The following is a 118,998-nucleotide window of genomic DNA, read 5'->3' as shown; positions in this document are numbered from 1 at the left end:
AAAGAAGCCTCATATAAAGCCCTGAAGAGACTTTATATTTAGAGAATGGATAAAGGAAAAGTATCCAGTGAAAGAGAGAGGAAAGGAGTGACTTGAGAAATAGGAAAACAAGGAAACAGTGATGGAACAAAACCCAAGAGAGGAGAATGTTTCAAGATGGTAGGTATTGACTGCTACTGAAAAAGCAAGTGGAAGAGGAATATAGAGGCAAGGGTGATTGTTGTCGTTTCTTGAGTTTTGTGTTTGTTTGTCTTTATGGCAGAGGATAGTAGATACGTTTGTATGCTGATGATAATAACCTAGGAGAGAGAGAGATTGATGATGAAAGGGAGATGGAAGAGCTGACGTTCTTGTTAAGGCGAGAGGGGGAGAAATCCACAGAGTGGGTGCTCACACAACTCCAGGGAGTACCATTCACGTTGCATTCTGAAGTCCTGCTTCAGGAGGTGCCACCCACAAAGATCACCTTGTGAACAGTGCTCCCTGGAGTTGTGCAGCAGGGTGGTACCAGGAATTCAGAGCACGTATAGCAGGAGAGAATGAAGGATATGCGGTGAGGTTGGCTTTTCTTTTCAAATCCAGGTTCAGCCATTTACTGACTATATGACTTTGGACAAATTACTTAACTCCTCTAAACCTTGGTTTCTTCATTAGTAAAATGGGACTTGTAATATCTCTTACTGCATAAGATTATGGTGAAGATTAAGTTCTATGTACATATGTAAAATGGTTAGGACAATATTCTGGCATGTACTAGGTGATCAATTACGGTAGTAGCATTTATAATGAATGTTCTATGAAAACCGTAAAGTGCTACTCACATGTTGGCATTACATTTTTTTTCCTCCTTGCTTAGCCATCAAGAAGTTTTAGTACATACCAAAGTCAAAAACTGAAAAATTGCAAGAGTTTGCTGCAAGAATTTAAATTTTAGAAACTGTGTGAAACAGCCTTATCAGGTTGCTAGGTAAAGTTTTCTTCCAAGATATTTTTGGCTCTTCGTCTTCTCCCTGGAGAAACTTTTAAAATAAGTTATTTGTTAAAGCAAAGTGTGAAGCCAGGATGCTAATGATGTAAAGTACCCAGGGGAGACAAACTTTTATTAGATTTTTGCTGGTTCACAAAGCTGAAAAGATTTTGTTTCTTCAATATTAAGAGCTATTTTGCTACACATCCAAAGGCAACGGCTTTTCCAGGCACGCACATTTCCTCTTCGGCATAATTTTCAGTTATTTCAAGGTGTTACCAATAATGGCCATAGGGAGAATTTTGACACATAGGCAATTTAAGAGATTAGAAGCCTGGAAAAATCACCGTTGGCTTAGTCCTCAGAGGAATGTGGGGGCATAACACCTTAATTAGGTCTTAGTGAGAGAGCAAACATTGTGAGAAGAGCAAAAACAGTGGGACTGCACCATCCTCATCTACCTTGATGGCCTCTGAGCAGGGAGAATCAGGAATTTTCTATGATCCTCCCGTGAGAACAATTGCAATAGAAGGTACAGCTGGAAGAGGAAGACATGCTCTGAGCACAAGAAACTCTTTAGAGAGATGTTCTCTAAATCAAAATTATCAGACAGCAGTTATTCATTCAATAATATTTATCAAATGTCTACTGTCTTGGCACTGTGGTCAATCTTATGGAAGGATTCAAAGAATAATGCCTTCTCTCAGCATGCTCACCATCTGAGACAAGACAAAGAACTGCAATCTGGTTGGAAAGGGAGGTGTGATGGTTACCCAGATTCTGAAAACTCTGTAAAATCAGTGGTAGGAAAATGTTCAAGTGACTTTTCAGAACACACACACACAATATCTCATATTCACTCATATAGTGAAGAAGTAGATTATTTCTTGAACTGGAAAGAGGTATAGTCACCACAGCAAGGAATCTCCAGAGAATTTCAAGAGAAGTGATGCAGTCTTCATTCACTGACCATTCATTCAGTCATTTCTTCATTCAATAAACATGTGTTAAAAGCAGCTGCTGTGTGCCTGGCGCTGTTCTAGAAAGCAGGAAACAAAAATATAAAAACAAGATGCCGGCCATCAGGAAGTTTCAAGTATAAAGTAATTGAAGTCTTTCTAAATGATAATAATAAGTCAAGAACAGCTAGTTCCAATTCTTAAGTTTGTAACTTCTTGCCTAGTAAATTCAGAAAGGGCAGTACTTGCTGGTGGATTGATTTAGTTTGCCCAAGTTTATGTGTTTCTATTTTTAAAATATTTTAATGGGTCTTGAGCTCAGTTTATGGGATACAAGAGAATTAATTGAAAAGAGTAATGAGAATAGTGTACAAGTTTACACAATAAGCATATTCTTCTAAGCATATGTGTGTGATGTATGTACAATTAATTGCTATATTTTACATAGGCATATTCTTATTTAATCTCCGGTCTTTCCTTGTTAAGGGTAATGATCTATTCTAGCCACAGATGATTAATAAATGCAAAATCATAGGCCTAATCCCGACCTTCTTTTGCATTGTACTGTTCTAAGTCCCACTAACTAATTTTACATTACTAATATCTCCAAATGCTTGCTAATCTGCTCCTCAGATAAATTTTAACATTCACTTCAGTCTAGTTTCTAACTAGACTAGATGAACTGATTTCCATCTCAACTGCTTCTGCTATTTTCCTGCAGTTAATCTTATATCTTCCATTTATCTCTGGTCTTTGCATTTGCCCATTTATGTACTGTGATAAGGCATACCTCAGAGATATTGTGAGTTTGGTTCCAGACCACAACAATAAAGTGAGTATCACAGTAAAGTGAGTCACAAAAATGTTTTGGTTTTCCAGAGCGTATAAAAGTTTTATTACACTATACTGTAGTCTATTAAGTGTGCAATAACATTATGTCTAAAAAAACAGTGCACATACCTTAATTAAAGAATACTTTATTGCTAAAAAATACTAGCCATCTTCTGAGCCTTCAGTGAGATGTAATCTTTTTGCTGGTGGAGGGTCTTGCCTCGATATTGATGGCTGCTGACTGATCAGGGTGGTGGTTGCTGAAGGTTGGGGTGACTGTGGCAATTTCTTAAAATAAGATAACTATGAAGTTTGCTGCATCGATTGACCCTTTGTTTTGTGAGCAATTTCTCTGTAGCATATGATGCTGTTTGATAACATTTTAGTCACATTAGAACTTCTTTCAAAATCGGAGTCAATCTTCTCAACCCCTGAGCTGCTTTATCAACTAAGTTTATGTAATATTCCAAGTCCTTTGTTGTCATTTCTACAGTCTTCATAGCATCTTCACTGCTACGATTTCTCAAGAAATCATTTTCTTTGCTCATCCGTAAGAAGCAACTCTTCATCCATTACAATTTTATCATGAGATAGCAGCAATTCTGCCACATCTTCAGGCTCCCCTTCCAAATCTGGTTCTCTTGCTGTTTCCACCACATCTGCGGTTACTTCCTCCACCGAAGTCTTAAACTCCTCATAGTCATCCATGAGAGTTGGAATCAGCTTCTTCAAACTCCTGTTAGTGTTGATATTTTGACCTCTTCTGATGAATTACAAATATTCTTAATGGCGTCTAGAATGGTGAATCCTTTCCAGAAGGTTTTCAATTGACTTTGCCCAGATTCATTAGAAGAATTACGATCTATGGCAGCTATAGATTTATAAAATGTATTTCTTAAATAATAAGACTAGAAAGGAAATTACTCCTTGATCCATGGGCTGAAGAATGGATGCTGTGTTACCAGTCATGAAAACAACATTCATTTCATCGTGCATCTCCATCAGAGGTCTTGAGTGACCAGATGCATTGTCAATGAGCAGTGGTATTTTGAAAGGAATGTTTTTCTGAGTAGTAGGTCTCAACAGTGGGCTTAAAATATCCAGTAAATCATGTTGTAAACAGATGTGCTGTAATCTAGGCTTAGTTGTTCTATTTGGAGAGCACAGATTGAGCATGATTCTTCAGGGTTCTAGGATTTTTGGAATGGTAAATGAGCATTGGCTTCAACTTAAAGTCACCAGCTGCATTAGCCCCTAACAAGAGAGTCAGCCTGTCCTTGGAAGCTTTGAAGCCAGACATTGACTTCTCTGTAGCTATGAAAGCTGGCATCTTCTTCCAGTGTAAGACCGTTAGGTCTACACTGAAAATCTGTTGTTTAGGGTAGCCACCTTCATTAATTATCTTTGCTTGATCTTCTGGATTACTTGCTGCAGCTTCTACATCAGCATTTGCTGCCTCATCTTGCACTTTTATGTTATGGAGATAGCTTCTTTCCTTACATCCCATGAACCAAACTCTGTTGGCTTCAGATTTTTCTTCTGCAGCTTCCTTACCTCTCTCAGCCTCAGTAGAATTGAAGAGAGTTAGGGCCTTGCTCTAGATTAGGCTTTGGCTTAAGACAATATTGTGGCTTGTTTGATCTTCTATCCAGACCACTAAAACTTTCTCCATATCAGCAATAAGGCCATTTCTCTTTCTCATCACTCCTGTTTTCACTGTAGTATCACTTTTAGTTTCCTTCAAAAACTTTTCCTTTGCATTCACAACTTGACTAATTGTTTGGTGCAAGAGGCCTAGTTTTTGGCCTATCTTGGGTTCCGACACGCCCTCCTCTCTAAGCTTAATTATTTCTAACTTTGGATTTAAAGTGAGCGACATGCAACTCGTCCTTTCACTTGAGCACTTAGAGGCCATTGTAGGATTATTAGTTGGCCTAACTTCAATGTTGTTGTGTCTTGGTGAAGAGGAAGGCTCGAGGAGAGGGAGAAAGATGGGGGAATGGCTGGTCAGTGGAGCAGTCAGAACACACGCAATATTTATTGATTAAATTCCCCACTCTTATATGGCCATGGTTCATGGTGCCCCAAAACAATTACAATAGTAACATCAAAGATCACTGATCACAGATCACCATAACAAATAAAATAATAACGAAAAAGTCTGAAATATTGCAAGAATTACCAAAATGTGGCACAGAGACACAGAGTGAACAAATACTCTTGGAAAAATGACACTGATAGACTTGCTTGACACGAGGTTGTCACAAACCTTCAACATGTAAAAATTCCCGCAATAACTGCAAAGTGCAACAAAACAAGGTATGCCTGTGTATTGGCAGGTAGAAGATACTTAAATCACTGTTTATCACCAAAAGTAGAGCCTGGGAATGGTATTTTAATTTAAAATTTTCAAGTATTATACTAATAATAGGCATATCTTCTCATTGTAAAAGATTCAAATGGAAGACATAAAACAAATGGCCTCCTTGACCGCCTTTTCAATTCCCTTACCCCCAAGATAAAATTGCTAATACCAGTTACGTGTGAATCCTTTCAGACCCTTTTCCATGCTTTTACATACATATTTGTATATTCAATCATGCATTGCTTCACAATGAGATTACATCCTGAGAAATGTGTTGTCAGGCGATTTCATTGTTGTACAAACATCATAGAATGTACTTACACAAACCTAGATAGTATAGCCTACTACACACTTAACCTATATGGTACTAATCTTATCGGACCTCCATTGTAAATATATATGGTCCATTGTTGGCCAGAACATCATAATGCAGCACATGACTGTGTAAAATACATAGTTTCATCTTCTATTTAACAATTTTTTTCTGCAAATAAGCGTGTGTCATACTTAATATGTGCCAAGCATTCTCCTAAGTGCTTTACTCATATTAACTCGTTTACTTCTCATAATTACTCTTGCAGTAGATACTATTATTATCATACATCCTTACTTTACAGATGAGGAAACTGAGGCAGAAAGAGCATAGGTAACTTGCCTAAGTCGCACACCTAGTAGGTGATGGAGCTGGCTCCTAAGCACGTCCTCGGAACCGCCTCATCATACCAGTGTCACACTATATGCATTATTCAGCAACTCACTTTTTTTACTTAGCTATATGATTTGGAGCCCATTTAGAACATTATATAGAGCTCTTTCCACCTTTTTTATACTGCTGCGCAGCATTCCAAAATTCAAAGTATGAATGGACTACTTTTTATTTAATTGTCTCCCATGATTTGACATGTAGACTATTTAATATTTAAAGTTATTAGTAACATTCTTAAATGGGTGACAAGTACATGGAGTTTCATTATTGATGTGGCTCAGTGAGCCAAGGAGTCAAAAGAAAGATTTCTTGGACTCTCAAGGTCTGGCAGTAGTGCTCTTTTATTCAGAGAATAGCATGGGGACAGGACCCATGGGCAGTAAAGAGCTGTAATGGGTTGAGGGTAGGACTAAATTTGTAAGGCATAGGTATGTGAGTTGTCTTTACAAAAAAGGAAAGATCAGGGAAAAAATCATTAAAATGGTATCAGTGCAGGTGGGGTCTGGTTATCGGGTGGTCCTATAACTTTGGATAGGAATCAGGTCGGATCAGGTCAGGACATCCTATGCTTCCCAGAGGATGATAAAGATTGGTATATAGGGCAGGACGCCTTGGGCTTCTCTCCCTGGGGCAGGCTTGATCCTCATCAATTATTACTGTACTATCTACTTTGCAAGTTTGAAATTTTCCATGATAAAAGTTTTCTAAAAAAATACTAGGGTAAAAATTCATTTCACCTGCATCTTTGTGAGCATTCATGTAGGGTGAATACTGAGAAATGGAAATACTGGATTGAAGAGTATGTGCATTTTTTTTTTTTTTTTTAGATTTTATTTTTCCTTTTTCTCCCCAAAGCCCCCCAGTACATAGTTGTATATTCTTCGTTGTGGGTCCTTCTAGTTGTGGCATGTGGGATGCTGCCTCAGCGTGGTTTGATGAGCAGTGCCATGTCCACGCCCAGGATTCGAACCAACGAAACACTGGGTTGCCTGCAGCGGAGCGCGTGAACTTAACCACTCGGCCACAGGGCCAGCCCCCAAAGAGTATGTGCATTTTAAAATGTAATAGATAGCACCAGATTGCAATGTCCAAAATGAGTGTTAGTAATTTACATACCCACTAATAGTGTGCAAGAGTAGCCTTTTCCCACACATTTGATATTATAAATCTTTTAAATTTTTGCCAGCATGCTGAACAAAAACTGGTTTCATTTGCATTTCCCTGATTTTTCATGTTTGTTGGCCATTCATACTCCTCCCCTAGAAAGTGTGATTTCAAATCTTTCACTTGTTTTTCTGTGGGATTGCAAGAATCTGTGTTTTTATAAAATCTCTCCAGATGAAGCTGATGTTCAACCATATTTGGTTACCAAGGCTTTAAGGGATGTCATTTTTGGCTCCATAACATACAGTTGGAGACATCCCTGCTTACATTCTCTTTTTGAGTTGCAAAACACTTTAGTTAATGTAACAAGTAGCCCCACCCCCAGCCCACTCAGAGTCACAGAAACTCCTGGTCTCTGTCAAATTTCTCTAGACTCTTGTTATGCCTCTTGGATTTCAATGATCTCTTTTGTCTCTCTTCTTAGTCCACTGAGATGCCCAATTTATTTTCCTTCCTTTCTCCATCCCCCCACTCTCTCCACCACCTTCTAAGTGGAAAAGAAGAGATATGAGGCAAAGTGTTCCTAGGAAAATTGTGTCCCTTAAAGGGACAGCCCCTTCATGGTCTTCCTGAAAAAGCTTCCACCTTTTTCCACAACTGTGCTGCAAGGAACTAACAGATCGCGCTTAACATGCAAAAGATACGGCTCACATTCAAACCACCACTGCTTCAGCAGAAAAACTCTTTTTAGAACTTTAAAATCCTTTAATCCTTTTCTACTCAATACATTGGGGTTGCCCAGGCATTCCAAGATTATCCATAGTGTATTCTTAAAGCTAATGCTGGATTCAAAACTTTAGTTGTCATCCCTTTCAAGCCTTCCTTACAGCATCTCATTTGCTGCTATTGTTTCCTGAAATTATTTCTCCTCCTCTCTACCTAGCCAGAATGTAATAAAAACATTGCTGTACTGAGAACTTGAGCTTTTCCTGTAGTAAGCAAAATGCCACTGCATGAAATTCTCCATGGTTTTTGAGCTCTCCTGGGCATATATTCAGATCTAGAAGCATTCGCTGAGAACCTTCTATGTGTGAACCACATAAACACAACAGGGGAAACAAAGATAATTGAAACACATTCCTTGCCCTTCAGAAGCTAGGATCTATTGGAGAGACAAAATAACTCTAAAACAAGATTGACTCTGCCGTAATAGAGGTGTAAAATGATGTGAGAATAGAATGGATTGGAGGGGAATATATTGGATCAGAGAGCTGAGCAGAGCCTAGGAGGTACTAAAGTCCTCAGGAGTATGGCTGAATGAGGGCAGGCTTTTGAACATGGTGACCACCAGAGGGAGGTCTTGATCACTGTGTTATTTCTCATTTCTTAGTGTTTCCTGTGTACTGAAATTGTTTTTCTTACTTTCAGTTTTGGACACCCAGATTTTTAGAACCACAGGAGATTTCTGAAATCACACTACACAATCCTTTCATTTTACAAATGGGAAAACTAAGCCCAAGTCACATAGCTGGATAGCATTGAGGATGAGAGCTCAATAATCCTAACTCCTATTCTAGGGCTCCTTGCTCCAAAAAACAATTCTTTATTAACTTCTCTACTCTTCTGTCTCTCAAAATATCAGTGTGTGATATCACCTACAGGAGGGAACTTAAAGGCATGTTTCAAAGACAATTGCATTCAGTAGCTGAACGTGCGTGTGTCTATGCTTGTGTGTGTGTAATACAAAGGATCATATTGTCAAATCAGACTCATAACTGTATATTTTCCATAAGTTCCAGTTATCAGCATGTTTACAATACTGGGTCATCTACTGTCTTTGTCTGAGAGCACCTTGACCTCCCCGCCCCCAGTAATGGGAGAGAAAAGGATTACGGGTGGGCTACCTCAACTCTTTCCTGCCTGATATTTATATATTCAACAAAAAGTAAATAGTCCCCATATGGATACATCTTCTATAACACTACCACATACTTCACAATGGGAAAGAGAAAAAAAAGTCTATAGTTTTCCTTATTTAACTATGATCAGAGTGAGGGAGAGATGGAAATGTTAGAATTTTGGTTCTGGAGCTTCTTTAATCATAACCTGTACAAATGTTATTCCAAATCCGTTTCTTTGGGCCAAACAAGTAATAGAGACCTCAGGACATTTTGGTTGCTTCCAAGTATTGGCAATTATAAATAAAGCTGCTATAAACATTTGTGTGTAGGTTTCTGTATAGACATAAGTTTTCAACTCATTTAGGTAAATACCAAGGAGCACAGTTGCTGAATCATACTTTAAGAGTATGCTTAGTTTTGTAAGAAACTGTCAAACTGTCTCCAAAGTGGCTATACCATTTTGCATTTCCACCAACAGTGAATGACACTTTTTGTTGCTCCACATCCTTGTCAGCGTTGTGTTGTCAATGTTTTGGATTTTAGCCATTCTAATAGGTGTATAGTGGTATTTCATTGTTGTTGTTGTTTTAATTTACAATTCTCTAATTACAAATGATACAGAGCATCTGTATGTCTTTGGTGAGGTTTCTGTTCAGAGCTTTCCTTCATTTTTGAATTGAGTGGTTCATTTCTTTCCTTTTTTTTTTTTTTTTTTAAAGATTTTATTTTTCCTTTTTCTCCTCAAAGCGCCCCCGGTACATAGTTGTATATTTTTAGTTGTGGTCCTTCTAGTTGTGGCATGTGGTATGCTGCCTCAGCGTGGCTTGATGAGAGGTGCTATGTCTGCAACCAGGATCCGAACCGGTGAAACCATGGGCTGCTGAAGCAGGGTGCGAGAACTTAACCACTCGGCCACAGGGCTGGCCCCAGGTGGTTCATTTCTTGTTGTTGGGTTTTAAGAGTTCTTTGTATTTTTTGGGTACCAGTCCTTTATCAGATATATGTTTTACAAAGATTTTCTCCCAGTCTGTAGCTTGTTGTATTTTTTAACGGTCTTTTGCAGAGCAGAAATTTTTAATTTTATTGACTTTCAGCTTATTAATTAAGTTAATTATGATGATCCATTTTGAGCTAGTTTTTGTGAAGGGTGTACAATCTGTGTCTAGATTCATTTTTTGCATATGGATGTCTAGTTGTTCCAGCACCGTTTATTGAAAAGACAATTGTTTTTCCATTGAATTGCCTTTACTCCTTTGTCAAAGATCATTGACTATATTTGTGTGGGTCTGTCCCTGAGCTCTCTATTCTGTTCCATTAATCTATTTGTATATTCTTTCACCAGTACTACACTGTCTTGATTATTGTAACCTTATAGTAAGTCTGGAAGTTGGGTAGTTTTAGAATCGCCCAACTTTGTTCTTCTCCTTCAATAACGTGTTGGCCCTTCTGGATCTTCTGCCACTCAATAAAAACTTTGGAATCAGATCAGTTTGTCAATATCCACAAAATAACTTCCTCAGATTTTGATTGGGAGCGCATTGAATATGTATATCAAGTTGGGAATAAGCGGTATCTTAACAATATTGAATTTCCCTGTCAATATTTCTTGATATTTACCTGGAATATCTCTTCATCTATTTAAGTCATCTTTGATTTCTTTCATCAGAGTTTTGTAGTTTTCCTCTTTTAGACCTTGTACATATTTTGTTAAAAGATTTATACCTAAATATTTCACTTTTTTGGTGATCATGTAGATGGTACTGTGTTTTTAATTTCAAATTCCAATTGTTCATTGCTGGTATATAGAAAAGCAATTGACTTATGTATATTACCTTGTATCCTGCTACCTTGCTGTGATTGCTTATTAGTTCTGGGGATTTTTTCTTTAGTCTTTGGGATTTTCTACATAGAAAATCATGTTATCTGTGAACAAAGACAGTTTTATCTCCTCCTTCCCAATCTGTATACCTTTTATTTCCTTTTCTTGTCTTATTGCATTAGAACATCTCATACAATGCTGAATAGGAGTCAGGAGATGGTACATCCTTGCCTTGTTCCTGATCTTGGTGGGAAAGTATCAGGTTTCTTACCATTAAGTATGATGTTAGTTGCAAGTTTTTTGTAGATGTTCTTTGTCAAGTTGAGGAAGTTCTCCACTATTCCTAATTTGTTGAAAGCTTTTATCATGTATGGTGTTAGATTTTGTCAAATGCTTTTTCTGCGTCTATTGATATGATCATTTATTTCTTCTTTAGCCTATTGATGTGATGGATTACATAAATCAGTTTTTGAATGTTGAACCAGCCTTGCATATCTGGAATAAATCCCTCTTGGTCATGGTGTATACTTCTTTTTATGCATTGTTGGATTCAATTTGTTAATATTTTGTTGAGGACTTTTGAGTCTATGTTTATGTCAGACATCTGTCTTTAGTTTTCCTTTCTTAAAATATTTTTGTCTGGTTCCTGTAGTAGGGTAATGCTGGCTGCATAGAATGGGTTGCAAAGTAGTTCCTGTGCTTCTCTTTTCTGGAAGAGATTGTAGAGCCTTAGAATAATTTTTCCTTAAGTATTTGGTAGAATTCACCAGTGAAACCATTTGGGGCTGGTGCTCTCTGTTTTGGAAGGTTATTAATTATTGACTCAATTTCTTTAGCAGATATAGGCCTATTCAGATGACTTATTTCTCCTTGGAGTCTGCCCCGTGTACATGTATTTCAGCAATCAGACAGATTTGGGCAGAGCGTTTATATGCAGAATTTGTGGCTCCCATCTGTGGCTCTCCACCTGCCCCACACTTTCCTGATGCTGTTGTTGGTTGAAATATATCCCCTATTCTTCAACCAGTAAGACTGTGGGTCTCTACTTGAGTACTCTTGCTTGAGTACCCCCAAAGCAGTACCAGAGGGGCCTTCCCTAGGGGTTAAATGCTGTAAAAAATGGAAATGACCCAGTGTTGTTTACTTCCACCAAGTGATGACTCCTCTTCAGTTTCTGTCTTATTTTTTTTGCTCTCTGGTACCTTCAGGTAGTTGTTTTTTAAATGATTTTTTTCCAAAAGGAAAAAAAATATGGTCTAATAAGAATTACTTCACCATTACTAGAAGTGGACCCAGCCTCCAGTTTATTTTCCATACATCAACCAGAGTGACCTTCCAAGAAAAAGGATATCAGACCAGGCCAGTTTCCTGTTTAAAACCTATCAATGGCTTTATATTGCCCTTGGAATGAAATTCAAACTCCTCACTGTGGCCTGCATGGTCCAGCACATTCCTGCTGTGTAAACCTCATATGCTACCACTTTTTCCCTTGATCAGTATGCTTGAGTCACGTCATCCATTTAGTTCTTTGAACAAAGCTTAAAGGTTATTGGGAGCAATCTGTTGGATTCTTACTCTGTAACCTATGTTCAGATTTGGAAAGAGTCCTTCTGGCACATTTTACAACAATTACAAAGGTATATTTTCCTGGAGAAAATCTCAGCGGGTAAGGTGATAACGGCAATTGTGCCAACCGTGGAAGTGCGCAGGGGTCCAACTCTTTTGAGCACTTAAACAGCAACTTTGAAGAACATACAGCACTTGTTTTTCTTCCTGGATGAGATTGTCCTGCTTTCAATTCTCCAAGCTAAATGCACAGTGGATGGTTGCCTGGGTGACAGCCCGTAAACTAAGCAGTCTCTTTGTAGCTGACTGAAGAGTTTGCGAGCGCAGAACAAGCTTTATTTTTTTAAAAAAATACTTTGGGCTGTGAAACATTGGAAAACAACCAAAGAAGAAAATTTAAATCTATGCTGCTGTAAATGGATCCCTTGTTGAAGTGTGGGTTGACAGCTGTCCCAGTAATCAGTGCCACAGTGCATTAGGCTGATTGCTGTTTGGTTTGGTGTTTCTTCAGCACTCTACCAACTCCCTCAGCTAAACACACCGTAGGTAAGCCCAATCTCTACTTTTCATCATGTTTTGGATAATACCATATGTTGCAACGTTTTTCCTCCCCAAAGGATGTCCCAGAGGAGGAACATCAGGTAAACTGATAGAAAAAGCTGTGTCCTAATATCAAATAATTATATCCTTGGCTGTAGAGTTGTTGTAATAAGCTATTTTTGACTTTTCAAAAATTGAAAGAATCCCTTCCAATACTTTGTGGAAATGCTTCTAGACCACAGGCTCAACTGGTAAGAGCAAGAAAAGTATATAAAAATACTTCCTTCCGTTGAATTTTATCCAGGGACCAGTTTTTTATTTTAGTTTAATCACCTAAATAAATGTTAACTTTACATGGTATAAACCTTCTTGTAACCACTCAGCATTGTATATATGTGTTCTTGGCCATATTTTCTCAACATAAAAGGGGATTCCCATTGCTTTATCTTAATTACATCAGATTCCAAATCAAACGAACAGTGTAATAAAAAGATCTACTTTGTTTTATAAGTAGATTAATCATACATACAATTAAAGATAAAAGGAACTGGGCTTCAATAGATGCTAAATTGGAAATTCCTGTGGAATGAACTACTATTGCTTAAAAATCATTGATCAAAACAATCCCAAAGGGAAAATTGAGAAAAGCTTTCTTACAAAAAAGACTTAAAATGGAAATGTAAAGATTGCAGATCAGAAGAGGAAATGAAACTCACTAATAAAAAGCAATGTGGGTCCGTCCATGTTAATTGAAAGAGTGACCCATGTATAGGGGCTTGGCTAAATGTCGATTCAATCTTGATTGTCTTCCTCCAGTCACTACTGACCGTGTGAGACAATGGATGACCAAACAATGACCACACTACCTAGTATTGAAGTGATTTCATTTGAGAACTTTCAGGTTGCAGTTTGGTTTAAATCTTAATTTTTATTTAGATGGTAGATACTACTTGTGAAATGCTCTCACTTAAAGGTTACATTAAAGAATTAGACCACAACTGCATAACATACATTGTCATTTCATTGCTAGGGGTAATAACCTTGGAAAAAAATACCTTTGAGGTTTTATTTCCACTTTATGAATAAACTGGTGATATAAATATTTATTTTTTGCCTAGTTGTTATTTGAATATCCAGTTTTCGGCTTTATTGAAGGTCAAGTTTTAATTAACCTCTGTTTCTGAAAGCATTTCTTTTACCTGAAATGATATTGCAAATACGTTTGTATTTTCAAAAATAACTATATAAATCCAAGTTGCAAAGCAGTTTGTTGGGACAGATATGGATACTAGTTAACTAATTTCATTTGCTCCTTCAGCCCCTAGTAGAGTTCCAAGTACGCTGCTTACTCAATGCTAGTGATTAGGATAATGATTATTATCATTATTATTGACAGCAATCAACCAAATACATGCTTCCCTCGGAAGAGCTTAAAGAAAGCAGTCAGGCACTACTAACGGGAGTGTAAATTGGGACAGCCATTCTGGAGAACAATCTGGCAGTACTTAGTGAAATTAAATACACTTGACCCTTTCACCTCAGAGAAACTTTTGCACAGTGACTAACAAGGCCTGGGCAAGGATATTTATCACAGTGTCATTTGTTGAGTGGGAAGTTGGAGGTAACTTGGATGTCCTTCACCAAGGGAAAGGATAATAAAATATGATGAATGCATACTATGTGGCTACTAGGAGCAAACAACCAGAGGTACCCATAAGTACAGGGCTAAAGCTTAAAAACAAAGTGTTAAATTAAAAACTAAGTAACGAGACCTATAGTACAATATCATTTACGCCAATTTAAAACATGCACAAGCACATAACAGCACCATACGCGTTGTAAAGATATACACATATCTGAGTCTACCTCTCAGGCATGTTGGATTGGATTCCTGTGAAGCAGAGGGGAGTGAGAGAGGGCATCAGAGCTGAAGGGGGAAAAAATAAAACAAGAGGAAAGCTGGATGCCGCCCAATACTGCTAATGAGGAGTATGATTAACCCAACTCCCTCTACCTAAGGTCCAAATGAGAAAATGAAAACAGGCCCATTTTAAAAATGTTCTTTTAAATACTAGTTGCATTAAGTCTTTTTGAGCAACTAGCAGCCACATCTGTCCAGTATGAGATCCCATTTTGCCGATGTCTGTGCCTTGTTTTCCTCATCTGTAAAATAGGAATGGTAATAATAATGTTCTGATGGTGGTGTTTGGGATTAAATAGATAAAATATACGTAAAGCATTTACATAATGCTTATATAGTATGGCACATAGTAAGCATTCAATAAATGTTAGATATTATTGCTGTTATTATATTATTGTTATTATGCGACATCACTCTGAGCAAGGGTAGGGAAAGACTTGAGGAATTGATTCTCTATCTCAATTTATTCTCTATTAGGAATTTGGGAAGAAAACTAGTATTTATCCTAGGAAGTTTAAACAAAAAGGTATAAGTGGTAATGAAAAATGTCAATTAGGAAATAAAGTGAATTGCAAGAAAGATTGTGAATTGGATTCTAATCACTAGGTGAGTGTTTCCAGATGTTGTCTAATGACTGGAATCCCCTGATTGCTTGAGGGAAAAGACGGTGCATCCTGGAGACAGTGAAAAGATCAGTGGTTGCCAGGGATTAGGGAGGAGTGAGGGATGACTAGGTGGAGCACAGAGGATTTTCAGGGCAGTGAAACTACTCTATATGATACTATAATGGTGGATATATGTCATTATACATTTGTCCAAACTCCCAGGATGAGTAACACCAAGAGCGAACCCTAATGTAAATCCTGGAATTTGGGTGATAATGACGTGTCAATGTAGGTTCATCAATTGTAACAAATATACTAGTCTGGTGCTGGATGTCTGTAGTGGGGAGGATGTGTGTGTGTGGGGTCAGGGGGTATATGGGAACCCTCTGTGATTTCCATTCAATTTTTTTGTGAACCTAAAGCTGGTGTAAAAAATAAAGTCTATTTAAAAAGAGTTTATTAAAAATTTTTTAATTAAAACAAAAAGAGGGGAGAGTCCCCAGACCTACTAAATCAAAAGGAACCTGGAATCTTTATTTATAACAAGAGTACAGCATAATTCTTATGCTCCAGCTGGTTTAGGAAACTGCATTAAGCTAAGGCCACATTTCTTTTAAAAGGAGACAAGACACCCTCCTTACATGCTGGCTCTATCATCGACTCATCTATTATTCTGTAAAAGCAAATACCTGCCTCCCTCAGCATCTGGTCTTCCCCAGTTGCCCAACCACATCCTCTTGGACCCATCTTTCATTTTCTGTGGCCAATCAGTCACAAATCCTGTTAAGCTTTACTTTCAAATTTTTATTTCTGTCTTTCTGTTCTCTATCATAATAATCTTCCTGAGGTACTAATGTTCCTAAAAGGCACTACTCAGAACTCCCCAGGGGCTTCCCAATCTGTTCAGAAGTAAAGCGTAGATTCCCTTCTGATCCAGTCTCTCCTCATTGACCTCGGGTGTAGGCCTTTGTTCACGCCCTTCCTCTAGTCAAAACTGCCCTGTCTCCTTCACTCTGGCTCTCTATATTATTGATACCTTTCTTTTCGTGGAGTGCTCCAGCCCACATGGCCATCTCATTTCTATAACATCTGCAAGATTCATTATTTGTTTTTTGCTTTGACACTTAATCATGCATTTTCTTTCTACAAGAAAGAAAGTGTCTTCGTTATTTTATATTATGTTCTATTGTGACAGGTCAATGAAAGCTCCTGAAGGACATATAGTATCCTCTTAAATGAATGGATGGATTTATCAAATAGTACCATTTCTGGGGTTAAGTATATGTTCTCTTTGAGAAAGAAGACTCTTTGTAGTCTGGCCTATGAATTCAGAAGGCATTTCTGTGTTTAGAACATTTAAGACCAGTTTTAGACTTTGTTTATTGTTTATTTTTCTTAGTGTTTCTCCACAAAGTTGTACTATGAAATGGGCCTGTTATTCTTTTGCTTTCAACCAAATGCCAGTTCATTGCAAGTAAATTGCCCACTCAATGTAATAGCATGTGCCCACATACAATGATTATGGTGTCAGGAGCTGAAGTTGGAATATAGAATCTGACAAAGGATTTTGTGCTGTTTCCAACAGCCAGAGGCTCCATGGAGGAGGTAGTTTGGAGACTTTAAAAGTTGAAATTTCAGAGATATTTCAATGATTTTGAAAACTGAGATGGGATATTTAAAATTAGGACTTTTCTGGAAAATCTAAAATGGTGGCTACCATGTTCTTCAGTGACTCACACTGGGCTAGAATTATGGAGGATTCAGTAGTGGAAGGCACGGAATGTCTCCACTATTGAGGAGTTTACAAAATTGTGGAGGAGATAGAACTTTCATAAATAAAATAATTATAGAGATTTCAATAAACAGCACTAAAGAAAATAAAACCCTCCAAGAATTTTCACCAATACAATGGGCCAATGCTTTGTATATAGTATTTCAGATCCTCACCAACCATTTGAAAAAGGGATTATCATTTCCATTTTACAAATGAGGAAATGAAGCTCAGAGAAGTTAAGTGACATGCTCAAGGTTACACAGTTGGTAGTCTGTGGAGGAGGGATTTGAACCCAGGTTCTGTCAAACTCTAAAGTCTGTGCTCTTTCCATTCTGGTGTTGATCCATCCTTTCTTCTCCTGTACCACAGCAGATCTTGAAAAGTGATGGTAAAATTATTATTGTTCCTAATTTAAACATGTGTGCAAAGAATTAAGACTGATGCAATTATGGGCTTTTCCCTCTTTTCAGAATTGTCTTTAAAACTGTCAGAAAATTTTACACATAAAAGAAGGAAACAGGGCCTGGCCCCATGGTGTAGTGGTTAAGGTTGGCATGCTCTGTTTTAGTGGCTTGGGTTTGGATCCCAGGTGCAGACCTTCACCACTCGACAGCCGCGCTGTGGAGGCAACCCACATATAAAGTGGAGGAAGTTTGGCACAGATGTTAGCTCAGGGCTAATCTTCCTCAGCAAAAAAAAAAAAAAAAAAAAAAGAGAGAGAGAGAAAGAAAGAAAAGAGAAGGAAACAGGTCATGCTAAAGATAGAATATGTTACATTTGAACCACCCACTACTTTGTTGGTTCTCATTTAATTAAATTATTCCTTTTCTCTTGAAGGCAATTATATGGAACTAGCAAAATGAATAAAAATAAACTGATTCATGATTTCCTGGAAGTAGTTTCAAGAGGAGACGTGGAGCTCATCTGTGACCATATTACTAAAGTCCATTCCATCCTCGGAAACCTTGACTTTCAGCATCCAAAGACTGGAAATACACCTCTCATTATTGCAGCAGAAGAAAGCCTAACAGAGGTAACATGTGGTGTCCTGGGGCCCATGAATAGTCTTCTAAGCTAAGGATTCCAAGAATGAGATGTATGAGAATAGCATAATTGCTTACCTCCGTGAAAGGATTTCTGAAGGTACAAAGTGAGGGGGTATTGCGGGGGTACTGGAGGGAGAACTAGGAGACTCTAAGTAATCTAGACAATTGCCTTTTTTTTTTTTTTGTGAGGAAGATTAGCCCTGAGCTAACTGCTGCCAATCCTCCTCTTTTTGCTGAGGAAGACTGGCCCTGAGCTAGCATCCATGCCCGTCTTCCTCCACTTTATATGTGGGACGCCTACCACAGCATGGCTTGCCAAGTGGTGCCATGTCTCCACCCGGGATCTGAAACAGTGAACCTGGGGCTGCCGAAGTGGAACGTGCGAACTTAACTGCTGCACCACCTGGCCAGCCCCAACCATCACCATCTTTATTCATTCCCTCACTCAGTCAACAGATATTCCTGCAATACCCTAGGCAATATGTTAGACTTCATGTTGGATACAAAGGTGAACCAAACACAGATGTCACTCTCGAGGAGCTTATGATCTAGTGGGACGACATAATGGAGCCTGAGCTTTTCCCTCCTTTCCCACTCCTCACCCCTAGTCCTATCAGTACCTGGAAATTTGTTCCCTGCTCTAACAAATGCACATAATCCTGAAAATAGAGACATAGGAGTAAATAAATAATAAGACAAAAAAGGGCGGGAGATTGTCCTCCTTGTTCTAACTGTATACCCAGCTACCAGCAGAGTGCCTGGCACATCTAGGTGCTTAGTTGATATTTGTAAATGGATAAACTAATGAATAAATAATCCATTTGACTCTCACTGACAGTTTATACCATTGTGTATAGGAACTTTTAAGATCCTTTTTAAGAATGCTGGTGAAAGTGGTAACAATATGAGCACTCGGAGTTGGAGAGAGGCAGCAAGGAGGAGGCTTCAAGGGGATTAGAAACGGGCTTAGAATGGGGAAACTAGGGTGAAAAAGACAGACTTCGCCTTGGCCTGCAAAGAGGAAGTCTAGGGCAATTCTATCATCCATAACAGCCTTGGCCAGTGACTTGACTGCTGACCTTAATGCCTTTCAGGGGTGAGGTGGTATCATTGATAACTTCAGCTAAAGTCAGGTACAAATCTTGTTCCATCTTTTTTAATTCCATGACTCCTGTGGTAGGGATAATTGTCCACGGCGGGGCACAAAAATGACAAGTCAGCTCTTCCTCTGGGAAGCCCCTCCAAGTAACCAATGGTAGCTTCATTTTGGGAAGAGCTCTGCAGTCATCTGAGTCATCTACTGACGGTATTTTCTTGAATATTTGAAGATCTTTTATGACTACCACTAAGGCATAAGTCACCATGTTTTCAGGAGAGATGCAAGTTAGTGTCAGGTTTCCACCAAGAAGTGTAGTCCTGGGGGTTAAATGCCTGATCCATGGAGACCCCTGGGGGATCAGGCATTCAGTTTTGACACAAGCCCACTAACAAGCTGATATCTGCTTTTCAAAAGTGATGTACCTAGTAGACACGTCAGGGAGGCAACAAGTCCAAATTCCCAAGGAACGCCTCTGGGAGGAGACTGCCTCCCTTCTCCAGAGGCTCCCAAATTGGCAAAATTATCAGTCACAGAGACTCAAAAGTGTCAAGGACTCCATAGATACTAGCACTTCTCTACATACTTGCTGATGATGATCAGAAAAATCCTCTCTGACACATAACGGGATTGGGAAGTATGCACACATAATACGTTAATTCCTATGATACATTCAGATAGAGAAAGCACAACAGTACATTGAGTTGGCCCGAACGGTCTCACCCACAGACTCACATCAACTTTCCTTTCCCACTGTGAACTTTGCCTAAACCCCATTATCTGAATTCAGACACCTCCTTCCCCTAAGAGACTGGGCAGGATGGTGACTTGGGAATCTGAATCCAAGAGAGCCATAGAAGTTTGAATCTCCCCCCTCCTCAAAGTTCACCAATATATTCGCATGGGTGGCTATGACCTTCAGTCCCTCTTTGAGGACAAGGTGTCCTTGGCCCCACTCTTAACGATCTTTGTCCCTAAACCAGCTGAGGTCGAGGTACAGGGGGAGAGAAGGGTTAAGAGCGTGCGGGAAGAGAGTGGTTCCAGGCCAATAAGCAAGGCACATTTACTTTTGGTTTCCAGAAGCATGGAGGCTTCTTACTGCTTAACCAAGTGAACTCCCAATGTTTTGGTCCACACAAAGTCCTATATCAGATGGCAAGGTCATTATTACTGATAGCATCTATTTAACTTAAGGAATCCCTTGACTCAATGGCCACAGCCACATTGCTTTCTGACTGGAGCTGCAAGGTTTGCAACCTTGGTTGACCCAGGGTTAAACTTTCACCAGCAGGGCTTTTTTTAAAGGATGCTACCTGAATCTGAATCATTTGCTGACCCATTGTCATGATAACATCTCTTAAATTTCACCTAGTTTTAATTTACGTTAAACTAGGCTAGGGAAGTTTTCCAAGGCAGTAGGGCTGATCACAAGAATTTGTCTAGATTTCTCTGCGACAGTTTCTCTTTCTCCAGTGGGTCACCTTCATCAGCATTGTAACCCAATTCAGGCCAGTAAGAACCTGAACACTAGTTAATGCCTCATCTATATCTGTGGTTTATCATGGGAATTTATCCGTCTGAGGGAAATCTCCCCAAAAGGACTAAAAGTTTCTTAAAGTAGCTAAAACCCATTGCAAAAAATTCTTACCATCATCATTAAATGGATCTAAGGTTTTCAGTAGGAAGGGCTGAGATATAAGTTAAGTATTATCATCACTGTTCCTTAACAAGCATTGTGCATCTCGCCACTCGCATCCCAAATGAACCGCCAAAGTTTAAAGTTTGCCTGATTTTTGCCCTGAATTTTCCTCCTTTCATGCTCAGTGAAGATATGCATCTCTGTAACTGTTGTCTGAAGAGGAATAGAATCTTCTGGCAACCCAGGACAAATCTTGGTGTTATTTATTACAATGGCATGGACCTGAGTCTGACTGCTGCATTGGTGAGGAAGGTACCGCCCACAGAAGAGTTATCAAAAACCAGGGAACAGCTGTTTTTGAACTTATTTCCTGGTACTCAGCCTGTGACTACCTCCCAGTTTCTTCAGTAGTCATTGAGTCAGAAAAATGGAGGATCGTTTATTGCCCAATGGACTATAAAATTTGGTCAACATATTTGCTACCATTTCCCATGAACTTTCCTTAAATTGCATTTAGCAGACCATGAAGCCCTCATTTTTCCTCTGTCATTCTGTCTCCCTCATCACCTCATCTTTTACAAAAATTGTCAACTGTGAAGCATCTGAGATTTTTCCTTACTTGCAAGCTAATAAGATAACCTATCACAGTTTCAGAGTCTGAAAAAACAAACAAAACTCCTGCATCAGAGAAAATGACAGTTTACTATTCACAATAGTAATAGCCAGAGTATCAGCATTTGCTTCATTTCCCTGAGCCTCAGTTTCCACAGGGCAACATGAAGAGGTGATACCTACACATACAGTGAGATGAATTATAAGAGAGGAACGCTGAGTTTAAGGAAGCTGAATCTTTTATAATGGACAGTAAACATATCTTCCCAATGCTCCAAAGGAAGACACTATCTCTGTCTTCCAAGGTTGTTCACTATACAAACATCTTTGAAAACATAGTCTAGAATGAAGGCAGTCAGTGCCTCTGCTCACAAGACTTACAGAAACACAAGTTTCTGGAGAATTGTCTTTCAAGAGCCCCTCTAAAGAATGTTCTACTGGTCAATCCCCACTGTCTCAACTTTCTCACCTCTTCAAACTACTGCAGTCTGCCATCTTTCCCCACTACTCCATTGAAACTGCTCTTGCCAACATGACCGACAATGTCCTTGGTCACTTGCAGCTCCTAGAATCATTGGACATCAATTTTTCTTGAAATACTTTCTTCTATTGGCTTCCTTCTGGTTTTTCCCCATGCCTCCCTGATAATATCTCTGCAGTCTCATTTATGGACTCTTTCTGCTCATGCATTAAATATTGGTGTTCCTCGATAATGTGGGGATGGCTCCTAATTCTGTAACTTAGCCTGCATCCCCCACCTGATTTCCTGTATATATAGTATGTTGAGCTTCCGACTGTATATCTCCGCTTATATGTCACAGACATCTTAAACAGAGTATGTCCAAATTCTCTTCACCATTTTTCTCCCCAAGTCTAATCTTCCTGAGGAACACCAGCAGTAGTGTTTCCTGTTTTACTAAATGGCATCACCATCTATTTAGCTTAAATCATTCGTTCACTCATTCATAAAATATTTATTCATGTGATAAGATCTCTTGCCCTTGTAGACTTACATACTAATGAAGGTAAAACACAACAAATAAAGAAACAAAAAGCACATAATTAAATTACAAACTGCTATTAGTGCCTTGAAGAAACCAACAGAGTAAATCCTTTTTTGATAAGGTGGTCAGGAAAGTCCTCACTGATGTGGTTACATTTATGCCAAGACTAAAATAATGATAAAGGATGACATTTGTAGAGCAGTTGGGGCAGAGGGAATAACACAGACAAAGGCTCTTGGTTAGGAAAAAACTTGCATATTTGAGGTACAAAATGGCGGCTAGAGCTTGCAGAGGGAGGGGGAGGAGTGGCACAAGATGAGCCTGGAAAGGAAGGCAAGGGCCAGATCACGTAGGGGCGCAAAAGCATGCAAAGGAAAAGCAAAGGAATTTTTAAAAACAGCTTTCTTGAAATATAATTCACATGCCATACAATTCATCCATTTAGAGTGTGCAATTCAATGATTTTCAATATATTCACATGAATGTGCAATCATCATCACAGTCAACCTTAAAACATTTTTATCACCTCAAAAGAACGCCCCACCCTCCCAAAAAAAGAAGAAGAAGAAAAAAAAAGAAACCCTAGGGGCTGGCCCAGTGGCGCAGCAGTTAAGTTCACATGTTCTGCTTCAGCAGCCCAGGGTTCACAGGTTCAGATCCGGGGTGCAGACATGGCACCGCTTTGCAAGCCATGCTGTGGTAGGCGTCCCACATATAAAGTGGAGGAAGATGGGCACGGATGTTAGCTCAGGACCAGTCTTCCTCAGCAGAAAGAGGAGGATTGGCAGCAGATGTTAGCTCAGGGCTAATCTTTCTCGGAAAAAAAAGAAAGAAAGAAAAAGAAACCCCATGCCCTTCAGCTATCACTCCCTATACTTCCTCTCTCTCTCTGTCCTAGCCCTAAGCCATAGCCCTACTTTCTATATCTATAGATTTTCCTATTCTGGACTTTCATATGAATGGAATTACATACTATATGGTCTTTTGTGATTGGCTTCTCTCACGTAACATACTGTTTTCAAGGTTCATCCATGTTGTAGCATGTATGAGTACTTCATTTTTATAGCTGAATAACATTCCATTGTATGGATTACCACATTTTATTTATCCATTTGTCCATTGATGGAAATTTGGGTTATTTCCATGTTTCAGTTACTATGAATAATGATGCTATAAACATTTGTGTACAGGTCCTGGTGTGGTCATGTGTTTTCACTTCTCTTTCGTTCCACTCCTAGCATTTCTAAAAGTGGAATTGCTGCATCATATGCTAACTTTGTGTTTAATCATTTGAGGAACTAACAGACTGTTTTTCAAAGTGGCTGTGCCATTTACAGCAGTCTAAAGGGTTCTGATTTCTCCACATCCTTGCCAACACTTACTGGTATCTGACTTTCTGATTCTAATCACTGTAATGGGCTTCACACAAAGGTATTTGGAAATGGAGAAATCTATTAGAAGGCTATTGCATTGTTTCACGCAAGAGATTATGGTGGTCTGGGCTGCAGTGGCAGTAAGGAAGATAGATAAAGGTAGACTGAAGTCAGAAACCTTGGAGTTATCCTTGATTTCTGCCGCACCATCAGCTCTCACATCTAATCAGTTCTACCTCCTAAATGTTCCTGGATTATGCCATCAGCTGCTCCATTTCCTCTGCCACTTCCCTTGTTTGGTCATCATCATCTCTCCATGAGGCTACTGCAATAATCTCCTCATTGGTCTGTCTTCCACTCTTCCCCATATTAATCTATTGCAGCAGCCAGAGTGATTTTTAAAAATACTGATCATGGGGCTGGCCCGGTGGCACAGCAGTTAAGTTCGCACGTTCCACTTCGGCAACCAGGGGTTCGCCGGTTCAGATCCTGGGTGCAGACATGGCACTGCTCCGCAAGCCATGCTGTGGCAGGCGTCCCACACCTAAAGTAGAGGAAGATGGGCATGGATGTTAGCTTAGGGCCAGCCTTCCTCACCAAAAAGAGGAGGATTGGCAGCAGATGTTGGCTCAGGGCTAATCTTCCTCAAAATAAATAAATAAATAAAAATAAATAAAAATAAAAATAAAAATACGATCTGATCATGTCGTTTCCCCTTAAAATCTTTCACTGCCTCCCCATCATCCTGAAGATACAACTCTAATTCCTAAAAGAGGTGTAAGGCCTTTCAGGACTCAGCTACTTCTGACTTCTCCATCACATTTCCTACCCCTTCTTCCCCCATGCTGAGCTCTAGCCGTTCCCAATTCCTTCTAGAGCTTTGAGCGTTATTTGTCATCTTGTTCACTGTACTACTCAGTTCTATAACAAACATACCATAGCTAGGGTATCTTAAAAAACAGAAATTTATTTTTTCATAGTTTTGGAGGCTGGGAAGTCCAAGGTCGAGGTTCTGGCCAATTCGATTTCTGGTGTGAGCTCTCTTCTTGGGTTGCAGATGGCTGCCTTCTCCCTGTGTCCTCACTTGGCAGAGAGAGAGAGAGCAAGCTCTCTGGTGTCTCTTTTTATAATGACACTAATCCTATCAGATCAGGGCCGCATCTCGTTTAACCTTATATATAGCCTCATTTAACCTTAATTACTTCCTAGAGGCCTTCTCTCCTAATACAGTCACATTGTGAGGGCTTCAATATATGAATTTTGAGGAGACATAATTCAGTCCGTAGCATCCAAAGTTCTTTGTTCACACAACGCCCTTTGCTTGAAACAATCTTTCTCTCAGTCTTTGCCTAGTTAGGTGAAGCTCATCCCTCAGTTCTCAGCACAGACATCACTTTCTCCAAGAGGTCTTCCTAGACCCTCCAAGACAGCTTGGTAAGTTTCCTCTAAGTATCCTCCTCAGCCTGCTGTGTTTATTCCATCATTGCATTTATCACACTGTGTTGCAATTGCCTTTTTATCTGTCTCTGTTCCTCACTAGATTGTAAATGCCTTAAAGGCCGGTCACTTGTCTTGTTCATTGCTGGAGTCTCAGTACCATGGACAGTTCTCGACACTCATTGGTCGCTCAATCCACATTTGTTGAATAAGTTATCCCTTCACCATTTTGAATGGAGCTTATTCTCTCCCTAGAAATACTTGCAACATTCAACATTGAATTTTTGGGGTTTATATTCTAAATTATAGATGATACTAAGAGGACTTCAAAGTTTTATGTGAGTTTAGCATAAAATACTCACAAACATCTAGTTTAGAAATATGTATATATATATATGTGTGTGTGTATATATATATATATATATGTATGTATGTATGTATGTATGTATGTATGTATGTATATCCCCCAATCATCCACATCATGGAGGGTTTTGTTTTCAAAATTAAAAAAAAGGAGATAAAAGTCACATGTATCCAAATAAATCCTTTATTTTTATGCCCCTCTTATTCTCCTTTCCTATAACATAAATCAGAGCCACGTCTAAGTAAGTTTTCTACCCAGACCTGAAGATGCTGTTGGTACTCAAAAATGCTAAATAAGAATGTTGTGGTGTTGCAGGTTGTTGGATTTCTTCTGGAAAAGGGAGTAGACATCACCCTTTGCAATTACAACAATCAAACCGCAGTCCATGTGGCTAATTGTGATGTCCGAAGACAACTCTTGGCCATCAGTGGAATCCAGGCTCCCCAAAGGCAACTTCTACAAAGTTCATGGCAGGGTGATCTTGAGCAACTTCAACACTTGCTGGTCAGTTAAATCAATGTTTGTTTCTGTCTTTGGGTGGGTAGGTGGGTAGTAAAAAGGGCTACATATGACCCCTTTTAAAGAAAAATATGCTCTTTTCAAATGCAGTTCCAGAAAATTTCAGGCAGGAAATATGAGAAAAAACAGAATCAAACAGGACACTGGGGTGGAAAACAAGATAATAAAAGAACACAGCAGCAGCCTGTTTCTACCTTCCTCCAGCTGGATGCTAGAAGAAGTCACGCAGCACCCCCGGGAAATGATGTGCTCCCGGGATGCCCTGGAGAACCACTGTTAACTTGCTCAGAAGAGTTCCCTTGACATCGTTGCCATTTGTACAATTGCTGTTTAGATCCCCTTGGACCAGTTGCAGTTATTATCTTTATCCTGAAAAGGGAATCAGAGAGCCTATGCTTTGCGTAATATTTAGTTGTCACTAAAGGAGTTAGGAAGATACATTTTTTAAATGCTATCTTCTTAGGATATTGATCTTCTTGTTTAGATTTTCTACCCATTGATACTCTTTCCCAAAGTAACAAAACAAAAGTAGCAAAACCGTATGCATAGCCAAGGTCGTTAATTATTGGTGACCAGCCACTACCTACTCTTGGCATTTACCTTCAGAGATACTGTCAGATCACATGACCTTCCATCTGAAAGAAAATCATTTGCTGCTAGGAGACAGTTTCTTCCATTCCCTGATGGTGGAGACACAAACAGATAAAGAAAAAGTGCACCATGTTCTGGTCACCTAGAGTTCAAGGAAATATACAACAAAATCCAAAGGACTCTAAATTCTTTTGTTGTACTACACGATAGTCTAAAATTGCCATACATCACAAACTGAGGCTTAGAAATTTTTTGACAGACGCTTAATTTTATTTTAATGGTATTTGCAACAGTTGTTGTTGTAATCCAATGTCTTTTTTTCATAAACGTATTTTTCACCCCTACTGATTAGCAGCCAAGTTTCAAGAAAATGGTGCCTGTAACTGGATCCAGAGCTTAATCAACAGGTGCTGAATTAACGTGCTATTGCAAGACTATTCTCAGCTCAAAACTTTCATGTTGGTTCTGACTAATAATAAACATTGATATAATAGGTGGTTTCTTTTCAGAGACTGAAAAAAATATTAACTAATTAATTCCCACAGCACCCCTCTGAGGTAATATCATTAACTCTAGTTTGTCCCTGGAGAAACTGAGGTAGAGACACTGACTATATTGACATGGCATAGAGTGCAATAGAGGTGGAAATTAGAGAGTTACTTTGGTTTATAAAATAAACAATTTGGATAATTTGGCCTTCCAGTAGCTTTTCAGTTCTGAATTATCCAAATTAAATTTTACTTTTGTTAAAACAAAAAATAACATTTATATATCCACCCCCATTTGACTGTATAAATACTACAGTTAAATGAGCTGCCTTATTATTGTAAATCATTCATTCACTCCACAAATCTTTATTGAGCATGTGTCAAACGCTCTGCTCAGTGCTTTTCTTATTCTGTCTGCAATCACTAAAGCAACTCTGCAAGGAAGACTCTATTATTCCTACTTTACAGCTGAGGATTTAAGGTCAGTGAGGAGCGTTGCTGGATTTTGCAAATAAAAATACAGGACACTCAGTTAAATTAGAATTTAAGACAAATACCAAATACTTTTAAAATATAATTATGTCCCAAATAAAAATTATTCAATGTTTAACTGGGTATCCCTTATTTTATCAGGGTGATTTTATTACCTTTTAACCGTGTCCTTGATACAAACCTATCAGGGAGGCTGAATAACCAGCTTAAGGAGCTAAAATCCAAACCCAGGTCTGTCTGTCTCTCAGGCCTGTGTTCTTTCAGTTTATCAGCTCCTTCTCAGTATAGATATTGAGAAAGAATGTATTGAAGTTAAAATGAGAATTCAGCCAAGCAATGAAAAGGCAGAGATTAGTATAAATAGCTATGCAGTAAAACCATAACAGAAACAAAGTTTTGTGTTTTGAAAGGCATCTGAAGAGTTCCTGGATATAAATTTCCCAAACCAGCATGGCTTGACCCCTCTGATGCTGGCTGTGAGAGATGTGGACCTGTTTGAGAGCCTTGATATGTTAACAGTTTACAGGCCTGCAGAGGTTCTGTCTGAGCTCCTCAGGCATCGCGCGTGAGTACGAGTGACTAGTTGGCACCAGTGGAAGGGTGTCTATGCCATTGTTGTTACAGAAGTCATTTGTAAACCTAGACATATAGATTGCTTTTTTATTATGTATATTAAATGCACATGCACGTTCATAAACAGGACTTCGCTGTTGCAAAGTGATATACAGATGTTAGATGTTGCTATCTCTTATTCTTATGACATTGGCCCTTTGTTTTATTTGCTTACATACTTATTCTTTTGGTAGTTACTTGGAATGTTAAATAATTCTTGAGTATGCAGCTCCCTACACCTAAGATGTTACTAATTATTTCAGAAAGCATTGTCAATTATCAAAAGCAATTTATAGTAGTGATTTCCAGTTAACTAAAAACCACTATATGCCAACATGCTCTTTTAGAAGAGGGGGAAGTAAACAAATAATTTTTTTTTTCTGAGGAAGATTTGCCCTGACCTAACATCTGTTGCCAATCCTCCTTCCCACCTTTTTAACTTTTCTTTTTTCTTTTTTAACTTGAGGAAGATTAGCACTGAGCTAACATCTGTGCCAATCTTCCTCTATTTTGTATGTGGGTTGCTACCACAGTATGGCTGATGAGTGGTGTAGGTCCGTGCCCAGCATCTGAACCTGCAAACCTGGGCCACTGAAGCAGAGCACATCAAACTTAACCACTACACCACAGAGCTGCCCCTTAGCTTTTTTTTAATAGTTGGGTTAAAGTATGCACTTTTTTTTTGGTGAGTAAGATTTGCCCTGAGCTAACATCTGTTGCCAATCTTCCTCTTTTATTTTTTCTCCCCAAAGTCCCAGTACATAGTTGCCTATCCTAGTTGTAGGTCATTCTAGTTCTTCTATGTGGGATGCCACCACAGCACGGCCTGATGAGCATTGTTTAGGTCCATGCCCAGGATCTGAACCAACAAACCCCCTGGCCTCCAAAGCAGAGTGCATGAACTTAACCAGCTGGCCACAGGGCCAGCCCATAATCATAGGGTTAATAAGCCATCTCTCATGTTAGAATTGCAGTTTCTTAGTGCTCTTTGTTACCTAGATATCTTGTTATCAAATAAGAACAGATAGGCCAAGCTCTTTCTCAGTATTTCATGTGAATTTTGTTTTGGAAAAAAAAGAAAGAGGGATCTTCAAGAACAAAATTATAGTCAAGAAAGTGAAGATGGAAGTTTGATGCTACCTCAGACTTTAGTGTTGAGAAACAGCTGAGAGATTGTTCAAAGTGAAAATTACTGGACACCACCCCAGAGATGGTGTTAAGTATGGCAGGAGTGGGGCCCAGAATACAGGAAATCAAATAACGCCACATGGAGAAACTCTCATCAAGGCAGACGAGCAAACTGAGGTCTCAACTAGTTAAGTGACTTGCTAACGGCCACATATCAAGGTAGTGGCAGTCCCCTGATTCTTGGTCCTATGCTATTTCTTTTGAATCGTGACCTTTGATGAAGAAAAGCCATAAGAGAATTTTGTTGCGGATCGTAAAACATTACTCAGTTCCATAGCAACAAAGAGATTCAAATTCAAAGGTTTTAGGTCAGAGACCATGATCAGCTGACTCCTTGACACTGACTGTGACTAGTGAAGCAAGTTTTATCATTGTTTCCCTGACCATGACCTGTTAATAGTATTCTCATCATTCACCCTCTGGATCTCTGTGAGCTGATGTCTAGTCCTAGGATGCACTACAGCATAGAGAGGATATTCATGCTGTTGTAAGGAGCCCTAAGATCAGCCAGTTGGGTTTAACAACCACAGGATAAGGCAAAGAGGAATGAAAAGATCACTCAAACAGAGATTTTAGGACGAGATTGCTCTATTCAACCAAGACCCTGTGAAATGAGCATATGAGCTTAATTTTAAAGAGAGATTCTATGCCATTCTACTATATTAAATGGTAAAAGAGCTAGCTGTTAACATTAGAAAAAAGAAATATCAAGAAATTAAAGCAGTTAGCTAAATTATTGGAAAGAAAAAAACTAATCAATCAGCTATTTGTGATAAGACAACAGTTTATCAAGATGTTTCATCTTTACCTGATGTATGCATCTTTAAAGAATTATGAAAATTTTGTTTAAAGTTGGAAATTTTCTGCAAATGTTAGAACATCTTTAGAATGGGAGTGTGAATAAGATATACAGCACATTCCTTTGATTTAAGAGTCTTGAAAACTTGTCACTCTCTCTCTCATACATTTTGAAGTCATTATTTTTATCCCCAGACCACATAAGATGACTTTTATTTATTTGATGTCAATGTTTTTCCTCTCATATTGGTTTTCTTTTTCAACAGATTTAACTAAATAATCTTTAATGTTGATTCTATTCTTCCTAGAGATCCTAAACTCTGTGATTTTAGTGGAAAATCAGCAATACACTATGTGTCACAAATAGAGAGTTTTAGGAAACAGCAGTTATTGGACATTCTAATGAATTGTATGCCAAAACCAGGTAAATATTTCTATTCCCCTTTCAAAGTTCCCCAACTATAAAAACTCTGTTAGAAATCTTTCTTCTTCTACATGTATCTGATAAATCCATTTAAAGAAATCAAGCCAACAACTGTTTATTGCACAGTGACTCTGGACAAGGCCTATGGCTAGGTGTTCTGAGGGATGCCAAGAGGTCTAAGACATGGCCCAGATTTTTGCAAGTGCTCAATATGGTCAGGAACACATCACATAAGTCAGAGGAGAAAGAGCTTGTTGTGGACTTGAAAGGGAAAGAGGGACTTCTGGTCATTTTCGAATGTTGGACAAGATATAAAAGGAAGGGGAAAAGAGAGAAGTTTTGATGTAGATGGAGAGAAAGAGTCTGAGCAAAGACATAGGAACAGCCTCAGAGAAAAGTGTAATGAAAAAAGTGCCTCTGAGTAATGTGTGACTTTGTGAAAGCTGCTTGACTGTATTGTTTGACTGGCTTTTATTTGAAGTTTCCGGGAAAAGAGCAAGGCCGTACACAAGAAGCTTTCATGAAGAGATGAACCTCAATCTAGTTCTTGAAAAACAATGGGATTTGACTTTATGGAGCAGAGGTACCATACTGTAAGTGCGCATGGTTTACCCGAGGGGCAAACAGGAGACTAGAACCAAAAGTTCATGTCAGGGAAAAGGAACACATAAGATCAGATACATAAAGAAACTGGGTCCACTGAGGACCCATTAAATGCCAAACTGAAGGACATGATTTTTTTTTCAACAAAACTGAGTCCCTAAAGAATTTTCAGCCAGGGAATGATGAAAGCCATATTTTAGGAAAATTAACCTATTCTTATTGTGTAGAATGGATTCAAAGGAAGAGACTCATGGCAGGGAGCTCTATCAAGAAACTATAGAAGTGCCCAAGAGTGTGGTGATGAGCACCAGAAAAAGAGCACTTGGGCATGGGGTGGTAGTGGGCCTGGAAGGTGATGTGCATGGTGAGTCAAAGAGATGTTGTGAAAGGAGAGTTCACAGAGCTTGGTGATGTACAGTCGGCAGAGGAGACACACAGTCAAAAGTTGAGAGAGTTGAGTCAAACGTGATTCCAAAGTTCCAGCCCTGAGAAGTAGGGGAAGGAAATATAATCAACAAAATAGGAGAACACTCTGGTTTGGTGAGGATATTGAAGGTGATGAGCTCTAAAACATTGCATTTGATGGAACCTTGGGACTTTCAAGTAACAATTTTATGTAGGACAGGACTTGTGAGGATTTGTGGAAGAGGATGGGTCGATATGCTAGTTTGGGAGTTCTCTACAAAAAGGAGATTGTGATGACCTGAGAGTGGGTAAGATCATTGAAGGATTGATGATGGTGAGAAAATTATAGGGGGCTGAGCCAAGGAGGTGCTCCCACAGTTAGAGAGTGGTGTGCACAGAGGCACTTGCAGAGTGAGAGAGGGAGGAGGAGAATTGGGAGAGAGTTGCATGAAGGATGGAGTGGGAAACAGTGTCAAATTGGAAAAGAGGTTACAAAGCAGATGTGGGAAGGAAGAGAGAAGTTTCAATGGCAGGACAGAGACAGAAGATAGATAGCAGAGTAAAGAAGGAAAATATAGTGAGGAAATGGAGAGTCTGAGTAAAGATCATTTGTCCAATTTTGTTTCAGTTACAAGATAGATGGAAGAACCATTGGAAGAGGAAGAAGTTTTCGTCAAAGAGCCCATGCTTATTTGAAGAATCAGGATAGCAAGGGGGGATTGCATATGAGAGCAAGGCCCCTGAGAACCACCTGAGAGTTCACTGTTTGGTGTTCAGAACTCTGTCAATTTAATGTGGCTTCAAGTGCTAGACAGGAAGTGTGCTTGGAGTAGCTGAGTGCTTTTATCTTTGGTAACTAGAGCAAAAGTAATTTCCAGCCTGTAGTCGGGGATTTCACTGAGCAACTTTGCCTGACTTTTTTTTTCTTAAACAAACAAACAAAAACCCATCTGTTCTGTGGACTCTTGTCCTTACATCTTTTCCTGTGAAAATTATCTCCTGAAGTTTCGTCAGGATCCCAGACCACTATTTCAGGAAATCATTGACAAAATGGAACTGATTTTAGAACCTAGAGTTCTATCTTCCTGTGAAATTAGTGAAAATTGCTGGAGTCTTATCAAAACACGTTATTATGTTTCTTTTGGCAGAAAGACATGCTGAATCATTGCTTGACATTTGTCATGATACAAACTCTTCAACTGATACGATGACAGTGACTAAAAACCAAAACATAACCTTACAAAGTATAAGCGGCAGCGAGGTAAGGTGCTATCTTTAAAGCAACAAACTAACAAAAAATGGATAACCCACCCCATCTCCTACTTCCTTTGTTTTGCTTGAATGTTTTAGAATGAGTACATATTACAATGATATTTTTAAATGTAATCGTGAAGAAATTTAAAGCACAATTGATAAGACAGGTTCAATCTCAGAGCAGTGATTAGCTAGTCAGCCCTGAGACTCATGCATTGTGTATGTGTGTCTGCGTGTGTGTATCTAATACCACAGAATATTGTTGCAGTTGAATTCATACTAAATAATAAAATGCAACTTCTCTTTATGTAAGTTAGTGTGCAAAAGGAGAAGATCTTAATCTGATCATGTCAAATCCATCACAGGGTACCACAAAGGAGGTGCCTTCTTGGTCCTGGTTGTCCCCCCCGACCCATGATGAATGACTCCACAAAAAGTCCTTCATGTTACAGTAACGGAACTAGTAACAAATATTGTGATCCACAGAAAACTGTGGAATGATATCCAAGACACCACAAACTGATAACACTGATTGCCTACAGTGAGAGAATTGGAGATGAATTTTGCACTGTGTACTTACTTTTGAATTTTTATAAAAATTAACATAGCCCAAACAGTTAAAAAGATTACTATTCATATTTTATTGGTAAGGAAAAACGTGGCCACAAATTGTTTATTTTTAAAAGTTAATGAGATATGGATATAATATTTATAAACAACAGTGGGGACTTTTGGAGAGGGTGGAGTAAAGAACTTTCAGTCCTTTTCTCCTTCCAAAAATCATCCCAAAACAACAAAGAAAACAAAAAACAAAAATTTAATTTTTAAAACTTTTTGTTTTGAAATGATTATAGATTCACAAGAATTTGTAAAAATAGTACAGAGAGGTCCTGTGTAACCTTCTCCAGCTTCCCGCAGTGGGAACTATCATCATAACTACAGGAGACTGTCAAAACTGCGGAGTTGACATTGACACAACACAATTAACTAGACTGCAGACCTTGCTCAGATTTTACTGGTTTTTGCATGCGTTCCTTTTTCTTTCTTTCTTCTGTTTGTGTGTGTCTGTGTGTACAGCTCTGTGACATTTTATCCCCTGAATCACCACAATTAAGACACAGAACTGTTCTGTCACCACAAAGGAGTCCCCTCCTGCTACCCCACCCTCCCCATTTCCTTAACCCTTGGCACCCACTGATCCATTCTGCGTCTCTATAATGTTGTCATTTTGAGAATGCCGTGTAAATGGAATTATCATACATGTAAACTTTTGAGATTGGCTTTTTCCACTCAGCATAATGCTCGAGATAGATCCAAGTCAATGTGTATATCAATGGTTTCTTTATATTGCTAACTGCTATTCTATTACAATTATATTTTGTTCCACAGTTTATTTAGCCATTCACCTGTCAAAAGATGTTTGGGTTGTTTCCAGTTTGGGGCTATTACAAATAAAGCTACTAGGAACACCCGTGGCCAGATTTTTGTACGAACTTACACTTTCATTTCTCTAGCATACAGACCCAGGAGTCCAGAGTCATATGGTAAATGTATGTTTAACTTTTTAAAAAATTGCCCAACAGTTTTCCAGAGTGGCTCTACCATTTTATATTCTCACCAGCAATGAATGAGAAATCCAGTTTCTCTACATTCTTGCCATCATTTGGTACTGTCAGTAATTTTTATTTTAACCATTCTAATAGATATATGGTGGTATCTCAATGTGGTTTTAATTTGCATTTCCTTAATGACTAACGTTAAAATTTTTTTTGTTTATTCACCATCAGCATAAATTGTTTGTTCAAGTACTTTGTCCGTTTTCTGATTGGATTGCTTATTTTCTTAATGTTGGGTTTAGAGAATTCTTAATATATTCTGGATATGTGATTTGCAATTGGCATCTAGTGGGTAGAAGCCAGGGATGCTGATAAACATCCTACAAAGGACAGGATAGGCCCTCCACAGCAAAGAACTATCTAGCCCCAAATGTCGACAGTGCTGAGGCTGAGAAACCCTGCTATCTTTACAGTGAGTGTCGTGGATTAGAAATTGACAAACAAAAACATATTTACTTTTTATTTTTTATGGTATGTTTGATCAGTTTTCTTTTTAAAAGGACTAAAAAATCCCATCATATTACTACATTTTTTCCATGCAACTTTAAAACATTTTTTGACCTTTCACTCTATATTTTTCTTATTATGGTTGAAATAACTTTGGACTCATTTCTGAGGGAGAAACAGACTCTGACTATTCAACTTGCCTTTTGTTCCTTAGTGCTATCTCTAGGGTTTAAATTGCAAAACCCAAGGTTATCCTCCACTTCTTTTCTTTGAATGAAAGCTCGCTTTTCTTTTTGGTTGTCTGCAATCGGTGTTTATAGTTTACAAATATAAGCAGCTGCCTTGCTTGTAGGATTGCTCCTGAGAGGTTCTTTATAGCCTCTCCCAATGCTTTTTCATTTAAGGAGAATCTTTTTTGCAAATTTAATTATGTATGATTACGATGGCTTTTTTCTCTCCTCTGTGTTTGGCATTCTGTTTGCAGATCAGAATGCCCGGCTCCACTTCTCGTCTATTGTCACCTCCCGCCTTATTGTCAATAGTTTATGAAATCCGTCTGTGTTTGGGATATGCTGTTCTAATATTTTCTCTCCGTCACTCATGACTGAGTGTCATTATTTCAATTCTCCTCCTTGTGGCACCCAAGCACGCCTTAAAGTCTTTCATATTTAGCATTCTAAAAGAAATTGGAAAATTCTGGGCTGTTTCTGTTTAGCATCTTCATTTCCATGATAACCTTCAAAGCAGATATTATTCTTTACATCCTTTTTGTTTGTAATGCTTATGTTTTTTCAATCTAGTCTATGGAAGAAATTTTTGTCAGACATTTGTCAGTCTCACACATCTTTTGTTTTTTCCTGTGCAAAACTTATAAATTAGGTTTAAGTATCCTTTCTCTTAATTTTGCTTATTGTTATTCTTTTCTTTCTGGTTCTTGTTGAGATTCTCTATTTTAAACTTTTCACAGTAGCAGGAAAGCAAGGTGGTTAAGAGTTCTGGAACCAGACTTCAGAGTCTGTGTGTGAATCCTGGCTCTCTGTGAATCCTGGCTAGCTATGTGACCTTGGGTAAATTACTTAACTTCTCTGGGCCTCGTGTGTAAAAAGAAGACATTAATTCCTACTTTTAGCGTTGTTTTGAGGATTAAATTAGGTAGCATATATAAGGTGCGTGGAACAGTCTCTGGCACTATACATGTAAATGCTAGCCATCATTATGGATTTTGTAGATAGGTGCCCATACTCTGTGTCTTCTAACTTTTCCTGAAGGACCGACTAATAAATGAACTGAGCAGTTGAGGCTGACCACAGGCAATTAACCAACATAGAAACCTGAGGTGAGAAACAGTTATGTCTTTAACACTTCCAAATGAGGGCTGCTATTTTCCAAAGTTTAGCATAAAAAGTTCATGGAATCCCTGTAATTACATGAAATAGTAGAAGTCTACTTGGAGGTCCCATGGAGTATTCTAGACTAAGGATCTGAACCAAAACTATATATATATATACTAAAAAGAAAAATTCAATGGTCAATAAGCATCTGAAACTATCTCCAACTTTTCTACTAATCGAAGTATGCACATTCCAACCACAACAAGATGACCAATTCCATATATTACGTTACTAAAAATGAAGTGCTGGAGGGAGAAGGTGTAGTGGAACACGCTCATGTGCTACTGGTAGAATGCAAGTTGTAAGTGTAAACTTTACTTTTAAAGCTGTGTGTGTAAAGCACACTTACAATTTTTCATACTCTTTGGGTCAATAATTCCATATCTAGGAATCTATTCTAAAGACATAATGCATAATTGCAAAGATGTTCACGACACTTTGTGTAACAATGAAGAATTAGAAACTGTCTAATAAGCATTATGGCACTTACCTTGTAAGACTCATGGGGCTCAGCAAATACTGTTAGGACCCTCTCACAGATATTTGTAGAGGGAAGGAAATTTAAAATTCCATTAAAATGATGTTTGCTTAGTCAATTGCTATGTAACTTATACTCCAATGAAAAGGCCAGATACAAAATCATATGATGCAACTATATCTTTTAAATACTTAGGAAGAAGACAAAGAAATATGATTTCTTTGTTAACAATGTTTGCTTTTTATTTGTAGGATTATAGGTGATTTTCTTCTCTGCTTTTTTAAAAATACTTTTTCGTATTTCCATACAGTCTTAAAAGGGTAACCCTCCCCCCTTTTGTAATTGGATGAGAGGGAAAAGAAATTTGTCAGATATTGGTAGAAGTTTTTAAATGCAGAGCAGGATAAGCAGTGAAATGGACAACAGTCTAGGGTCAGGTGAGCCATCCAGTCCTGCCCTCTGCCGCTGACAACCAGGACTGAGTAGGGCACCTAACCTTTGCCCGGAGGCAGAAAATGCTTTAAAAAGTACATCCTGCTGCATAAAAGTAAGGTACGACAACTGAGTTACTATGACTGAATGCCTGAAGTATTTTAAGGGCAGTATAAATGGAGGGTTTTTATTTTGGTTATTTTTTGTAATAAGTAAAATGAGCAAAGTGAAAAAGAAAAGATTCCCAAGCTCCCTTGGGAATTAATGAATGCAATATCAGAGTCTTTGTGATAAAGACTGCCTGCTTGTCTGACAGGCATCTGCATTTAGGGCAAAGACTTTTTTTATTTGACACTCTTCTTAAATAGGTGGTTCATCCAGATCATAGACGCCAGAGAGCTAATCGTAATGTCCAGGTTGCGATGGGATGTTTTAACTACTGCTCGCATTTATCACTGTTCCAGACGTCCAAAAGGGCAAAATCATTAGCAGCAACTTCTAATGAAGGAAACTATCAACAACAATGAACTCTAATGAGAAAATCTTTCTTCTTTAGAGAGTTTGGAGTAGTTTTTATAAGTTGAGTTGGTTTTCAATGATGTTTCCCAGCATAATGATTATTTTCTAGAGGGTAAAAAAGAAGTTTGAGAGTTTGTGTGCCATGATTAGATCAGAAAGCTGTCAGAGTGAGAACTTTAATCAGGTTTGCTGTCTCCTTTCAGTCAAGGGTTCTATCTGAGGCTTCCATACGGGGCAGGGATTTCCACCCTCCGCATTTGTAAATGATGCTCCAGGAAGGCATTATGGAAAAGATCATGTTCCTTTGGGGTTGTTCACTGTGACTGTGGCCAAAGGATTCTTTCCAGTTACCCACCCAGATGGAATTTGTGGCAGCTTAGCAGCCTGGATGCTGACATGATAAAGCATAAAATATTGAATTTCTGAGTGTCTATGTGATTTCAGCTTTGATCTTTGTTTTTGATTATGCAATTAATCACGTCCACGTCTGTCTGAGCCTGGTGCTCCAGGAACAGATACTTCCCCATTATTTTAGCCCTAAATACTTTATCCCATTTAAAAGGAATTCACAGTGTGAAATTTTAGCCTAGAAAAATCAACATTCAGTCTGCCAACAAAGTAGTACATCGAATAACTGAGTCTCCATTTTATGATATTTCAGGAGTTTGAGCAAGACGATGACTGCGGTCATTCCATATTGGTTAGTGAAGGAGAGCCAAGTGCTGATGGACAAGACCCAAGACCCAGGACGGAAGGTATCTGGCCTCTGTCCTTGATGTGTTTACAAAAATAACTTTGATTATTTGGATTTCCCCCCTAATTTCAGTAGCACTCAGTGTAGACCTTTGAAAATACATAAAAGCACATGGGAAAGAAAACTCACTCGTATTCATAGCCTTTTGTCCGTGTTTGAATCTGTGAGTCTTGGCAACTTGCCCCTGCCCAAACGGGCATCCCTCTGCCGGCTCTTCTCTTTGTTTCACCCTATTCTAGCTCAGCCAGCCATTCTCTGCCCCTTTCCTTTTTATTTGATAATATCTTTCCCCCATCTCTTTCCTCTCAGAATCTTCCATCAGCCCCAGGGGTCTGTTCCCTTCCAGAGCCAGGCATTTGTCCATTAGCTGTGGTCCCAGAGCTCCTCCCTTGAGGAGAAGATGGGGGACTGAACAAGGCACTAAAGCCCCAAGTCTCAGTCTTTCATTCTACGAGGCCATAAGTCTGGAACTTTCCAGAACAACACTCATTCCAAATATGTTATCCTGTCGTACCCATAAGTGTCCTTGCATTTAACAGACCACAAGGTATTTGCAGATTCTTGCTTCAGAAAATAGCTGCCACACCTATCACATTTGTTGATCATCTGTTCACCTATAAACTTTAGGTTAAACATTTATTTGAACTGCTCCAGTTTCTCTCTGGCAATTTTCTGACACCAGGGAAGCTGCCCTCTTGGTTGTCTGTTTCCCCTCATCCCTGTGAAGCTCCCTGAAGGCTGCAGCGCTGTCGTAGCCGCAGTCTCCCGTGGCCTCTTGTGCGATGCCGCCCTCTCCTGGGGAGCCTCCTGCCTTTCGCAGACTCACTCAGAACCTCCTTTCCCCAGGCTGAGGGCAAAGAATGATTTCCTAACATTTGAAATGAGTAACACCATGAACACCGAACCTAATCAAAATAAACAAATCTTGGTCCTCTTCCCAACAGTCCTTGCAGTCTGCCTTTGACTTTCAAAGACCTCAAAGCTGAGTTCTCAGAAGCCCAATCGCGTCCCAAGAACCTTCCAAGAGGTTAAAGAAAGAGTTTGTTCTGCTCAATTTGGAGATGACTTGCCACTTGAGGAGCTAGTAATTCTTTTTAAATCTATTTGTGATATTTTTGGTTTTCACATAGGAGCCGTAAGACTTACGCAGCATCTCCACTAAGCTCTTGCCGTTTTAAGCTTTAATAACTGGAGTTACATATTTGAAAGAAGCAATTATTTTTCTGATAAAGTTTCCTCTCACAGTTGAGAGTCTTCAGCTCAGCGAGTTACTCTTTCAGTCATAAAGTCTGAAATAAAAATATTTAGGGCATTATTATGCATTGTATTCATCTTAAATGTCAGTAAATCTCTTTAAATCCCATTTACATGTTTCTAACATAGTCCAAGTCGTTAATGTTTAAAGTGCTTGTGTTCTTTATGAAGACTTTATGCATATACTGTGCGACTATTTGTTGTGGATATACACATTTGATCATTCAGTTTATATCTGTTTTTCCAGTGTGTTATTATTCTATTGAACAAGGAGCACCACTAACTAATATATATACACACATATATATGTTAAATACAAACATATTATATACATATATATACATATGTATATATACGTATATTCCATAACGTTTGGATCTCTCTCCAGAAGTTAGCTAAGTGCTCCTGCAGCCTGCGTTTGCTTTTTTATGGGCTTTTATGGATGGTAATGTGTAAAATACAATTTACAGACCAATCAAAAATTCCTCGTCCTTTTCCTTAGTATAAAAATCTTCTTACATTCCCCAATCAGCTATTTTCACAGAACACAGATGAAAACCTTGTAGACTGAAAATTGAGCACGTAAAATTACTCTTTTCAGTGGCTGGCCCTGTGGTGCAGTGGTTAAGTTCTCATGTTCCTCTTTGGTGGCCTGGTGTTCACTGGTTTGGACCCTGGGTACGGACCTAGCACTGCTTGTCAAGCCATGCTGTGGCAGGTGTCCCACATATAAAGTAGAGGAAGATGGGCAGGATGTTAGCTCAGGGCCCGTCTTCCTCAGCAAAAGAGAGGAGGATTGGTGGCAGATGATAGCTCAGGGCTAATCTTCTTCTCAAAAAAATTACTCTTTTTGTGAGTGAATAAGAACCTATTTCCTGAAATTACTGGGCTAAAAGAAACTTTTTAAATACAATGTATATCCATCAGGATTGTTAGTTGCAAATAACAGAGTCTACCCTAGTTGGATTAAAAAGGAAGGAAGTTTTAAAAGGTATTAAAAAGTTCACAGGCCATTGAAAAACCAAAAGAGAGGAACCGAACTCTAGACTGTCAGGAAGAATTCTTTTAACTACATCTCAAAACTGGCCTCCAGTCACCCCCAAATTGTGCTGTTTCTGCCACAACCAGGGAGCTGCTCCCACATCAGCCTTTGACCCCCTCCCTCTGCTGACACCCACATCAGCAAAAATGATGCCTATACCTTATCTTTTCTCTTGTACCTCACGTGAATCTGTCTCTCAAGTTAGCTTTCTGAACTCCAGTGGCAAAGGAGGCTGGAAAATGTAATTTTAAAACATCCTGTGTTGAGATTCACAGTTTAGGAAATTATCAAAATTTGGAGAGAGTATCAAAATATTTTGAACCTCGACGCCCATCAATTTAAACAGGACAAGTAGCAGACACAGCAAAAGAAGAGTTTTCGGGGGAAAATGATTTTTCTTCATTGAATGAATTAGGCTGGGCCAATTTTAAGTTTTCATTTTCCTAATGGTTTTAACATTAACAAGTTACTGATCATTTTCTGACTTTCATGAATGTCATTTTCACCTCTTCTGAGAAGAAATTATGTTTCTGACTCTGTTTAAATGTTGGCTTTTAGTTTCTCCCCACTGTAACATTGTCTGGTGGGGTTAATTTGTACCTCCTGATGTGGAAAGATACACTCAGACAGGAGCAAGCGTTTTATTTTTACATGTGACAATAGATTATTTTTCCTGGCCCACTGGGTAGTTTCAGAGGCTCCCACGACCAAGCACAGTATTCAAGAGACAGAGAACGTTTGTATGTTCCCAGCTAATTTCAGTGTCAGAACAATCTACGATCTTTTTTTCCCCTAATTGAGTACCAACAATTGGGATAGGGCTATTAGCTTTTAACAATTTCTAAAAATGCAAATATCTCTTATACTTGCTTATTGTATCTTTGTTTCTTGGTTTAAAAAAGAAATCAACCAATTAACAGGCATTGGAACACATTACATTTGCTTGAAAACATTCAGGGTTTATTAGTCCTCGATAATTGTAAAAGTACAGTCATTCTTAAGAACGTGTTCACGTGAAGACACTCTGCAGTTTTCTAACCTCCACAGCAAAGTACTAACTGCTCCTAGCCTTTGTACTAGAACATCCTTTTCACTGACACGTTAGTCATTAGGAACGTACATTATATGTTTTTCTTACTCTAACATGTCAGCTAGGTTTTTGCACTCAAGAATGATTACAAAAATGTTATGAAAGACATCCATCTTCCTTTCAAACGTGGCAGCAGCCTTGAGCATGTCACACAACCTACGGCAATCACTTTCTGCGTCTCTAAAATGAAGGGCTTGGATCAGATGACCTCTAAGTTCCTTTCAACTCTGTAATTCCAAGTATCTCATTTCGTTCTACAGGAATAGTGTGGTGGTAAGATTTTTGAAAAGTTAAAAAAATATATTGACGATTCCAAGAAAACTTCATTTTTAGAGACGTGTTCCTTGCCGTCGTTTATATTAGAAAACATGCAATCATGTTGTCCTAGCTGAGAAACATCAAGAAAACCAAGGGCAGATATGTTTCCATGACACCACCAAATGTAATATTGGATGACATAGATAGTAAATACTATTATCATTTGCCTGGTTGTAAATAAAACTTTTCTTTTTGTAAATGTTTACTGTTTTTTTTTTTTAATGCATTAGTCTCCTAAATAACAAAGGCATAAAAATGCTTTCACTATGGTGGTTCTACATATTTGACAAAATATCCAAAGTCCTTTAAAAATAATAAAAACCTACTAACTGAGATAATGCTGATGATGATAGCTATTAACTGACTTTCCCAAGGTCACCCAAGAAGTGGCAGAGGAGCAATGTAGACCCAGACCTGTCTGATTCACACCCACTCTTATCTTCTCTGCTATGCTTTTTCCCTAGCATTCCATCAGTGGAGCTGATTAACACCGTAGCTCCTCTGGGCACATGCAGACTGAATAAATGGCTCTCACAAATACATGAATACCAGGACAAGCACTGCGTCCTTCTGGAAAGACACTCCTCTGTGTTCCCATAACACCACTGGCACACTTCTATCACAATGCTTACCTCCCTCTAGTCTTTGTTTTCTTATTTATTGTCACTGCTAGGGCCACAGCGGCACCTTGTTTATTTCTATATCTTCAGCACAAAGAGTTGTGTTTGGCATATACTTAACAAAATTTTATTGAATGGAAAAAAATAAATAGACGAACAAACCATAAAGGACAGGTGATTTTGGTGTGGTTCACACTAGTTTTTCTGCATAAATTTGTTTAACATGTTTGTAAGCACGCATTGATTCTGTAAGTTGGAACTTTCTGTCTTCAGGCTTATACTGGGAATCATTCCATGGAATCAGATAGGAGATGACCAAAATGACAAATATGAGCAAATTCTCATTGGACAAAATAATTATCTCGTATTAAGTCTCAGAACAATCCAGTGATTCCAGTGAAGTAGGTGTTATCAGTTACACTTTACAGAAGGAGGCTTTGTTTTCTCCATCAGGGGACAACACTGCTTGTCAGAAAAATTAATTTTACACCTGGAAAGTTTTGTTATACAATTTTGTGCTCTTTAAGCAAGTATTTATTTAGGACCTATGATATGCTGGACAGGAAAGATACAAAGACGGCTAAACCTCAGTCCTTCGATAATGTCCACAATGTAATCATTAAGAACAGATTAGCCAAATAACCCAAAAGAAAATTCTTGGTTACTACTGGAATTCATTACTTCCTTCTTCTTTCTGCTATTGTCATGCCTTTATATAGGTGTCGAGATTATTGTTACTTTTCCAAGAGATGTCAGTCATCCCCAAGAAATGAGCCAAGAAGATTTAAAAGAAAACAAGTAAGCAATATTTTTTGAAAGGTTAGTTTGGAATTTAAGCATGAGGTGATACTAGTATGACAACTTACATTGTTAGTAATTCCACCCAAAAAAATTCTAAAGCAGGGGTCGTAATAAATATTATTGTGGCAGGGGCCAGATAATAAATATTTTGGGCTTTGTGGCCCATGCAGTCTCTGTTGGAATGATTCAGCGCTGCAGTTGTATCTTGAACGCAGCCATAGAATATCTGTAAACAAATGGACTGGCCGTGTTCCAGTAAAACCACAGAAACAGACTGGAAGCCGGATTTGGCTCATGGGCCATAGTTTGCTGACCCTGCAGCAATGCTACTCAAAATGTGGTTCTGGGCTCCTTCTGTTACCAGTCAGTACAGAACTTGGACATTTAAATGTTTAGAAAGTTGTATAGCAATTTGACTGATAACAAAGAAATTGGGGCTTATTTTCATAGTAATTTACTTTTATTACGTTTTACAGAAATATCAGTCCACAATGAACTGGAAAATTTAAAAACTGATCCTTCACTAAAGCTAATTTGAGAAACACTGGGCTGGTTGATGTCTTTGTAGAAGCAAAAGGGTGCATTCCCTGTGCCTGCCCCTCTGCCCCTCTGATTTCTCTGCTCAAGGAAATAGAGACTAGGAAAACTAAAGTGCGGGGTGCAGAGGGCAGATGGGGTGGGGAGTGAGTCAGACAGTGGAGAGGTCTTGTCCTTTCAGGAACACCATCATTCCACTTGGAAATAGTTCTCCAAACTTTCTAGTGATGTCAGGCTGGATTGAGGACTTGAAACCCAAAAGACATGGGGAATGAGTTTTGAATCAAACTGTTTCCTTCCCCTTCTAGTCAGATAACTGCAGCGCATGGAGAATGGGCGCGAGCACATTCTGTTTCTCTTCCAAACGAACTTGAGATGGTGGACCTCAGGACAAAGACGCTGACCACGAGGCCTTTACTTCTGAAGAAACAGGAAAGTTCCAAGGAGCTCCGTGATGTGAACTCGGGCTTTTTGTGGCCGAGACCTTGCTTAGAACCAAACATCTCCAAGTCTATAGCCAGAGAAGATGTTTCTCACTTTCTGAAAGGGCAACAAAGAAAATCTGAAGGTGAGTTGAACACTTAATTACACAGTGATTCCTTTATTCTTTTGGTCAACAAATATTTATTTGTGGTGCCAGGCACTGTTCTAAATGCTGGAAATAGAGCAGTGAACAAGACAGACAATAACCCCTGCTGTTGTGGAATTCACATTCTAATGTGGTTGGAGGAGGGGACAGACAATAAACAAACCAGTAACATATATAGTACATTGGATGGTGATAAATGCTATGGAGAAAAATAAATGGGAAGAGTGATGAGGCAGCTGGAGATTTTAAATAGGGTGAGCAAGAGGAGTGATGTCAGCATCACGGTGGAGTGAGTTGTTCCCTTTGTCTCTCCCCTCTAAGTTACAACTAAATGGACATTCATTAACCAACAGAGGATTCCCTACACAGCACAAGAGGATGCCTGAGAGGTCCACGCAGCCATACACCAGAAGGTGGGTGGACTGGATCTCCGGGAAGCAGCGGGACTAGGTGAGTGGACCTCTCCCCCTCCCTGGTGGCAGAGATCCAGGTTGCAGGTCATCACACAGTGTCCAGCTGTGACTGTAAGAGGAGGCGGGGGCAGCCTGGCCTGCATGCAAATGCTTTTGGAGTGGTGCAAGAGCGTCCACCATGCCATGGTGATCCTGCCCATGGGGACACTCCCCACTGAGTGGTGTCAGCTCAGCCCCCACAAAGGAGCCCTGCCCGCCAAGCGCAGCAGCTCAGCAAAACTGCCCGCAAGTGCAGAGCCGGCCTGCATGTGAAAGAAAGTGCCTCTCCCCTCCTGCCCGGTACAGCAGCTCAGCTGGTCCCCCTGCCAAGTGCAGCAGTCTCACTCACACGAGAGCGACCTCCAAAGGAACCCTTATCAGGCTTTCAGGAGATTTCTCAGCAAAAACCGTACAGGCTAGCAGAGAATGGAATGACATATTCAAAATACTGAAAGACAAAAACTTTCAGCCAAGAATACTCTATCCACTGAAACTATCATTCAGATATGATGGAGAAATAAAAGTTTTCCAAGACAAACAAAAACGGAGGGAGTTACTGCCACTAGGCCTGCTTTACAAGAAATGTTGAAAGGAGCCCTCCCATCTGAAACTAAAAAGCCAAGGTCTACAAAACCTTGAGTACGGAGATAAATAGAATCAGAAAATTACTGCTCTATATCAGAATAGGTTAGTAAACACTTGCTTATAACAAAAAAGATAAATGGAAGGAAAACATCAAAAATAAGTATAAATACTTCAATTGAGTCACAAACTCAGCACAAAAAAGAACAATTTGTGGCAACAATAACTTAGAAGGGGAAGAGGAAAGGGATGGAACCTACTTAAGTTAATGGAGATAAGAGGCTATCAGAAAATGGACCATTTCATCTATGAGATCTTTTATACAAACCTCATGGTAACCACTAAACAAAAAATCAGAACAGAGCCACAAATCATAAATAAAGAGAAAACTCAGAAAACCGTCACAGAAAATCACCAAACTGAAATGGCAGTCAGAAATACAAGGGAAGGGGCCGGCCCCTTGGCTGAGTGGTTAAGTTCATGTGCTCCGCTTCAGCGGCCTGGAGTTTAACAGGTTCGGATCCTGGGTGCGGACACGGCACCACTCATCAGGCCATGTTGAGGTGGCGTCCCACATGCCACAACTAGAGGGACCCCACAACTAAAATATACAACTATGTACTGGGGAGATTTGGGGAGAAAAAGCAATTAAAAAATTTAAAAAAAAAAAAAGAAATACAAGAGAAAAGAAACAATGAAAATACAGAACAATTGGTTAAAAAAAGAGAGAGAGAGAGATAAAATGGTAACATTAAGCTCTCATATATCAATATCACTCTAAATGTAAATGGATTGAATTCTTCAATCAAAAGACACAGACAGGCTGGCTGGCTGGATTAAAAAATAAGACCCCCCCCCTCCCCAAAACCAAGACTCAACAATATGCTACCTTTAGGAAACACATCTCAGCTCTAAAGACAAACATAGGCTCAGAGCAAAGGGATGGAAGACGATACTCCAAGCAAATGGCAAGCAAAGTAAAGCAGGTATTGCCATACTTATATCAGACAAAGCAGACTTCAGGATAAAAAAGGCAATGAGAAACAAAGAGAGGCAATATATAATAATGCAAGGGACATTCTACCAAGAAGTCACAAAACTTAAGAATATATATGCATGTAACACAGGAGCACCAAAGTACATAAAGCAACTATTAATAGACCTATAGGGAGAAATTCACAGCAATACAATACCAGTAGGGGACCTCAACAACCCACTTACATCAATGGATAGATTATCCAGACAGAAAGTCAACAAAGAAATAGTAGATTTACGTGAAATGCTAGATCAGATGGACTCAGTAGATATATATATAGAACATTCCATCCAAAAACAGCAGAATACACATTCTTCTCAAGTGCACGTGGAACATTCTCAAAGACAGACCATATGTAGGGAAATAAGGCAAGCCTCAATAAATTTAAGAAGATTGAAATCATATCAAGCATCTTTTCTGACCACAATACTATGAAACTAGAAATCAACTACAAGAAAAAGGCTGGGAAAGTTACAAATATGTGGAGACTAAACAGTATGCTACTGAACAGCCATGGGATCAATGATGAAATCAAAGGAGAAATAAAAAAATACCTGGAGACAAATGAAAATGAAAACACAACATACCAACTCTTATCCTCTAATAGGATGCAGCAAAAGCGATACTAAGAGGGATTTTATAGCAATACAGGCCTACCTCAACAAACAGGAAAAATCTCAAATAAGTAATCTTAAACTACACCAAACAGAACCAGAAAAAGAAGAGCAAACAAAGCCCAAAGTCAGAAGAAGGAGGGAAATAGTAAAAATTACAGCATAAATAAATGAAATAGAGACTAAAAAAACAAGAGAAAGAACCAATGAAACTAGGAGCTGGTTCTTTGAGAACATAAACAAAACTGACAAACCCTTAGCCAGATGTACTAAGAAAAAAAGAGAGAAGACTCAAATAAATAAAATTAAAAATGAAAGAGGAGAAATTACAATGGATACCACAGAAATATAAAGGATTATAAGAAACTACTATGAAAAACTATATGCCAACAAATTGGATAATCTAGAAGAAATGGATAAATTCTTAGATTCATACAACCTCCCAAAACGGAATTAAGAAGAAATAGAGAGTCTGAATAGACCAATCACAAGTAAAGAGATTGAAACAGTAATCAAAAATCTCCCCAAAAACAAAAGTCCAGGACCAGATGTCTTCTCTGGAGAATTCTATCAAACATTCAAAGAAGATTTAATACCTAGCCTTCTCAAACTCTTCCAAAAAATTGAAGAAGATGGGATGCTTCTTAACTCATTCTATGAGGCCAATATTACCCTGAAACCAACACCAGACAAGGACAACAAAAAGAAGGAAAATTACCAGCCAATATCGCTGATGAACATAAATACAAAAATCTTCAACAAAATATTGGCAAACCGAATACAGCAATACATTAAAAGGATCATACACCATGATCAAGTGGGATTTACACCAGGGATGAGGGATGGTTCAACATCCACAAATCAATCAATGTGATTCACCAGAGTAACAAAATGAGGGATAAAAATCATATGATCATCTCAATAGATGAAGAGAAAGCATCTGACAAAATTCAACATCCATTTATGATAAAAACTCTCAATAACATGGGTATAGGAAGAAAGTACCTCAACATAATCAAGGCCATATATGACAAAGCCACAGCCAACATCATACTTAATGGTGAAAGACTAAAAGTCATCCCTTTGAGAACAGGAACATGACAAGGGTGTCCACTGTCACCACTCCTATTCCACACAGTATTGTAGATTTTGGCCAGAGCAATTAGGCAAGCAAAAGAAACAAAAGGTATCCAAATTGGAAAAGAAGAAGTAAAACTCTCACTGTTTGTGGACAACATGATTCTATATATAGAAAACCCTAAAGAATCCATCAGAAAGCTATTAGAAATAATCCACAATTAGAGCAAATTTGCAGGGTACAAAATCAGTTGCATTTCTATACCCTAATAATGAACTATCAGAAAGAGAACTCAAGAATACAATCCCATTTACAACGGCAATAAAAAGAATAAAATATCTAGGAATAAATTTAACCAAGGAGGTGAAAGACCTATACACTGAAAACTATAAGACATTATTGAAAGAAATCAAAGAAGACATAAAGAAATGGAAAGATATTCCATGCTCATGGATTGGAAGAATAAACATAGTTAAAATGTCTGTATTACCTAAAGCAATCTACAGATTGAATGCAATCCCAATCAGAATCCCAATGACATTCTTCACGGAAATAGAACAAAGAATCCTAAAACTTATATGGAACAACAAAAGACCTTGAATAGCCAAAGGAATCCTGAGAAAAAAGAACAAAGATGGAGTCATCAAACTGCCTGACTTCAAAATATACTACAAAGCTAAAGTAATAAAAACAGCATGGTACTGGCATAAAAACAGACACACAGATCAATGGAACAGAATTGAAACCCTGGAAATAAAACCACACATCTCTGGACAGCTAATCTTTGACAAAGGAGCCAAGAACATACTATGGAGAAAGGCAAGTCTCTTCAATAAATGGTGTTGGGAAAACTGGACAGCCACATGCAAATGAATGAAGGTACACCATTATCTTACATCACACACAAAAATTAACTCAAATTGGATTAAAGACTTGAATGTAAGATCTGGAACTATAAATCTCCTAGAAGAAAATATAGGCATTACACTCTTTGATATCAGTCTTAGCAGCATCTTTTTGAATACCATGTCTACTCGGGCAAGGGACACAAAAGAAAAAGTAAACAAATGGGACTACATCAGACTAAAGAGCTTCTGCAAGGCAAAGGAAACCAGGAAGAAAATGAAAAGACAAACCATCAACTTGGAGAAAATATTTGCAAATCGTATATCCGACAAGGGGTTAATTTTCAAAATATATGAAGAACTCAAACAATGCAACAACAAAACAAACCAACCAGTCAAAAAATGGGGAGAGCATATGAATAGACATTTTTCCAAGGAATATATACAGATGACCAACAGGCACAAGAAAAGATGTTCCACACTGCTGATCATTAGGGAAACGCAATTCAAACCTGCAATGAGATATCACCTTAACGCCTGTTAGAATGGCTATAATCACCAAGGCAAGAAATAACAAATGTTGGAGAAGATGTGGAGAAAAGGGAACCCTCATACACTACTGGTGGGAATGCAAACTGGTTCGGCCACTATGGAAAACAGTATGGAGATTTCTCAAAAAATTAACGATAGAAATTCCATATGACCCAGCTATCCCACTACTGGGTATTTATCCAAAGAACTTGAAATCAACAATTCAAAGAGACTTATGCACCCTTAAGTTCATTGCAGCATTATTCACAATAGCCAAGATGTGGAAGAAACCCAAGTGCCTCTTGACTGATGAATGGACAAAGAAGATGTGATATACATACACAATGGAATTCTACTTAGCTATAAAAAAAGACAAAGTTGTCCCATTTGCAACAACCTGGATGGTCCTTGAGGGTATTATTTTAAGTGAAATAAGCCAGACAGAGAAAAACAAACACTGTATTATTTCACTCATATGTGGAAGATAAACACATGGATCAAGAAAACAGATTAGTGGTTACCAGCGGGAAAGGGGGTGGGGGGGGTGCTTGAAAGGGTTAAAGTGGCACATATGTATGGTGACAGATAGAAACTAGTCTTGGTGGTGAGCTCAATGCAATCTATGCAGAAACTGATACATAGTAATGTACACCTGAAGTTACACAATGTTAGAAACCAACATAACCTCTATAAAATAATTTACAAAAATAAAATAAAATAGGATGAGCAAGGGATAGCATCATTGAAAAGATAACTTGAGCAAATATCTGAAGGAGAAGAAGGACTGAACCCTGTGAATATTTTGGGGAATAATGTTCCAGGGAGCAAGAAGGCGAGTGTATCTGGCCAGAGTGAGTGGGAGTAAGTGTGAGGAAAGGGGATTTGAACTGTAATGGGCATGGGCACTGAGTATACAGGGTCATATAGTACGTTGGAAGGATTATAAGTGACATGGGGAGACCTTGGAGGGTGATCTGACACTCAAGTTTAAATAGCCTTTTAAAAGATGCTTTCGGAATAGCTACAGAATTACAGCTTATATCTTACATTTCCACCTTTCCTGAATTATGTGCAGCCTTGGTTAAAAACTCCTACCTCAGATTATATACTAGAAATTCTTTTTCTGCCTTCTGTATCTTTTAACCTATATTTCATGCTTTCCATTTCCTGTTCTCTCTGTGCTCCATTCTGGGTAATTTTCATTTTACAAATCTTTCAGTTCACTGATTCATTTGTTGAACCCACCCATTGAGTTTTTTCCCCAATATTTTATAACGCAACAAAAATATACAGCAAAGTTGAAAGAATTTTACGGTGAACATCTGTATACCTACCACCTAGATCCCACCTTTAATGTTTTACTATATTTGCTTTATCTTAGCTGCTCATCTGTCCGTCCCTCTATTCATCCATTAATCCATCTTATTTTTTTGTTGCATTTCAAAGTAAATTGCAGATATCAGTATGCGTTTTCCATTTTTTTAGCATGCTTATCATTACCTGGAGTTCAATATGTGTTTACAGAGTTTCTGTTTTGAAAAAAGTATACACTGAGTGTATATTCACTGAATTTTTACAGAAGCCTGTGAAACCCAACTCCTTATCAAGATACAGAAGGTTAATTTCAGCCCCAGAAAGTTCCCTCATGCCCTTTTCTCAGTCAACACTAACCTGCCTGAATCCCCGAGGCAACTACTATTTGGAGTTTTTTCACTATAGGTTAGCTTTGCATGTTCTAGAATTTCATATAAATGGAATGGAACAGCATATATTCTTTTATGTAAGCCTTTTCTTCCCTTAGCATGATGTTTTTGAGAGTCACCTATACTGGTGCATGTATCACTAGTTCATTCCTTTCTATAGCTTCATAGTATTCCATCCTATGAATATACCACAGTTTATCCAGGCTTCTATTGATGGACATCTGAGCTGCTCCCAGTTTCTTACCATTATAAGCAAAGCTGCTATGATCATTCTTGTACAAGTCTTGTTTTGTAAAAACTTTTCTTGTGAGTAAATTGGTAAGAGTAGAACTGCTGGGTTATAAGGTAGGTGTATGTTTGGTTTTTAAGAAACAACCAGGGGCCGGCCCTGCGGCGCAGGGGTTAAGTTCGCACGTTCTGCTGAGGCAGACCAGGGTTCCCCGGTTCAGATCCCGGGTGTAGACATGGCACTGCTTGGCAAGCCATGCTGTGACAGGCATCCCAAATATAAGGAGGGAGATGGGCATGGATGTTACCTCAGGGCCAGTCTTCCTCAGCAAAAAAAGAGGAGGATTGGTGGCAGATGTTAGCTCACGGCTGATCTTCCTCAAAAAAGAAAAAAAAAGAAAGAAAGAAAGAAAAAAGAAACAACCAGAACTTTCTCCAAAGTGGTTGTACCATCTTACATTCCTATGAACAACGTATAATGTTCCAGTTGCTTCACATCTTCACAAACATTTGTCAGTTTTTTAACATTAGCTGTTCTGGTGGGTGTATAACGGTATCTCATTGAGGTAGTAAGTGGTATATCATTATGATTCACTCATTTGTTTTTTTTTTTTAATTTACTTTTTATTTTTCAAATATTCTTTGTTCACTATTGAGAATATCTTGTTTTGATGATTCCACCTTTAATTTATTTAAACTTCTAATATATTGTTATTTTATACTCTGTATTCAGTAACTCCAATATGTGAAATCTCTGTGGGTCTAAATTTGTTGTTTCTTATTTCTACTGCTTTGCACTATTGAAGGCTCTTTTTCTTGAGTGTTTGAAAATCTTTACTGTGAACTCATATTTGGTTGATGTTTATCTGTGGGAATCTGGGGCCCTACACTGAGGAGGCCTTCCTCCAGGATTTGAGTTTGCCACTCTATCTAGCCCAACACTTATTTACCAGAGAGCAGCACTGACGCCAGACTTTCCCTTTAGGGCAGTGCTGTCTTTGATATCTGCTTACTACTGTCCTAAACCAATCAGCCTAAACTCAGGGACAAACCTGTAGCCCAGAACGTTGCATCTATTGGCTTCTTGCAATGAGGGAGATTGCACAACTGAGGAAGTATGTGCACATCTCACCAAACAAAGGAAAAAAATAGATTTATTATCATACGATTTGGGGGGAAGGGTAGAGATTAAGTGAAATTTAAATGAGGCAGTGTTTTTTAAAAAAATTTAAAAAATTTTTTATTGTGGTAAAGTGTACATAACATAAAATTTACTATTTTAATTTTTTTTTTTTTTTGGTGAGGAAGATTGTCCCTGAGCTAACATCTGTGCTAATCTTCCTCTATTTTCTATGTGGGTCACTGCCACAGCATGGCTGACGAGTGGTGTATGTCTGCACCCGGGATCCAAATCCATGAACCCGGGCCACTGAAGCAAAGTGTGCCAAACTTAACCACTACACCATGGAGCCATGCCCTATTTTAACCATTTTTAAGTGTACAGTTCAGTTGCATTGAATTCCTTTACATTGTTGTGCCACCATCACCACTATCCATCTCCAGAACCTTTTCATCTTGCAAAACTGAAGCTATAACTCCCCATTCCCCTCTCGCCTACAATGCCTGGTAGCCACTATGCTACTTTCTGTGTCTATGAATTTGTGTATTCTAGGTACCTCACATAAGTGGAATCATACAATTTTTGTCCTCTCGTGTCTGGCTTCTTTCACATAACATAACGTTTAAGCAGTGTTTTGATAGGCTGTATGAAAAGCTGTTACCATCAGGTCTGGACTGTGAAGTAGACTCAGGGTCTTGTTGCTTGAAATCTACAAAGTTAGCTCCCAACTCTCAGCATCCACTCTTCAGCCTCCTATCTTGCCACTCTTCCTCAGCTGTGTGATAAACATTAGCACTATTAAATGCCTCCCATTCCTGGAACTAACATGTGAATATTTGCACACACTGTCTTTTTCTGCTGGAACATTATGCCATCCTTCAGGTCTCCCCTTAGATGCCACTCTCTCTCAGGGAGGTCTTTTTGAATCTCCCGAGACTGGATGACTACCATTCCTCTGGACTCTCAGAGGATCCTGACCTTACCTGCAACCTAACATTCCTCATGCTGAATTGTCACTGTTTATTTATGTGCCTGTCTTCACCAGATTATGAAGGCAAAAACCATCATCGCTCCTCCAAGCACCTAGCACCAGACTTGGCACGTAACTAATGAAACATCTATATTGAATTAATAATAGCAATAACCATTTATTGAGTACCTACTATTGCAAGGCATAAATATCCACTGATATAGGTAATATTAGCACACCTGTTTTAGAAATGAGAAAACCGAGGTCTAAAGAGGTTAAGCACATGCCTAAGTCATGTAGCTAGTGAGTTACAGGGGCTGGCTTCCAACCTGGACCACCTGTCTCTGAAGCCAACGTGCTTAAGCACCATGCCTGTGTGTTCAGAGCTCATACCTTCCACCCGAGTCCCACTTTAGTTATGATGGAAGAAAAGGATACACATATTTAGTCTTGTAGCAGAGATGGGTTTAGAGAAAAGGAGGGGCAGTTGGTGCAGGTACAAACTGGAGGGAGGATGGATGGAGAGATTGAGTAGGAGATCGGGGAGACATCCTCTTCTCCCAGCCAAACCACAGAGAATCTTGAAGGTGTAACAAAAACAACGACCACCAGACCAGAGTCAACTTGGTTAGGTCAGTATTCTGAAAGGGGAGCTGCTCCAGGGATGCTGCACTGTTGTTGGAAAATGTCAACAGCATTTGTTCGCTTTTTAAAATTTGTTAGTATGCAATTTAAAAAAATTAGATGATCAATATATGTTGATTATGAAAACTCAGAAAAGACAGATGAGCAAAAATAAAAAAATAAGAAATACAAATAGAATTGTAAGACCATTTCTTCTAGAATGTACTTCCATATTTTTAAATAACATGTTTAGAATGATGTTGCTTGATTGTTCAATTTAGACCTTCTTTTTAGTGTTTCACACTTTTTCATTACGCACACATAAGCAATCTCCAGTCTTCTCAATCTTTGTGTTAAAAAAATCAATATTCAATGTTTCCATTATTATGACTAGGTGAAGTATTATTCACAGCTGAGCTCCATAGTGTTCTATGATTTTCTTGCTTTTGAGACATTGTAGGGGCCAGCCCAGTGGCACAGCAGTTAAGTTCGCATGCGCTGCTTCAGTGGCCTGAGGGTTCGCCGGTGCGGACCTATGCACCGCTTGGCAAGCCATGCCGTGGCAGGAATCCCACATATAAAGTAGAGGAACATGGGCATGGATGTTAGCTCAGGGCCAGTCTTCCTCAGCAAAAAGAGGAGGATTGGCAGCAGATGTTAGCTCTGGGCTAATCTTCCTCAAAAAAAAAAAAAAAAGAGAGAGAGACGTATTTATCCTGGTGTTAATAAATGCCTAATTTCGTCATTTGCTTACATTTTTGTTAGTCACCAGTTCATCCCCATCCTGTCTGATGGATGCATAAAGTGTGCATCAGTTCAGACAACTGCACGTCAGGTAATCCATTGGTTCATTTTGTTTTTGGAGACACTGCTCCTGGAACCCTCCGCCCTTCGGTTTCACTCTGTGTTGCCCAGTCTGTGGGCCTCACTGGCCAGCCATCCTTCTGTGATTCCCTCACCATCATCCTGGGAATGCCCTTGGCTCCCCGTGTACTGGATATGCACTTCCCCTTCCTTGACTGACTCCCTCATTTTAGTGAGGTACGTTTTCCAGTAGCTTCCTGAAAAAGGCGCATCAATGGTAGTTTTTCATTGTCTCTGTTTCCTCTGAGCTCTTTTCTTTCTTTGGTTTGCTTGTCCTTATTTTCACATCAGAGGCTTTTCTCCCTTATCCGTTGGTCCTCGGCTGTGGTGCTGCAGGGAGCTTGTTGAATGGGCAGAGACCTCGACGGTGGGGTGAGGGATTCCCCTGGTGTCAGTGTGCATAGACAGGCCTTTCTCTCTGGCTAGTTTTCGCTAGAGAGGGATAATCCAAGCCCCTGTCTGAGGCTATAAGGCTTCACATGTCAGTGTGCAGGCTTTCACTTAATCCTCTTATTTTCGCTCCAGCACCCCATTTAGCATCTTTGTTTCAAGGTCTCCAGAGAGTAAACTTCCAGCCATCTGCCAGTAATGGAGAAGGAAAACGTCACTCGTGGGGCAGGGCAGGGAATCTGGAACCCACTCCTTATACAGACTTACAAGAACCCCTTGTTTCAGCCTCACCTGCATCCCCAGAGGTACCTGGTATCTTCAGTTCCTGCTCCTTTCCGAGGTTCTTATTTTTTGTTGAGTCCTGCCCCTGCAGGCACTGAATAGAAAGCTGAAATCTGACAACTAATCAATTATTCATCCACACAGTTGTCACTGTTCAAAATTTTGTTGTTGTTGCTCATCTGCTGTTTTATCCTCTGGGTTTTTGTTGTTGTTCTCATTTACACCTTTTAAAATTCGTTTACTGTCACTTTAGTATGGTTTGTGGAGAGAGTGGAGAAAAGCTTGCACATTCCATCTTTTAACTGGAATTCTATACACATTTTAAAAGGCTTTTAACGTATACTGCCAAATTATCTACCAGAAAGATCTCACCTCTGCACTCTCACCAGAAATGTTTAAGAGGCTGTTCGAATTCGCATCATTCCTTACCACCAGTGGATAATATTTATCCAAATATTTATAATAATAGCAGAAAGTTTTTGTTTTTTAACTCAGGAGGTTATAAATTGTATTCAGTTGTATTTCTAGTATTAACTTGTAGTATCTTTTCAACAGGAACTCTCAGCCTCTAGCATACGACCTCTATGAGGGCAAGGATTTTTTCTTTATTGTTCACAGCTATATTACTATCTTCTGGGACAGTGTTGGTCTGTCAGGAAGCACTCAAAAATATTTGTTGAATAAATGCATGAAGAAGCGGGGGGAGTGCCTTGGCCAGCTGTGGCTGAGGGGAATGTCCGTGCCCCCTCCTGTTGAAATCCTCTTCTTAGCTGAACGTGTTTCACCCAAGAATGGCTTCTGTATGTGTGTTACATCACAGACATATTTTGTTCGGCCTTCAAAGCATTATAAACAAGGAGCAGGAGGGAGATGTCACATAGTCTCCAGTTCTCTGGCTTCTCTTGACAATTGGAAGCTCTAGCAGTGCTGGATTACCCATCTGGAATGGGTGACATCAACTAGAACTGAGTAATGGATGTCCCTTTAGTTGGGCACATGATTTCAGTTCGTCACTGTCCCTACCTGTCCCACTTCATCCATTTATGTGACCTGCTTTGACCCTGGATACATTGGAGCTTTGGGCTTCAGCTTCTGGCTGTGGTGGTGGGTTTTAGGGACCATGGTGACTTTTTGGTAAGAAGACAACTAGAGTTTACACTACTTAGTAAAATTCCATCTCCCGCTTCCCTACACCTTCCCTTCAGAATTTATGTCCAGCCCATGTTTGAGTTCAAACAACTCTTGGGATACAATTATACATGAATATTCTCCCATTTCTGCACAGTCCAGGCTTTCTGAGCAAAAAAGCAGGGAAAACTAGGTTAAAAGATGATTAAATGATAAACACGTCTTAGAAATTAGAGACAGAGTATTGCTCCCGAGAGATTCAGAGGCTTATTTCCCCAGGAGCTGTTTGCTTACATTCTAGAGTAATAATATCTTTCTCCTGGAGACATTTGCTTACATTTCATAGCAAAGGTCTCTCTTTCTTGGGAGGGAAAGGTGAGTCAAAATGCCAACCACTCCGTATAAGCTCTGAGTCTCATAATTTCAGGGTTCACTCCTGGGGTACAGCCCCCCTACGTCTGCTCTCACGTGTTGCCCTATGGGGAGCTGGGGTGTGGGAAACTGGCACTATAATGCCCTGTGGGTAATAAATGCTCTGATTTCTGATCCAGAGTCTTGTGTTTCCAGACAGAATATAATAATCATACCATACTCAATTCCATAGGGATTACACCTGGAAAACTCTTAATTTTGACTTTTCTTCAAATTTCAGCACCAAGATCACTTCATCCCCAAACTCTGGCTTAAGGTTGACTGTGTTCCTGCTACTGCTAAGAATATCTAATTATTTTTACGATTTTTTCTTGTTATAGAGTGTTCTACCTCTGATATGAAGTACAGTAGCCGGAGAATTGAGGTAAGATTAGTTTCAGCATTTTTGACTTAAGAATTAATACCGAAGAACTTTTATTTTTAGAGACAAACTCTATCAAAGAACTCAGAACCAAAAAACTCAGCAATTCTATTTTGGAAAAACAACAACTCACATATAGTCTATAGAGTAACAAACAATTTCTGGGAAAATTATACCTTGCTATGAGCATTTCCTTTCTGAGGTATTTCCTGTTCTCCACATAATCAAGTGAGTATCTCTCTTAGACATATTTTAATTTGTCTTCTTTTAACATACCTGGAAATTCGGTAATTCTTTTTTCTAGGGGTAGAAAGATTTTCCTAGTTGTCTAATGTATAAGCAAAGCATTGGGAAAGATTCTTGAAATTCTCTCAATGACCTGACTCTTCTGTATCCTAGAGCCTTTGAGAAAATGCACTAGTATTGCTTAGTGTTGTAAATAGAAGTTTATTGGCCTGAAAAAAAAGTAATGACTGCCACTGGGGAGATGTTTAAATGCTGGGAGAATATATTTTTATTTCATAAGCTATTTTTGATAAATGGAAGAAAACCATCTCTGTAATAAAACTAGGGCATTACACTGCATCTCATCTGTTTCTAATGCCTAAGTTTCTAGTGTCAGATTCTTTTCCTTTCCTTTTCTTCTTATACACGGGCAGCAATAGAATGAAAATGAAACATATAGCTCTCAATTACCACTCAAGATCCATGCCTATAAATATTCTCATATACTTAGGTGTCAAATCTGCATACACAGGAAAAGAGCTTGATGGAAAGAAGCATAAAGTTAGACTTTATAGCCGTATCAGCAGAAAGCTGAATATTATACATGGGGTTACACTGACCTCTAGAGGTTGATAATGGTAAAAACTAGCTTAATTTGAAAATAGCTGGAGGCCAAAGGAAAATTAAAAACCATTCAGGGTTGCTAACTTATAGTGTGGCACGTTTATAAGTCACTCTCAACAAAAGGATTCAGGAAAACAATAAAGTAGTAGTTGTGCTCTGGATACAAATTCTGAGTTAGTCTGTAACCTGATGAAAGCTGTTGAAGTAAATGTGAACAGCAATTTTAAGCTGTTCTAAGTGGAAATTTAAAAAATGTCTAGATCAATTCTATGGAAAGAAAAAGAGAAGAGATGTAAAATGTTTCGTCTTACATTTTTAATGTTTACATTGTAGTTCCTTTCTTTTAAATACATAACCATAAATCTTTATATCTATGATCATCTTGATTTTGAAAAGTATTGTTTCACCGTGTTTCTAAAAATACACTGGGATTGAGCTTTCAATTTTTAAAATTGTGGTCTCCAGGACAGATTTGTACTTCAAAGGCCTTCCTAAAGAGACTCTTAGATCTCTTCAGATTCCTTTAAACCAGTTAACATGATGTGTTTTATGTTTCTGCCTTCATTAGCTTTTTTTCTCTTTCCTTTTAGTTCCCTCTGCCACCATTGTCACTCTTGCCCATGAGATCTGGTCTCCTTACTATCCCCCGAAATCACAAGGATCAAAAAGAGAGAGAAAGAAACATGCCGAGCCTCATGTCCTTTGTACCTAAGTTCTCAGAGCCTGTTAGTCGACGTGATGAGCACCAAGAAGCCCCATTCCAGGTGTTTGTGGATCAGATTCTCAGGTCCTCTGATGGCTCCATTTGGTCCAGAAACATGTGCTCTTTTTGGAAGGCTAACCATTACCAACAACACCTGGAGATGGAGGAGGATCGGAAATCCAAGGAAACAGAAGGATGTGACAAAACTGAAATCTCTCACTTTCAAAAAGGGCAGTCTTTGGTGTCCTCTGAGAATTCTAAGAAAGGCAATTTTCCTACAGATAAGGATGTGGATATCGACTGCTATGGTAGTGAAATGAGAAAAGCAGAAGAGAACTCTCAATATCTTTCATCAAGAAAGAAAGAGGGTTCAGTAGCCAGAAACTATGAACAAGATACAGAAGTTGGATGTACCATGCCAATCAAATGCCAAGAAGCTCGGCACTCAGAAATAACTCCAAGCCAGGATCAAGAGACTGGAAATGATAAAGCTGATTCAAAAAGTCCTTCAGTACATAAAGGTGAAGCAATTGAGCCAAATCATATTTTGGAAGAGTATACTGTACTTAAAAGTTTGTCCAATGTAGTCCCTAATAGCACCATTGAAAAACTCCCAGAAAGTCACAGCGGCATGGAGACAAACATAAAAATATCAATAGCAAAGGCAACCAAACCAGAAATGAATGGGATGGTCCCTCTTCTCCACGTCACTTTCCCTGGAGATGGAACTCCCAAGGAACCAAAACTAGCTAAACCAAGCCTCCAAAAAAGAAAGGGCACCCTTCATAGCAACAGTAGCTTCAACATACTTGCACACCAAGAAAATGACAGGCATAAGATGAAAACCCATAGAAATAAATTGGATTCAAAGACCAAGACCAGTAACAGGACACCTCCAAATTTCATGATTTCCGTTGAAGGTTCCATTAAGTCTACTGTGCATAAAACCAGCATAAAAACTCAAGTTTTTCCTGCCTTGGGGCTTGTTGACCCCAAGCCTCAGCAATCACCCAAGTTTCAAAGGAGAATGCCACAGATCGAAAAGAAGCAGTCAACTTATCGGGCTCTGAAACCTAAAAAGCAATCATTTCCTTGCATCTGTAAAAGTCCAGGAATAAAAACGTCTTCTGTTCCACTCTCTATTCAACCAACAGAACCAAGACTAAATTATCTAGATCTTAAGTATAGTGACATGTTCAAAGAAATCAATTCAACTGCTAATGGACCTGGAATCTATGAAATGTTTGGGACCCCTGTTTATTGTCACATGCGAGAGGCTGAAAGGCATGAAAACAAACATTACCGAGAGATATGCTCAGCTCCATCAGGCAGATGTATCACCAATAAATGTCGGTCTTTACACAGTGAGAGAAGCAGCAATAGCAGAACAAGACTTTCTCAGAAAAGAACACATATTAAACCCCGAAAGCCTTTGCTTGGCATTAAACCAAAGCACAAAAGTTTAAATTCTAAAGAAAAGGGTTGCAAGGCTGTAGGTAGCAACCTACAAGATGCTGAAAATGGTGATGGTATTTCAGAACCAGAGTGGCAGATCAGGTCTTCAGAAAATGACTTTCTGTCTTCCAAAGATGAAGTTCAGCCCGTGAACTTGGCTCAGACTCTTGAGCAGTCCATTCAACAGAACGAATTCCTTCCTGGCTCCGATTTGTCCATTGTTGAAGAAGTCTCTATGGAAGACTCTCCTGATGAAGGAGACATTTCTAACCATCAAATACTTGCCACGAGCCTCAGAGACCTGCATGAACTTGAAGAGCTACATCATCAGACTTCATCTGTCCTTTCAGAAAACAGCTGGGCAGTGCCCAGTGAGAAGAGTTCCAACAAGCATGTACTACAAGAAAAGCAGAAAACAGCATCTCTTGGTAAAATAAGTGCCAATCAAATTTTAACTAATGATGTAGAGTTTGATAGTGTTTCAGATAAATCTAAAACATATATGAGTTTCTCTTTCCAAGAGCAACAAGAAAGTGCATCTTCCCAGGCATATCAACATTGGGCACATTCTTTGGATCATGATAGTTTAGCCAATAAGTCAATCACATATCAAACATTTGGAAAAACTTTAAATGATGAAAATTCAATTTCCCAAGAAATCCTAGACTCTGTAAAGAGCGAAGAATTGACAGATGAGCTATTAGGTTGTCTAGCTGCAGAACTATTAGCTCTTGATGAGAAAGATGACAACTCTTCCCCAATAACAGCAAATGAAGCAAATCATGAAAACCTAAATCTTGTCTGCAGTAGGAGAGGAAATACCATTCAAGAATTGGGCAGAGAGACAACAAATGTCAAAAGACAGGTTGGTATAATTAGAATCAGAGATTCTTTGCGGTAGGAAGGGACCTCAGAGACAAGCCCCTTTTTGTCAAATGAGGAATCAGGAATCCTAAACAATTAAACAGCTTTGCCAAGGCTTCATTGGTTGCAAGTTTGGGATGCAGGTCCCCTGACTCTCTGGCTAAGATGTTTCATTATGCTGCCTTACTTCTGGAATTTAGCTAGCCTGGCACTGCAATGGAATCACTACATTAATATAGCAAAACTGTTTACATAGGTCAATACTTTTTTCAACGATGGTGTTTTTATTACTGAACCAGCCTTGTTTAGCCCACCGCACAGTAATGCAATCACTGAGACAGTAAGTTTTGCAGCAGAGAAAGGGTTTATTCACAAGACAGCCAAACAAGGAGACAGGAGAACAAGTCTCAAATCTGCCTCCCTTAAAACAGAGATTAGGGATATTATGAGATATGGGGGCAGGGCAGTCTGAAGTGTGGGAATAGATGAGTGGAGGTAAGGAGAAGTGAGGTAATTGATGATCTGTGCAAGTATAGTCAAGCTTCATGGCTCTTCGTGGGACACGTGTTCACAAAATGGTGGCATCAGCATGACCTGTGGGTGGAGTTTTTGGCCCCTTGACGTCAAAGAGTCACTTATGGGGCATTTGCGCAGGCCCAGTTGATGAGTCTATGGTCTTAACCAACCTGAACTAGACAAGGATTTGACTAAAAACAACTTAAGCACCATTACCATGGTGACTCAAGCTTCAGAAATGTCATCTGTAGGGTAGGCCTTAGTAATGCACTATCTAACTGCTTTTGCAAACGGATGACTGAGTATTGTTAAAGCAAGTTGGCCCCCGGTTCCATTTTCAGTCAACAAATATCAGCAGAGAGAAAATTATGAGAAAAGCATTGCTCTAGGTGGTGTGTGAGATGGAAAGAAATTAACCCAGCCCCTGAAGTAGCTCACCACCTAGTTCCCAAAAAAGCATCTGATGACATGAAATGACCATTTCTCAAAGATTCCCTGCACCTGAGCATTTGCTCTCAGATGGTTCACTACTTTAACACAAAAATATTATCGATGCCTACTGTGTTTCTGGCACTGGGCTAAGAACTAGAGACATGGTGGGGGATAAGACTTAGCCATTGCTCTCAAGGAAACTTAAGCAACAATCCCCTCCCCCCCACCCAAATTTTTAAAATTTGTTTGGCATGGGAGTGGCAGTGGGGTGGGGGGTGGGGGAAGAATATCAACAGAAAGTTGGGTTTTGTTTGTTTTAGTTTTCACAGAAGTACATGTTTCCTGTTTCCCTCAGATTTTAAAGACAGAAACAGTAGGTTTAGCTAAAATATTATTTATTGAATGCTAACTCAGGTTATATCACACTATATGAGGATCAGGAATAACTATTTTAAATAGTTGATCAGAAGAACAGACAAGGGTAAATAATTATACCATAGCTAGGTTTATTGAGAACTTACCATATGTGAGCCAGACTTGTCATACTGTATCCTTTATATGCTTCATACCAGCTGTGTGAGATAAGTACTAAGGATACTAACAAGTCGCCATTTTGCAGATGAGGAAATTGAGGTTTAGAAAGTCATGCAGTCAGTGAGTGGTGGGCCAGGCATTCTCATTCCAGCCCCACACCCTTAGTCACTTAATCATGATGGGAATATTTCTTGTACTAAAAGGCCAGCTCCATCCTCGGGGTGATCTCAGTTTCCACTGAGAGGTGGGTAGTGATCGGAAGAAGCCTCCAGCCTGGGGTGGGAGATGGGGGTATGTGTGTGCACGCCCGTGTGTCTGAGATGGGTTACCACTCTGCCATTTCAAAAGAAAAGCTAACAAGCTAGTAAATATAAGCAGCCTGTAACCCCACTTTGCAATCATGGAGTCAAAAACTGACCTTTTGTGACCTTTTCTTTTCCAAGCAGTCCTTAAATTTTGGTTTGGTTAGTAACATGAGAGGATGGGGAGGAGGAACCCAAATGGCCCTTTCAAGGCGTGCAAGCTCATTTGTGAGGAAGGTGTCCCTGCAGGATGTCTTGTTCATAAAGGGCCTTCACCATGCCTCTGAATCACCATTGTCATTTCTTTTTAAGAACTAGTAGAGGAGACCAAAACAAAGCATTTTTGGTCCTAATCAAACAACTGTAAAATGTGGTCTAAGTTCTACAAAGAGATATTTGTTTCCTGATTTGTAGAGCGGAGGCTCTCAAAGTTTCCTGTGAATGCATATCTCTTGGGATCATGTTAAAATGTAGACACTGATTCAGTATGTCTGGGGCCCGAGATTCTGCATGTCTAGCAAGCTCCCAGGTGATGCTGATACAGCTGGTCTGCTGATTCTTCTTTGAGCAGCAAGGGTCTAGAAGGCCATGGGTCTTCAGTCTATTGCAGGTGGTCTTGACCACCAGACTTGCTTGTTATGGCTGTGCATGTGTGTGTGTTTGTGTGTGTGAGAGAGAGAGAGAGAAAGAGAGAGAGTATCTGTATGTATGTGCGTAAATGTGTATGTAAGCATATGAATGTATGCTTACATATATTTGTGTGTGTTTGAGTGTATTTGTGTGTTGTGGTAATAAATGAAGAACAGACAAAGGCTATTTATTCAGGGCTCACTATAGCAAAGGAGTCAGCTGCCATCACGTGCATTTGGCAGAGACTCAAATGTAGGCAGAGGCGTGGGAAAGCTGTATAGTGGGAATAGGGAGGCTTCAGGTCTGCCCTGACTGGAGGCTGTTGTTCTGGGGAAGCTGTAGGTGGGCTAACTAGACGGGGCTTCCCGTGATTGGTGAGGGGTGCCTATTTGGCTTTCTCTGGTTGGTCCTAAGTTGGAAGAAAGGAAGACTCAACTCGACTCTCTTCCCCTCCTGTCCATCCCAAGAGCTCAGAATTTAATGGCGGCTTTTCTTTTTGTCTCATTCTTCCAGAGACATAGTAATGGGTTCAGGATATATGACAAGGAGGAGCAATTTCTCAACTCAAATGAAAAGAAAACATTTTCTGAAAATAGTTTAAAGTATGAAGAACCTATCCTGTGGACCAAGGGTGAGATCCTTGGGAAGGGAGCCTACGGCACAGTAAGTTAAATGGGAAACACGATGAAACCAAAAATCCCCACTCCTCCTTGACCCCTCCTTCTTCCCTAACCCTCCTGCAAGCCCTCTCCACCCTCCTACATACTCTTAGAACTCTTCCAGTTGGAAGTAACAGGAAACCCAACCCAAACTGGCTTGAGGAAAAGGATGTTCACTACTTTATGCAACTGAAGGGTCTGGAGTAGGCCTGGCTCTGGGCACAGCTGGTTTCAGGGGTCAAACAGTGTCATCAGGATCTGATCTCTCTATGTCTCTCCTTCCGGCTCCTATTCTCAGGCCTCATGTGGTGGTACAATGGCCATTGCATTTCTAGCCTCTCATTTGCTTCAGTCCAAGTCCAGCGGGAAAGAAGTCTCTTTGTTCAACAGCTCAGGATATGTTACCAGAAGTTGGGAGAATCATTGCTGAGTGGCAAAACCAAAAGATCTTCCTTCCATTTTGTGAATTGCATAAAAGACCATCTAAAGTTCTGGCAGTTTAGATAGTATTTACATAGATTGGTAAAGAAAAGACTGACATGCTACGTTTCTAGCTGGGGATATTTCAGGAATCAGTAAGAAGGTGGAAAGAAGTGAAGCCACTGAAATTACATGATGGGGGTGACTACTGAATTGCCCCAGGACCTGCCTTCCTCTCTCTCCTTAGAGCTTTAGCCCTGAAATAGTCCTATTTCATTTATTTCATGAGGAGCTTTCCCAAACCACCATCTCATGTAGTCATCATAGGTATCTGTGAGGTAAGCATTGTTACCTCGGTTTTATAGATGAGAAAAACTGAAGTCAAAAAGGTTATACAACTTACCCAAAGTTACACAGCAGGGAATGGTGAAGCCAAGGTACCAACCAATCCAGGCCACTTGTCTCCAAGTCATTATCCATTTACCAAGCTGCTCATCCCATCTTGGCTCCATTGAAACTTTGAATTTGCTTAAGTCCTTTGAATTTAGGTAGGGATGTTCCACTTAGAGAAAGACAAGGGTTTGAGAAGAGAAGGGAGAAACAAATGTCACATGAGGCATTTTGTGAACAAGTTGTATCATTTACGTTAAATAATAAGGTATTGGTTCGCTTCTAGGTATATTGTGGTCTAACTAGCCAAGGACAGCTAATAGCTGTAAAACAGGTGGCTTTGGATACCTCTGAAAAATTGGCTACTGAAAAAGAATACCAGAAACTGCAGGAAGAAGTAGATTTGCTCAAAGCACTGAAACATGTCAACATTGTGGCCTATTTGGGGACATGCTTGGAAGAGAACATTGTAAGCATTTTCATGGAGTTCGTTCCGGGTGGCTCAATCTCTAGTATTATAAACCGTTTTGGACCATTGCCTGAGATGGTGTTCTGTAAATATACAAAACAAATTCTACAAGGTGTTGCTTATCTCCATGAGAACTGTGTGGTACATCGAGATATCAAAGGAAATAATGTTATGCTCATGCCAACTGGAATAATCAAGCTGATCGACTTTGGCTGTGCCAAGCGTTTGGCCTGGGCTGGCTTAAATGGCACCCATAGTGACATGCTTAAGTCCATGCATGGGACTCCATATTGGATGGCCCCAGAAGTCATCAATGAGTCTGGCTATGGAAGGAAGTCAGACATCTGGAGCATTGGCTGCACTGTGTTTGAGATGGCCACAGGGAAGCCTCCGCTGGCTTCCATGGACAGGATGGCAGCCATGTTTTACATTGGAGCACACAGAGGGCTGATGCCTCCTTTACCAGAACACTTCTCAGAAAATGCAGCAGACTTCGTGCGCGTATGCCTAACCAGGTAAGAAACTGAAAGCAGGAGTCCCCAGAGATTTTAAGCAGCTGACAATTCCCCTGTAATTTACGGCCCATTAAAAGCTCTGCTCAGGCTATGAAATGAAGTAGGGAGTGATTTTGTGCGAAAAGGAATCATGATTAGCCATCTTGAGGATTGTGTTCCTTGTTATATCCGGGTCTAGGAGGTGACGCTTTAAGTAGAGAGTGCCTCAATTAAATGTCTTATCAGGTCCTGACGCTACTTCCCCAAATCAATGGGGGGCAAAATGGCTAAAGATCTACTCACACAGTGAAAAGACATCAGCTGTGCTTAGGTTTCCCTTTCCTAAGCTGCCTTCCCTCTCAGGGAACAAAAGTGTTCTCATTTCTTTCCTAAAACCTGCCCTCAGGAAAATATGTGAAAATATGTGAAAAATTCATTCATATTGAGGGATTGATATGAATTGATTGATTGATGACTGACAGAATTAACATATTGGTTCTCCCAGAAATACTTGTATTTAAAGTGAGCAGAAACATTTTGAGCCAAAGGAACAAATCTCTAATTGGAGCATTTCAAGCATCAAGTTGAGGATTTGGAGAAGCAGAAAAGCCCCCAAAAGTTGTCTGTTTTCCCTTGTCCTGATGTCCCCTACTATCTATGGAATAAAATTCTGGGTAGAATGTTAGAGCTATCAGGGACCTTAGAGATTACCCACTTGTGTGGTTTTCAAACTTTTTTAGCTAGGCACTCCCCACTTATATAAAATCTTAATTCAAACAATAAAATGTAAAAGCAGAGAGATGGTTGTGGCTAAAGTGTGTGTTTGTATGTGCATGTATTGGGGGGAGCTGAGAGTAAGGTAGGGTGCTGGAGCCCACCCATTTGGCCTCCAGGATGATGCAGAACAGCCTAAAATCTACCACCTAGTGAGGCTCAACATTTGGTTGCATGTACAGGATGAGGAAGGCCTGACAACCTAACACTATTTCTTCCCTTTCATGGAAGTATGTTCTTATTCCTAGATGAAAAATTCTAGTGCCTCAGCTTTCAGCAAGCAAATAGGGCAACCTCCCACTCCCAGGGGGTTCATTTAGTTTTAATGAATCTCGGAACCCACAGGTCTCTCTTTCTGCCGATGAATGTGCCTCGCTTTCAGACCCTTTGCCTCCCTCCCCCAGCATGTGTGTATCAGCCTGTCCTGGTTAATTTCAGGGGAAGACGTGGGCCAGGGTAGGAACACATACTCCAGGGGTGCAGTTCTGGGCATCCCGAGATGCAGAGACACTGTAGGTGTTCCAGCATGGATTTTGTGGACAGAGACCCAGGCACAGAGCTGCCCTTCCTCCCCCTAAAAAACCCCAAACACATAAAAGGTGTTAGGAATATCACATGGACCAGTACTAGTTTTGGAGATTGGTCTTAGCTCTTAACACTCTTGTAGTTGCTTTGTTATAAACTGAACAATTATCTATCACTGATCCACAGAAACACAGAAACTACTTGCTATTCTTTCAAGTTGTCATTACTCATACACACATGTACACACACACACACAAAGGTTTAAAAAGAAAGGGTGGAATCTTTTTTATGGCTCTCCTTTTGAACCACTGCTTAATAAACTAAGCAATACACAACTCACATCATTGATAATCAATTAATAGGGTTGTTGTGAAAGTTAAGTGAAACGGTGTATGTAAATTGCTTAGCAGAGTTTGGGGCACATAATTAGGGCTCTATAGTTGAGAACCATTAGGGAGAATACTAATAATACACCTTACCTAGTTAGTGTCATCTACAAGCATATAATTACCTCCTGAAATTCTATGGCAAAGACTCTAAAGACTCTAGAATCTCACCTGACGTCTATGACAATACTCCTTGGAGGTGTGGATAGTCAGAAATGAAGGGGTGTAATGCACTCTTGAAGATTCAGAAGTAGAGGTGATGAGGTGTAGACCAGGAACAAAGACTGAATAGAACAGAGACGGATTTGGGAGAGAAGTAAGAAGTAAAGGGTATTCCTATGGGCAGGCTGGAAGTTCTGGGAAGTCAGGCCAAGGAGTTTAGCTTTGCTGCAGTAGACAGTGAAGAGCAGGGGACTGCAAAGGACTTAGGGTAGAGAACGCCATGAAGAAAAAGGTCTTTGGGAAGGCAGGTCACACGGCAGCGTACTGACAGACCTTGACTGGAGGCTGCTTGAGACCAGAAGATCACGCGGGAATCCAGAGCTTGGACTTTGATGGTGGTGGCAACAGTGGGACTGTAAAAAGGATTCCAGAACATTTCAGAGGAAGGTGAATCAAGACTTGGTGATGGAGGATGACAGGATTCATGGTTTTGAGTCTGGATAAGGGAAGAAATTATAATTGAAAGTCATGAAAGAAGGACGGGGAGGAAGTTGAAGAGGGTTCCCTTCACCTAAGGAAACATTTGAAGCTATGAAATTGGAGCTCTGGAAAGCAATTAAGATTGGAGGTTGGTAGCTGTGGTCGTGAATCATAAGGTTGGTAGCTATAGTTGTGAAAAAATTAGAAGGCTGAGGAAAATGTTTTTGAAAATTCTCATGGGAGAAGATAACAGAATATGCACAGCATCAAGTCTAGCACATACCTGGAAGAAAGGAAGAGAAGGAGGTCAGGAGAGAGGCGGGGGTTGGGGGGGGGGGGCGGAAGAGAGATGCCCTAAGGGGGAAGAAGAATTAAGAGAACAGTTTCCCCTAAGTCTAAGCAGAAATTATTTCAGGACGGAGATGCTACAGAGATAAGGAGGATAAGCTCCTTAAATTTGGTAACCAGAAGGTCATGGTTAATTTTAAGAGGGCAATTTCTATACAGAGAGGAGTAGGCTGAATGGTTAAGGATTCAGGATAATGAATGTTGTAAAAAAAAGACACTGGGTTTGGCCCCGTTAGAGAAATTTGGCAGGAATAGAATAAACAGGATGGCAGCTAGAAAGGGTAGGCAGGTTATGGAAGGGATTTTTGGAGAGGAGATTTCTGCATATTGTGAAATCAAGGAGAACCTCCTGGGGGAAAGGTTTTGATTTCAAAATGATTTCCGATCACTTTCTTTACTATTTTATTTTTATTTCCATTTTCACCTGGGCTATTTTTCATGGTCATTTGCTTCCAAAATTACCCAAAGATAGCCAATTTAAGCAAAAGAACGCCTTTGGAATAGGTCATTGCTGATAACCATTGACTGGTTTATTAGTTCATTGACAAAGGCTTTTCAATTTCTTGAGGAAAAAAACCTAAGCCACAATTGTACTAATTGAGCAACTCTCTCTCTTTACTTTATGTTCACCCAAGAGTCCTCCAAATGGGATTATTTCAATTAATCACCAGAGCACATTTAAATGCCTACTTATTAAAGGCTTTTTAATTCTGGATTCCAATGTCTCTAAATTTTAAAAGTAAATTTAATACTAATTAAAAGTGCATTAAATGCACATTTAAAAGTGTGAATTTTACTTGTATATAAATTATAACCCAAACTGAATGAAAGTATAATGGAAAAGTAGGGCCTAGCTTTTTTTTTTTCAAATTTTGGCCACCCAAGTTTGAAGTCAATTGGTTTTAATTTTTTTTTTCCTTTTTCTCCCCAAAGCCCCCCGGCACACAGTTGTGTATTCTTCGCTGTGGATTCCTCTAGTTGTGGCATGTGGGACGCTGCCTCAGCGTGGTCTGATGAGCAGTGCCATGTCCGCGCCCAGGATTCGAACCAATGAAACACTGGGCCGCCTGCAGCGGAGCGAGCAAACTTAACCACTCGGCCACAGGGCCAGCCCCAGTAGGGCCTAGCTTTTACTTATAATAGTTACTACTTTTTTTAAAAATAATTACTACATGCCAGACACTGTTTAAAAGCTGTACACACATTACTTAAATTTCCCAGTGAGTTAGGTATTATTGTTATCCCCATTTTACTGATGAGGAAAGAGTCTGAGCATTTGCCTAAGATCACACAGCTAAAAACTGGAGTCTGGACTCAACCCAAGTCTGTTTGACTGGGAGAGGTTGAACTTCCATCTTTAAAGTTGGCATTGAGTCAGGCAGACCTAGTTGGCAGGTACACTGTTGGGTGTTGCTTCTAATGTGTTTTTCCCTTCTTAGGGACCAGCATGAGCGACCTTCTGCTGTCCAGCTCCTGAAGCACTCCTTCTTGAAGAGAAGTCACTGAACATACATGAAGACGTCCTTCCCAGTTCCATTATACTCAGTTATTGCTTCACTGTGGGAATGATAGTGAAGGGACCTTTGTTTTCCTACTGGAGAGCCAATCTAACTCAATTTAACCAGATCCTGCAGTGTCACTAACTGAAAAGTTTGTTACATGTTAGTCTCCTCAAGCTTCTGTCACAATTTACCCATGTATGAGAAAATTTTCTCAATAACAACAAAAAGACCTATTCCAGTGTTTACAGTTTTGTCTATCCAGGAACTACAATCTCTATTGCCTTACACGATATTTCCTGTTATTTTTGGCCTGTCAATTTTAATGTTATCAGTTTGAAATAAAGTATAAAAATAAGAAAAGTGTATTTTCCTGCTTCGTGGGTAAAGATCTTATTTAATTCTTGCAAAGGAGACTAGAGGAAGGTGAGAAGTTGAGTAGAAAGATGCTAGATTGTTTTCTTTGGTGGCAATCTTAACCTTGCAGATGAGAGCTTTACGATTAACAGGAAGAACTAAGGGCCTTAGTATTTCATTGATCAGAGGGTCTCTGATCTCCTTAGAGTCTCCACCTACGAGAAGCTGGACTAAGTGGCCCCATAAAGCTCAGACTGATTTAAGGTCTTCACTTACTTGCAGAATGAATTAGGTCATTACCACATCTAGAACTAGCTAAACCTAAGCCAACCAGTAGGATAAAAGCTAGATCTAAGGGGAGAATGGTTGAGCATATAAACTTTTTCAGGGCACTTGGCTAACTTCGCTTGAATGAAGGACATCCCCGCAGAGGTCACTCTTCACCTTCATTTCCAGAACATTGGAAAACCTCACAAAAACGAACATGGACAAGTTCTCAGTATTATTACAAGCCCTTGTTTTGTTGGTGGACTAGGCGTTTTGATAAGGTTTCTAATGCTGTCGATTCCACTTGTCTACTAAATTTCATTGACACCTATTGTTTAAGTTACATTTACAGATTGTTTTTACTGGTTGCTATCATTTCAAGATGGCACAACTGCAAACTCACTGTAGGTGTATTCTAACATGAGTTGTCAGGCTTTGTCAAAATTAAGCTGCTGCTTCAAGTTTTTGAGAAATAAATGCAAAATGCAGTCCAAGTGAGTTAAAACAGATTTTACTTTGGCCAACATGTTTAAATGGGTCTTTGTGGGTATACCTTCCTTCTTTCTCTCCAATTTGTACAGTTCTTTTGTCATATATGATGGGAATTTAAGGGAAATGTTCCTTATTTTACTTGTATATCAACATAACCTGAAACGTCATCTTGTTAAAGGGCTTTTTTTTTGTTTTTTTTTTTAAAATTTTAGTAGGGATCTTCAGCATTCTTTAAAACCTGAATCGTTATATCTGATTTTGGAGCAATTAATTATTTACATTCAAGCCTATTAAACTCTATGGGAAAAGGGCAGAGTAAGATGCTTATACTCTGTATACAAACCGCAGTAACGGACACACGAAGTTGGTGTTAACAAACCTACTCCTCTTCTATTGACAAGAATACTGGACACACCTTTGGAATATGAGGTTCTCAATAGGCAAGGCTTTGTCCTAAAAGCTTTCAGTTGTTTCTGTCATTCATTGTGTTTAACACACGACAGATCGGAAGTATGCTCTTCTCATTGCCCAGATGTTTGTCCCCTTTCTAACTTCCTTAGGAGGAATAGGGCTGAAAGGAGAGTGGGAGTGCAAACAGGCAGGGGCTGGGCGGGCTAGAGTTCACTGAGCTCTTAACAGAGAAAGGCACATCCTTTAATTCTGGCTGGTCTGGGTTGGTAGCAGTATCCCCACTTTATTAGTGGACAACAGAGTTCAGAGCTAAGTAACTTTCTCAAGGCCATCCAACAGGCAGGTGGGGGCTGGGATTGCTGCCACATCTGTCTGACTTTAGAGAGCCCTTTCCCTACTGCCTCCCAGATTTGTGGTTTATGAATGACATCAGTTACATCGTTAAGTTTTACTAAAATGAAACTCCACTGAGATGCTGATAAACAAATTCACCAGTCCAGTTAGTGATTCTGACTAGTTTAATGGTGTGAAAAGCTTTTCATTTTTCACTTACCAGCAACACTGCCTTCCTTTCTATGACCACCTCCTTTTTCAAGATGCACAATGCCCCAAGTTTTCAATCACTTTCAAAAGTGCATTTCATTATGTACTGAATCTTCCTGTATGCTCTGGGCCCCAAACTCAACCAAAAAAAAAAAAAGTTTAACTCTTCAAGTAAAATTCTAAAAGCAGTTCAAACTCTACAGCATCTTCCTAACTTTAACCCACTTTAGCCCTTACACTGTGGACATTCTCAGTAGCTGAATTAGGAAAGTTGCCATAGTGGAAAAGAGCAAACTGTGGTATGGGATCGGGGAGTGCGCACTATTACCATTTACTCGCTTTACCCACTGCCTCCTGCAGGATCACTACAGTAGTCCTAGGCCTTCTACAGTGTAACGAGTAGCTCCAAGATAAAAATCCACTTAATCTGCTCAATGAGCGGTCAAAAGCCTCCATCACCTACCAGGCCATCTTTATTCCTCATACTTGCTGGACTTGCAAGTATTAATTCTTTTTAAAGTAGCTATGTAATGTAGAAAATTGCATTTAACAAAGCTTTCTGGGTGATTCTGTCAACAGTGAAGTACCTGGTGTAGGCGGTCTGTACCTTCACTGGTAATCAACAAAGTTAACAAGAAAGTGTGTGTGGCACTGTGCTGTTAAAAGTTGCAGCAGCACAGTCCCCGAGGAAAGGCTATACACTTTGTCCTATTGCCATGACTTCTCAAACCTGCAGTTGCTCCTCTGGACTGAGACTAAAGAAAACTTCTCAGGTGTATGCCTGGATGTTTGTAAGGTCTCAGTAAGCCTCTTAATTTCATGGCAATATGATAAAACCCCTCATCAGCGAGGCCCTACATTGCTTTGGGAGGTGGCGCTGCAGGGAGGGAACAGGCAGGTCACATACTAGAGCTAAAATAAAAATGTACAATTTTTTTCATTATATTGACAACAGAAGAAAAAAGGAGGGAAGAAATGAGGAAGTAGGATGAATTATTAAATGGAATTACTAACTTTGGTTAAGTGGAATTACTTTGTAACATTTCTACATAAAACAGGTAATTTATAATATGCTAATAAAATAAGCTCTCACTGGTATTATCAACATCAAATCTTTTAATGTGATTTCAAAACATTTATCTTACATTGAGGCTTAAAATGCATTTTAGAGGAAGTAACTTTTCTATCCTAGTTCTATCTTATTAAAGCCATTGCATGGCTTCCATTTTCTTTCAAGTGGAAGGTGCAGGAAAATCAGAAGGGATGGGAGGTTGGAGAGCAGCCATATTAAAGCAGTTTGTGATTAAATATTTTTTATGGATCATTCCTCTTCCAGATAACTGTAATTACTCTTTGCTTTTTGTGGAGGTAATGCAAGAGATTAAGCAAGAAAATCCCCTATGAATTAGAATCACAACTTAAATTCTAGAAAACAGTAGGCATACAATATTTAATACACATTCAAGTTTAATGCACCGGGATTGGTCTTCATTGTTCCATGTAATATCCAAAATATACCTCTATCAGGATTCTCCTCAGTGTCATCTATTCAATTTAGCCTTCCCTGATCACCCAAGCCTTCTCTCTCACAACCCACGAATAGGTACTATTATGGACATTTTGTAGGGAAGGAAATCAAGGCACAAGGTCAAGTAATTCACCCAAGGTCATCAGCTACTAAGTGGTAGGGCTGAGACTGGAATGCAGACAATATGACCGCAGAGGCCATGCTGCTTGATGATATACAGTTACTCCGATAAAGAGTAACAGATAGCAGAGACTTTATTTCCCACATTTCCCAGGGACCAAAAGTTATTTCTGATTCACATTAACAAGACATGTTAGAGCCTTGGATTTATGTTGTCAATAAACAAATTTTATTAATAATTCCTTGTAATAGATACTGAGCTGAAATTCAATGACTAATTGAATTCATGCCATATACACATATTCCTGTTTTGGATTTTCTATCAGCAAACATCCTATTCAACAGTCCTTGGGGGGTTTTGTGTACATTCAGAAAATGAAATCCCAATCATTGCTGACGACAAGTGAGTACACGTGAAGTTTTTCAAACCAAGTGAAACTGCTTGAAAAACACATCTTAAAAATAAGAATGCACTCCCTACTTAACAATAGGCAAATCAAATCAAACCAGCTACTAAACAGGTTTTAAGTGAGACTTCCTCCCAAAACTTGGAAATAAAGGATATTAGACAGCCCTCAGAATTTACTTTCGAGATAAATGGATCACAGCAAATGGGTTAAGTCATTTTTATAAGAACAGAATTACTCCTAGACATACAACCTCCAATGTATCCCCCTTATCAACCAACCTAAAGAATCTGTTAGGCAGAAGAGATACTGGTAAATTATATAGAACAGGAAAAGAGGAGTCAGAAGCAAAAGCTGGCTGTGCTCAAACTGACATTGAGGAATAAAAAAGGGATTCATGGTATCAGACCTGGAACACTTTGAACATTCCAAATCCACTGGCAAGATCACCTCTATTGTAAAGACAGGTGTTTCAGAGGCAAACTTCTCTTACAAAACAAGCAAACTTTTGATTATTTGGCTTACACGCCTCAGCTGACAGTGATCAAATTTCAGGTATTAACATAGCTGTGAATTCTCAAATTAACACACTGGTATCATAACTTGGCAACCTAGGAGGACAGGGACAGAAAGTGCTGCTTTTCCAATGCAAAAATCCTGGTTCAAATCAGCCTATCATAAACAGACGGGCACATGAGACGAGCACGCATCATCCTGTGAGCTCAGTTCTACTCCTGTGAACTAAGTTCCCCCTAGTGTGGGGTTTGCTGATCTTTCATCTGCGTAAATGGACTTAGTAAACACTGCTTCTCAAGAAAGCCTCTTGATGGAGGCTGCTGAATCAAGAATTCTTCGTAACAAAAGCTCTCAAGTTTTCCTCAGCAAAGACATCTTAAAAATCACCTACCAATTTAAGCCCTGTAGCAGGTGAGAAACAACTGCTTTACGTTGAGATAAAATTTGGGAATACTGGGATTATTTGAGAATAGAACCATCTTCTTTCAGAGATATTATGTTAAAAAAAAATCCTTACTTAGTTCCACAGTAAATGCAAAACCCTAAAATATCTAATCAACCAAGGGCACTTATAATAACTTATGTAATAGTCATGCATATGTAAGAAGTGGTTTATTTCTATGGTTGGTTAAGGAATAAAAAGCAATTTAAATTATCAACTATAACAAAAAAATGGTGCTTAAAATGCTTTTAAGGTAAGGCATTTGGTAACAAAAACATCTTAAATTTGGTTCTCTGAAGTAGACCTCAACTAGTCATTTCTTTAGTTCAAAGAGGATAGATGGGCCAAAAAAATAAGGTAACCTACATAATTATAATCTGTTGGCACAAGTATGTAAGCACTCCTCATGAAATCCTGCATGAAACCATGTATCACAGTACAAATTTTCTTTGACCCTTAAGAACTCTAACCAGAATGAACCTGCACACCCAGAGGAAGATCAAGATGCACCTATATCTGCTTTAAAAGATAAACCTAGGGTTAATTAGTAGATTACTTTTCAGTATTTAAATACCTGAAACAAGAAATGAACCTCGGAAGAAAACTAGGACATTTTGCAAGGTCTTAACATCAAAAGATACTGCCACCAGTTTTGTAAAGTAGGCCTCTGAGAATGTTTCTGTGAAAACACACTCCTTTGCTTTGGTTCTGAAAATATTGTATTTTAAAGTAGCTAAGGCAAATATTTAGGGGGCACAGCTCAATATTGGAAAATTAGCTGAAAGAGGTAGAAGTGAAGTCTTTCTATGCAATGTGCTTCTGCATAAAGGTAACAAATCTATTATGATCTAGGGAAAACACAACTAAAAAATGAATCACTCTTTTATAGGATATTTAAAGATAATGCTTTTTAATATTTCAAACATTAAAAAAAAATCTCATCAAAAATGTATCACCTTAACAGTACTTTGCACATGTGGAATTTCATACCTAAATTTGATGATACTATTTTGGTTTATCTATGGCTACTTACAAGAAGACTCAGTAATAATGTCCATTCATTGGAGTCTTTTTCTTTGGTTGAGCCTATTGGGACCAGGTTGATGAACTAATTTATGCAAATGAGATGGTTAAAGCAAATTCATGGTAATATGAATTATAAGGGTTTTCATTTAATGGAAAAGAAACCTAAAACGGATTTCTATATTTATCCCCATTGTGGTTGTGGAAGCTAATATCCTGTTCAGAGGTTAAAGAGTTTGAATAGCTCACACAATCCTGTAAAAATTACAACTGGCTGCCCTTTAATAAATAAAGTCATTGTAAAGAATTACATTTACAGAGTGAAAAGTGAATACATAGCATTTCAAATTCCATTTTGGAAGTACTAATAAGTACTGACCCATAACAATATACACTAGCTACCTTTTTAACTGTCCATCATTAGCACCAATAAAGATTCAACAAAATTACCTTTATTCCCACATCTCAAAACAATTCTGCAAATTCTTAGTGAAGTTTTAAGTAGAGTCACAGACCTTAAATATTCACATTGTTTTCTATGTCATACTGAAAATAAGTTCACTACTTTTCTGGATATTCTTTACAAAATCTTATTAAAACTCCTGGTATTATCATCCCCAATTGTACAGTAGCACAACCACCCTATGTCATTTCACATGATAACTCCTTAGAGGTTTCACATCTAAATTACCAAGAACAAAACCCTTCCCTCCCTCATCTTGCACTCAGCTTAATTCTATACTAGTCCTTGGATTATGTACCACTGTAAAAGTATAACTGTATCAAAATTACCATGTTTATGGATACAATAATATGCCATACAGAGCAACAAAGTTACATGTAATGACAAAGATTACTAAAGTTATGCAAGACAAGAACAAATGTTAGGACATGCTAGCTATGCAAAGTCCCTAGAAAGAAGGTCCTAGCATCCTAAGTTCAAATAACATTGACAAAATAATAAACAATTATCTTTAAAAAATCATAAAGCTACCGGCAAATTAGGTAATTGCTAAATAAAAGTAGAGCACGAGATTAAACTCTCTAATATTTACAACTGCAACATACTTGAGTAAAATTACAATTGTGCACATATCAGTGGCTTTGTAACAAAAATAATTCATATACATAGAGGAAAAATTAAGACAGTTTTTAGTTCAACAGAAGTTGAATTCAACCCATCTCAAAGATACTCAACAGCTCAAAGATTTACCACAGAATAAATTCAAGATTAGCTGATAAACCAGACATATTACTAGTGTTTAAGACAAAGTTTAAACAAGTTAAAGTCTATCATTTGTTCAGAAGTCAGATGACTGTGCAAACTTGACCCCAACAGATATACTGAGATGTGCAAATAAATGTAAAACCTCCACTAGCTGTTCACCTGGATGGAGGCTGACTCTTTTTTCTCAGAGCTTCCTGGTAACAACCAGAAGCTGTAAGTACAGGTACAATGCACAGTCAGTGATCTTTTCTTTTTATTTATTGTTAGAATATAAAAGAAGTGAGAGAGCAATAGGTTTAATTTCATTTTTATAAGGAAGACTGCATTTACCTGAAAAAGAAATATGGCATCACACACAAACACGCTTCACGGGAGGAGGACGTTTAAGAATACGGTGCCATTCTGAACGCTAAAGGAAAAGCGATTCCTGTTTACTGTTGAAATATGTAGTGTTAAAGTTCTTTATTCAAGGAAAAAACCTAATTCTTCACTATGTAAGTTTTGTGAATTTAGTTTTCAAATCACAGTAATCTACACAACCATTATTAACAGCTCTGTGTTTATAGTACTGCCACAAGCCAACAAACACTTAAATGCACTTCACATCAAGAGTATGTAAACTTTTATTTTTTCCCCTCTTCAAGCCTTCAGAAAATCAGGGGCTATTTCAGCAGCCAAGCTGGTCAGAACCTCTGAAGGCAAAAGTTCAGTGCCTCGCAGTGTGTATGACCATCTGTGGCACCGCATACCCATCTGGTAGTGAAGTGTCCCCCTTCAGTGGCTTCCAGTAAGGCCTAGAGTTTAAGGTTAACATGAAAAAGTGCCACCTTTGTTTTAGATTAGTGATGGACTCTGACAAGATAAAATAAAGTTATTTTGTATATTGTTATACTTACAAGCAGCTCCAATCCTGAGTATTTATGGTAATATCTAAACATACAAAAATGTATGTACATTTTTCTCCACTTTCTTGTAAACAGTTGTCAGTATACTGTTTTATCCCTTTATCATTGAAACATGCAAATCATACATACAAATATAAATACACAAAAGAAAACAATTTACACTCATTCAAAAAGCCAAGCAACAACAACAAATAGCTACAGTATTCAAATTATAAATAACGAATGCTTGAGGCATCTTATATTTCTAAAAGCAGCCAGCCATCATCCTAATGTTCTTAGCTGCAATTGTAGAAATACTGAGTTTCGCACCTTCCATGCTTTTACAGTATTTATAACACTATCATATGTGGAGATAAAGACTTGTTTACTATAATCTCTTCTTTTCAGAATGAAGAATAAAGCAGCACTTACAAATATTGAAGCAGTGGCAGCAACAGCAGGTGTTACCACTGCTAGATCAGGAGGAAGTTTCCACTCTAACAATTTTTAAATTAAAAAAGTAAAGGAAAAATTGACCTAAACAAATGTATTACATGTTCATTCCTTGGGCACTTAACAGCGAGTCCAGCATGTCGAATGTGTCTTTGTAGTCCATATGCTGGCTGTTTGTACTGTACTCGTGATTGACATCAGGACCGTTGGTCTCCACTGGCTTCTTGTCCAGTTTCACGAGGGTGCTGAGATGTCCGTAGCCCACCTGGTATGTGACAGGGGGAGGAGGGGGTAAGGGATGGTTAAAAACAGAGTTGTGAGAGGGTATATACTGCTTAACAGAGGAGGAAGAACTAGATGAACTACCTGAACTTTTGGAACTTTTGCTCATTTTGGAGTGGTGGTTGTGAGATGCATCATTGATATGCAGCTTCTTCCTTGAAGAGCTGGAACTAGAAGAAATGCCATCACTGCTCAGGCCAACAGGACTCCTCAGAACAGTGGGTGGTATTCCATCAGCACTGTGTTTGCTGCCACCACTGCTGCTGCCACTATGTGAGTGGGAATGCTTGTGGCTGCTGGGGTGGTGGCGGTTGGAGGGATGCTCCTTGTGCTTCTCCTTATGGTCTCTGCTAATGTGTGGGCTGGAATGCTTGCTCTTCCCACTGCTTTCATCGGAAGAGCTGTGTCTTTCTGAGGAAGAGACTTTTATCTTCATTTTCAGTTCTTCTTTACTGGCACTTTTATCAGTGGGGGGTATTGGAATCCGTAATTTCAGCGATCCACTCTTTTCCTTCTTATCTGCCATGTATTTTTCAGGTTTTTCAGTATTTGTGATGGGAATTTTCATTTTAATGGGAGAAGTTACAGAACTGCTGCTGGCTGCCTGTGACTGCACGTGTTTGTGTTGCTGTTCTACCTGGGCAGCTATATAATGATCTCTTACATCCAGATCAAGAGTTTCTAGCTTACGTTTTTCTCTATATTTATCTAAAGACATTTTCTGAGGAATTACTCCAGGAGTAGCAGAAATTGGCCCATGGTGTTTACTGCTCCCTGCTTTATGAGTATATTCTTGCTTAATAGAAGAATGATCAGAAATTTTGTCAGGTCTGTGATGTAATCCTGAATGCAGTGACACAGAAGGTCCCTGCTGAAAGTTGATGCTGTACTGGCTACTAGACAAAGATGTCTCCTGTTTCTGTGAATACATCTGTTCTGTCCTTGCTGATTCTTGGTGTTGAGGCCATTCTTGGTGTGATGACAAACCATATGAGGTACTTGGTATTCCTGTTGCTAGCATTGACAAATTATCAGATGTATGGCTGTCTTGAACAGAAATACTTCCTGAATTGAGAGGTACTGGTGCAGGGAATGCTGATGTAGATGGTTTCTGAAAACTTGGGTTTGTAGGCACACCAGTAACACTATCTACTAAAATGGAATTCTGGACCAAAGATGAACCAAGAAGTGGCGTTTCTGATACTTGTCCATCTACTTTTGGTTTCTTGGCCGCCTGATTAGCCTATTTAAATAAAACACAAAAGAAGCAATGACAGCAAAGGAATGTAATACAAATTTCTTTGCTTATAAAAAATTTATATTAAATATATGACAATAAAATCATCCAGTGTTGAACGTTTTCTGTTGACAGTAAACAAACAACTGTCTTATTTAGAGGCTGTAACAACTTGAAAGCACGGGTTTTGGAATCAGATGCAGGTTAAACCCTAGCTGAGCGTTCGACAAAGTAATTTGTCTAGGCTTTACTTTCCCCATTTGTAAAATGAGGAGAGTATTTCCATCATGTTCACTGTGAGAATTAAACAAGAAATATATAAAGTACATAGCAAAGTCCACTGGACACAGTAGTTGAATGTTCTATGAATGTATGTAGCTTAAGATACATTGTAATTATTTAGGCATACTGGAAATAATATTTAACCACAAAAATTCAAATTGGTTAGCTGCGTAATTGTTAGATAAGTGACAAAGTGATATTCTATTAAACCCTGCCAATTCTCTTACCCTCCAGTTTCGAATCCTCTTCAACCTACTAGGCGTTTTCTCCAATATTTGTAGAAACTCATGTGTTAACTCTAAAAATAAAATTTAAATGTAAAATTTAGAAGGTGCCTTTAGGATTTAAATTTCTCTCAAATGGGCAATATTAAAAAAAAGGGACCTCAAGAGTTCATCTGTCACACTCCTATTCAACCTTCAGCATATACAGAAGCAGACACAGCTCTGAAGTAGTACTCTTTTTAAAAAAGAGAGTCACTCCCCCTCCTCCTGCCCCAATTTTACATGTTTACTCAAAATCTCTGGAAAATTTAGTAGCACTAAAAAAAATTCCCCTCAAATAGAAAATCTCCATTAGGAAACACCATAGTAATAACTGTCATAGGCAAGATCCTTCAATATTCTTTAAAATCAGGGGGCAAAAGTTTGAGGGAAAAAATGGTAATTGTATAATCTCAACATACTTTCCTCAGGATATTTATGAATTACAAAGAGAAAAACAGTAACTTTATAATGGAGAAAGGCAGCAGATACCGCCTTAATCAGTGTTTATGGTTATCATTACCAGCAATAAGACATATCAACATGAGGTACCCCTTGATAAGATGCACTGAGTAGGGCAAAGGCCATTTGTGGTATTCTTGCCAAAAATGCATAACTTCAATCTAATAATAAGAAAACTTCAGACAAACTCCAATTGAGGAAGACTCTACAAAATAACTGACCGTTATGCTTCAAAGTGTCAAGGTCAAAAAAGAAAAGGAAAGATTGACAAACTGCCACAGACTGGAAGAGATTAAAGGAGCAAGTCAACCAAACAGAACATGGGATCTTAGAACAGAAAAACTGAGGAAATCCAAACAAAATCTGTAGTTTAGTTAATAGTATTGTACCAATGTTAATTTCCTGGTTTTGATAATCACGTATTATTATATAAGATGTTAACACTGGAGAAACTGAGTGAAGGGTATATAGGAACTGCACTATTTTCCAATTTCTTTAAGTTTAAAATTATTTCAAAGTTAAATGCAAAAAGTTCTTCCACCTATACCCATAACTTCCTAGCAATCAACATTATTAACACTAATAAACTACCCTAGTATTTTTACAACAATTTTTAAAAAAATTTAGGATTACGATGAGACGACCCACTTTCCCAAAGTTATGATGAATTAGTTTTCTACCCCCAAACAGTGTCATTAATAAAGTTACTGGCCACTCTCAAGACAAATATTAGTATCATTCAAATGAACTACAATATCATGTAATATACATAATGCCAATTCAGTGGAGACTACACAGATTCATTTATTATTTTTTAGTATAAATAGTAAGCTTCTCTGTAAACTATTCTAGGCAAATGCTAAGATTGATAATGAAAATTAAGACAATATAGAATTTGTCTCAAAGAAGCATAGAACATGCAAAAATTCAGCATCATTATGTTTACAAGGCTGTGACAACTAATTCCTGCTCAAGTCCCACAAGATTTTTGATTCAGTTTGGATGAAAAAATCTAATGCCTAGACCACCACTTCCTCATCTGAAAAAAAGACCACTTTTCTACTTGGACACTAATAAATCTAGCAGAGACGTAATACTTTTGGGTCCAAAATTAACAAGAAATTGTTTTGACTCAATTTCCTTAATAGCTTGGCTGTCAAAAATTAAATACATATAGTTTCTAGTCCAAAACCTGGTACACAGCAGGCACAAAATGTAAGCTTTCTCTTTCCTTTCTTAAGTATCCTATTCTATTAAACTTTATAGAGGAGGAACAAAAGAATCTGTCAAATAGTCAATACTGAAGTAATTAGCTATATGTATAAAAATCACAGTACGATGCTTAAAATAGAGGCCCTTCTTCCTAAAAGCTAATATACAGAAAAAAATTCAAAACACAAAAACACACATGAAGGTTTGTTATTAATCATAAAAAGAAAAGAAACCTACAAAACAATAAAAAACCTCACAGCTAGGCCAAGTCCAACCCAATGTCGTTTTTGGAACAGTCATTAAATGAATTATTTCAGTAAACACTGATAATTTAGACACAATGCTAAAATTCAGATACATCTTAAATATTGTTACTTTTTTTTTGTGATCAAAACAGAGAAAAGGCTGCTATATAATATGTTGAAATTTTCAACGTGTTAAGTGTCCAAGATGCCTATTTAATGGCTCTCCAAATGAATAATGGACTTGAGCCTTTTCAGAATGGAAGGAGAGGGATATTTAGGTGGCCGCTGTTGTGTCAAAAAAAATAACTACCTATAACCTAGGAGCAGGATAAAGGCAGATTACCTGCTTTTTGCTTTATTTTAGCACCACGTGTACAAACTAGTTTTATTAAGGTTATGCCTACTTTCTCTATCTATTGACTGCTAAAGAAAGATGGTGGCGTAGATAACCTAATTTTCAAGTCACAGATGAAAAATAACCTCCACTGGTTTTAGAACATGTCATTTCAAATCAATGAAGACTTCCTTCCTTCTGGATAAACTTTAAGAAAACATGTGGCAAGGGACAGCCTGGGAGCGTAGTGGTTAAGTTTGTGGGCTCCCGGCTTCGGCAGCCCAGGGTTTGCTGCTTTGGGTCCTGGGCCTCTTATCAAGCCACGCTGTGGCAGGCGTCCCACATATAAAGCAGAGGAAGATGGGCACAGATGTTAGCTCAGGGCCAATCTTCCTAAGCAAAAAGAGGATTGGTGGTAAATGTTAGCTCAGGGCTAATCTTCCTCAAAAACAAAACCACACACACAAAAACCCACACACAATGAACCTCTGGCAATGTAAAGAAAAGAGTATAACCATGCAGCAGTAACACAGCATGAGATACACACTCTGGGAGAAATTTTTGAGGGAGGAAAAAACATCAGAAAATCAAGAGATCTTACAAAAAAGCATATTTTACCACAAGGGTAGGTAAACTTTCGCCAGTGGGCCAAATACGGCCTGTGCCCTGTTTTCACAAACAAAATTTTACTGGAATACAGCCACACCTACTCATTTACAAATTGCCTATGGCTGCTTTCCAGTTACAGTGGCAGAGTTGTGTAGTAGCATAGACAGCACGCAGCCCACAGACCCTAAAATAGTTACTATTTGGCCCTTCACAGAAAAGGTTGCAGACTCTTAAGAAAACATCCATCTTAAAGAAAAATCTAAGATTTTATTGGAAGACCACATTCCAAAGCCATAGGATACGCATCTCTTACTTTAGCTTTAATTTTGTACAGGACATTGGGGAAAGTCTACAAAAAGACTAAGCTAAAAACCCAACATATCATTTTAGGTGTATCTGTTAGAAGTGTTATCAGAAGTGTTATCTATTTCTTTTCTGAAATCTATAGTAGCTGTTTAAAATGTCTTAAGTCCCAAGAATCTCCTACCTCAGGCAGTTTCTCTTATTTCTCAATCAGAGAAGTTTCTTATCAAGAGACCCCCAAATTCCAGGTTTATAATTTATAGAATGTGTATCCCGTTTTTCCTTGCCAATTCATATTTAATGACACGAGGCAATAATGACATACTTCACCATCAATGGAACTACAGAGCAAGGAATGCTACCCTGAAAATGCCTTTAGCTCACTGCTTCACATCTTCTACAAGAAGGTAATAACCTGACTTTGAGTTTATATACTTTAAACTCAACAAAGTTAGTATACTTTAGGTATTCTTAAACGATAAACCTATAGCATTACAACTCATATTTTGTCGAAAAGTTCTGAAAGGGCTTTAGAAGTTCAGTGGTGGTTGATATATATTCAATTTTTTTCCTTTAGGCTAATGAATCCCTATTTTCATCCTGATTATTTGATCACATAATTATATTTTAAATTCTATTACCAAATTGTTAAAATAGAATTATAGGTTACATTTCTAAAGGGTCTTTATCCTTTGAAATACAAGTTGAAATATTAATAGATGAAATGATATCTGGGATTAGCATCTACCTAACTGTAGATGTAGGGGGATGTTGGATTGGCCAGCACTAGTAACTGTTCAGTTAGGCAATGAGTATACGGGGATTCACTATTTTTCGAACTTATACAGTACTTAAGTAGACAGAATTTCTCCATACTAAAAAGAAATATTTTTAATGTAAAAAAAGATTTATTCTCCCTACTTACCATCTAGTAATTCTAGAGTAACTGTAGGATCCACATATTCCCACCAATGTTTTCCATCAGTTGACACAGGAATCTCCCAATTGGACCATTTGCAAGCCAAATGAATGCATACACATGCTATCACTGTTGGTTTGTACTGAAGACAGAAGGTTGTAAGATGTAGACTGTTGTGGAGCAGGTTTGAAAATGAAGAGCCATAGAAATTCAAATATGTAAAACAAAGAAAAATATTTACCAGTAAGATTAGAGCATAAACAAAATTATAAAGGTTTTCTTCTTTAAGTCTAGAGTACAAAAACTTATTAAAAGTTAATACTATAGTTATAAAAATTCTAATTCTAAAAAACCCATAGATTATGAACATTTCCCACACTCTCCCTAGAGTATTATATTAATATTTATTAATGCTACTTACATATTAACATTTCTCAATTTTGTTTTTGCATCTTTATAAAAGGAGAGGAAGATAGTATACTTTCAAAAATCACTATATATAAGTAAAACACTTTAAACTTTTTTTGATGGTATTTTTGGGTTTTTTAAATAAGGTTATGACATAGAAGTAAAGAAAATGCAGATGACTCTTTGTAAAATTGACAAAAAGTAATTTCAACGTGACATTGAAATAAGGGATTCTACCACCTGATGTGGCTCCACAAACACCATTCTCAAGTAAGTCTAAGCGAATTGAACACTGATCTACATAAACCTGTCTTCTTTCCAGCAAAGCCACAGGGAAAACTTACCTTTTGCTGAACAGCTTCAAGGCCCAAAATGTTGCTAAATACTACAAAAAACACTACCCTTCTCCTTTCACCGTGTGCCAAAAACTGGGCATGTAACATGTCACAACTAGCTTTTTCTAACCAAAGTTTTTTAAGTGTGTTTTTGTTGATGTTCAGAATTCCTAGGGATAGAGGTTAAATCCCAACAACAGATATCTAAGAAAATATACTGGTATTTGCCAATTCAAAGTTTTTAATAAAACTTAACAGTGTCATAAGAAATTAAGAACCACACAAAACTAGTTTGGTTCCCTCCTCCCCAGTGACCCAATTAAAAAACAAATCTAAATCATTAAAATATAATCAACACAGAACAGAATTCTATAACAGATATTAAAGGCTTTTAAAAGACTGCTCTTTCAGTTCAGTTTTAGGATTGGTGAAAATGTTTACTGATCACCATAAACTAATACCAGTTTTTCTTTACATAAACTGAAAAGAAAGTAAGTTTTTTCAAAGTAAAAATTGGACTTATGTAAATCCAGGCACTGATAGGACTTGACTACTTCCAATTTACTACTAGTGGGTATTATCTGGAAAAAAATCCCAAGTTATATAAATTTTATTTATTAAAAAAACTTTAATGATTATTTTAAAGTTTGGATCAAAAGTGAAATTTAAAAAACTGTCATTTAACTATAATTGTAAACTAGAAATAGCTTTATACTTACCAAGTTGCTCGAATTTCTACGTTAAGTTTAGCTCTTTGTAATCTTTAGCTGCTATTCAGGCTACCAATTTTAGACTTATGCACTCACAAATCGAGAATATGTCATCAGAAAGCACCACTACACTTCACATTGTGCATTTAACCCCTCTGTGCCAAAAGTCCCTTGTACAATACACCGCAAAGCAGACAGGAAGGTACCACCACAGTAGATGGTCCAGTCTCCTGTTGCAACAAGGGTAAGAGACACATTGAGGGGGCCCTGCATTAAAGGAAGCTATAGTGTGCTACAACAGTGCAATAAAGAGGGTCAGGATAACAACCTGTTGGTAGCCATGAAATAGGATGTCTGTGCCAAATCCTTGCTTGCTGTAAGAAAAGAAAAAAAAAAACGAAGACAATACTATCAGCTTTAACATGCTAACATCAAAAAGTTCTCAACACAACAAAAACTTCAAAGATTTGTACACAAAAAGTAAATTTTACTTACTACTTACAAATATCACAAGAGCGCCATCATTTTCTATACTACTGAAAATCTTCAACAACATTCACTCAAATGTTTCTTGCTATCCCCCAAAGATCTGAGAAACAAGCCGATTTGCTTTTAGCTAGCCAGTTACAAGGGCTAAACTTGTTACTAAGTTAAGCATCTAGTCAGCTAAAAGTTGCAATAAAGCATTCTCCTGGATTTAAAAAAAAAAGAAGAAGAAGAAGAAAAGATTTTGAAGTCTAATACAAAATACAAAGAGTTGCCTGCCAGACTTAATCCTCAGTCATCATATTTAATTTGGCTTAAGTACTTCCATCAAAAGAAAATAAAACAAAATCACCCCCACCCCCCAAACTCAGAGAGCACAAACTGCTGTTTTTCATCATGCTACTAAGCATCAACAGAGAATAAATAACCTAGAAATATCATAAGCGTGTTGATATAAGAATACTCCATTGTAATATTTTTTTAAAAATTACAGAATGCAATTAAAGACAACTTTAGAAAAGACAGAGGTACTCTAGGGGGAATCAGGATGCTTCAACACTGACTGGTCCCCAAGAGAAAAGCAATTTTTAACAACCAGCTTCTTAAGACATTGAAATTGAAAAGAGTCCCCCCGACTGGTTCCCTTCTTCTGCTTCTTATTCTTCCCAACAGGGATGCCTTTTCCAAATACATTCACAATCACTGACATACCTTTCCCCTCTGCTCACCTAGGATCAGTTCATCTCAACTCACCCCTCTCTAACAGGCCTCAAATTCCTTGCCCCCTCCTATTTTTATTCGTAGCACCTGTAATCCCTGCTGCCCCATGTGGATCATCAACATAAAGGTTTACAAAAGGGATTTGGGCTTAGCAGAGTTGTGCTAAGGAAGAGTGTCAAAGCATCAGATGTCTCGGAGGCAGTGTGACTTAAGTATGGCATTCTTTCCTGGTGGGGAGGGAAGGAGAAATCACAGAAGTGAAAGGTCCCTGTAAAAGGAAATAAGCCAATTCTGCAGCAAAGTAGCATAATATCAACTTTCTCATCTCCAGAGAGGGGGAAAAAAGGACTTTAAAGACACCAAATTTATTTACCCTGCCCCAAACAAAAGAATCAAAATACACAGAGACGAAAGAAAAAATAATTTTAAATTGCCATAGCAATTTTCACCTCAAAATATATCTAAATTCAATAATCTATTAACAGTCACTGTGCAACAGAGGAAGAACGTAGGGTAAATGTTCTTTTGTTAGCTTACTGTTGTAATAGAGCAAAGAAAAAAGGACACCAAACATGAAAGAATATTTTTTTAAATGGAGTGAGATGTAAACTATGGCTACCTGAAATGTTAGTTAGGCAAAATGAAATTAAACATAACTAAAATTTAAGAATTGCTTACATTTTAAACATTAACAACAAAAAATAAGATTTAAATATTTTGCTTTGGATGATATATCAAACTTGTAGTTTTTGTAAATGTTTAAAAATTTACCATTCAATTTTGCAAATTAATGGGCTTTACGTCTCTAGCTTCTTTAGATACTTGAGAACATGCACAAAAAATATTAAACTTTGATAAAGAATTTAGAAGAAGCTGACTCAAATTTCACAATAATATTAAGCTGAAAATCCAGTTTCATTAATATCTTCCTCCAACATCCTTCATTAGGCTTAATTCAAAGCAAATTATATGGCTCTCCATTATTCTGAGAAAACAGCTTACTCTTTCAGGTTTTCAGGAAAATAAAACTACTCTAGAGCTTTTTTCCTCCTTAATTAAATACCTATACTACTTATCTATACAGTTCTATACTACACTGTAATACTGGGGATGAGAATGTGCTGTAATATATATTCATATAACCATGAACAACAGGAACCAAAATTAAATATGTTCTAGTTTACAAATGATAACGTGCTATTAGGATAAAAAAATATATAAGTGGGATTTTTAGAAGTTCAGTTGTTAACAACGACACTATGGTATCAGACAAGCGGTTTTGTTTTTTTTTTTTAAATGTAGCCATTAACATAATACAACCTACCTAGGTATAAAATAGATTCAATTTAGAATGAATAAAATGCAAGAATATTTAGGTAAACACTAAAAAATATAACAAGGCCTCCAAAAGTCTTACCCATTTTGTTTAGAATAAACCTAAAGAAGTCTGAGGGTAAAAGACTGAAACTGCAAAATCATCATTTTCAAAAAGAAAGTAACAGAAAAGGGCACACTAAAGGTTCCAAGTGGTTACTATCAGTACATAACACTTCAAATGTGAAACCGGAAAGCAGAAGTGAGTAGTAGTACAACATGCAACTGTGTAAAAAATATTTCTAGGGAATAAAACAGATACATAGGATTCATTAACAAGAGTAGAAAAATGTGTACCATATGCTTTACAAGCAAGTAGTAAAACAAACAATACAAAAACTTTGTACTCTTGTTTATAAAGGCTTTAATAGGCACATCACATGCTGTCATCATGCTATGTAATTATTTCCATTACACACAAAAAGTAAACCATTTTTAGTAATGCTAAAGAACTCTGAAAAGTGTATTAATCAATTTTGTTCAAAATGAACATGGGCAAAACATTTCTAAAATGACAAATCTGCTAAGAAAGGCACTTTTTATCTGAAAGATTTGAAGTTGGCCTCCAAATTTTTAAACTGTAATCAAACTTCTCAAGAAGTCAATCAAAGTTTGACATAAACCAGAAATTAATACTGTTTTCTGCACCTATGTGTTAATGGCCTACATCTTAAATATTAACTGAAATGGGACTGGCATAGCCCAATGGGGAGGTGGAGAGAGTCTTAATATTTGGAAGCCCTCTAAATTTTTAGTGAAATGAGACTCTCACTTAAAAGAAGCTAATTCACCAGGCAGAACCACACATAGAAGTAGATGAATAAGTAAATGAAGGACACAAAAATAATGCTGCAAAATTACATTTGTCCTATTTTAATAAAACTCAATGAAAGGCTAGGAGAACAAAGTAATATTCAAGTCAATTCTAGACCTTGAAAAGCATTGATAATTTAAAAGTTTCAAAGAACGCTTACCTCTTACTAACTGGGTACATTTCACCACATCTGTGTGTGGGTGTTCAATGGTGATCTCAAAACCTGAAATGAAAAGCACCTTTTTTCCCAATCACTTACCACTACAATACTTGCCTGAGAAATGCCGTTCAGCACACAACCATAAATGTGTAACACATTTTTCATCATTAGAAAAATACAAAGACAAGTTAGTTTCTCATCACTGACATGTTCATTATACCTCCAATGATGAGAAATAATTTCTTCTCAAAAATAATGTTCCCATTATAAAAAACTGATAAAGTTATTTGTAGACTGGGGGTAACATTTAAAGCTTGTCCCACAGTCTAAGCAGGGAATTCAACTATATAACACATTTAAAAAATGTATTCCAACTCCTTCTTTCAGAAAATGTTGAAAAGAATATTTTTCATAAATATAAGCTTTGGGCCACAGTAGGAAAAATAACTTTTTAAATGATATAGTTAGCTTATAACTACATTTCCTTAATAATAAAGGTCTTACGACCTTCTAGTCCTCAAGATTCATTAAATCACTGTTTCTAAAACCAAAGATGAAATGTTGAAAAGCTTTCAAAGTTCAATCAACCCTTAGGTTTTTTTTAAAAAAAAAGTACAATTCATATCTAGTGCCTTCAGAAGCAGTAAATGAATACTATCCTAATAAACAGGTAATCTGGATTTATAAAGTTATTGTGCAGTTTATTTATATTTCTACTGTAATTAAACCTGCAAAATCATACTTCAATGAAACCATAGAGGTACAGTAGTTATAAATTCTAATGTTTGCCTTTAAATAACGGTATTAATTCTCCATGCTTAAGAATCTGTCATAAATATGATGAATATGACACAGTAATTATATAATAAAACAACAGCTTTATATTATTTTAAAAAATATATAATTTTCCTTTTCAATCTTCATTATATAAATGTTTGCACATTTTCACATGTATATAATTTTATATAAAACAGTAACATGTTAAACCATTGGATTTGGAGGGAGTAAGATTCTCACTTTCACTTTTGTATCTTTTTATATTATAAAAACTTCAAACAAGTCACTTTTGTAATAGAAAGAATCCGTCATGTGGGAAGCTATGATTATCACACTTCTAGTCAACATTTGGGAATGGAGTAATAAACAAAATAAAAATAACTACCATAGAAAATAATGATTATTTAGGACACACTGTGTGGCAAATGGTTTTTTATACATTATCTTTCATCTTCAAATTCACGATGTTAAGGCAGGCATTATGATTCCACCTTGCATATACAGAACGGAGGTACAAAAGGTAAAGGGAACTTTACCCAAGTTAACAAAGAAAATCAGAAGCCGACAGCATTAAACCCAGATCTCCACAAAGCCCATGTTCTTCCCACCACACCCCGCCAGGTTCTTCTAGAAATAATATATGACCTTACATAAGTTATAACTTTCTTTGGCCTCAATTTCCTCATGAGTAAAGTAAAAGATGAGATTAAGCAAGATTACTTAGCGTAAACCTTGAAGAAAATAAAATTTTTAGGAAAGGATCAACATTTAAATAACTACTATGTCACATTAAAAATGATGTGATAAATTTATTAAATACTGACTATAAGCTCTAAGAGAGCAAAGACCGCCATGTATGTTTATACACATTACAACCATATGCAAGAGCCCTAAAGGACCATTTCACTCTCCAATGCAAATGCATAATGAAGCATAGTGTCTTAACTATCTGAAAATCTAAGAAATCACACTTAAGGTTATGTTTACCATTCAATTAAATTATGCCAAATGAAATTAAATTTTAAAAAAATGGTTTGCTTATAACCAAGCAATACTATTCTGGCCCCAAATTTTGTTTTAAAATGAAACTTTCTTCAATGATAAAATTATTCCAGAGATCTTTTCCTTTATTTAGAGTAATACTTTGAATAAAACACACAAAAATAATATCTGACATACATACATACCTAGGGTTTGTAGCATTATGGTTTCAAGTAAAACCAGTTCTTGAGTCTGTTGAAGGTAAGCCTGTCAGGTAAAAAAAAAACAAAAAAACATTAAAATGCTTAAGATAAACATAACACTACTAGACCACAGGACCATTAAATCTCATGAGAATTACAGATTGATTACCAAAGAATCACAGTAGTTTGGAAATTTGAAATAAAATGAGGGTGCTAGAGAAAACTTATTTTCTGTGATAAGTCAAAATTGAATTACTTCTAATACAGGAAATGTAAACAAAGCAAAAAACAACAGAAAAACCCCCTAAAGATAATAATATGAAAGGGCGTAGGTTAATCGAAAAAAGATCTCCAGTTTATAATGTAAAACTTTACCTAGGCATTGGCATTTCAAGACACGTTAAGGAGAGGAAGCACCAACCCAAGTGAAAACATCACACTCAAACCCGCCTTTAAAGGAAAGCCTTATCCACTCACTCTAGGATATTATTTCATGGAGTAATTCCTTGACAGCCACAGTAAATCAGTGAGTTATTTTTAGAATTAACTTCCTCTCTTCAAAAAAGATAAAGTCAAATCAAAACAAACCCTCAAATCTCTAGATTGAGAGAAAAATTTTAGATATAAAATGCCAAAATAATCTATCATACACCCATGGGGACATAAATAGAGGACCTTCTTCCAATTTCAGTAAATCATTTCCCCACTGCAGTTACCCTGGGAATAAAAGGGTAAGAAAAATCTTCCACTGTCTCAATCTTAGATCATGACAATTGACTAAGGTGATAAGAAAACAACATTATCATACATAAATATTCATTTATGTAAGGATATATTACTAAACCCAGAGTGAAAGCACCTTCAATTTTATTTATGCTCCATTCTGAAAAGGTCACTGAGCTAATTTTTAAAACACAGATTTCTATTATTTGTACAATACCCTAAGAATTCACAAGAAATAATTCTGAATTTGTAAGTTAAAAGAAACTATAAGAGCTACCTTTGAATAATCGAACATTCTCTATTATTGAATGGTTACATTAATATTTTACTCCCTTAAAGCCAACATCTAGGATAAAACTTGTCATTAATAAAATCAGATATACTTAAGCGGGACCTTAAACTTGATCCAAATCAAACCAAATTAATGTAATCTGGGAGTTATTCAGTAATTACAAGTTCCTGATAAAGTAACTCATGTAAAATAAGAGTGCTAGAAAAATGATTTTAAAGGCCCAGAATTCTAGCTTCTGTTTTAAGATGTCAGAACATTTTAAATGGTGCTGTCAAGTAAGGTCCATTAAAATGCTGAAAATGAACAAGCTGTTTGGAAACTGCGTTACTCTTCATGAAAATTAAAATATTTTGAAAATGCTGCTCATGAAAGCATGAAAATGCACTTTTATGTATCAGAAAGCTATTAGTAGTAGTAGTACTGTTATCCACCGCATAATGACATTTTGGTCAACGATGGACTGCACATACAACAGTGGTACCATATAGCCTAGGTGTGTAGTAGGCTATGCCATCTAGGTTTGTGTAAGCACACTCTACGATGTTCACACAATGATGAAATCGCCTAATGACGCATTTCTCAGAACGTATCCCCATTGTTAAGTCATGCATGACTGTATATATGCAGTCTCAATAAAGGAAAAACTATGTTAAAAGACTAATTACTGGTCTAGAGGCAACTCTGGAGGTTTTTCTATTCCTTCAGTTGCTGACAATTTAAGAGTTATTTACCTTTAGTCTCAAATACGCCCAAACAATGGAGGTGACATGACTTCCCCTCTTACATATATCACAGGTTTACTGTGAGGATAAACAACAAAATGTGAAAGACTTGAAAAGAACCTTTGAATCAAAGCCTTCCGTGATTCAGAATGACACTTGAATTCATGAACACACATGAAATATGTTTCTGTCAGATTGCTTCTTGGTATTACATTCCTAACTGGTAAAAGAAATAAGCAGCATTTGGAAGGCAGCACTAATTGAATAATATTTTTATTAGGTCTAAATAATGAAAAGGTTTCCAATTTACAAAGATAAACCAAAAAACCCAGTTTTCACATACATCACATTTAGTATCCAGCAGTGGCTCTAGGGGATGAAGACAAGCATGTGCTACTTTGATAACATGTTCAAGTTTTCGAGCCTGTTCTTCCACTTTTGCAGCCAAAAATAATGCAGTAGGTGATATTATCTGCAGAAAAGATAAAAATTTGGTGATGTAAAAACAAATAAATTTCTGAAAAATCTTCTACTTTCTAAGGGGGGGGTGTGCAAGGAAGGAATGCAATATTAATAGTAAGAATTGCAAACTGGGTTATGATAAGATTGATATAAGAGTTTTAATAGTTATTCATTAAATAAAACTAGTTACCCTAGTTTCTAAAATCTCTGTTGCTTGTTTTGCAAGTAGAATACTAAAGGGAAAAAGGAAATAGACTCACACTTTAGCTAACTAAGTCAAAGTTTAAATAATATTAATGCACATTGTGGAGCTAAAGGAAAAAAAGTCTCAAGCAAACTAATGAAGCCATAGCTTAAAGATGAAAAGTGGGTAAAGTATACCCAGATTTTCCCTCTTTTTGGGCCATTTTCTAGGGTTCTTTTAATCAATGACTCATCATGTGGCTAAGAGCTACACAATCTTGCTTAAGAGACAGCAAAAGGATCTGAGGCAAAACGAGAAGAGGCTTCTGAACATGAAACTGCTACCTAATAACTATTACTTCACTACAGCAATATTAAAAGTAGCTAAAAACCCAGGGAATAAACATGCAAGGTAAACGAGTAGAGTAGAAACTCTGCCAACTGGAGATCAAGAAATTAGCAATTTTTTTAAGATTTACTAAGTTATGTTCTTGGGATAGAAGAACATAGCACTACAAAGACAGAGAAACATCAATTTTGAACTAATATTTACCCAAAAAGATAATAATAAACCAAATAATTGCTGACTCAGAAAACAGGCATACCTCAAACTCAAATAACATTCTAAGATAACATACAAGAAATTTCTCACAGTAAGATAATTTCTAAATGTCAAGATTCAGGTATAATGTTTTTAAAGAGATGAACATCTGAGTCTCACTATATCTTGGGGGTCATCAATCACTTTACAGAAACAATGCCAAGGGGGAAGAGGGAGAAAGAGGCATAAATCATGCTACATGATTTGGGTAGTTAACATAAGATTTCTGATATACAGAAAGTAGACCCTTTCCTCTGAGAGCTTTTAAAATAACTTATAAATATCATTGCTGAGACATGAAATTTAATTACTGGATTCTGGATCTGAAAGAGACTTTCTCTAGTCCAACTGCATTTGCAGATGAGTTAAATGGAGTAAAAATGACTTCAAGAAGTTCTCTTCCTGCTGTACAAATCTTTAAAACAGACCTAAAATTAAGTGAGTTTGGCTCCAAACAACCAGAAACAATGTTACCTTGAAAGGACTGAATAATTTCAACTTGGACTTTCAACTTATTTCCATCTTTTAAAATTAAAATTACAACAAAAAAAAAGATTTAAAAAATTGAGAATGCTCAAAAAAGCAACTTATTCTTAGTTTTCATAGATTTAGAGTAAACTGTTATTCTTTACAACAGATTTAATTAAGCAACATCCAAATTAGTTAATATTCTTTTAATAGCAGTCATGGGGGGGTGTTTTGAGAGGTAGAAAGTGTAAGGTAACTGAGAGTAGATAATTATTTCCTAACTCAGTTCTTTTCCCACATACTTAAAATTTCCAACCACTGCTACCTACTTTGTCTGTTTGATTAACTCTTTTTCTGTTTAAAGGCTTAACTCAGAAGATCACCTCCTCCCAAGGTAAAATTCCCAAGTCAGATGAAATGCCCATTTTATTCAGTAGGAAACTGTGCATTCCTCTGTCATTGTACTCATATTGTATGCTGGTTTATTTTCTCTGTCCCATCAGTCTAGAAGCAGCTTGAAACAGAGACTGAGTTATTCATTTATGTTCCCATTATCCAGCATTGTGCAGCTGCTGTTCAATATATTTCCTGAATGAATGACATGTGGATAATCCATATTTAAACATAAAGGCATCAATACTAAATTCAAAGTATTCCAAATGCCACAATAAAAACTTAAGAGCTAATACCAAGGTAAGGAATGCAAGAAACACTAAGCTAAATAAAATGAAGATACTCTCAGTTTCCCATGGTCTCTCATTTATTATCTCATTCATGTCTAGAAGGGGAATGGCTAAGCCAGCTTTCAAATTTATCAGAGTAAAGCAATAGAGGCTCAAGTCAAAAGTCAAATCAGACTGAACGTATTAATACTCTAACTTTCTTCCTAACTCCACATGATCCAGAATTTCTCTTACTTGTCTAACAGGCACTTTTAAAATCTCCAATGAGTTTTTCTCGGTAAAATCTCATAGGATTCCCAGTCACAGCTCCATCCTCTTCAGACTTTTTGCAAGCCTCAATATCAAGAAGTACTTCCAGACCCCAAGCTTTTCTCCTTAAAGATAGTCTCAATGGAAATGAAGTAGGCATACTAGTGAACGATTCTAAAGTTCTAGAAATAATTTAAAAAATTAAGTATTCAGGGAGCTAAGCAATAATCTTCAGGGTAGATTCCTGGTTTATTTACCCACACTCCTCAAAGAAGTCTTTCTGTTCCCTCTAAATAGGGCTCAATTCTCATCCTCCTCCAGTGCAACACTAATTATACCCAACACTCTTCCAAAGTTCCTGGTGAAATCCACTAACTCCATTCACATTTCCTCCTCTACAGCCTGCAAACATTTTACTCCATCAGGGCTGTAAAAACAAAACAAAACAAAATACCTTTTTAGATAAATACTTTGTGAATATCCATGTGAAGCTTTAATTTTAAGAATGACTAAGGAAGGCAATCAAACTAGGTACTACTGCTTTTTGTATGGAAAGCTGATTCTGTTGTGTGGTTTGTCAAAAGGAAAAGAACTCCAAAAGCTTTAAGTAATGGCAATGTTACTAGTTGGTTTGTAGCTCTTAAAGGTGAGCATGCTTTTCAAGGCAACAAACATTCATTAGCACATGTAAACTTGGTTCAAAGTCAAAGAATTTATACCAGTATTGGAGTAGATACTTGGTTGGTTCAAGTGAACAAACAATTACAACTGAGATTCAGTCCACTGGGAACAGAGACCACGCACTATCCGTCTTTGTGTTCTGGTACCTAGTTTAATAAACTTTCTCTAATTACTATAAATAAAGGGAAGAAAAATAGATTTTTAAACAGTGTTCAGAGTTTCTCACTCTAGTAGATGTACAACTATTTCAAGGGAATATTACATTCTCAAAACAAGATAAATTTCTACAAGAATATACCATATAAATCATGGAGAGGGGGAGGCAGAGGTGATGAACACAGCTGTAGCACAGTAGTCAGACTGCCTCAGTGGAATCCTGGCTCTGTTATCTGACTAGCCTAGGCAAATTACTTACTCTCTTTGTGGCTCAGTTTCTGCATCTGTAAAATGGGAGAAATAGTATCTGCTTATACAGTTGTGGCGAGGATTAAATGAATCAATATATGTAATGCACTTAGAATAGTGCCCCATAGTAATATGACTCAAATACTATCATTAATATGTTGAAAAATTAAACAACAATGGTATATTGTTAGTGTCGATCTTAAATTTAACAAGTGATGTAACACTTTTTAAAATTCCCTTCTTTCTTGCTCACCTTCTTCCTTTCACGGTTAAACTCAATTCTTTAAAGGTTCCACTGTAGTCCTAACTAAGCAGATTCAAACACTGAAATTATGATACTTGATATTACTTCAATGATTACACCCATATTCCTTTCTTCTTTTCGCCCTCCAGCTGTTTTCACCCTTCTCCTTTTCTATTCTTTTATACGTTTCCATTTCTAGCTCTTGATCTGACTCCCTTCCTTCTCCATTTTTTCTCCCCCTGCCCATTCCTGGTCGCTGTCTCCCCTTTCTGCTCAAGATGCCCTCACTGCTGATATTCTTCACTCTCCGTTGCTGGCTTCAAACTTGACAGCTGGTCAAGTCTGAATTAACAAAAAGCCTGGGTAATTTCCAAGTCACTGAAGACGAGTCTACAGTCAGTTTCAAATGAATCATCCTTGTCTTTATTCTTTTAGTAATTAATTTTGTGCATACACTTGCATGTACATTTGTATTTAAGAACTAGCCATAGCTGTCTTATTACTCTTCAGTTTTAAATTTCGTAATCCAAAAAAAGCCCTAACAAAAGCAAAGACAAGACTCCAAAGTCTGCTTTCAGGGCTGGCCCTGTGGCCAAGTGGTTAAGTTTGCTTGCTCCACTTTGGTGGCCCAGGGTTCGCTGGTTTCGATCCTGGGCATGGACCTACACCAGACCACTCATCAAGCCACGCTGTGGCAGCATCCCACATAGAAGAACTAGAGTGACCTAGAAATAGGATATACAACTATGTACTGGGGCTTTGGGGAGAGAGAAAAAAAAAAGGAAGACTGGCAAGAGACGTTAGCTCAGGGCCAATCTTCCTCACCAAATTCTGCTTTCTCTTTGCTGAGACATCATCAACAGGCTCATTCTATTTTGTTCTTATAGTTCATCTTAGGTCCTACAGGTAGGTGAAGCCATTTCTCCCGTCTCTTAACTAGTCCAACACTACCCCTCCCTCAACTAAGTCAACAATAACTATTTTCTGTGCCTTGAAAATGGCTTCATTAATAAACATTCAGTTAGTTCTAGGTATCACAGCTCAAAATTTGGAAATCACTTGCCTAAGGATATAGTTAAGGAAAACCAGTAATGGAATAACTTTAGCAAAGACTCACAGAAAGAAGTTCCTAGAATAGGAAAAAGGGAGTAGAAACTTAGACATAAGGAAAAACAAGAGAGGCACAGCTCCCAGCAAAGAAGAAAAGGAATAGGTCAAAATGTCCATTTGTTAATAAAAAAAAGATCACCAAGCCCAAACCAATTAAACCAAAATTCCAGTACAATCTCAAATGTGGTTTAAATATTTTATTTTGCTGCAATGAAAAGACTGGCATTACAGTATTACAGAAAATGTCATTAACTCAGCTTGGCATTTTAGTTGCTTTCCTACCCATATAATTATGGATGAGTGTAATACTGCAACACGAGAAAATTTATATTGAGAATTAAAAAAATCTTCACACTGGATGTTATCTGGGACATCTAATTACATTTCAAAGAGTGAGCTTCATAAAAACTGAAAAATATCAGTATTCAGCATTGCTGAAAAGCAGTACTGATTAAGAGAATAAAACTTGATTTCCATAGAGTAATTACATTATATTTAAATATGTTTAATATGCTTAAATATAATCTGGCATTTTAAAATTTATTTGAGTACCTCACCATTATAAATTTGTTTCTAAAATTAAAAAAAAAATCAACTTATAGTTTAAAGTACACTTAGCATTTCATAGTTAAGTGTGTACTCTCCCATATACACTCAGCTCTTACCAGCCTACAACACTCATATAGTATGGTGAAACAAGAACATTAACATTGCATAGGTATTCAAATATTCTTTACAAATCCTACAAAAGTCCACTTTCCTTCAGATGACTAAATAAATAAGAACAAATGTTACAGAAAACTTAATATTGTGAAGACAGCAGTATTCTCCGTCTATAGATCCACACGATACTTATCAAAATCCCAGGTTCCTTTTTTCTCAGACACCGATGAGCTGAGCCTAAGATGCATCTGGAAATGCAAGGGACCCAGAAAGCCAAAATAATCTTGAAAAAGAAGAACAAAGTTGGAAGACATACTTCCTGAACCCAAAACTTAACTACAAAGCTACAGTAATCAAGACTATGTGGTACTGGCAGACGAAAAGACACAGATCGTGGAATAGAACTGAGAGTCTAGAAACAAACATCTAACATTTATGGTCAATTGATTTCTCAACAAGAGTGCCAAGATAATTCAATGGGGTAGGAATAGTCTTTTCAACAAATGGTGCTAGGACTACTGTATACTACCCATACGCAAAAAAATGAAGTCAGTCCCCTTCTTTACACCATAAACAAAAAAAAAAACTAACTCAAAATGGATCACAGAGCTAAATGTAAGAGACAAAACTATGAAAACCCTTAGAAGAAAACAGAAATAAATCATCATGACCTTGGATCAGGCAATGCTTTCTTAGATATGACATTGCGGGGGATCAGAATCAGCCACCCCAAACTGTGTCTCTTTACCTTGATAGAACAAAAGACTGAAAGAAAACTTTGGCCTTGCCCCAAATTGCCTAAAAGAATTTGAGATAGAAGGCCTGATCCAGGAAGGAGCTAATACCATGAGATAACTATAGTATAATGTAAAATAGGTATGATAAGAAAAGCACCAACAAGCCCATCTTACGGAAATTCCGTCTCTTGGGCCACATGCCCAGTAAACAGTTGTCTAACATTTGCTTTTCCATTTCCATGTGAATTACCTTCCTCCCATTTGAAGCCCCAAACCACTACCCTCAACATCCTCCTTTGTCTTTAGCTGAAGATGGTATTTAAGCTGGCAGTTTGGCCATTTTGTTGAGTTGCTCAGTTTACCTGAGTGTCTCTCAATGTATACATGTTATAAAGTTTTGTTTGATTTTCTCCTGTTATTCCTTCTCATGTCAATTTAATTTGTAGCCCTGCCAGAAGGACCTAGAGGGGGTAGAGGAAATGTTCTTCCTTCCCTACAGCATCAAAGCAAAAGTGACAAAAGAAAAATACTAATAAACTGGATACATGTGCTACAAATACCATTAAGAAAGTGAAACAGAACCCATGGAACTAGAGAAAATATTTGCAAATCATGTATCTGATAAGGGACTGGTATCTAGAACATATAAAGAAGTCTTACAACTTAATAAAAAGACAACAGAATTTAAAAAATGGAAAAAGGATCTGGGTAGACATTTCTCCAAAGACACACAAAAGGCCAAAACACATCAAAAGATGCTAAATATCATTAGTCATTTTGAAAATACAAATCAAAACCACAATGAGATACTACTTTACTTTCACTAGGATGCTATAATAAGATGGCTAGGATGAAAAAGACAGACAACGACAAGTGTTGACAAAGATGTGGAGAAATTGGAACCATTATACTTTGCTTGTGGGAAGGTAAAAATGGTGTAGCTACTTTGGAAAACAGTTTGGTAGTTTCTCAAAATGTTTTTAAAAAGCTATACAAGATTATTGAGGTCTAGAGTTACCATACAACCCAACAATTCCACTCCTAGGTATATATCCAAGAGGAATAAAAACTTGTCCCCACACAAAAAACGTGTACACAAATGTTCACCGCAGCATTATTCATAAAAGTCAAAAAGCAGAAACAACCCAAATGTCCACTGACTGATAAATGGATAAATAAAATGAGGTTTATCCACACAATGCAAGGGATGTTATTCAGCAATAAAAAGACATCAAGTACTGATACATGCTACACTATACCACGGATGGATCCTGGAAAAATTACATTAAATGAAAGACCACATATTGCATAATTCCATCTACATGAAACGTCCAGAGTAGACAAATTTATAGAGACAAAGAATAATTTAGTGGTTGCCCAGGGTTGTGAGAGGGAGAGAAATCAGTGAGCAACTGCTAATGTGTATAGGGTTGCTTTTTGAGGTGATGAAAATATAAATTCAGACTGTGATGATGGTTATACAACTCTGTAAATGTACCCATTGAATTGTACATTGTAAATGGGTGAATTTTATGGTATGTAAATTATATTTCAATAAAGATGTTTAACAAAAGGAGCTAAAAGACATCTCTTTTAAATATTCAGTGTACACAGATCAACAAAGGAAATTTCAAGGAAACCAAAAGCCAAATAATAGCACAACGAATAACGGTAAACAACATTCACCTTAACAATGTATAACTTTACTGCACATTTGTTAATTTAAAAGCAGAATCAGTTTTCATTTTCAGAAGGTATATACTATCCATTTCTTAAACAATGATTAACTTTTACATTAAATTATGCAAGTATTTCAGAAAACCATTAATTTGCTTGTTTGGTTAACGAAAATGAAGAGATTCTGTTTAAGTCCACATAAAATGAACCATAACACTAATTCAAATAGCTACTTCCATTCGGCACCCAAAACTCCAGGCACTGAGGTAGAATAATACACACTATCTACAGCATCTATCTAAGGATGTGGGGAGCTTGTAAAAATCTGGTATCCTCTGTGAATCCCTACACCATTTCAAGACTGCCCCCAAATCCTCCGAATTTCCTTTCCCTACTCTCTCAGTTATTTTTTTTTCCAAGCATGGAATTATGTCAGTTTTCATGGTCTTATGATTCTAGACCAGAAAGGAACCATTGTTCCTATTTTTTCAACTTCTAAATAAGCCATCAATTTAATATTGAATTACAATAGTAATTTTATTTGTTGATATATTAAAATGTCTATACATTCCATTAGTAACTGGTATTACTTTTAAGAGTTTATAGTCCAAACCAGCACTGTCAAAGAGAGACGTGAACCATAAACGTAATTAAAACTTTTCTAGCAACCTCGTTAAAATAGTAAAGAAACAGGAAATTAACCACTTCTAGTTAGCGGCTATATAGATATACATATTAGTACAGGTTTAAGCACATAGCTGACATGCTGATAAGAAAATTCATTAAAACTACGTAAAACTAATTAAAATGTATTACATGTTCATAGGCATCACAAAATGGCTCAAACTGAATACTGTTCCTAATTATTCCCACATAAGAAAGTTTAAAGTAAACAACTAAAGTTTTTTTCTCCTCTCCCACTAGAATATTAGCCCCTTAGGGAAAGCACTATCTATGTCTTAAAAAAAAAAAAACCACTATTTTGGATACTGCTTCTCACATAACACGCACTCAATGTTTGTGGGATAACTCCTGTCATGTAAACATACAGCACACTGTCATTAAGTACAAGCCATGAAAGCCACAACATTAAAAACTCTGACACTGAACAGTAGGTGAACGTCTATAGTCCTCATTCGTTTCTTTTTCTGTATCAGACTCAACTTAGAGAATAACTTTACATTACATTTATTTTCTTACATATGATCATATAAGGAGTACTTAATAAGCCAGCTTTATAACTAGAACCATAACTTACTTAAGTATAATATATGAAGTTAATGCTCCAAAATAATGTAGGGTGGTAAGGTTTCTATCACTTTCCCCATTCACTAGCATGAGCAGACACGTTTATAGTAGAATGTACAGTGATCTAATTTTATTTTCACTGAAAAAAGTTACCGTAACTAATTTTATGTACTAAAAACATCTTCAGAATAGCTGTTCAAAAAATGCCTTCAAGGTCAGTTTATAAATTACATAAAGTCAGTCTTTATACAGAGAGCTGTGTGTGTCTTAGCCAATGCAAACACTCAATGCATATCTGTTAACGTAACAATCTGCTCTATTCTACACACCAGACTTAGTTTAGAATCACTACCTTACCAAACTGTATAAAATGCTTTCTAAGTTCTGGAACAAATAAGCTAAATCACCATAGAAGCATATGAACTATCAAGACAAACACACACGTAGGTGTGTGTACATAGAAAAGGTTTAAATTATTTGACTATTTTACAATTGTCTAATTTTGGGGGGAAAAACTGCTTAATAAAGACTTGTCTAATATATAGTCAATACACTCCATCAGCCAACATACCTGTAATTAGGCAGATAAAGTGCCTATGTTTCAAAGTAACATTAAAGCTTTTCGGAAAACTTTCCAGATTTCTTTTCAGAATCAATTTGAGAAAATCAAGAATATTATACATGCTTTTTTATGTCTACCAATAAACTCTCCCAGATGGATCATTCTCCTTGTTTAACAAATAAACTTCAAGTGATTTTAACTATTCCTAAAAAATCATCTGTTATCTTCCCAGAAGGACTTATATCTATTAAGGACATTTAGATTACAGTCTATTGTAGTATGATTAGAAATTAGCATATCACCTCCTAAAGCGACTGAGGATAACCTTTTAATGTCTTACATCTGAAGAATTCTGACACTTGGGTAACAGGATAGCAAAACCAAAACTCCGTGGTTATTTATAACCAAACCACTTGACAAGGCATTCCTAGGAACTCTGGAAACACAAAAACAGGCTACTGTGTAACCACAATACCTACACAGTATCAGCATCTAAGCAACAAGAAGGAAGGGAAGTAATGGGGCATTTTGGCCTGGACTTGATAACAGAAGAACCTCAAAATAGCTAACAGGCTTGGAAGTCATGATGGGCCAGTTTGAGAACAGCAGTTAAATCTGGGAGGAGTTTTGCCAAGTTAAGTAAGTAGGTGGATGCAAGAGTCCTAGAATGGGGCTTAAAGGGTTGAAGCTAACTTCTATGAACTTATGAAATTGATCTCCCAAGGCATTCTGCCAGGATTCCATATTGAAGAGAAACCTCTGGGAACAAAAACAAAATTGGCAGGATAGGGACAAGTGAAAGAGAAGATAAAAATGAGAGAGGGAAACACAGTCAGGAAACCTCAGAAAGCAAGCTGGTACATTTCTGAATATTATACAAAAGAAATGGGAGCTCTGTGAAGTTAGAAAAACTACTCTGAAGCACATCTACTTAAAGCTCAGGAAAACTAATCTGTTATAAAAGTGAGCAACAGAAGAGTATTTAGGTCATATAAAGATACTATGACAAAAAATTAGAACAGTTGTCCCTAAAGCAACAAAATCACACTATAAAGAATTACTTAAAATTTTTTTTTCAACAAATGGTACTGGTAAAACTAGGTATCCGCATGCAAAAGAATGAAATCACACCCTTACCTTACATCACATACAAAAATTAACTCACCATGGATCAAAGACCCAAATGTAAGAACTAAAACTATAAAATTCTTAGAAGGAAATAGGAAAAGCTTCATGACTTTGGATTTGGCAATGATTTCTCAGGTATGACACCAAAAGTGCAAGCAACCACAGAAAAAATAGGTAAATTGGACCTCATCAAAATTAAAAACTTTTGTACACCAAAAAAGTGAAGACAGCCCACAAAATGGGAGAAAATATTTTAAAATCATGTACCTGATACAGGATTAACTAATATCCAGAATATACAAAGAACTCCTACAACTTAACAATAAAAAACCCTAATTAAAAAAATGACAAAGGACTTGCTTGAATAGATATTTCTCCAAAGAAGATACATAAATGCCAACAAGCACATGAAAAGACGCTCAACATCAGTAGTTATAAGAGAAACAGAAATCAAAACTACAATGAAATACCCCTTCACAGCCATCAGGATGGTTATCATCAGAAAACCAGAAAAGAGCAAGTATTGGTGTGGATGTAGAGAAACTGACACCCTTGTGCTTTGCTAGTGGGAATGTAAGATGGTACTGTCTCTGTGGAAAATAATACGGCAATTCCTCTAAAAATTAAACACAGACTCACAACATGATCCAGAATTCCACTTCTGGGTACATATCCAAAACAACTAAAAGCAAGGACTTGAGCAAGATATTTGTAGACCCATGTTCATAGTAGCATTATTCACAACAGCCAAAAGGTAAAAGGAATCCAACTGTCCATTGATGGATATATGGATCAACAAAGTGTGGTTCATACATACCATGGAATATAATTCACCCTTAAAAAGGAATGAAATTCTGACACATGTTACAACACGGATGAATCTTGAAGACACTAAGTGAAAATAAGCCAGACACAAAAGGACAAATACTGTATGATTCCACTTATATGAGACACCAAGAACAGTAAAATTCACAGAGAGTAGAATGGTGGTTCCAGGGGCTAGGGGAGAGGAGAATATGGAGTTTGATTAATGAGAACAGTTTCAGTTTGAGAAGAAAAAATCTTCTGAAGATGGCTGGTGGTGATGGTTGCACAACAATGTGAATATACTTAATGCCACTGTACACCTAAAAATAGTTAAAATGATAAATTTTATGTATATTTTACCACCCAACAAGAAAGTAAAAAGGTGACCTACCTCCAAACTAAGAGACATTAAGAAAATGATTCAAAACATGAAACCTAAGCAAAAGAGATGTGGAAGCACATACTGAAAGAGGATATCACACACCGAAGTATATTAACCCAGAACAATCAACATCAAGACACATTGTAGTAAAACTACTAGAATTATTTTTTTTGTTTTCTTAGTCCCCATCTGTTGCCAGGTCTATTCCTACTCTGCCTGGACTAGAGGTCAGAGTACAGGAAACCAGGATTCTGAGTGAGCACAGGACACGCATGCACAATTTGCTACCTGGCCTGGATATGGTCTGTCTCACCCACCAGGCCACATCTTGGGGCCAGCAGCTCCCTGCACTGTGCTGCTGCTGAGAAGGTCTGAATGATGGTTATCATCAGACCCATATATATCTGCTGTCCTATGTGACTTGTGGCCTATCCATCAATCTCAAATTACATGATTTTAAAGGAAAAAAAATCATCTGGCCATTTAGGCAAAAATAAATTTAAGAAAATTGGATCACCACCCAAACTGCCAGCAATGCTTTATGCCAGAAAAGAGTTGTTACATATTTAAGATACTCAAGAAAAGAAAGCATGAGCCAAGAATTTTATATCCAGCAAAACTGACCTTGAGTATGAAGGGCACAAACTATTATCAACATGTAAAGATTCAGAGAACATTGTTTCCATGATGTTCAAGAGAACTTCAAATGATCCAAATGACTACAGAGACTTCAACATAAGCACTGGTAGTGAATAACAAATATATAGTTACTAGCAGAACTAAGATTAAGTGAGGATTAAAAGGGAGAGTTTTGTAATGGCTATTTAACATAATGTAGATATAGTACAACTTTTAAAAACCAGGGGTGAGAGGGGAGAGCAAAGCAAAAACATTTAACTCTTCTCAACAATTATATTGGTGCTGGTAGTACTGTTATTCTGAAACTTATTTGTGTAATGTGGGATTAAGTTAACAAGTGCTTATGAGATATTTAAATTGTATCATCCTACATTCTTGAGAACTAAAATTTTTTGTGTGAAAGAAAGGTCACAGAGATGTAATACAAAAGAGAGTAAGTAAAAAATGCTGTCTTAAATCAGAATGAACTCCTGATGTATTCTAAGTACATATTTCAAATAAACATATAACAAGTCCAGCTAACACATATTTCATGTGTAAATGAATAATAAACATCCAATATATGGATGCACATAGTGAACATATTATTTACTGTACTATATATTTCCTAACTCTGTTCACTGAAGATGCCTAGAAACAAGACCAACGTAGTAAGAATGAGCATACCTAGTGTCTGGGTTGTGGTCTTAAAATACCACTTCCTATTAAAAGTGGGCAGGGTTTCTCAAAGAAATGACCAGTTCCACCTATGGAGCAGGAAATGTAGAAGACGAAACTGGAGTGTCTTGCTATAACAGACAGTGAAGAAGCCATCCAAGATTATTAGGGTATAGAATTACCATATGGTCCAGCAATTCAGCTCCTGGGTATATACCCAAGAGAAACCAAAACATACGTCCACACAAAAACTTAAACGTAAATGTTCATACCAGCAATCTAATAACCAAAAAGTGAAAACAATCCAAATGTCTATCAACTGATGAATGGATATATAAAATGAGGTGTCATGGTAGTTCAGCAAGAAAAATAAATGAAGCACTAATACAAGCCACAACACAGATAAACCTTGAAAACGTGCTAAGTGAAGGAGGCCAGTCACAAAGGACCATAAGTTGTATGACTCCATTTATAGGAAATGTCGAGAATAGCCTGGGGGGATGAATGGGGAGAGAAGGCTAAAGGTTGTGGTTTTTCTTCTTGGGGTAATGAAAATTTCTAAAATTGATGCATAAATGTGAATATATGAAAACACCATTGAACTGCAAGCTTTCAATGGGTGAAATACATGGTATGTGAATTATATCTCAACAAAGGTGGTAAATATAGGTCAAACATCAAGTATTTATCCTGCCTTGTCTATAGGAACTGTACCACTGAGTGTTGAAATAGTGGATGATTCACAGCATTTCATTATAAAAATATCCCAATTAATAAATGAAGAAGAAATGACAGAATTAGAGTATCACCAATGAAAGGATCTAGGCACTGAATATTAACAGCTGCTAACACCTCAAAAAGAGAGACAAATTAGGTGCCTCTTGATGAAAGAACATAACACCACCTGTAGTCTTGCTAAACTGATCTAAAATGAGTCCGATCAAAGTTCTGAATCCAACTGGCAATCTGCAGAGAATACAAGACCAAAGGAAAGTGATTTAACTGCACCATAAGTATAAAATCAGCAAGATCCAGACAGTAGGAAACTCTACAGGTCTAATGCCTTAGGTCCTCCAATAGGTAAAATTTAAGTGAAAGAAAGGGATGGAGGGGAAACCAGTATACTGAGAGACTTAAAAGACATATCAAAATTTTTAATAATGGGCAAGACTACACTGAGGTGTTTGGGAACGCAGAGTTGGATGATAAAACTATAAAGAAACTGAAGAAAGTGATTACTATATAACAAGGATACTGGTTACTTTGTAGAGGGAGGGAAGGGGTTGACATCAGGACGACACATGAAGGCACTTGTCGGGTAGTTACCAAAGTTCTTTTTCTTGACTTGAGTGGTGGTTACAAGGTTGTCTGCCTTATAATAATTCATTAAGCTATACTCTGGTGGTTTTATATGTTTGTGTTTTATTTTATAATAAAAGGGGAAAACACTTCATCTCACATATGCAGTTATGCTATAACAGTAAACGACTCCAAACAGATGGAATACAATAGGATGTGAACAGGACCTAAGATAAGATCAGAGATAGAAATTTAGAAGTGGAAGAGTGGAGTTATTTGGGGAATGCTTTATGAAGAGGTGGAACTTCAGCTGAGTCTTAAAACCTGACACATCATACTCACATGGAAAGCAGAGAGAAAGCACAGAGAAAGCGCCATACGGAAAAATAGAGATGCACAATGCATAAATGCTAAGACTGATATATGACTGAAAGAGGAATGTGGGGTCTAATTTAAAAGAGGACTTCACTGGATTTTATCCAATGAGGTAAGCAAATCAAAACCAGAGAGTATTTTCATTGTTTACTTGTCTACTCATCTCCTCCTTAGAAACCACTGGCATCATAGTTAGTGTGTCCTATTTCTTAAACATATTAGGGTAGGACAAAAGTGAGAACTACAGCATAGGATCAGGCAAGGGACCTGGGTTCAAATGCCAATCACGTAATGGGTGCTCTGATTTTGGACAAGTCACTTAGTAACTGCATCTGTTTCCTCAGGAGGATAATGCTTTAGCTGAGATGAGTAAAGTGCCTGTTACAGTGAGAGTTTCATAAATTGTCATCCATGCAACTTATAGTTGAAAAGGAATTTAGAAATCATCTAGTCTCATAATCTCAAATTTACAGTCCAGGAAACAGGTGTTTGGTTAGTTATCTGTCATTTTGAACAGCAAAGATACAGAATAGTCCATTACTGCAGAAAGTTCTACTGGACGGCACTGCAGTATTTCCCCACAGTATTAATGGATTTTGAATAAGATTATTCCTGGATTAATTGCTTCATTAAATGAAAAGGCAGAAGTAGAAGTGAGCTATAACATAAACAACCACTCAGATTTCACAAGGCACTTTAGAAGGTAAAGGATTGAAACACATGCTGATTTGACTCCTAGAAACATGATCAGAGTATAACAATGGATTCAGAGAGAGACAGAGGAAAAAGCAAAATTTAAACCAATGGTCTTCAACTCTGGCAGACATGAGTATCACCTGGGAAGCTTGTTAAGGTAAACAATCCCAGGTCCTGCTACAAATACCCTGATTACATAGGTCTAAGGCACAGCCCAGTAAAGTATATTTTTAACAAGCATCCTGATAATTCTGATCCAGGTGGCTGGTGAATCACAAGCGGCACATCACAAAAGCTTTACACATACTGCTTTCAGTGAAAAACTTCAGGGAGACGAAGAGATTTCTAGTAACAAATACTTGAGGATTTTATAGTGGCGATAATTGCATGAGCTACGGAGTCTAGATCTGGGTGTGATTTTTGCTTCTGTCACTCTGTGACTTCAGACAAGGTATTTGACCTTTATGATTCTTCCTATCTGCATTAAGAAAGGGGACATCAACCTCAAACAAATGTTCAAGAACCGCATACCAAAATAAACCTAAGAAGGAAAAACAACCAAACCAAGATACTCTTCCCATGAAATCAGTAAATAAATACAGGTGGACACTTATCTCCAGATAAGCATAGAGGTAATAAAGCAAAATGAAAGACCAGCAGATATGATTAACCAAATCACTTTATATCAAAAAAACCACGGAAAACAAAGTTAAAAGGCAAACCAGAAAGGTATTTACTCATATTATAATGAGAAATTCATAAAGAGCTCAAAATAGAGGCTAAGAGAAACAGTACTTCACAGAAAGGCAACCTTTATTAACAAATTAAACTTTAGATTTTAGGAATACCAAAAATAGTTTCCCTAAAGCCCTCAATTAGAAAAAGATTACAAATGTGATCTTTGTCCTTAAGGTCCCAAGGAATTTCAGACAGACAGACATTTTTTACTAGAACAGATTAAATTCACCAAACACTAAAAATTAATCTAGTGAAGATGATACAGCTTCAGTCTCCTTCCCTCAACTCTTTAGGGTTTTCTCAACCTCAGCACCAATGACATTTTGGACCAGTAACTTTTTGTTATGGGGGGGGCTGTCCTGTGCATTGTAGGATATTTAGCAATATCCTTGGCTTCTAACCATTAGATGCCAGTAGCACGCCTTCCCCCTCATTTGACAATGAAAAATATCTCTGGACAGTGCCCAATGTCCCATGGTGGGCAAAACTGCTCCCGGTTGAGAAATACTGGGTCAATCTCTAATATCCCTTCTGGTGTCATTTTAAAATTTACTTCCCCAGAAACAGCCACACTTAACCCCATCAAGGACCAGTCCAATTCTGTAGGTTCTCAGATTGCTGCTGTGTGCTAGATGTAAGAACTGTTAGGGGAAAAAACCCTTTTCTGTGTTGAAAAAGATATATACGTATCATATATTTTTGCACAAGCAAAAAATATTTCTGAAAAAGTACACAAAATCTGTTAACAGCAAATGCTATAGGGCAGAGGGCTTACACACTTGGATCAAGGGAGGTTTATCATATCCCTTTTTCTACTGTTTTCATTTACCATATTCCTATACTAGTTTTCAATAATAAAAGAAAACATTTTAAGTGCACCTATGTGAGGAGGATGTAGGTAGAGGAAAATGTCTAAGGATTCATTCAACAGACCTGTGAGCAACAAGATTTGATCGATGCTACGGACAGTTACTGAGTACTCTATGTAAGGTACTGGTGACACAACAGGGAGTAAAGCCAAAAAAAGAAAGAAAATAAACAAAAAACCCCTGCCTTTACAGTGCTTACCTTCTAGTTTAAATGTGTTTCTTTCTGGGGGGAGTGCTAACCAATTCCCCAAAAATGTTTGTTTTCCTTCACAAAAGGCAATCGTCCATGACAATTTTATGAGTAATTTGACTATAAATAAACACAGTTAGTGTAAACTGGGTAAAATCTAAAAAAAAAGTCCTGAATAAATTTCTACGGCAAGGACTATTATTAAAAATTATAATGGGAGAGTGCTATATTATCAGACAAACAACAGAGATTGTGAGCACTTCTCTGCATACAGAAAGAATGTCCTCCCTATAAATTGTTAAAGTCTCTAGAGGGGAAGAAAAGAATGCAAAAAGAACATCCTCAAATTTTCAGATGACATCTACAAGTTAATTGAGACTGTAAGTAAAAAGTGGTAATCAAAATTTAGCACAAACATACACATTTGCTTACGTGCAGCAGCTGACCAATCTACCTTAAATGTATAAAATGAAACTGAGCTATGACATGGATGATGCATTCTTAGAAGTCATTACAGTCATTCCTTAAAATCATTAGTCCTGAAACCGGTCCTTAACTAACCGTGTACTCTTGGAACCTTAAACAGAACTACAATACATTTAAATCGGAACTATAATACATTTAAATCTGGCATATTATAAACAGCTCCAACCACTGCAGCTCAAAAGAGAGGCAATGGAACTGAGGAAAATAAAGATTAAAATGACCCTGTGAGTTGGAGACATACTATGATAATAGATCATGACCAACAAATACTCAGAAGAGTGTGCTCTTTACAACCTGATTTTAAGAGAAACTATTAGACTTGGAATTAACATAAGAAACAAATCTATCATAAACTTGACTAACCAAATTAATGAATACAGTTTCTAAGAGAAGCTGGGTCAACATCTATTCTAAGATTGACATTGGGGAAGATGCTCTTCCAGTGTATACCTTGGAGGCACTGTTGCTTCCAGAGCTTTTTATACTTTACTAGATTTATCTTGAGCTTGATCCAGCAAAGCCATTCTTTAATTACTAATCACAATTACATGAACCTCACTACATCCAGTGAGCAAAGGGTAGACTGATCTAATTAGGTTACGTATAAAAGTCATTTACTGCTGATAGTGATCCAACCCTCCAAGAAACTGACAATAGAACCCAATGATAAAAGACAGTTTCTGGGTCACCAACACATGTGGACACTGACTTTATTCTTAAATATAACAGCACTTTACTTTTAGGAGATTTTTTTTTTTTTACCTTTGTCAATGTGAGAAATAAAATGAAGCCAGTGAAATACTGAAAAAATTTTAATATGATCAAAGCATGATATTTATTATAAAACTAGATATAGTTTGCCACTAGCATCTTAAAATTTAAGCTTGTTAGGGTTTAAATTTACTGAATGGCGTTCAGTTTATTTTATGGTGAAGATTCATGCTTTTTGTTAAGTTTACTATGACATTCCATTATAACCCTATAAGAAAAATTTTCCCAACAATGTGGGGTACTATGAATTTAAAAGTGACTCAGATTCAATTTGAGACCACCCCCTTCACCCTAAAAGAATAGGGGGGAAAAAAAGATAAAAGAGTGAGGCTGTGCAATTGATGCTAATGCATCAACACAAATATTAAAATCTCTTTTGATATAATAGCAAAGGTAAAAAAGACAAAAGCTAGATATGAAGGGTGCAATGCTACTTTTCAAAATAGAAATTAAGATGAGATTTCAACTGTCCTAATAACGACTCAATGTAAAATGCTGGTTTACTTTCATGTACATGAGACTCTAAGTAGGGCATTAAAAATTAATACTCTGGCTTTTTAATTGAATGATGGCATTTCAATAAAATAGTGGAAGTCAGAATCCAAGTGACCTGGGCTTCACTAGTCAATTTAAAATAAAAACTGTGAATTTTGGCTGAAAGCAAGATAATTTGTTTTAAAGTACACCAACCAGGCCAGAGAGACAAATTATGAAAGAGCGAGGGTTCAAAAAAGTCTTGTGGTGAGACTATTTACTAGAAATAGAAAAAAGTAAGCCTGATTCAGCAAATGGGACATCTGTACCCACATAAAGAATTTCCAGAACTATTTTGACTTGTGATTTGACCAACATTTTCAAGGGCTACTTAAGGAAAGCCACATTTATATTGGTATTCATTAGTTCACCACTCCCTTTGGAGACAATTTAAATAAAAATTTAATTCCTTCAATCTAAATGTTATTATCAAAAAGGCTTCCTCTCTTCCATAACACTATCATTGACCTAAGTTCTGTGCACAAGAAATAACTAGGAAGATGGAAACAGAGCAAGAATCACACAGATTTAAAAGAGGAAGAGTAGAAGGAACCAGGACTGCAAGAGACCAAAATGTATATTGTTCAAGATAAACTTACACGCCAATCTGATAAATCAAATCAGACTTAGAAAAGATTAAAATAGGAATCAATCTAAACCTCGAAGGTTTTCCTTCCAATCCAAAAAAAGAATATTTTAAGGACCTTTTCACAGACTGTTTTCTTAGCAAAAAAGTCCTAATGACAATCCACAAATAGCATAAAGTCTTCCATGGTCTATTTTTCTACACACACCTTTCAGAATTGCATTCTAAACACAGTTGTGATAAAAAGAGCAAAAAATACAGTGAGATTTAAGATGGGGTTAAACATTTCTAAACAATACACGACATTCTTTGTTAACAGATGCAAGACAGTATGCATGCTACTCTGAAAAGAACAGACACCAAAGTCACATCTTTCATAACTTAAAAGACAAATTTCAACTAAACGCCATTACTCAATTTGTCAAGATTTACAGGTTATGTTCAAAATCAGTATCTTAGTATACGAGGTTAAGTTTTACTTCAAAACTACATATACATACACAAACCTCTGACATTGTGTGTTTGAAGCAAGATTTGACATTTGAATCACTAAAAATTTAAGTAGACAATTAATGCTAATGTGTCATAAAGAGGAACTTTTGACATCTTAAGCAAATGAAATATTTCTGAACATTTAACTCTTTTAAAGGGTCATTTCAAGAGAATATTGCAATTAAATTAAGCCCGATTCACAATATTCGAAACAATATGAGCCGAGTAAGATTAAAATACACAACAGAACGACTAGGCTTGCCTAAAATACACTGTACGTTAATTTGAAATTATTAAACAATTTGATGAATTTAAATGAAAAACTTAATACCGATGTAAGAATTCTGAGTAGAGAAATGTTTCTTATCTTTTAGCTCAAAAGACCTGGCAGAGGCTAACACAGTGCCTGGCAGCGCGTCATCACAAATCAAAAAATCAATCACCCTGCATTTGAAGCAAAACATTTATCATGCATATTGCTTTCACCGTTAACTTACAACACTAAATCCAACAATAAAATCAACGATCAACTAACTTGTTTCTGCGTATCGATTTACCTTAAAATTTAGTGGTAGACAAAAACAGACAATAAAACAGTACTTACATTTCTATTGAATTTGGTGAAAGAATGGTGCATATAAAATCTGTGCATATAAACAATTGCAGTGTTTATTGTAAGCTGAGAGCTGGAACGTATCATTTAGGAAATATCTGAGAAGAACAAGATCTCACTTGCAAAACAATTCTGATGGAAAATTCCCGATCTATAGTTCTTTTTCAACGCCGCCGGCTCAAAACCAAACCAAAAACTGTTAACGAAACAAAACAAAAACAAAAAACCCGCAGGGCTGTGGTGGGGTGTGGGGAGGGAGAGAAAAGGCTCGACGCTAAATAAACAGTAATAATAGCTAACTGCTGAGCATTTCACGCTCATATTGCTATTAAGCGAGCCCAGGAAGGATTTATCAATGGCTACGACTGACTAATCTCAAAATCAAACAGTTGAAACGCGCGCGCGCACACCCATACAAAACCACACCAAGAACATAAAGACCTCCAGTGCGCTCCCAAGGTACAAGAGAACCGCCATCAAACCCGCGAGGGGCGCGGGGAAAGGCTGCGGAAAACACTGAGACCTTTCAGCATCGCTAACCTTCCTACTCTTAACCCCTTCTCGGAAGAGAAGTCGAAGCAGCCGCCTCTTTTCTACGATAATGCCTAACATTCTCCTCTCGCCTGGGCAGCACTCCCAGCCCCCGCCGCCGCCACCACGCGCGGGCCCAAACAGATTACACAACGCAGCCTCCCAGCCCGCGTTCCCGGACGCCTCTCCTCCTCCCCTCCTCCGCTGCCGCTCGCGGCCTCCCGAGCCCGAGCCTGAGCCTGCCTTCCCTCACGGCGTGGCCGAAGCCCATGCAGGCCGAGGTGGCGGCGCCATGTTCGCGGGCCACCAGGCCCAGCGACCGGGCGAGTTGTGAGGAGGACAGGGCGTGAGCGGAGGAAGGCCAAGAACAGGAAAGGATACACATTGAGACGTTGTCCCATGTCCTGGATGAGGTTGGCCGCCTGCTGGCGGTACGAGAGCTCTTTATCCGCCTCTACTCCGCAGCGGCGGCTCGGCGTGTTCTCCAGCTGTTCCCGAGTAAAGAACCAGCGAGAAGAAGCTCCACGGCCCGACGCCATGACACTTCCTCCTCCGCCCGCTCCCTTACCCACCCCCCTCCCCTCCCGGCTCGCGGACTCCCCGCCAAGGCCGCACGGCCACGCCCCACTCCGCTCGCCGTAGATGACGCACCGCCCCTTTTCACCCCCGCCGCCGCCCGTGCGCGTGCGCGGGGGGCCTCCCTACCGGCTCGCCCTAGTCTTTTGCTTTCTTTTTCCTGCCCCCGGCCTCGCTCTCGCGCGCGGGACCACAATGCTCCGCGCCGCTTGTCATTTGCAGGCGCCGAAGGTGGGGGTCGGCTCGGAAGGAAAAGGTCGGCGCGGTGCATGCCGGCCCTAGGATTGGAGGGGCAGAGGGGCGGGGAGGAGAGGAGGGAAGAGGCCGGCCTAGAGTCGGGGGCCGAGAGACGCGGGCGGCGGCTGCGCCGTGGTGCCTGGGTGTGGACTGTGAAATCCGGGCGAGTTCTCGGGTCGAGCGTTTAGCGGCCCTTTAAAAAGACAAAAACCTTGCTTTTGTGCAGCCCCACGCCACAACTTCCATCTTTCTCTACCGTTGGTGCGCGTGATGTAGCGTTCGACTCCCGTGTCCTTGACGAACAGCCTCCGCCCAGCGGGCGGCTCTGGGAAGGACCTACCTGGGGAAGAGCGCATAGGACTCTTCCACGTTTATGCCGTGCTTAAGTGCTTTTTTCCCTACGTTATCTTGTTTGAATCTCACAACCACGCAGGCCTTGGGTTTATTTTTTAAGGTTATTTGCTAGGATTGTCCAATTAGTGACTAGAGCTGAATTTCTAAAACTAGCTTTCGAGTGCTTATCAGTAGTGTGTTTTAAAACCATGCTATGATTTAAAAGAGAACGTTAAGGAGAAGCAGATAGAGCAAGAGGAACTGAGTACAAATTTTATCGTTAGTATTTAATTCAGTAAGGCGCACATACCTGTTGATCAACCCCTTCTCCTGACCTTGTAAGAAAACACCGCAGAACGCCCCTCGGGGAGTGGGTCTCTGGTTCTGAGCCAACTCCTCTTGTGTGTGCAGTTTCTAAGTTTTGAATTTTAGCTGTTTGCCAAAGACTGCAGAGTATAGGCAGACATACTTTTAAAAGGCAACAGATACTACGTTTACGTGAGTTCCTGTTTAAAGCCCCAGGCTTTTGTCATCATAGGGGCTCCTGTGGTCAGCGTGCTCCTGTGTCTTGGCTCTGCCTGTCCCCATTACACAACAGTACTGAGCTTTTGATTTGGTTGCAGTGGGCAGTTATTGTGAAGAGATGTCTAAATAACTTCATTTCTTGCCTACCTTGCTTGCCTCACATCTTATGCTGTTTAGAAGTTCCAGGATAGATTGATTTAAAGCAACCTTTATAAAGTGTCTACTCCAACACTCATTTATAATAAAAACTCTAAGCAAATTAGGAATAGAGGGGAACTTCCACACCTTGCTAAAGAACACTTGTAAAAACCCTACAGCTAGCATCATACTTAATGGTGAGAAACTAGAAGCTTTCCTGCTAAAGCAAGACGTCCCCTCTCACTATTCCTTTCAATATTGTACTAGAAGCCCTGGTAAATGCAGTAAGAAAAGGAAATAAAACTAACTTTGTTCACAGATGACAATTGTTTATGTAGAAAATCTCAACGTATAAAAGAAATGGCACTAATAAGTGATTATAGCAGGATTGTGAGATACAAGATTAATTTATGAGTCAGTTGTTTTCCTATATACCAGCAATGCACAATTGAAATTTGAAATTAAAAATACAGTATTGTTTACAAAAAGTAATATTTAGGTGTGAATCTAAAATATGTACAGAATATGTAGAAAACTACAGAACTCTGATGAAGGAAATAAAAGAAGATGTAAATGGAAGGATATTTTGGGTTCATGGATCAGAATACTTAATATGGTTAGATGTCAGTTCTTCCCAACTTGATCTATAGATTCAGTGCAATCCCGATCAAATTTTAGCAAGTTATTTTGTAGATATTAACAAATTGATTCTAAAGTTTATATGGAAAGCAAAAGACCCAAAATAACCAACACAATACCAAAGAAATTGGACTGACACTACCTGACCTCAAAGCTACAGTATATATTGGCAAAGACAGCATATATTGGCAAATGAATAGACACATAGATCAATGGAACAGAATGGAGATCTCAGAAA

At 38.0% G+C, this 118,998-nt stretch overlaps 2 protein-coding genes and 1 long non-coding RNA gene across 12 annotated transcripts; 1 reads left to right on the top strand and 2 right to left on the bottom strand.

Moving 5' to 3' along the window:
* The first annotated feature begins 12,488 nt into the window (after positions 1-12,488).
* MAP3K19 (mitogen-activated protein kinase kinase kinase 19) lies at positions 12,489-71,390 on the top strand. Of its 2 annotated transcripts, none has more exons than XR_011528712.1 (14): positions 12,489-12,764; positions 17,896-18,091; positions 25,945-26,133; positions 28,130-28,284; positions 30,626-30,741; positions 32,898-33,010; positions 38,548-38,641; positions 43,684-43,762; positions 44,611-44,870; positions 58,091-58,134; positions 59,571-62,003; positions 64,930-65,047; positions 66,172-66,869; positions 70,963-71,385. XR_011528712.1 is itself a non-coding variant. In XM_008531612.2 (14 exons), exons 2-14 carry the CDS (start codon positions 17,918-17,920, stop codon positions 71,027-71,029), a joined length of 4,572 nt encoding a protein of 1,523 aa, XP_008529834.2. In that variant the 5' UTR covers positions 12,489-12,764; positions 17,896-17,917; the 3' UTR covers positions 71,030-71,390. The 2 variants fall into 2 exon arrangements, 1 of the variants encoding a protein (XP_008529834.2); XM_008531612.2 differs by having other exon boundaries at positions 64,930-65,079; positions 70,963-71,390.
* Positions 41,873-66,057, bottom strand: LOC139076776 (uncharacterized). The gene is made up of 2 exons (XR_011528713.1): positions 65,899-66,057; positions 41,873-44,842 (listed from the first exon to the last, which is right to left on the bottom strand). It is a non-coding gene; the product is annotated as an uncharacterized lncRNA (long non-coding RNA).
* A 3,556-nt stretch (positions 71,391-74,946) lies between the features above and the next one.
* Positions 74,947-117,085, bottom strand: CCNT2 (cyclin T2). Of its 9 annotated transcripts, XM_070581239.1 has the most exons (11): positions 116,694-116,892; positions 115,773-115,854; positions 98,289-98,313; positions 97,178-97,619; positions 94,890-95,018; positions 92,813-92,873; positions 90,849-90,911; positions 87,623-87,668; positions 85,848-86,011; positions 81,722-81,792; positions 74,947-81,218 (listed from the first exon to the last, which is right to left on the bottom strand). In XM_070581239.1, exons 6-11 carry the CDS (start codon positions 92,826-92,828, stop codon positions 79,791-79,793), a joined length of 1,788 nt encoding a protein of 595 aa, XP_070437340.1. In that variant the 5' UTR covers positions 92,829-92,873; positions 94,890-95,018; positions 97,178-97,619; positions 98,289-98,313; positions 115,773-115,854; positions 116,694-116,892; the 3' UTR covers positions 74,947-79,790. The 9 variants fall into 9 exon arrangements, 8 of the variants coding, with proteins under 8 accessions (XP_070437340.1, XP_008529828.1, XP_070437338.1 ...); XR_546761.2 differs by lacking the exons at positions 97,178-97,619; positions 98,289-98,313 and having other exon boundaries at positions 74,947-79,958; positions 80,060-81,218; positions 87,304-87,668; positions 116,694-117,080; XM_008531606.2 differs by lacking the exons at positions 97,178-97,619; positions 98,289-98,313 and having other exon boundaries at positions 74,947-79,958; positions 80,060-81,218; positions 116,694-117,085.
* Positions 117,086-118,998: the final 1,913 nt, after the last annotated feature.

This window comes from Equus przewalskii, chromosome 17 (genome assembly GCF_037783145.1).
Source record: "Equus przewalskii isolate Varuska chromosome 17, EquPr2, whole genome shotgun sequence".
Classification (NCBI taxonomy): Eukaryota; Metazoa; Chordata; class Mammalia; order Perissodactyla; family Equidae; genus Equus; species Equus przewalskii.
This window is presented reverse-complemented; position numbering and strand designations above follow the sequence as displayed.

Excerpts from the sequence above, each read along its gene's own strand:
- CCNT2 (XM_008531605.2), bottom strand. The coding sequence starts at position 116,851 with ATGGCGTCGGGCCGTGGAGCTTCTTCTCGCTGGTTCTTTACTCGGGAA. Across the intron at positions 92,874-94,889 it reads TGCTGGATACTAAATGTGAT|GCTTACCTTCAACAGACTCA; the intron begins GTATGTGAAAAC and ends TTTACCTGACAG. Across the intron at positions 81,219-81,721 it reads AGAGGATTCGAAACTGGAGG|GCTAATCAGGCGGCCAAGAA; the intron begins GTAAGAGAATTG and ends TTATTTAAATAG.
- MAP3K19 (XM_008531612.2), top strand. The coding sequence starts at position 17,918 with ATGAATAAAAATAAACTGATTCATGATTTCCTGGAAGTAGTTTCAAGA. Across the intron at positions 30,742-32,897 it reads GAATTGTATGCCAAAACCAG|AAAGACATGCTGAATCATTG; the intron begins GTAAATATTTCT and ends TTCTTTTGGCAG. Across the intron at positions 33,011-38,547 it reads AAAGTATAAGCGGCAGCGAG|GAGTTTGAGCAAGACGATGA; the intron begins GTAAGGTGCTAT and ends ATGATATTTCAG.